This window comes from Tetrao urogallus (genome assembly GCF_951394365.1).
Source record: "Tetrao urogallus genome assembly, chromosome: 4".
Lineage (NCBI taxonomy): Eukaryota > Metazoa > Chordata > Aves > Galliformes > Phasianidae > Tetrao > Tetrao urogallus.
The window spans coordinates 58,617,135-58,761,313 of record NC_136817.1 but is presented as its reverse complement, the minus strand read 5'-3'; the positions used below and the strand labels follow the sequence as shown (position 1 = coordinate 58,761,313).

Sequence of the window (144,179 nt, the reverse complement as noted above, 5' to 3'; positions counted from 1 at the left end):
ACAATTATGCAAGCATTCATAAAAGAGCATTGAAATCAATACTTGGTTTATAACTAAATGATTTACATGAAGCTCACACTTATTTCTAGCCACTGGGAAAACTCTCAGCGTGATAGCAGTGCACAAAATATAGTGCAAAAATGTGAAAATAAAAATTAAACTAAAGAAAACAGTAATATTTTTGTTATCCTCAAATGGTAGCTGAGCTTCTTTTTGGAATTAACTAATTAGTAGCTACTCTGCAAATGAAACAATGATGTAGTTACTGTGTACTAGAGACTGGAGTAGTCACTGAATCGCTGTAATTGTTTTATTTAGTTGAATCTCCTACACAGAAACGTTTATTTTCACTTCAAAAGCACTGGGAGTTTACTCCCAGCTTTGCTACGTCACTCAGCTCCCTGGAGAAAGTAAGAAACTGCAGATGGGATTTATCTTACCCAAATATAGCTGCCTGAATTTTATGAATCTAGTCTGCAATACTTACCCAGACTTCCTGTATAGCCAGTGAAAACTTACAGTCATCTTCCTATGCAGTAAATTCCATCTTCTTTAGGGGCTTTATTACAGTCATAGTTGTAGCTCCTACAGTATCATGGGGCATGCAGCGCTTCTTCCACCCTCCCCTAAGCCAGCAGAATGCCTCTCTGAGATGCCTGCAGGACCACAATGTTGGTGAGGTTGGTGAGCTCTGTATAGCCTTTTTTAGCTAGCTTGTATTTTCAACAAATGATCTGACTTCAAAGCAATCCTGTTGATTCACTTTGTTACCAGATATAAACTGGTCTATGAAATGATTAAGCTTGAGTCAAGCACAAATTGCAAAGGGGGGCAAGGCAGTGCTGCAGCCTGAAGGCTGAGTACATGAAGTGCAATGATTGCAATAGCAATGGATCTGTGTGGTGCCCTGGTGTGGGAGCTGCATTTGTTTTTAGTTCAGAAAGCAATGCCCTATTCATCTCTCCTCTATAGATCTGGCTGTGTGAACAGTTATGTTCTATTTCAACCAGCAGACAAGCAGGTATATTTAAAATTTTCTACTTAGCAAGGATTTCTGCCAGTCTGTTTGATTTTGCTATAACAGCTTTGGAACCAGCACAGAGGCTGCTACATTTCTCAGCTAAGCAGCAACTTCCTGAAAATCAGCATCACGTTAAAACATTTCTCATACAAACCTAGTATTTCCAAAGCCAATTAAAGCCTGCAATTTTGAATTGCTTTAGAATATAAGCTAGTATCAGGCCAAGGAAGCAGTTTAAGAAGACATCCCTTCCTTTTTTTTGTAGTTAATTACCACTTCACAGCTCAGACTGGGTACCCGATACATATGTATAAGAGGGTTTACTTGACTAAGATCAAATGGGAAAACTAGTACAATATGTTAAGACAACCCAGTCTGGGAATTAGAATACAGTTGCTTAACTACTCAAGCAAACTCTGTTATCTGATAAATTCGATGGCCTTTTTTGTTCTAGATAAAATCTTCGGTTTTTCTGTTGATTCTGACATTCCCCCTGGCAGACTGAAATTCTTCTGCAGAATTCCTCTTCTACAGAAGACTGTCAAATGCATGCCATTTCCATTGGTCTGTAAATGGTTTTATAGCATCCATGCCTTCTGTAATGAAGTTTCACAACTTCTGCAAGCACTTTTTAAGAACTAAGAGAGACTTGAAAGCAGTTTGAAGGGAAAATGTAATTCTGTTGTTCAAGCCAATCTTATCTTCATGTTTAATTCCATAGGACAGTAACTGCCTACCCATGAAACATCTAACTCATTTCCATGGTGGAAGTTTCTAGCTGCTGCTTTAAAGGAAAAAAATAAAGGAATTCTTACTGTTTACAACTTTCAAAGTTAAGAGTAATCACTACAATATAAACTTAAAAATGGGTAGTAAAATCATCAGGGATTTCTTTGAATGTGTTGTGGTATTTTGAAATGATCAAGGAGAAATAATCTAAGTAAGATGTTAGTCTAACTTGCCAGGAAGTGATTACATGAGGCTGAATTTAAATGTCATGTACTCATTCACTGAGAGTTGAAAGAGAGTTGATGACTGGTGTGGTTTGATGTTACATCTAATCTCATGAAACTGCACATGCAGCCCTCAGAAGGGCTTGTCCTGCCTGTCCTTGCATTCATTCCTTCATATTTTTCCTTCCATGTCACTTGTCTTGGATCTAATAAGTGACCCAAGGGTCAGTTAGTACAGTTTGCTGTTCCCATGGAAAAGTAATTCACCAAAATATAAAAGAATAGAACAATATTCTATTGCATCAGCTCACTGAATCACTTCATTCTCTGCCACAGCTGACACAGAAAGGAAAAAAATGGTCAACAAAGAAGGGAAAATGACCACTTCTGGTGGTAATCTGCAGAGTCTTGAGTGCAGTGAACCTCAGACCCTAAGCTTACAAGTGTTTAATGTTACATAAAAATTCATTGCTGATGAAAAGCCCTAAATTGACCTCCATACTGCTGGCAATATGTTCTAATATCATCCTTTATGCTCACATTGTGTGCTAATTCTAGCTAGGCCGAATACCTTAGGTACAACAGAACATTTTACATTATTTCCAAGTGCATCCCTCCTGCCCTCTATGCCCTTAAAAGGGCACCAGTGATTGAGTTCTTTATGTTAAAATTCAGCCACGAGAATTATCTGATCTAGATAACTGGGTACTTATGTAACTGCTGGAGTTTGCACAGAAAGAAATGTCAAGGTATACCCAGGGACTCAGCAAATGTCAGTACAGCCCCTTTGTATCTCATTCCTAAATCATCTTAAAGAAAATGTGAGATGTGTTGCTGCAAATGATATCAGGTTGAGATCTAAAACACAGAAAAGAAGAATAAAATATCACCTATTTCACAATTTTGTCACATTTTTCTTCACATTTCCTGTTTTATGCATTTTAGTCTTACCTTCTGTACAGAAGTAACTAAAACAGCAATTCTGCTAAGCTCATTCTCAGAAAGCATTTTCTCTTTCTGTGCTGTAATAGTCATTATTGTGAACATCTATAAATAATATGCAGCATTCTGAAGATAATTTCTGGGTTTGATCTGTTGATTCAAATAAAATCTAATTAGTTTCTGAAAGGAAGTATTATATTTGCTGGGCAAAATGTACTAGTTTTCTGAGCCTAGAGAGATTCTATTTTACAAAAAAAAAAAAAAAAGAGGTTGTGCATAAATCCAGAGTATAACACAAATAGCAAAAGATCTAATTGTATGCAATATGGGGATTAGAGGCAGGTTCAAGATACACTTTTGAAACAAATTATGTATTATATAACCAATTTTTACATGAAGCATTTTTTTCTTCTTGCCATTAAATTATGCATACCATAGAATCATAAAATCAGAAAGTGGCTTGGGTTGGAAGGGTTCCCAAGTATCATTAAGTTCCAAACCACTGCCACAGGCAGGGCCAAAAATCTCCAGATCTGATACTAGCCCAGGCTGCCCGGGACCCCATCCAACCTGGCCTTGAACACCTCCGGGGATGGGGCATCCTCAGCCTCTCTGGGCAGCTGTTCCACCACCTCACCATTCTCACTGGGAAGTTTCACATGCATCCCTTTGCTGCAAAAAAAAAATATTTCTTTTATTTCACACCTTTTCAGGACCTCCCTTATAGTTTTGTAAGTCGTTTCTTGCAACTTCAATATCTTTAGGAGACAGGGAGGCTTCATCTTCCACTCTGCTGTATCACCTTCACTTATTATTGACTGCAGCTAGAAAGAATGCTTATTTCATTTTCAGTTAAACTTCCTCATTGCAAAACATGCAAATTTAGTCAATCTTCTGAATATAGTGAGCATCCTCAGACATTTTTAAGAGTGATTCTCATTTGCAGCAGTGCTTTTAATACTTCTCTCCTTCTGCTTCCTGTGATAATATATGGTAGAACATAAGCATATGCTAGTACTGAAAAAAAAAAATCAACTTCATTTTTTTACAAATATAATTTCCCATTTATTCTTTTGAGACCTGAATTTCATCTATTGCGTTTATGCCACTTATGCTTGCTATATTTCTTGCAATTATCCTTCATCCTCACTACAGGACAGAAAGCCTTCATTTTCTCTTTTTCTTCTCAGAGAAATACAGGGATGTGGAACATTAACTACTATGGATTTGTAATCCAACAGCCTCCAAGCCACTTTTCAGCCTCTTGTATGTGTCTTAGTCAAATTTTGAAAAAAATGCTTGATTTCTAGTTTCTTTATGGCAACTGGAGAGAAAATTAAATTATGACACTTTTATATTGACTGGAGGATTTCTGTCACACAGGCCTAAAAATGCGTTTCATGCAATCAGTTACTTTGAGCTCCAAATGTTTGAGCTCCTTCCCATTTTTGACGTACAAAGCAATAATGATGTGCAGCCTCTCATGTCTATACACTTTCATGTTATTTATTGAGAAACACTTCTGGGGAAAACTTGAAAGCATGCTACCATTACTTTAATGGGGAAGCACAGAAGAGGACTTCCCGTAGTAACCACAGAAAGGATGCAAGACACTACTCAGCCTCTTTTATCTCCGGAGAAAACACTTTAGAAGAGCTCAAAATTATGAAGAATGGAAAAAAAAATTGGAGCAAGTCAGATGTCCTTACCTACAGATTTTCAGTGAAATCTAATACCCAGAGTCTTACTGCTATATTTCTTAATTTTTGGTTAGTTAAATAAGCTATTGTCAAGTGATGCTGCTGAACCCACAGAGTACAGAGGACTGAGAAAAATATCCATTCTTTTTACAATGAAAACTATAGAACTATGCTCATGTTTGTGAACCAAATATGGACACAGGCTGCTAGCGTATGATCAGATATGATATTAAATTATTATTCTAATCTCAAAAAATACTTTAGCCACGCCAGATTCAGTCTTCAAACTGAATCTAAGGCAATGACCATTATCATCATATTTTTTGGATTTGACACCAGAGTTCCAACAAGCGACTGGGTGTGAGCAGTGAATTCACCCATAAAGCTGTAAGCTGTGTCTTAATCTTGTGGCCAGAAAATATTCTGTCGTTGTTTTATTTACTGATACAGATATACTTCAAATTACATCATCAATATAACCTTGCCCAAGTATTTTTTTTTTCTTTACATTCCTGGAAAATTGAAATGTTAAATTTGTAAAAAGGTTTGTGGTCAGGAAACCTAGGCATTAAAACCTGTTCTGTATCTGCCCATTTTTACATATCTTCCATTGTAGATCAGAAACTAGCAAACAAACACAATAGAGCAGAATCGAATCAAAGGAAGCAAAATCCTGCTCTTGAGCAGTATCAGCTTTCTACTCTTCTTAGAGGTTGAGAAAGAGGACAAACCACCATGCTCCAGCAGTTGTATCATCTATTGTTGATGGTGCAGAAGTTCCAGGTTATTCCAATATCAAGGTGGGAAGGAAAAAAACAGAAGCTGTAAATAAGCCAAAGTTTCATAGCATGAAAGAATTCAAAGTGATTGTGAGATAGCACGTTTACACGAGTATGGAATTATTAAAACTGATTTAATTTGATCTTGTAAATAAATAATAGTATCCAAACACGTACATTTATCTCATTTGAAGTGTTTCATCTGCCAGTAGACTCTGCCAAAATTTCATTGCATGTTCTTCGTATCTAGTAATCAATAGTTATTTATCCAACGTGGAACTCCTTGTCATCCTGATTTTATTTTTACCTTAGTTTTAGTTAGCTACAATTGCATTTTAGCACATAGTTAATAAAAAGTAAAATTAGGTTGCCAGAGTCTGAGACTTAGTAATCAGTTTTGTGGTATCTGCTCTCCCGCATTAATCATAGAATCATAAAATGGCCTGGGTTGAAAAGGACTAAAATGATCACCCAGTTTCAACCCCCTGCTACGTGCAGGGTCACCAACCACCAGACCAGACTGCCCAGAGCCACATCCAGCCTGGCCTTGAATGCCTCCAGGAATGGGGCATCCACAACCTCCTTGGGCAACCTGTTCCAGTGCATCACCACCCTCTGTGTGAAAAACTTCCTCCTTATATCTTACCTAACCCTCCCCCATCTCAGTTTAAAACCATTCCCCCTTGTCCTATCACTACCCACCCTTGTAAACAGCCGTTCCCCTCCTGTTTATATGCTCACTTCAAGTATTGGAAGGCCAGTGGTCTAAACAAATCATTAGTGAGACAGTGTTAAATAATCCCAATAATCACCTGTATACTTCCATCTTCTTAACTTTTAACTCTTATAACAGTGAGAATACTGTTATTTTCTTCAGTATAGAAGGTGAGAAAAATCTGGCAATGTGGTTTTTTTGTTCATGTTCCAAGCACCAATGTATGATATGCATATGTGATAAAATTTCTAAGAAATATGATCAGAGAAATCAGTATGCACAATTTCACTTAACCATTTTAGCCTGTTTAAACTATCTGATGTTTTCTTACAGCAAATTTAATAAATTTAAAAATCCCTGTGCTTCCTGGCCACCACTGTCCTGTGTTGGTGTATAGGTCTTTGGAACTTGAATAGCTGGAGGAAACATACATGGATTGTTCATAGTACCTTTGCTACTTACACTTTAATCCAGTATAAAGCAAATAAACCTTAATCTTCCAGGCACTTAAACTAATTATGTTTAGCCAAAATATCTATATATAACCATTACAAAGCCAAACATCATAAAATCCAGATGCAAAAAACATGGCAACTTTGTCTAACAAATTTGCTTTGGCGTGAAACACAAACAGAACCATATCAACGACTGTAGCACTTCAGATGTCAAAGTGTTAATCAGAGTTTTAAAGTGAAAACCTGCTTTACTGATGTTTATATATGTACACATTATTACTAAAACATACTTTGATTGAAACATTGGAAAATCTTAGCCTAAATAAGGAGCAGAAAGGTAAGATATTCCTGGATTCAACTCTATTGCTGACATACAAAATGCTTGTTAGTGGAAGTTTGGTTAAAAACTGCCTAATCAAATCTCGTAACTGAATTTCATTATTTCAGAATCCAAACACCAAATTACTTTATAAGCCTAATTTGACTAGTTCCCTAAACTCAATGAGCTTGTGAAATGCTTGAAATTTTTGCTAACACCTTCATTTAAGCCTTCAAAAAATGTAAGAAAAAAAATAAAAGAATAGAGCAGAAAATCTTACCTTTGAATGTTTTGGTCTTCATTGATTTAATTTTGGTCCTTCAAATGTTTTTAAATGCTGTCTTTAAATATTTAATGTGCAAAGAACTTCTGAAAATCTCAAGATATTTTTTCCTTTGTGTGTTCTAAAATCAGAATCATCAATGACAGTTTCGGACTGGCTAGGATATTTTTCTGTCACGGCTGTTGTATAACTGTTGGCATGCCCTGAAATGCGATTATGCCAGTGGCAAAATGCAAAACAAACCTGAAACCATCAGTATAATAGAAACAGCATTTTGAAAGGAGCAAATGCCACACAGGTTACACTTCAACTTCTTCACAAGGTATTGTCCAATTTTTTAGTGTTTAGTGGGATTTCTTCCTTCATCAGCAGCAAACCAGCAATACCAGGTTTATAATGCAATTTTAACAACGTGTTGTTTGTTTTCCACATAAATACTGCAGGTACATTCCTCCCAGCCTCCTTGTGAAATTAAGTCCACATATTTTGCCTAGGGAGAAGCTAGATTTGTTTTTTTCACTCTTTTCTGATAGCACATCTCACACACTAGTATATATTGAGTCCAAGTTTAGTCAATTGTTGATGCTCCTTGTGCTCTAATTGATGCTACTATCCCTCAGTAGAAGTTATCTCAGTGAAAATGGTGTCTATATTGTCCAAATCAGGTTAAGTGTGACTTATAACCATCTTCACATACGATCACACCTATACACATTTGAGGAAATCTGAATGTAAGTGACTTTGAGTTGCTGTAAGATCTGACTTACAGTAATAAAACTATTAAATATATTTACATTGTTTACGTATGTACATAGATGTATTGGTGCAAATCTTTGCTAAACTAGGCTTTATTTTCATATATAAATTAGAAAAGTAGGTGTGACATTTATTGGATCAATTTTTTGCAAAATGAGGCCCTGGATTAGTTGAAGTGTATAGTCCAACTTCAATGTAAACTTATAAATGGTGACATCATAGATTTTCAAATGCATAAGTAGCTATTGATTACTTAGTTTCAACCAAAAGTCAAAACTTTCCACAATGAGCCCTCCCTTTTCATAGCAGTTTCTAATCTGCAACTTTATTTTGAAGCAAAATAAGGTAATTCTTCTTTCATGCACTATTAATAAACTTACAGCTTAGAGAAAAGCGGACCTTTGACCACTGCATGATTACTGTACAAATACTTGCTCACCCTTAGAGTAAGTTTAGCTGTTCTTTCATATGACATGCTGCTGGGACTGCATTTGGTCTCTGAGGAGACCTTTTCTAACCAAACTGGAACTGACACAGAGCATTAAGGACATTTCTATGGGAAGTTCAACCAACATAAATTTAGGAGAACCCAGCTTGAGTCACTCAAGCTACAATTCCCATGAGGTCTCATGGCAATTGAAGGATACATCCTGCTAGGTGTTTGGGCACTTATTGATGGAAATGGCTGTAATTGACCTTTCTCAGCATTAATGACCTCGTGCTCCAAAGGAAGATTATTTCTCCGTCTCATGTTTGACCTAATACACGAGTTAGCTGAGAATATAGTTTCCAATTCAAATTTACTACAAACGGTAAAGAATGACATCCCCAGGGGGCTACTGAGCCAGCCACGTGCTTCATTTGTTTAGCCAGAATGATAAAAATGTGTAAGTATTTTCTTAGATACTTACAAATTTTTCCAGGTGATGTGGAAATATGATTTGACTACCTGAACTCTGTTAAGAACAGAAGTTTCCTCTGAGAATGGGAGCAAAATTTCCTAACTACTTCTCCTTTTCTTTGTTTGCTGTTTTTTTTCTTCCCGAAATACATACAGTGTTAGAGTCCACTGTTAAGGATGTCTTTATTTTGGCTTTCTTTTTGACCGAGCTCACTGTAAGAGATGATGTGTGGTTTTCCTTTAAAAGAAGAAAAATTTTGTGAGTAGTTAGGGGCAAGAAATTAAATTTGTTAGTGGTGCATTCCACACTTTCACAACTAAGCCTGTAGCACATGTTTGTGTTACTGGTATATAAGATGATACTAAATCAACTTGCATAACTAAATTGCAGCATACCATTGATTTTAACCTCGAATAAAACACATGCATGTGTTTCAAGTGTTTTTAATTATCTGTTTATTATTAAAGCATGTTTTCTCTTCGGAGTTTTTATACAGTTTTGATGCATAAAAGAATTTTCCTTGGGAAGTTAAGCTTAACTGTATTACTTGAGACATTTTTGAATAAGACAGTGACAAATGGCCATTTACAGAACTATTGGTCTTTAACTTCAATTGTTTAAAGGTGCTGCAGAAATTACATCTGAGTACCTGGTGCTCAGGTTAAAATAGATGAAATTCTGATTGGCTTTATGATAGAACTATATGACTAGCTTTAGGGAAATTGACCACTTCTTTAGCAGAAGCTAGAACAATCTGAAAGCCTGACCAGCAGACTCCCAAGAAAGTGATTCCCTTCTCTTGCTGATCCAGTAATACCTGCCTCTGTGATTCTCTGTCTTCCACAATTTATCTTTTTCTAATCCTTCCTCTGACAAGAGGAACTCAAACTCACTCTCACTATTTCTTTCCTCTTTTCCTGGTCTTGCACAGCTCAGTTTGACTTGATAGCCTGGATGATTTCTTGCACCATGGCTGTGTTTTCTTGTCCAGTTTTGCCACTTCTATAAGTAACATTCCACAGAATAAATCTACTTAATTCAATACAATTTTTCCACATGACTCACTTCTTAAGTTTTCCATCCTCCTGTATCCATCACTCTTTCCTCAAATAGCATCTCACTTATAACTTCAGAGAAGAAATCAGCAAAGGCTTCTACTTTGTTCTGCTTTCTTTTCACTCTAAATTTTTCTCCTCTTTCCTCGAGGAAAAGATGCTAGAGTGGCTCTCTTTCTCTTACAACTCAGCTTTCTCTAGCAATTCCATCCTACCACCAATCACCCTCCTCCATTTTATCCATTAATCTTGCTGTAGCTTTTGTCACTTTCTCCTATCAGTGCAATCCTGCTCCAGTAATTACCTGCCTGCCCTTATCTCTCTAGTAATTGCCCTGTTTGCTTTCTACTTTGTTTACAACTTCATTGAATGAAAAAATAAGTTCTTCTCCTCTAGTTCCATGGCAGAGCCTCTTCCAGACAACCTTTTTCTTTTTTCGTATTCTACCAAAACCCTAATTTTCAAAGACTTTTGAACTTTTAGATTACGTACCTTTCGTTCATTTTCAGCATAGTGGCTCAAGGTATTAGCAAAAATATACTGTCTCTCTGTGCAGTTTATATTAGATTCTTTACAAATACTTTCATTCCTTTGCCTACTTTGTTCATTATGCATAGTAGTACTTACATGCAAACACACTGAGCTTCATGATCTTCCCTTTCCTTGATATCTGTGGATAAGCACTTGCTAGATTACTAGCCTGAAGGAACCTTGGTTTATCATTGCTTCTGTTAAACTTACCTGATATTTTCTAGTTTCCTTATATTCATTTGTCTGAATTTATTTCTTTGTCATATCTTTAAAGTATATTTGAGGTAGAACTCTGCTTTTTATCGATTGTTCATATAACTTTCCCTGTGAAAATACCACAGTTTAGGAGTTAGGCACCACTTCATTTCTGTGATAATAATAGCCATACCTTAAAGGCTGAACTGAACTTCAGCTGTACGTAAATGCACATAATTGTCAATAAGCCAGACTCCTATTTTTATCAGAATTGGTTGAATTGAAGGCTTTCTTCAGTAGTTTACTTTTTTAATAATTAAAGATACTGAGGAACGTATGGTTACCTTTTCTGATCTGAGCAGCTAGACATACTGTGAAATTTCATGTTATTCCCACTGGATGGAGAAGTTGACAGAACAAATTTTCTTAGATGTTTATTTGTGTTTATTTCTAAGATGGTTTCTTTCCAAGAAACAAATTCCTGGTTTTTTTTGAAACTAGCAAGATTCAAGCTAACAGAAGTAATAGTACATCCTCCAAACAATACCCAACAGATAACACACCCTGTAGACTTCCTTTATGGAATTGGTCCTTTTTATATCTTTAACCTTTTTCTGAGCATTTCCCTGCTTCTCAGTTTGAAATCAATTTGAATTCACTCACGTACACGGCAAGCGAATACCTCATTATTTTCACTTGGATTTTGGAGTTTGGAGGATGCTGTTGTTTAAGCTGTTTGCCTAATGGAAGAGTTGAATGACATCTTATGACTATCATAAATAAATAGCAAGTTCATTCCTATCCTAATAATACACCTATTCTAAACTGAAGTTTCTTCTGAAAACTTGGTACAGATTCATTTACTATGGATTTTTCAGCATGATCTGTAAAATCCTGATGGAGAATAAAACTATTTCTGCATTTCAGCTTTGTAATCCTCTGGAAAAACTGTTGTATGGCTCCTGAACTGCTCCTGCCTATGTAGCTCATGCCTGTTTGCCAGTGTATCAAGATTAATGTTTTGTACTTTAAATACCACGTTCTTCATGACAGTGTACAGGTCACTGGCACATTTTCTTCCTTCAATCTTAGATCAGGGCAGAGAGAAAACATTGAGTGGAAGTCAACTGCTACAGCTGTATATGTATATCCTGAAATGATACTTGCAAATTTCTGTAGCCCCACGAAAACAAAAGTTCTTTTTCAGCCTCATTTCTATTGCAACAAAGTAGTTGTTATAAACTGTAACCTTTCAACACCAATCCTGATGAATATACAACAAAAAGATAAGGTTTTTGAGGAAAGCAATTGCAATGCTCTAACTATAATAATACCTTGCTCTTGTACAGTCCTTTTCATCAACTGATCTCAGAGCACTTTAGAAAGGAGATCAGTATCATTACCCCCATTTTATTCACTGGCTTCATTTTCTTACAGTGCATTGTCTTCATTTGCAAAATGTATACAAAACTCTTTATACCCCTCTTTCAGATCTAATGTGAAGTGGGAGTTAGACTCGTTCTGGCATGAGAGGGTGCTTTTTGCCTTTCACATCCTCCAACCCCTACGCACACAGACCCTTCTATTTTTTTCTGACCGAGTGGTTTTGCAGAGCAGAGATCAAAAGGAAATTTATCAGTATCTGTCTCCCTTCAGACCACTGAAGCCAGACTTCTGACAACTGTGTAGCAGCCTTAAAGCTGAAAGAGGCATCAAGAACAGGGAAAGAAAAGAGGGAAACAGAAAAGTCCCATGGCTACACAGTCACTGCCAGATTATGGAGAAGGAAATCATAGTGTGAGCACCCTCAGATGCTTTGAAGGTAGGGTGCCAGAGGCTGTAGCCTCCCTTGATTTTTGGTTTGTCCAGCTCAAATGACTCCAGGGTCCCAAGCCCCTGAAGGGCCTTGAGCTCAGAAGTTAAAAACAGCATCCTCTTGTGTTACAGGCAGTTGTGGTTAGAGGTGATTCAAAGTGTTTTAAATGTTTTAAGCACCTTAAAGTCTTGGATCACTAGCAGAACACAGATTCACTGAAAATGCAATTGAAGATGTAGCATTTAAAAAACAGTCCTTCCTTCATCTAGTTACTAAAACCAGGACAGCCCAGAATTTATGCTGGTTAATAATAATAATAATAATAATAATAATAATAATAATAATAATAATAATAAAATTAGTAATAATTAAAAAAAAATCCATCTCATATATGAATGCTGTGATGGGAAACCTGCAGTGAAGGCTTACAATTTTCTGTTCTTTTCCAGATTCTGAGGGATTGGGGCTGGGGATTGTCTGAAGTCCCTCGCTTACCCACTCAGACAAGACTGCTGAGGTGATATTAGACAGCACAGATGCTGCTCAGCTAAAAGAGAGGAAAAGAGTCAGTGATCCTTTTATGTCAGGTGTGCTCAGTATTCCTTCAGCAGCATCCTTTGTCCACTATACTGCAAGAGCTTTTGCTAAAAGTTCTGGGCAGGGCTCTGCTTCTGCACTGCTTTAAGTAGTCATGTTAGTGATATGATTCACTGATGAAAGAGAAGCAGATAAATCCCCAAGTTCTAAACTTGGAAGGCAGAATGAAATGATGGATGAACCTTCTCTATCAGCAATTCAATTGGGTTCAGATAATGAATCAAATATTTAGCTGCTTATCCAGACTCTATCCCAAAAAAACTCTCCAAAGAGTTGACTTTACCAGGGAGGAGATCAGGCCCTAGGGCTCAAACTGGTTTACTCTCATGTGTGACTTGAGGATTTTTTTTGCATTTTGGGTGAGGTGGAGACAAGACTGATGAAACACTGAAGACAAATGTTGAGCCAAGAAGAAAATGGGACAACTGAATTTGGCAAGGAATTTAAAAATACTCTGAGAAAAACTCTGGTTGGATATTGCTGTTATGTATTTCTCTTCTTAGGTAATGTTTGATTCAGTTTGGTCTTCAGGGGAAAGGAAAACATTTTTATTCTAATTTTGATTGCTATGGTTCATCCAAATTAGTAAAAAGCACTACATTTCATCATGAAATTGTAATTATTTTGAACTTTTTTTTTACCTCAAAGATACATTTTATTAATGAGCAGATCTGAGAAAATCTTTTTGAAAAGGATTTACCTTTGAGATAATCATGGCAAGTATACACAGCAAATTCTCCTGCTATGGTCAGGGAGGAGTTTAGAGGTTCCACATGGCAAAAAAAAAATCTGGTCATAGAGGTTAATTAATTGAGACAGGTCATCTCCAAGTTTTTCATGGTGTCATTACTATCCAGAATATTCAACAGGACATGCTTATACTTCTCAGCGCTTCAGAAATGTATCTGAGACAGCACTGTTGAGCCCTTTTCACATTTAAGAGATGTCAGCCCTAATACTTTTGTGTGCCAGTGTAAATGAGAAAAGCACATATGTTCATGGGGATGTTGTCAACATAGCATTTATGTATTTACAGGAGAAAAAGAAACTCTGTATCTCTAGGAATTAGACTTAATTTACTTATTTTTTTTTAGGGAAAAATATTACTTTCTTTCTTATAGAAAATACAAAACATTTCTAATTGAATTCTAAATATAGATTTCATGTTGAAATTAAATACATTACCCTCATGTGTTTTTTGTTGTTGTTGTTGTTGTTGTTAAAAAAAATGTAGTTAATCATTTAATCATAAGAAATGGACTGTAATCAGAAAAATCCTACTTCTTACTTTCTGTCAGGAAGAATCCTAATGATAAGAAAATGAGCTAATGCTACTCTTAGTTCTTGTGATCTTTTTACCTTCATGTGAGATATCCCTGGGCTCCATATTATCCTTCCAAATTGCTCTTAGTAGTGTGAAGGGGAGGAAAGAGCACAGATATTTTAGTCTCTACACAGTAGTTGTGGCACAGTTGTAGACCCTTTTAATTAATTTCACGGTCCTCATAAAAGCAAAACCTCTGGAGAAGTGAAACTGCAGCTTCCAGTATGGTGGTGTCGTTTTGAACTGGTTATATCTGAGCATTAATTTCATCAGGCACTGCTGACAAAAGCAATTTTAAAGATAATGGTCTAAGTAACCTGGCCATATGCAGACTCTTTCTGTGTTGACTTTTTCTTCCAGGAGCACATCACTCCAATATAAAAAAAAATAGTAATTGATAAAGCTGTGACAGATAGGAGCTTGCACACCCTAAAGCATGTATTTCCGGTCTCTAGTCTGCTGCATGCAAATAGATTTGTGAGCTTCTCTGGAGTCACTATGGTATCTCTGACAGTTTTGGGGAAAGTAGGATTTAGTATGTCCTCCAGAAAGACACAAGTACCAGATAGAATTGGGTCCAAAACATTTCTTAACCAATTTTTTTAATTATTACCTTGAGTTAAATATAAATGTAAAATAAAAGTGGTCCATGTTGCTTGCTTTTATAGTTGTTTTCTGACTAGGTTCATGGCCTGGTTCTCAGGCAGTCATAAAATTTTAGCTGGACTCATAGCACTGGAAGGCAGTGACCAAATGCAAAACAACTCACCTTGTAATGGGTACAGATCTTGTCAACATTTTCATTCCTATTGTCTTTCAAAAAACAACTTCATGAAAGCTAATCTAAACCACATGATATCTTGTAATTGTTAAAAAAAAAAGAAGGGCAGCAAAATATGAAATTTGATGTTTTTATATCTATGCTAAAACTGTTATTATTTCTGAAAAGTAGCACAGATATTTCATTTCCACTCAGCTGCGGGTGGTGAAAGTTGTTTTCTTGAGGAAAAAGTGCAGATCTTACACTGGTTCTACTAAGCACTAATGTGTTCACTACATCTGATGCAGGAAAAGATCTGGACTTGAAGTATGTTTCCTTCTGTGGCTCCTCCTCTGTCTCCTCTGAAAGTAATCTAATATTGGTCTTATCAGTAGCAGGTTACCCCTCGTGTCTGGATCTGTTACTTGTGGTACAACATGCACTGTGCTTGAAAAGATAAAGCACGCCTGACAAGCCACATCAAAACCACAGGAATGCCATAGGGCTTTTTCTTTACTCTAAGTTGACCTGAAGGATTTGGTTATAAATACCAGTGTCCTCAGTGTGCCTATCAAAACACAAACGTCAGAGGCTGTTTGAGGAACATCTCCCAGAAGCAGGCATACAAAAAAGATGCCTTCTTCATAGTGCTGAACAACAGAAAGTAAACAAACCATGTAATTTGCAGCGATAACTAATGGAGTTGTTTGCGCCCTCATTACAATTTGTTAGAACGTGAGGCACAGATGATAATCAGAATCAGAACAACATATTTTCAACATTGAAATACTATAAAATCACCAAAAAGTACCCATTCCCTAGTGGTGTTTGTCACAACACACTGAAGTTGTCTTTCAGACTGTTTTGGACTGCAGATGTTTATAGAAAATCACTCTGTGTGCTGGATAACTTCACAGAAGAATGTTTTCTGCTTCCACTTAGTTTTGAAAGTATTTTTAAAAGTAGCCTTGGATTTGCAACAGTGTACTGGAAATCAGACATAGCTTATGGGTATAAAATCTTGTCTGTTACGGGGGTCATCTGGGGAGAGTGCTGACATTGCAGTTTCAGGTCTGCTGTAACCATTTATCAGACATCCAATCTTTTTTGTCAAATGTGTACATACATGCTGCTGCAATTTTGCTGAGGAAAGATACAGCTTCCAAACTGCCTGCGCATATATATCAGAAGTAAAAACAAGGCATAGAGTATACACGTTCTGTACATTAATTAATTAGTGTGTTCAAAAAGATGCTGTTTCTTAAACCTGGAGCTACAGACCACTGGGACACCTCTTCATGATGAAGAGGTAATCACTTAGTAATGATGTCTCCAATATCTAAATAGTCTAAATAGTTGGGACAAAAAGCATGTATGCAAGTCTGTCCTGCTCCCTGGAAAGGCATCCTAGAACACAGCTATGACTGAAGAGCAGTTATACTGAAAAATGGCAAAGTAAAACCAGCATATCTGGATGGAAGAATGGCAAAATCATATATTGGGCCCTTCCAATTGCTGTCATCAGCAAACAATGTTCTGAAGTACTTGCTCAATTCTTACTCCCCTCTTCAAGCAAAAATATCATTAAAGTTAAACAGTAAAAGTAAATAAATAAATAATGAGTCAACAAGGAAACTGGTTTTGCAGTGGGAGGAGATAAATTATGAAGAGGATGAAATATTCAGTATTGAGTGCATCACATTTACCACATTTAACAAGTACCAATTTTCAGGGAAGTGGAAAACACAAAGTGAACACTCTTTTCTCAGCTGGATTTTTTTTTTTTTTTTTTTTTTTTTGTAATCTTTATTCTCTGCAGATCCTCCCATTTCCTTCTTTTTTGGCTTTCTTTGCCTATGACTGTAACCATAGCTGCAGTGCGTATAGAGAAAGAATATGTTGATAAACCTCTGCATTTGGTTTTGGACTTGAAATACAATTACAGCAATTATATATACTAGCAGCAATGTATTTTTAAAGGCCTCACTGAGATAGTTGTTCTGAAACAATAATGAACATATGTGGATTAAATCAGCTGCATCTGAGATTAGCTCTTCTGTCTTATTTATGCTCCCCTATTTCTCAGAAGTGTTTCTGGAAAATATCTAGGGCAGAACAGCATAGACTTACCATTGAGCTTTTGTGGCAAAACAAGCAAGAAGCAGAGATCAATGCAGAAATTACAGTTACCTACCAAATTGCTTTGACTTCTTAATTCCATATTCCCAAACGTAATATTGCATGCCGTAGGAAATGTTTCCAGAAGACACAAACTCCTCTTGTGCCAAATTAAGTGGTTGCCTTTCAAGACACCAGCACCTCTTGAAAGAAGAAAATCCCTCCCCATGAACTGGATCCCCTGGGATCTGGTATGTGCCAACACTTTGGAACTATAAATCTCTCTTACCTGTCTAGCTGAGTGCTGAACTTTTCTGGAACTCTGGTCCCATGATACTCAAGTAATGACTTTCACAGAAAAACGTAAGAGTTACAAACATCTGGTTCTTTCAGCCAAGAACACAAAATATCTTCAAGATAAAATCCAGGTTGTTTATCCCTTAAAGATAGATGTGTCTTTTATTTGAGCTGAAAAACCATCTAGTCATTCCTTATAAATGTATATCAAGGCTGCTTCCTCTGATAGATGTTTTTATCAAGAACACTTTTCTATATAGAGGGAACATGTGATCAATATATTATAACAGCCACAGAGTTTTCTCCAGTCCCATATTTTTAGACATTTTATAATTAACACTTTACAATGACTAGAGACTTCTGAAAAAGTTCCGGGAAAAACAGTTACTGCAGTGTGATGCACCTTGCACAGCCTTTATCCTGCCCAAACATACCTCACTGCAAAAGGCATGTGCATCAGATTCACATTTATTTGTGCACAAGTGTATGTTGATGGTGCAGCGTATGTTGATGGTGATGTTTGTCCATGAATATGGACTTAGGTTCCTAAAGTAGTACTTAAGTGGAATTACAGACTCCCTGTCTCTCTCATTCTTAAACTGTAATCACCTTTGTGTTTCCAGTTAATGAGCTACATCTTTCTTCTTCTCTAATTACATTTGTTCTTTTAAATCCTTTTTAAAGTAATTTAACTCTTGAATTGCATGGGAGGCTTTGCAGTACTGAGTTCTTGATCTTATTTCAGAAGACAGGTGACAAAATATTAGCTATAAACCTACTTAGTATTTGGACTTCATCATCTCCTGAATTATAGTATATGAATCCTTCAAAGCAAAAGCAAGTGAAGACAGATGTAATAAATATAATAAAATAGGAAAATAACATTTAAATAGAAAAATTTTAATAACAAAAAAAGTGCGTTAGCACTTCTTATTTTCAGGAGAGATGCAATAGTTGCCAAATGTAAAACCAGAAGAGTATTGGCTGACTTCACCTCACACGTAGCAGAAGAAATAGAAAATGAGATTGTGTTGTCATCAACACATTACAAACTCAACACTTTAACTTCATGAAGGAAACAGGAATATTAGTTTTATGTACACGTGTAGGACATAGATATAAATTGCTTATTAGTCTTATTCAGCTTTCATTTATACCTACACCACTCAAATGCTTTATAAATGCTTGTATAGCTAAAATACTTGTGAAACTGATTTTTTTTTGTCATTGAAATTTTAAAAGAGAATTCTCACAAATACTTGAATTGAAAGTGTTAGTGTCCATACCTTTAAGGAGAAACCAGCATAATGAATGTAAAATACATCATAACACTAAAAAAATAGTCTCCTGAAAAGCAACAGATTACTACTGCTTTCCTCAGTAGCTGCTTTGCTAGAACCCACATTTGCTTTCCTGTTAGACATATACGTTTTGGCTAACTTCAGTATCCAAAGCTGTTACTGAAATCAAAGTTCTCATTAAATCCACTGAAATACACACAGTTTGCCAAATTTTCCTTCAAAGTGTTAGTCCAGCTGCTTAAAAACATCACTCAGAATCTCATCTCTGAATACATTGTTTATTGTTAAACTCCCCAGAAAGGAAACAACTTATAAGGTGCTAAGTCTCCTGATATTTCTCCTGCAACAGTTGATTTATATTTTCTTGGAACTCAAATGCACTTGGAAATCATGAGAGCATTTGAGATCAGCTGGGAATCATTAGGTACCTTACAAGATTAGACCCATATGAGGTTGTCCTTAGAATTACCTTTTTTACTCATCACTAACCCATTCTACTTCCTTTTATTTTTTAGTCACTTTATTTGCCTCAAGGGGCTTCATAGGGCCCTTAAGGCAGTCCCATAATGATACTAATTAATTAATAATTGGTAGCAATTTGGGTGTGTTGCAAGAGCTGACCTCAGATAATTCAGGCATTGTAACATGATGTCTTTTACAGTGCCAGCAGCAGAAACAGCAGGAGTGCCATCCTCCAGCTGCCAGAACTAATTATAAACAGTTTGTCTTTTTCCTCAATAGCAGATTCTGTTTGTTTCACAACAACTAATTTAAGGCACTTTTAATATCAGCATCAACAAAAGAATACCTGGGAAAAAAATGAGCCCAGTTTTTTGCCAAGAAACTTTAGAACAATTTGGATTTTCATGGTTTTTTTTGTTTCTTCCAACAGTGAACAGAAGGTAAAAAGCAGATGGAAAGTCTCTCACAGCAAAATATATAAACTGCTATCACTTCTGAGCAGCTAATGCAGTGCTGATGGGTTAGTTAACACAGCAACTCAAAGCACGAAGTCCCTTTCTGAGGCACGTATTCTATGACCAAGGTTATGACAAAAGACCACAGGTTACATTCTCTGCACACGGGTTTTATCTAAGTGTTAAAGGTGCTGAGAATGTTAGGTAGTCTTACAAGGTCACCTCAGTGTTTCTTACAGCAGAAGGTCACTCACTGTTACGCATTCTTACCCTTCCTGTTATTCGGTGCACTTCCACACTCACACTATTAAAAATCCTCCTCAAAATGTCATACTTCCTCTATAGTAAGGTGAAAAGGTTAATTCCCAAGGGACTAATCCTGTGAGGTGCTGAGCTCCCTCAGCTCCCACTGACTTCAAAGCTAAATATTTGGTTCACATGAAAGCCTCTTTAATTCCCCATTACTGTAAGGTATACTTGTATATAACAGTGGGAGCAGTTGTCATTATAAATCAGACAGTTTATCAGGGGAGCTATTCTCCAGGGCAGAGCAGATTCTAACACACCACGACATACTTTATTTGTTAGCCTCAATTCCACAGGAATTTTATTCAGGCAGACACCTCAAGGCATGCATCTTTTCAAAGTGTTTAGGCAGGAAGCGAAATTCAAATTAGATACACTTACGATGCAAATGCATTATTATTTAGTTCAAAACGACTAGGCTCAGGGGTCGTAAATCCTGCCATAAAGAGATCTTTCAATTACCTTCTGTTCAGTGAATCAGAGAAGAGGAACCCTTTCCCTGGCTTTTTCATGCATAACAAATTTGACTCCCAAACAAATATCAATCACCATAATAATCCAAATTTTGGCCTCTATGTAGACCTAACGCCAAGCTGTTTTATATGGGGTTTTATTTTAAGATGGTGTCAAACCAAAACCTTGCATCTTTAGTGTGTCTGAAATCTGCGCCCAGTCTTGAATGACTCCACCCTTTCAAGCTGAGCCAAAACTCCAGCATAAAGGATGTTTGAAACCTGGAGTCAAATCGCGATCTGATTTAAGGATGATTTTCTTTCCTTTCAAATCTCATTTCTTCCTCAGTTCATCTCTGCTCTTCAATCCAAGCCAAGCTGCATTACTGCTTGCCTCCCAATGTTTTCACAGCATGACATTTTCAGATGTTTCACACTTCCCCTTACCTACTTAGCTGATGTTTCACCTTTCTAATATTCATCCTTTTGCCCCCAATTCCCCTGCTTCCAGTCTCAGCGATGACAGTTTGCTCTGCAGACCTGCTTATTCAAAACATTTCTGTTGTGGTCATTACTCACCACAGTGACCGCAGTGACCACCACAGGCACCCTGAATCCTTTCATTAATTACTCTGATTTTAGGGAATAAAATTCACACCTTTTTCCTCTTAGGACTCCAGAAACCTTTCCTTTTCCTTTCATCTCTGTTCCTATGTTATATTGAAACCTTCCCACTTCACCGCTCTTCCAGTTACACCGATCAGTTACACCCATCTGCTCCTCAGCACTACCAAATTCCACATTAGTGTCCTTGAGTTTTATTGCATGAGACATTGGGAAATTTTTATGTCTCCTTCTTCCTTGATCTTCTGGACAGGTGTAAGAGCAACATCTCTTTCCATATTTCTTTAAAACATGTCTTTAAAACACAGACAGTGCCCACAGACAATGCACTGGCTAGTAGTGTCCCAGTAATTGTGTAGTGTCTGCAGTTAGCATAAGGCTTCAATCAGTACAGCTCTTGGAATGTATATTTTTACTCGTTAGATTGTCTGTAGGAAATTTCAGATTGTCATAGTACAGTGATGATTGTATAAATGGTGGTTTAAAGCTTAGTATGACATAAACTAAAGGAAATAAATGTCTCCTCAGATACACAAAGACATCCCAACAGGAGGCCCTTTCTGTGACATGGAGAAACTGTAGGTTCAAGTTCTCAATCACTTATTTAAAAAAAAATAATAATCCTTAGGCCCATATTTAAATATGATTTGAACTGTATTTGTAGGAATACACAAAATCCAACATTTCACGCTGATCTCTACTGTGTGTTCAGTAAAGCAACATTTAAATGTATTTTCTCAGCAAAACTTGCTTGAAAATTTCACATTCATCCAATTAAGTATTTGATTGTATGTTAAGTGTACATGCACATTTTCCCATGCAGAGAATAAATAAATCTCTGTACTTTTCAGTGTACTTTAAGTGGAAGCACGCTTTTCAAAAATAATGGTGTGGGCACAGTGCTGGTGAGAAGTGCCAAATACCTCCAGAGTCTTCAATTTTCTGTGGGCCTCATCCAGAGACGTTACTTTACATTGACTGGTATGGAAGAAGTATAGGTCCTGTGGTTAGGGAATAGAGGTATGTGTCAAGAGGTCAGGTTTCCTTACCCACCCTGCTGGACCTGCTGCTTAACTGTGGGTAAGTCACTGGGTCACTTTGTAACTCAGTTTACCATCCATAAGGATGGCTTAATCTTTCTTCCTACTCCACGGGAAAGCTATGATGCTTATTCTGCTTGTGTTCATAAAGAGTTTTGAAATATTTGACTTAAAAGTACAGTACAACTCTTATGGAAATGTTTTCATTCATAAGACCAGTACTTCACATTTAGTCACGATATGAGGTCTCCCAACACCATTAATAAAACTAAATCATAATGAAAAAAGGGATTATTGTAACTTTCACATTTTTTTTCTTCTTTTCTATTTCCTCTTCTTGTAATTTGTAAATTCAAGGGACCTTTTTTTTCTTCTATCCAAACTAAAAATACAAAGGTTCAAAAGCAAATAAATTATTTTGCAGACTTCTTCATTCAACTTCAGCCAAAATGAGAATTGAAAAAGCAATTTGGATTGTGTTCACTTAAAATTAATTTATAAAGTAATCCTAATGTAAATTAGCCTTTATGAGTACATACTGCAAATAAATACGTTGGAAGTAACCACAATGCCACAGCTTAACAGATAGTATCTCTGGCTATTGAGTGTGTGCAGGCCTACCTAGGTCTTTATCTGTGATTGCACTATCTAAACAAAAGCTTATCTTTCTTTTACTGTTCTTATCTTGTTTGTCAGTCGATTGTTTGCTAAGTATCTCAGTGAACAAGACCTAAAGGAAAATGACTTTTCATGTATAATTTGTTTGGATCAGATTAAATTGGTAAGAAGGTAAAAGTGAAAGACAGAGAAAGTAGAATGGTTGTTACGAATGAGCAGCAGAGGACAAAATGAATTAGCAAACATTATGTTTGAAGTTTTCTCTTCCTTTTGTCTGACTTTTCAGAGTAGTTTCTGGTAGAGGGCAGCTATAATAGCATGTCCAAAGGAAATTCTTTAGCTCATGTGAATTTGAAACGTCTCTTATTATCGTAACATAAGAAAATGTCACGGGAAGAATGAAAGGATCTAACACAATTACAGCTAGCGTAGTTAGCTCCTTTTGTCACACTGTTACCTGCTGACAATTCTTCCAGTGGCTGCTATTACTTTCTGTTCTACCATACATTTCTCATACTGATTCATTTTACTGTTGTATCAGTGCAAGTCTTTGAAATCAATCTTGCTTTGCAACTCCAGAAGCCTGAGGCCTCGGATGTGATTTGGAAGGGAGGAACTAGCATGTTAAAGTCTTTTGTTGGTGTTCTGTTTTTGTATGCAATAATACCTGTGTCTGAGATTTGGACTCTGTTTTGTTCAGAAGCAGTACTATCTTATGACTTTACTTTGAGTAGATAAAGTAATCAAAGAAAGCCTGGGGAATTACAAATCTCACAGGACATCTCGACTTGCCAAAGACACAGCATGTCAGCAGCAGCAGAGCCAGGACTGGAGTTCTGTTGTGCTTCAGCAGCATCTGCAAGCTCCTAGTAGAGGACCTTGCACTTCTCACTCTCTCCAGTTCCTCATTGCTTTACCCCCTCATAGATACATATCTGGAAGAAAAATGCAGTAATTTATTTCACCTCTCTTCATTCCACAGGCTGGATAACTTCGTGAGGGGTCCTTTCTCTAGCCTATTTTAAGACAGGCTTGCTGATTTAAACCTGAAAAGGAAGCTTCAACACTTCTATGTAACAGTGCATCCTTACATAACCTCTTTCAGTGATTAATTGCTCCATTTTTTAAAAAAGCATCATTCAATTTTACTTTGAATTTGTCACATTTCGGTTTCCAGATGCTGAGCCTTGTTATATGTCTCTTTGATAGCTAAAATTTCCTAACTAATTGGATGGCTTTAAAGGGTCATGAGCTTCATTTAGATAAATTAAATAAATAAAGATCTTCAGTCTCCACAAAGAGCTTTGTAGCTCTCTTCTGTACTTCTACCTTTCTGTATTTTATTTTCGTGAACAGAGTATCCATGCTTGGTACAATGTTCTGCTCCTACAACAGCTTCAGAAAGACCATGCACAGTTGTAACTCTTGCTGTCTCTTTGTCCAGTCCTCTGCTGACACATCTAAAGATCTTCTTGCCATGTCACATTCAGTTCATTATGTCCCATGATGACTTGTATGTGAGCTTTGTACACAGTCTTGCCAGTCTCCCACTGCCACAAGGCACTCATTCCTTGATGACTTAATGACCAGTTTACCCCAATCTTCTATCTGGTTATGTTTCCTCTCATGCCATATCTTCCAGCTCCCTAAGTCATCCTGATTCTTCCTTACTTAGATCTTCACCAAGCTCCACAAACTCCACAGATAAATTTTCATTCCTATCATGATCATGTCCAACAAGAAGTGATCAGTGACAGCAGTAGAGGAATTATTTATGCCAGAGACAGTTCAAAATAAAAAGCCCTAACCTCATCCCCCAAGTCTTTCTACTCGTCCCCCAAGTCTTTCTCTGCTGTATGTAAAAAGGTCAGTGATATGTCAATGGAAGAGGAGACAAAAGTAAACATGCAGCACTGCTCTCTGGGCAGAATTACTAGTCTTTTTTTATATTCTATGTGTACCTATACTTTTTAAAATCTGCAGTGCTGGTATACTCCCTTTTCTTTACTCATCTTATGGAGACATTCTCAAGATTATTTAGTCTGATATGGGCCTTGAGACCCTCAGTTCACAAGAACTGTAAGGAATTACTTACTCATTCTCAGTTCATACAATATTAAAAAAATAATCCCCTGCTTTCCCAGCATGTTGAAGTCAAAAGTAAAATTCTCTCAGATCACAAAATATCATCCCAAAGGCTCTAGGAGAACCTTTTTTGAAGTTCCATGATGGTTCATAGGTTGCCATTTCCAACAGCATGACCTGATCATCTGCTTTAGACTTCAGCACAGAAGGCTCATTCCTGTGATCAGACTCCTTCACTGAGAACTTTTCAAGCAAGCAGCTTTCTCCTTAGTGCCTTCCAGGAGAAAGCAGGTGTGTATACCCTTTTTCAAATGGTATGGTTCACATCAAGACATGAATATGACCTTTTCTTCCTGGTTTACTATGATCCCCATACTGAGGATTTCAAAATGCTGCTGGACAAGCTGTTCCTGCAGGGAACACTGTGCTGTGGGATTACACGTAGGTGGAGAACAGCCATCGTGTTAAGGTGGAAGACATGTGTGGCTCTGCACTGACCATCTTAAGGCTGGTGTTGACTAACTTAAGGTTGCTGTTGACCAGCTTAAGGTAGCTGTTGACCAACCTAAGGATAAAGCTGATGCCACTGCTTTAAAAGGAGTATTTATGACCATTCTGGAAAAGTGCAGGCTTTGTACATAGGACAGCATAACATGTAAACGCTAGCCAGAACAGCTAACTTTTGCCACTGTGTGTCTCCTCGTGAAGAGCAGGCTATGGCTTCCTGGGTGCGGTGTCCCTGACCCACAGGCCGGGAGCGGGGTTGGGTACCGGGCTGAGCTCGCCTGCAAGCCAGGCTTGCACAAACAAATATCTGGTGTAGCTGTTATGATTATTGTCAGTAACTGTCCCTATTGTTCAGGGGCAGGAATTCCTTTGGTCTCATAAACACGGATCCGAGTCCTCCCCTCCCCCCGTTAACCGCCAGATAATTACACAGTTGGCTTTAGAGTTTAACTTGTCAAAGGAGTTTCATTACTTTGTTCCTTTTGGGCAGCTTCCACTATTGTGCTTTCTGAACGCTAAACAGAACCTATATTAACTGTCAGTTAATTACACACCGTTTTTCTTCAGTATTTACCAGTCAAAGGGGCAGGTAGGCTGCAATCCTATCATCTCAATCACTGTCTCTGCACACAAAAGAATCAATAAAGATGAGTCACTTAGTGTCACCCAGTGTCTGATACTCAAAGCCACCCATTCCTAATTGCCTTTAGAGATGGATGATAATACAAACTTTGAAGTGATAATCAGCCTAATGAGTGGCCTTGCTGAGAGGGTAGATCATGTGTCAGAACAGTTTGCAGATGCTTACGGGCAAACAAAGCCAGCTTTCCTTTTGGAGCTGGGAGGACCACGGCGAGTCTGGTACCCAGAGGCCGGCACAATGGCAGAGACTGGGGCGCAGCGGGGCGCTGAGCCTGCTGCCCGCACCGCCTCCATCCATCTTACTGCCGGCCTTTAATCAGCGCAGCCGGAGCAAGGCCGGGGAGCCCCGCCTGTTTACGCTGGATGTTTGGGCAATAACTGTGCAAAAGATAAATTCTCTGATTCTGAGTCATTGGATTTAAAGAATAGTGATTGGACTTGATGGGTAACGGCCGGGGATCGCGGCTGAAAGTGCCGAGTAAATGTAATTAAATACAATCGGGTGCAGTCAGCCAGGCAAGGCAGGGGCCATAAAAGGCTCATTCAGACGGCAATGAAAACAAACAACGTCAGCAACAAAAACAAAACCGGTGTTTGGTTTGCTAATAGGAGCACGATCCGAGGTCCGATCTACACTCGGGTTCTGCGCCCAACGATGCGACCAAATAGATAAGTTGGAAAAAGCAGCATCAAATAAACAAACAAACGAACGAACGAATTCACTTGTTACGATCCCTCGGTTTGGGTGCTATTATACCGTCGTAAGGACATTCTTTTTCCAAATAGTTTAATTGTCATACATCAGGCAAGTGAACAAATGAGCTATGACCACGTTAATATGACTCACTCTATAAAAGGCTTGTCCTCATTTAATAATTCTTTATTAATTTAGCCAAATTTTGACAATAATTCAGTATGGACATGGTTTAAAAATCAGCCATAATGTGTAGGGTGACACTATTTTGTTTTCAAAGCACAAATGAAACGTACAGACATGCATAAATGGGCTGCTTAGCATCTTGAGCAATTCAGACCCAACAATTTACAAACTACTCATGGACCAAATGCTAAAATCCATATCTTCTTTCTCAGCACTTCTTTTTCCTGAGATACTGAGCCAGAGAGAGAAAGATAGGGGTAAAAGCTGGCCAAGGACTTCAGGACACTGCTTTAATAAGAAACCATCAGAGGTTTTTCATGTTTTGCAGCCAACTATTTTATTTGTGAAACCTGTTGGACAAAGGAATTACTGAAAGAAATGACATGAGGAACAGAAATTGTGCTAAAAACCAAACAAACCTACTGAAATAAAAAGCATTTCTGCATTAAAAAAATATATATAAACAAACAAAAGAAAAAAAAACACCACAGCACTGTGCTCCTTTCAAGTAAAACCAGAGCTGTATTTACATATCATTAGCAGCTTTACATCTGCTTTACTTCTTATCTTCAAATTAGTGAGAAAAGTGCAATCTTTTAGATTTGAATGAATAGAAATAATTCATCTTTTTTTTTTTTTTTTTTTTTTTTTCTAACTCACATAAGACTATAGCAGAGGTGCAATTGGAAAGGCTTTAGAGTTGTCTGATGGTATTTTCCCTTTCATTTTGAGGTAGTGCTCTCTAATAAGTGATGCCTAGTAGCACTGTGTGTTCATGTGGGCCTTAATTTTCAAGCCCTTTGCTATAATTAGTATCAGCTATTAGTCCAACCTAACACTGCCTGCAACTGAATTCACAATAAGAAGTTAGTTTGGTTATTTGGAGGGGGAAAAAAGAAAAAGAAAAAAACAAACATGGATACTTAATTGACTTCATCAGTGGGCTCCAGTTCCTCATGTCCGCCAGCGGTCTCAGGCTATCTGTCACCACCCAGGATACCTAAGGTCCCTAAACTCACAAAGCTCAAAACCCATGGGCCTGTCCCCTACTGCTGTGCTCTCAGCCCCGCCGTAAAACTGCAGATCCTCCATGGCAGCTGTGAAGGGCGCAGAGCTTTCCCTGCAGTCAGGCTCTGGTCTTGTTCCCAGCAGAGCCCCGGCTCCCTCGTAACTACTTATGAAACACCACTGAGAGATCACAGTGCTACCATTTTTGGGCAAAAATACAGAGATATTTTTGAAATATCTCTGTAGAGATATTTCACTTTCCTTCTTACCTGGAAAATTAGGAGGGAAGATGATCTCAACCATACTGATATAATATTCTTCTTCAAGGGAAATTCTAACCCACAGTTATATTTCTCCTATAGTTTAATATTCTTTTAAAGTCTTCTTAACTTGCGTATTGATAGCTCATAGGTTTCGGATTAATTTTTAGGTAAGAAAGTTACTAAACATTTTTAACATATCACTGAATAACTCCATACACATATTCATAGGAGTATATGCATGCCACAAGTTCATGCTAATTTAAATGCATAATTACAAGTATGCAAGTTTAAATATGCCCTTTCAAGCACAAAATATCACTACCATTGCAAAGCTTATCACTTGTAATCATAGTTCAGAACTTTGTCTGAGCTCCAAAGTGTGTTGAACAAAGGGAAAACCTACCTGTGCTCAGAGCTATAGAAATGAAGTTGGTAATTTGTGATTAGTTAATAGGAAAGTGTTGACATATGAATTACAGTAGTGAGTTTAAGCATGCACACTGTGGGCAGCTATGGGTGGGAAATGAAAGGGGACAATGAATTGCATAAATGCTTTTGGTGGTTCATGATAGCTGATGTCCACTCAAGTAATCTTGATTCCTAATTTGGATTACAGGTGGGGATGTTTAAAACTATGTGACATGATATGCTGCAGGGACTTGACTAACTGCTTTTAAAACAAAACAATCATGGATTTTAATGTATCTTTGAAATCCACCCAACTGATACTAACCTTAGGAGATTTACTGTTATTTTGATATCTTCTATCTGTATTACTGTACCTTTGTAGAGGTTTTCAGATGCTCAGCTCTGTACAGACATTATTCAAATAATCCATGTCTGAAAGAGTTGCCTGCATATAAAACCCTAAGAAAAGAAACTGATTTCACAAAATACTTTTGAATGAGATCGGTTTGACACTTTACAGGGATGTGGCTCTTTCTCAACTGTTCTCCAAGTGTTTCACAAATATCTGCAGAGTCCCATAAAGCCTTCCACGAGGCAACAAAAGTTAATCAGGAAGTAGCCCTCTGCCAGCAAAAGGCAGGTGCACCTGGAAGAAAACACAGCAGGGGTAGCAAATCCTCACAACACCATCACTAATGGACACCACAGGAAGAAATGAAGGTGGTTAAATACAGTTACTGGAGATGGAATTTGGCCAACCCTTTTCCCAATCTCATCCTTCCCTATTTAAAAGTGCCATGAAATTGTTAATGACTAATAGGAGATGAAAGCTCTTTCTGTCTCATTTGAAATGAACTTTTAAGAAAGCAGCTTGTTTTTGAAATGGTTAGACCTCTGTTTACACACTCCGAGCCAGACTAGATTTTACCAATGATTTTAGTTTGCCCAGATTCTCAGTGAGCTACTGAATAAATTACTAAACCCACTTCCTACTTGTCTTGGAAATATCTCCTTTTCCCATATTCAGTCAGTCCAGCTCTTCTCCAAGCTGCATCTCTCCCAAGTCTTACAAATTAATGGTGCAGAAGAGAGAACTGTAACTGTAGATCACTGCAGCAAATTTTGAACATTTTCTTTAATACCTGCAGCAGGGTAGTGTAATTATAAGTAGATGACTATAAAAAGTCACGCAAAATCAATAGTGGCTTTTGCAGAGTCTTTTCAATTTTTAAATGAAAGCTCAGTATATGGCCACTGATATGTTAAAATGCAGCCTGGGCTGTATTGCCTTTCCTCTCATTGAATTCAAAATGAATAAGCACAGCCTGGGTATTTGAGAATTCATTGCTGCTAAGACATATTCTGGCAGGTCAACACAAGCATTATTCATAGACCTCAATTCAGTCTGTCATCTGAAATGAAAGAAAGCCTTTCTTTAAAAGGCGAAAATCCATCTTTAATTTGTTATCCTAGTAACTGTATGAAAACTGTTTTAAAACAAATATAAAAAATGAGAGCAAGCTGATGAGCAATTGAAACACAGTAAAATAGATGTGGAAGTAACTGCGGGGCCACCAAGTCCAGGCTCCAGCTACTGCAGGAAGCCAGCTCATGCAATCCTTTTCATAAGTATTTCAAGCTCTATCTTAAAAGTATCAACTTTTATTTCTTCAGTTACTCCTATTGTGCAATTATTATTATTTTTTTTTTTTAGTTGGAGTAACAGATTTGTAGATTGTAGAGCCAGAGGGCTGATCATCAAGTTTGACCTCCCATAGGACATAATCTCTAGGATTGCTCTGAATTGACTTTGCAGCCATGAGGTTATTGGAGAAAGGGTACAAGAGCCATGGTATCAGTATTAGACTGATGGGATTAATCAGCTCACGTTAACGCATTGATTATCATACAGTAAAGGGAAGTGTTTCAAAAGAATACTCCACTCTGAAATGTAAAATGAAATCATTTGGACTTCCAGAGGGGTCATGGTTGAAATATCACAAAACTCTCTTTACTCAAAGCAGATGCTTATTAAGATTAATTTAGTGTGAAAAGTGAACCAGAAAGCATATAAAAGACAATGCCTCCTCAATTATGTAATAGGACACCTCCTCATTATATTGTGTTCACTGAAGATGATGGTATTTTCCTAAGGGATGTATAACTACAGTTTGCCAAAGTCCCTCTTGCCCATTTTAGATTAAATATCTGGCTACAGAGAATGAGGCAAAGTGAATAGAAACAAGAGAACTCCAATAAACATCAATTTAAGTGAAGAAGAAAATGCCCATTATGGGTGTTTTCTAAATATGCATGTTCAGAATAGAAAGTTACAATGATGCCAGGATATAAGTAAAAAGAGAAGAAACTAGCATTTAATATAAGCACAAATACCTCTTTATCACATTCATACATCAGTTGAAGTGGCAGACAACCTGTAGTTGTAAATATTCACATACATTTTCGCATAACTAGAAGAACTTCTCTTTCTTACCACCTTTTTTCTTCCTGTCTCTTTCTGTGAGCTCCCTCCAGTGTTCTCAAGTAAGTACTGTATCAATGTATTTTGCCAAATTGCATTTTTATCACACGAAGTACAATGATCAGAAAGGTAGCATTCATACCACTCAAAATCAGCAGCCTCAAAACTAGATGCTTCCTGTAAGCCAAAAGTCTCCCCCAAAGCAGACGGCGAGCTGCAAGAAGGAGCTGCATCTCACCCATCACAGGTGTGCTTCACAATGAACAAGAAGACCATGGGCCAAGAAGACTATGGGCTCTAGTGGTGCCCAGAGAATGAGTCAGGACTCTGCATTAACTTTTAGACGGGCAGTGTTATGGGGTTTTAATTATCTCCTTCTCCTCCACTTAAGGGCTACCAAGAAAAAATGCTACTATAAACTGGACATTAATCATTCAGAAAAGACAGACAACTAGGAAAGCCCTGATGCTGCCTCTCAGTCATCAACATGAGAAGAACAAGTTGGCTCTAAAACCCTATCAGGTAAAATACATTCTGTGTAGTAATAATAATGCCTTTGTACAAGCCTAAGCTGAAAGGCTAAGGGGATATGATTACATTCCAGAAGAAAACATTCAGGGCACTGAATCCAGTACACTGTGGATGTACTAGCCTGCTTGGAGCCAGTTTAGGGAGCTCTATACAGTGCTGCTGTGAAGGCTGTAAACATGTCATGAGGCCCTGACACCCATTTACATCCAGATTAATTCCTGCTTCTACCAAGATAACAAGAATAGCGACAGATGCTACATTTTCTATGCTACTTCTCTGGCTTTGTGGAGTTGCTAAATTGAGCTGATATAAATGAGAGTAAAATTATCTTCCATAGGGCTAATCTGCCTGGTTTAATTATGCTGGTTTAATTTGCAGTCTGTTTACTGACAGAATAAATCAGGAAAAAACTGGGGCTTTGCAGTCTCTGCACTCCTTGAACAGTTCTTACCCTTCCCTTGTGCTTATTGGCACTGTGTGTAAATGAAAAGTTCAGGGAATTTAGCTGTAATAAAACTCAACAACTATTGTGAGAACACAGACAATCTTAAAATCATAAGTAGTAGAATTAAACAGAACTTTGTTTTGAGTACTATAATGTCAATTCAGTTGGTATCATTACTGCTGCTTTACTTATTGTGAAAGCCAGGATGACAAGCCACTGTACTGCTAATCTGCATGATATTTAACAGATAGTGAGGCATTGCCTAACCTCAGAAATGTCAGAACAGAGAGCTATGGAATTACTCCAGTTCTTCGTGGTTCTGGCAAAGACTTTGTAGGATCTCTAGTGACGTATGCTGGGCCTGATTCAAATCCCATAGACGAAAGCGTCTTTGATTTGTCGTATTGTTATTTCTGATCCCATAAACATGGAGACCACTCAGGCAAAAGTATTGTTTCTCTGGCATGTAAGATAGTTGGTGCAGTTGACTTCAAATGAAACAGAATGAAAATCTCAGTATCATTTTTCTTCTTTTTCATTTAGAGTGCTTGCAATGCTATAAATCCAATCATTATAGTTTGTTACTTATGCACCAGGATTTGAGTTTCTTATGAGAAAATTTTACAAAATTGATTATATTTCAGAGAATTCTTTCTCATGCCATTATCTGTAAATAACTTCAGTCTTTCCTTTTCCTCTTCTTTCATCCTTAAAAGCAGTTATTTAAACAAACTGGTTTTATATTTTTTTTTCTACCCACCCTCTTGTAAGGGCTTCCTCACCAACTTCCCTACAGGTTACTAGCATGAAATCAATGGAAGAACTGCATTTTGTTTCATCGCTGACGTTCATCTTAATATTTTATAACATACGTTTTCCTTCTCTATTTTTATTAAGGGGTTGGAATTCTAGGGAATAGCTAGGTTGGTCTAACTCCTAAATCCATGAATATTGAGAAATTGAATTTGAACTATATATTATATATATTTCATGTTATGTTTTGTCATGTCATGTCATATCATTACATACCCAATCATTTGGAGCTCCTGTGTTTCTGCTGCTTTTTGGTGTTCACTGTAGGATTGTTCCTGAAACTTGAATCTTATTACACCTTTTTCTGATATCATTTAGAGGGCTTTACTTGGAGAATTTCTAATGGATCTCTTGCATATATACTTTTAGCTCTGCTCACTGCCAATATCTCAGAGCCTGTGAGGCAATGTGAGCCTCCAACGTATACAATGTTGATAGCATATATATTTTCAAAACAAATTCTCTTGAGCCCAATAGGGTGGGCAGTGGTGTAGAAAACCTGTTGTGTATTCATGGTATCCAATTTCTGAGGCCTCATAGGTTGACAGACACATATGCAGTTGTTGGGGATATTCATCCTCTTCCCTACCTACATTAAATTACACTTGTAAGAACCTTGTGCTGAGATGCCTTTTTGCTGGCTGCTGATCAATTTGTAAAGGTTTGTCTACTCAGGGAAGACTATGATCATCAAACTAATTTGTGAATGTACTAGGCACTAAACCAAGCTCTGCTTAAAACATGTGGACATTCCTGTGCTTAATCAAAACTGACTCTTACATTCATCAGTGCCACACAGAGAGTGTTCAAAGGGCTCAGCCAGTGTTAACTGGGTTATTGTCACGTGTATTTTCACAGTTCTTAAAATTCTCTCTCCAGACACATGCCGTTGTCTGTGCCAGGACTAAAAACTTATAGTCCCTTGTTTGCTTTACAATTTCCTATCTCTTCATCATATTTTGTTCCCAGCTTGCATCTATTGGAATATTTGTATCGATGAGTACAAACCTTATCTACATCATTTTTGTTTTCCCATTGACCTCTAAACTTGATATATTTCTTATCTCATTCTTGAATTCCTATTCTTACAAATACCATAATTTCTCCAAAGTATCACATTTTCTAGGCACGTAAAAATAACCGCTTGTGGTAGTAACAATGCAAACCTTTCTGTATTACCTTGCTGATTTCTGGTGATTGCCCTCAAAGTTCAGTTCACTGAAGAAAATTAAATAGTAATCCAGCTGATTCATTATCTTTTATGATTATCTACACATGTGGGAAAAAATGCCTTTTGTTATTGTATGTATATTTTTTGTTATTAAAAAAAATCTCAATTTCTATTGTTCTTCCTTTTTTGCCTGGCAGACAGCATATTGCCTCATTCCTTGATGTAGAGGCAGAGCTCTTTTAGACAAATGTTGACTAATGCTGTGGAACTAAGTAAGAACAGTGTGACTTTGAGAGTCTCTGCAGCAGTTTCATACAGAATTCAGCAGACTGAACTTTGTGTAAGTGCCAGGCTTACTATTTCCCTGCAGAGCTTTGCAGAAGCCGAAGAGGTTGCAAGAATCTGTGAGGGTATGGAAAGTTCTCAAAGGAGGTAGGCCATATATTCCTCTACAAGTGTATAGCTCCCAGAGGCTCTGAACAAGCTCAAATCTCTACAGCAAAATTTAAGACAATGAATGCACTGTGTCTATTGACTTTTTCCAGGTATATGTGCTGGCTGTGGGAAATAATTGCCATAGATGTTACTGTCATTATCTGTTCTAATTATGGCAGCCATAATGATGAGATTGGGATGCACAATTATCAGGGCAGAGTGGGGTCCAGCTGCTTTCTGAGTAATGGGGAGACTGACGGATACCGCAATCTTTAGGGCAGGGCCTGGCCAATTAAAGCCTGTCCCAGTGCCACGCAGCGAGTGGAGCAGGGTGCTTGGGGCACCCTCAGCTCATCAGCCGCATTCCTAGGGATGGGAATCTGAAGCCAGGCTGGGATGAGTCTTTGTTTTGGGCCTGGCTGGATGTCCATGGACATCCTGCACAGTCACTGGGGCAGGGACTGACGACTAATGATCCTGGGGACATGAAATAGGCTTCTGGGACATGTGCAGGGTTGGGAAAAGACCCATTGAAGGCTGGATAGGGGCAAGCAGGGCTGTTACTGGGTCCTGACACCCAAAACTTACTAAAACTGAGTGTTCCATGAATTAGAATCAGATTCATATATCACTAAGAGTTAAGCTCCTTATTAATTTTGGGGTGATTATGTGGGTGGTTTTGTTTGTTTGTTTGTTTGTGAGTGTGTGTCTGTGAATTTTGGTGTGATGGTTTAGTTTCAAGAGGAGTAACAGAGCCTTCAGGTTACTGCCAATTGAACCAGCTTGTGGCAGTCAATATTTGTTGCCACAGACAGTAATACTTGTGTATTACTGCCTGGCAGTTTACATCCATTGTTTCCAGAGAACTTTTCACCATTTTATACAGTTGGCATACTTTCCTTGGGCAGGTTCTACTGTCTTCCACTTCTTTTAAATGCCAAAGGTTTCTTCACATATCCACAAATTTGTTATATTTACTTTGAGTTCAAGCCAGTAGAATACATGCTACCGACTTCAAAGTTTATATGACCATCAAATAAAGTTTCTCCCTTCTTGATTTGTCTCAGTTGCAAATGTGCAATGTAAGCAAATTGTCTTCCTTTTGGTAATTTGTTTAGTTTGTAACATCGCCATCACATAAAAAAGTTACTGGTTTTATTCCAGAAAAAATATAAAATGTATAAAATGTACAGCGTAGAGCTTTCTGTTGTCTGCGCCAAATTAGGACCCTGTAGCCAGAGTGCATCTGAAGGGAAGAAGTTCAGGAGCTTTATCCATTTTATCTACCTCTTACACAGACAGAATTTATGCACTGACACAGACCTGTCTCTGAGCAGAGATGAACCCCACTAGTTCCTGTTTAATAGGCATAATTATTGATAACCCTATGAGAGCTTTGGCCTCCTTTTCACTGGCAGGTTTGCCAGGGCATTTTACTGGACATAGCAGTTAAGTAGGTACTTTGATGATCAGTGTGCTGTTCTTAGACTGCAAATAAAACTGTTGTAATTTGCAGGCTCCTAATTTTTCCTCTTCCAGACATCTGCTGCGGCATGAGTGGGTGCACAGTGCATGTGGTCTTACAGATTTACCTGCATTGCTTGAGGTGCCACTGTAGCCCTTTGTGTGTGCTTTGGAACTTTACTCCAATCTTAAAATCTTAAATTTCAAAGTTAGCTTTTCAGCAATTACAGGAAGCTCTAGCATGTACTGCTGAAACCTATCTGCTCCAAAGCAAGATTTAAACTTTCAAAACAAGGTGGTTGTGGAAGTGCAAATAACTACTGAGTAGATGTAGTTACTGTATACAGGAAGCAAGGATCAAGTTCAAATAAAAGCGGTGGGCACCACTTCTTAGCAACTGATTTTAAAGTAATTGCAATCTTCAAAGCTATCTATTTATCTCTATAGCAGAGGCCTGGGTATTATATACCTAATGAGTTAGACCATTTGAGAGTAAGCTTCTTTCACATTGAAAAGGTATTTTAAACTTTTGCCTTTACCAGATCAACTGTTCAGTCCATTTCAGAGAGATGAGATCAGCTACTTGGAATTTTAATACTGTGTTTCTTATAAAATGTGTCTCTACTTATTTCCTTGTGCCTGAATGGGAGCTCTAGAAGTGCTGAGGTTCAAAACTGGTTGTCTAATACTCCTATTACTGCTTTGGGGTTTTCAGTAACTACTGGTCACACATGTACCACACATTTGTGGACATAAACACAAATAAATAAGCACAAATAAAACTAGCAATAAAGACACAATCATGTCTCCAAAGAATTTGGAGCCAAGGTCCTGATCTGATAAAAGTATTATGTACTTAACTGTGTGCACCACTTGTGTCTCCATCGACGTCAGTGGGAGTATTCACAGTACTCATTGTGGTTCAGTGAGTATAAATCTTCGCAAATTGGGAGGTAAACTACAGTATATCTGTTGAAATTTACTTTACTGAAGGTTTTGTTTTGTTTTGTTTTGTTTGTTTTCATCTGTTTTCATCCAAAATTGCATGGAGTATTCCTTTTATTTTTAATTTCCTAAATTTCTTTAGAGAATGAGTAACACAGACACCGGTATGTTGTTGTTTCTAAAGCCAGGAAGGTAAGATGAAGCTTAGAATCTGATGAATTTCTAATTAAACCTGATGGAGCTGTAGGTGTCCCTGTTCATTGCAGGGGAGCTGGACTAGATGGCCTTTAAATGTCCTTTACAACTTTAATGACTCTATGATTCTATGAAATAACCAATGGATGATGGATGATCATGAATTAGAAATACATATCCATAGTGTAACAGAACACGATTTAGAATAGAACAACAACAGAGTATGAATGAATACTAATCACAATATAGCTGTGAAGGAACTTACAACCAATTGCTAAGATTGAAGTAAACTGAAAGCAAAGTAGTAATTATCAGCAGAAGAGATCTTGATGCTCTGAAGCAGACATGAAAACAGCACTAGCTGGTTAAGTTCCAGATTGATGGGGGAAAGGCAGGATTTTGATATTTTTTTTTCTTTGGGGAGTGCCATGGGGAGCTTACTTTGAATCAGTGAGAGCAGTTAAAATCATGCAGTGTCTACAGGATCCCAGAGCATACACACACCACCACCACTAGTTATTTGGTCAGAAGTTTTCACCACTGTGCCACACAATTTCCTTTCTGGTCACTTTTCTCCTGCACAGAACATGGTAATGAAATTGCCAGAATAAAAATAATAGCAAAGAGTATTTCAGGAAGTTTTCTTCTGATTCAGTTAAATCAGCAATAGCTGTACATTGTAGCTCTCTTCAGGGTTTGTTCTTGGGGTACAAGTGATGCTGTCCAAGTGTGGGATGGCAGCAGATCTCAAGGGCCTTAACAGACAGCATCCTGCCATAAAAATAACTGTTACGCATTGCAGGTGTATTGAAGTCTTCTATCTATTGTGTTCAAGAAGAAACACAGTTCTCCAGAGAGACCTAGAAAGACATGAGCATGAACCTCATGTGGCTCAATGAATCCAAGTGCAAGGTCTTGCACCTGGATTGTGGCAACCCCACTATTAATACAGGCTGGAGGACAAAAGAATTAAACACAGCCCTGTTGAAAAGGACATGAGGGTCCTGGTGGATGGGAAACCAGACATGAGTAAGCAATTTGCCCTTGCAGCCCAGAAAGCCAACTGTATCCTGGGCTGCATTAATAGAAGTGTGGCCAGCAGAGGTCCTCTACACTGCTGAGAGCTCACTTGGATACTGCATCCAGATGTGGAGTCCTCAGCACAAGAGAGATGTGGACCTATTGGAGTGTGTCCAGAAGTGGGCTACAAAAGTGCTCCAAGGGATGGAATGCCTCTCCTACAAGCACAGGCTGAGAAAGCTGAGGCTGTTCAGCCTGCAGAAGAGAAGGCTCCAGGGAGACCTGGTAGTGGCCTTAAGCATCTAAAGGAGGGCTGTAAGAAAGGAGACAGACTCTTTCGCAGCATCTGTTGTAAAAGAACAAGAGGAAATTATTTTAAGCTAAAATAAGAGAGATTTAGATTGGGTACAAGGGAAAAGTCTCCTACAGTGAGGGTGGTCAGGAACTGGCAGAGGCTGCCCAGAGAGGTGGTGGTTGCCCTGTTTCTGGAGACACTCAAGCTCAGGCTGGACCAGGCTCTGAGCAATCCAATAGAGGTGTAGGTGTTCGTGTTCATTGCAGAACTAGAACTATTGTTGGACTAGATGGCCTTTAAGGGTCCTTTCCGACTTTAATGATTCTATGATTCTATAAAATAACCAATAATCAATATAATACAAATATGGTCATTTCCTCTGGAAATCTCACAGCAGCACCAATCCCCGGTGCAAATCTGGTGAAACCCATTAATCAGCCTTAATTAACTCTTCTTTCCGAGACTGAATTCTCAGGCTGACAGCTTGGATGACTCTGTCTAACAGCACCACCTGGTGACACCTGCCGCGACACCAGAGCTCGGTGATCCAGACGTCAGAGTTTCTCTGGAATATACATTTTATTCTGCAAGCTTTCGCTCTGCGATGGGAGGCAGCAGCACAGGAGCCCCGCACAGCAGCTCCCCGCAGCTCCCTTCCCGGCGCACGCCCCGCTGCCGCCGGCAGAACGGAACGCGCTGCGCGGGGCCGCGTTGCTCGGGGAAGGCACTGCGCGGAGGCACCGGCTGACGGGGCCGGACCGGCCGCCATGGCGGTAGACATCACCCTGCTCTTCAAAGCCAGCGTGAAGACGGTGAAGACCCGCAACAAGGCGTTGGGAGTGGCGGCCGGCGACAGCGCCCGGGATGAGCTGCTCAAGCGCAGCGCTGCCCGCTCCAGGAGCGACTTCACCGGGCGGGCACGGGAGGTGGTGAGTGCGGGCAGCGGGTGGCCGGGGCAGCGGGGCGGCGGGCAGCCCGCAGCCCTCCCCGGGGAGCCGGGGCGAGCTCCGGGTGGCTCCTGAAGTCCCGCAGAGCGCCCCGGGGCAGCGCCGTCCGCAGCGGATGTGGGCCGGGAGCCGGCGCTGATGTGGCGGCCGGAGGGCTCCCAGCCCCACCCCCCCACCGAGCCTCCGTTTCTCCGGGCTGGGGCTCGGTGCCGCCGAGCTCTGCTGTGCTGCTGCGGGCTGCCACGTAGGTCGCCTGCGGGACGAGCGGGCGAGTCTTTGTAGTGCTGGGTCGTTCCTTATTGCTCGTTTGTTCCTTGTGTCGCACGGTATGGCTGTCAAACGCTGGGTCCGTATGAACTGCGAGTAAACTAGGGCGTTGTAGCTGGAGAGACAAGCGCTGAAAAGCTAAGGAATTGCTGGGCTGGAGGCTGACCAGCGTTAATAATATTACTGAGTATGATTGTAAACTTGTTGCAGATTCTTTGCATCCATACCGAGCAAAAGGTGTGGGGGGAAAGTGGCGCCGGAGCACGGTTTGAGTGATGCCCTTAATCGGGCACTAGGACACACCTTGGAGGTGTTCAAGGCCAGGTTGGCTGGGCTCTGGGCAGCCTGATCCAGTAAGCGGCAGCCCTGCCCATGGCAGGAGGATTGGAGCTGGGTGATCTTTAAGGTCTCTTCCGAGCTAAGCCATTCTGTGATTTGGAAAAGCTGAGAGAAACAGCCTGCTCAACATGCTCTATGAGGAAACAGACTTCCAGAACACATGTGCCAGTGTAGGGCTGAGCAAAGGATGACGGGAGCTTTTGGTCCTCAAGAAGGCAATGATGCAGTGATGGATTTTCTACTGTTTCACATTTATAGAATGCTGTTAGAATTTACTGTGTGTGTATTAGTGCTTTTTGGTCAACGAAAACAAAAGCTATGTATTTTTTTATTTTTTGGTCCTTGGACCTTTGCTTTGGCATAACTATTTTAAATTCAGTATGCACGGATATTAAATCACACTTTTACAGACTTACATGATTACTTGGTTTTGGTACCTGATTTGATACCGGTACAGATATTACATAGTCCCAGTTTGTGTGACACTTGTTCTCAGCTTTACCATAGCCTTAAACCAACTGATATGGATATTTTTATATCATTGTCAGTTTTGGAATGTCTCTGGCATATGTCATGTCTTTCTGTCTTAGGAAATCTTACTATTTAAGCCTTCTCCTTTACTTTTTATGGCAAGTACAAGCTATTAGGAAGATCGTCTGTCAAATATATTATTTGAAAATACTGTAGGGATGAGAATATTTAATCACTGCTGACTGTTCAGTATGCGTTACAGAAATGGAATTAGGGTTGATACAGCTTATTAAGAGAAATAAAATCAGTGGCAAAGCAGAATCTCACAATGGGCTTGATTCCAACCATGAGTTATTACTTTTTTTTTTTGTTTTGCTAGGGAGATGATGTGCTTTTTTAATGTTCTTGCAAACAGACTAAAAAATTATGTGTTACAACTTAAATTCTTCAAAAGCAATACCAGACGTATCTGAAATCATGTCCTTGAGAAGGGAAAACTTGAAAGGTTAATTGTTTCTGAGCCTTTAAATGCAAAATTTCAGAATGATCGAATGTCTGTGATTGAAGCTGTTGAACGCATAGGAATGCCAGATTCATGGGGATACAACATCTGTTCTTCATATAACTTCTTTGCGCGTATTCTATAGAATGATCAATTCTTTTTTATTTTATTTTTTCAGTTGGTATAATAGGCCCGTATTCACATCAAGGATATGTTTGGTTGCTCTGTTTCATCCTCTGTAATGAGAAGGGAAAATCTCCACGTTCAAGTTATGGTTTCAGAACATAGTGAATTACATCTGAGTTTTAAAAGAACAAGAAATATTCAAAATACTCCAAACGGAGGAGAAAAATATGGTGCCTACCAGCCTGAGAGCAACTAATGCACAGACAGCCCTAGCTATAGCACTGTTTAATTTGCCTTTACATGTGGAAAAAGGAGACAGTCAAGTGAAAATTAGGCCTACTTTGTTCTCTTGGCAGAGAGCACTCTTGGCGGAGCACTGGAACAGGCTGCCCAGGGAGGTGGTGGAGTCTCCTTCTCTGGAGATGTTCAAGACCTGCCTGGATGCCTACCTGTGCGACCTGCTGTAGGGAACCTGCTTTGGCAGGGGGGTTGGACTTGATGATCTCTGGAGGTCCTTTCCAACCCCTACAATTCTGTGATTCTGTGAAACCAGAATGTCAATATTAGCACTCAAACTTTTTTTCAGTTATATAAACATCTTCAATAATCCAACAATATTGCATTTTTTAAGACCACCAGCTAATTTCCAGTTAATTACAAAGTATTCCTTTTTTTTTTTTCTTGTTGAAAATGTCAGTTTAAAAATAAAATAACTTGCTTACTGTATTAACTTTTTTATGGGACAGAACATGCATTTGCCAGGTCTAGTATAGCCCTGAATGAGACATAACCTCCATAACCTGTATCTGAGAACTAACATTAAAGCGTGTGGCAGAACACGACTGGTGAGTCAGTCTGCATGAGTGAATTGCTCCACGTGTAACTGAGTGGCTGACTCTAATAGCACTAAGAGGGAAATAGCCACAACTGGTTAAAACTGAACACTTAAATTTCTTCTGTTTTATACTGAAGCAGACTGAAAAACTCCAACATGCTTTATTCAGGTTAGTTTATACGATCATTCTGGCTCTAACTGCTACATAAGAATAACTCCCATGAGAGAATATTTGGATGCCAGGCAAGTATATATTGCTTATGGTACAGCCAATTACAGTCCTTATTAGAAATTAATGACTCTGCCAAATTTTGGACAGCTAGTGATATTTCAGCTCACTTTTTAGCTCTTAATGAGAGGTAAATTCTAATAAATTGGGCCCACAGCTGAGGTCATTGGAACTTGCGCTCACGTCTCCCTCATACTGTGCTGAACACTCACTTCTCCCCTCGGAGTTCACTGGGGGCTGCATGTTGCAGTCATTTGCATGCACCTGGGATTCCCTTTCCTATTTTCTAGGCAGAAAACAGAATTCTAAATTATACATTTTCAAATGGGAAGGTACAGCGTACCGCACTATATTATTTTAGATTTATCTCTTCCTCTCTGCAAATTGTTTTTTTTGCTTCTCATTTCCTTCATTCTTGTTAGAAAGCAGCTCAGGCTAAGAGATGGAAGGCAAAGTTGATAATTTAAATTAGGGGGATAGAGACTTAAAAAGCAGGTTAAGGGAACAGCAGGGGAAGGATTTTAAAAAGATTTTTGGAGACAAAACGCTAGCCTTGTTTAATGCAATGAGATTAAAAGCCAAATCGCTAATGTTCCCCATGTGATGCTTCTGGTTTTACTAAAACTTCCATCAGTAACAGTGGTGAGGATATAGGTTGGCCCTGAGGGAGGAGCTGTGAACTCTTGTGTTTTGAGAAGATCTGAAATGACTGTACAAATGTCTGTTGTCCTCCCTTTCCCTTGTTTGTTTGCTTTTCAGCACATTCTTAACTCCATGGGAGTTATTTCTGAACATAGGCCGAGCAGCTGGTTTGAAAGCTGGCTTGGGAAACAGCTTCCAAAGCTGCCCACTGAGGTTGTTTTGGTTATCTGGGCATCACGTGGTGCTGCAGAGTCCTCCAGGGCTGCAGGGTGGGTTTGAGGGCAGAGGGTTCCCTCTCCTTGTCCTTTTCTTGCCTCCTTCCAGAGCCCACTTGTGGGAAGTTCTTTCTTGGCTTACAGTTGTTGGAGAAATTATTCAATGTAGGTGGTTACTATGAACTCTTTGCAGCCTATGGTCTTCATTTAAGTTGATGTCTGCTGTGAGCTGTTATTACCTTGCTGAAAAATAGGGATGGAACTAATGGAAGATTGTTGTACACATGGAATTGGAAGAAACCTGAGGTTTAATACACGTGGCTTCCTTCATATCTCAAATACAGAGTACATCTATGTGACTGGGACAGGGTGGCAGGTGCTCTGGGATGGGAAAAGCTGGAGTTATGTGATGGGATGACAACAGGGTGAGCAGGCTGAGCGGGAGGAAAGCAGGCGGTACAGCTGGGAGAAGGGGCAGTCAGCTCTGAAAGGATAGCAACAGGGATGCAAAGGAAGGAATGAAAAATGGAAACTGATACAGAGGATGTCAGAATATAACTAAATTAGGTTAGAAAAAGAAAGATGTAACAGCAAGAATGGAATTTGCAGTTGTGCATCAGCTTACTGTCTCTGAGTTCTTTATCAAAGTTAAAATAGTGACCTGTTCTTTCTTCAAGAACTATTTAGGTACGTTGAAATTGCTAGAAACTTTAATATTTTTATTTATATATTTTAAACCTATAATCTTTTTTGTGACAGAAATGAACTTACATATAAGCAAAGAAGATTATAGGTTACCGGAGTGATACTGCACTTCTTTTCTCCGTGCATACTGTATGGTCGTAATGTTGCATAGAGAGGGATGCTTTTTTTTTTTTTTTTGACTGTTGAAGGGCACTACTTCTGTTAGCTTCAAGAAAACAGAATTGGATTAAGCAGCTTCTTCCACTATGATGATTAGCAAACAGAATTTCTGAGCCATCCTAGATAGTGATTGCTTTCAGCTCTCAGATGTGTTGAAGTAATCATAAATGAGGGAGATGATTTAGGATACCATGTAGGTGTTGTCCAGCATGTGAGACAAACAAAACCCATATGAAGTTGAACATGTTCTCACTGGATATTAGGAAGAATTTCTTCTCAGAAGAGTGGTGAGGCATTGGCACAGGCTGCCCAGGGAGGTGGTGGGCTGGCTGTGCCTCGAGGCATTTCAGCAAAGGGTAGATGCAGTACTTAGCTACATCGTTTAGTGGGTGATATTGGTGGTAGGTGGATGGTTGGAGCAGATGATTTTAGATGTCTTGTCTGATCTTAATGGTTCTGTGGTTCTGTGAATGTCATCCAAATCTATTCCCATCTTTGCTTTTCCACTTCACTTCCACTTTCAATACACTGCTAGCTTGACACTTCCAGGGGGATATATGCATATAATATATAAGTGTGCGTGTGTCTACATATATGTGTGCATATATATATGTGTATATTGTTGTTACTGTTGACTTTAAAAGTTTTAATGTAGACTTAAATATTCATTCAGCATTGGTAAAATGAATTCCTGTAGTATAATCTGGAACTGTTTCCCACTTTTCCAAAGTGGAAAGTGAGACGGGTTTCAGGAGAACATCAGCAGAGGTTCTCTAAGGACATAGGACTCCTCAGTGTCTTGTTGGTCTGAGGCTGAAGATAAGAGGAGAGACTTGTTAAAAATGAAATCTCACTGCATTTACTGGATTTCTAATACAGAGTAATATTCTAAGTAGGTTTTTATGGTATGGTCATTTAATTATTATTTTAATGGAAAAGCCTTGTTCTGGGAAAAAAAAAAATGAAGTCCTCAAACATTGAGCGCATATGTGATGTAGTAATTTATTTTAATTGAGAAGATGGGAGATAACCTTGCTGCTGAACACTGAGGGGATTTCTGGCATGAAACGCACACTGGAGGTCTGATGTGATGAAGAGGAGCTTTAAAGAGAGCCCTGTCTGTGTGACAGACAGAGAACCGCATGGATCCTGGAGCCAGTAGTGCCTGGAGAAGAGGAAAGAGGGTTCCGGCAGCAGGAAGAAGGAAGTTTGTCAGTAATTTGTATTTTGGTCAGGAAAAACATTATCATATGGAAAGTGTGGTATCATCTGCTATTGACATGAGTAAAATATAGACAATTGGATTTCTTTTTTTCTTTTTTCTTTTTTTTTTTCCTTGCCTATTTTCAAGGTGGTTTGGATGTCCTTACAAAGGAAAACAATTTCAGTTTGCTGGACTTCTTGGTATTTCTCTTTCCGAAAAGAAAGCTGTAATTTCTTCAAGAGTTTTTGGCTGAACTAATGGTCTCCCCCCTGTTCTCCCCTATCTCCTTTAATTCCATTTTAGCCTTTTTACCTTCCTTTCCCCCTTTTTCAGGAAAGAGCACAATGCATACAAACAAACAAACAAAAATTGCTTAGTCTTAGAACACTTTTATACATAAGACATCCTGTACATGAGATCTGTCTTCATAACTAGTTCTCTTGTATTAAAAGTAAATGATGACAGCAAACAGACACATGAAAGGCAAACATAATGGTGATGAAAGCCATTTAATGATAAGTGGAGAAACAAATATTTGTTGAAAATAAAACTGTGTCTAAAGGCTCTAATGCTGACTTTTGGAAACATTACCATGTAGCAATGTTAGCAATGCTGTGTGTCCTGTACAGTAGATATTGTTTAAAATTGCTTGGGAACTGGAGCTTGCAATTGTGAGCTTGGAATGTCCTGCAGATAATTAAGTTGTGGTCAGGCTTTAGAAAAATAAAAAGTTCTCGAACTATGATTTTACAAACATGCTACAATAACATTGCTTTATATTTAACAGTTTCTTATAGAAAGCTGATACTCTCATGAGGCATTCACTAAAGGTAAAACATCAAGAAAGAAAAAATATTAAATTAAAACTTCACTTAGGATGTTGACAGTTGGCTTGTAATATTAAACAGATGTGCATGTTCTTGGGATATTCTTCATTTAGAACTTTGTTTCATACCCATTTTCAAGTGACAGTTACTAATTTTTGATTAATTTAAAATTCCCTTTTCTTCAGTTGTCTTTGATATATATATATATAATTTTTTTTTCTTCAGGTCAGTTCAGCTGGATTGTGATGCACACTGCAGTTTCTGTTGTGTTGTCCAAGGAGAGAGCTTTATCTAGGCTTAGATTGAAGGAGAGCTCATTCAACTCTGTTTTTAAAAAAAAATAAATTACACGTATGGAAAGATCCTTTGGCTAGACGTTGCCCTTGCGTGTGTGAGCAGGGCACTTGTTGATTCTGGTTGTGGGTATTGTAGGGCATAATTGGGTCTGTTTGGCTCATAGTAAAAGCTGCGCTTGAAATGACACCAAAGGGAAGAAATTTAAGCTTTTAAGAGAGAAAAGTTTTATGAAATATGGAGGGAAGGAATAACTAAAAAATTACAGCACTCTTAAAATGGCAGTGTATTGTGTCTAGTTCTCTTGTCACTCAGCCTTTTCAAAACCAGTGTTTTGTTCTTTTTAATAGAAAAGAGCTACAAAAAAGATCTTAAGTTTGGAAAATCTGAAGTAAGTCTGATTGTGGATTTTACAGAAAACCAAAACTGAGATACAGTACTGGAGAAAATGTGTTCTTATGATATGATTCAGCTGCTCTTTGATTTAGTCGATCCTGCACCACGTGAAATCAAGTGCAAGTATTGTAAAATCCAAACGGTACTCAGCAAGTAATGCAGGAGTTAATACAGAGGGGTGGCTCAGGAATTCCTTTTTACATATGGGACATTGCTTCTTTCCAAAGCAAAGAATTGGATACTGGGTTTCCCAAATCTCAGGCTACTTTTCCTCCAGTGACCTATGACTGATCAATCTGACCTTAGACTGTATGATACATGCATAGAACATGTATGAATGTTCTGTCTTTATATTTTTTATAGTGAATGAAATTGCAGGAAACAATGTGTTTAAGTTTTCCTAAACTAAAATAGCTGTGTTAGAGTTCACAGGGTGCATAATGTAGTTATCTACCAGAGGTGTTGCTTACTGCAAAGCAAATGAGCTCTTGTTCATGATGATTTTTCTTTTTCTGACTACATCATCACAAATTTCAGAGTGTGTGTGAATGTACAAAGATGGTTCAATGTGGTTTTGTTTATTTGTTTGTTTTCATTAAAAATGAAGAATGCATTAAACCAAGTGAGATATTAATTGATGAAATAATACTTCAGTCTGCATACCGTCTTAGGAGCTGGATGTCTCCTTTCCTTTTCCTGTACATTTTTTCAGTCCCTTTAATACACAATGATAATATGTCACAAAGTGAGTGATACTAGGTTATATATGCATCGTTTCCATTAATTATGTTATTTTCAATTCCAGAGATTCTTAGTTCATTATTGAATCTATTGTAGTTTAGGTGGGAAATGCCTACAAGAACTCAGATATACCATATTAAAAACATAAAATGCAGTAGGGACACCTATAGACAATAAAGAAAAATACATCTGAGAGGGCATCTTAATATGGAGAAAAGGAAAGGAAAAATAGAAAAAATCCAGGAGTTAATTGGTTTGTCTAAAATGTGACCGAGTTCTATATTTATTTTTCTCTGTAGCATATAGATAGCACAGTGCTGTGGTCTGGCTATGACTTCACCATTTCGTCATACAATGCATCACAGTTTATTGTCTCTGTCCTGAAATTTACAGTAGTTTCAGGAATGGTTTGTGGGTTCACTCAATACACTTGAAATATATGGTATAATTTTATTTTGCAGGGAAAACTAAAGCATGTACATTTTTCCAGAAGAAAGCTTTTTTTGCTTGTAGTGAAAGACCTTCCTATAAAGCTCTTAAAATAAGAATCTACTGAATTAAGTACCATGTAAATTCTATTCTGAATATTATTCCAATTTTAAAGAAACAAATTCAGATGCATCCACTGGAGGCATGGGAAGAAAGATAATCCAAATACTACATTAATTTTATCTTTTGAATAATGCTCATTTGCATACTTGTCTTTGACACTAACAAGAAACAATCTTTGAAGTAAAATTTTGATTCTTGATTTGCTTTTATGTCATTGTTATTCTAAGTGATGTTTTTATAAAGGCTATTACTTTAAAAAAACTGCTGTCAAAGGAGGCACCCTGAGACCTGTTCTTATGTTATGGAGCATCTTTCTTCTGGGGTTTTTGTGGTGGTTGGATCTGGCATGAGGATTTGTCCCTTATGTGGAAGGCTTTGAAATAGAATGAATAAAATGTTCATCGTGGAAATGATGAGAAATAGCACACCTGTTGACAAACAGATTGCCTTAGCGCACGTGTTGTGTAAGTGATGGTACTGAGGATAATGCAAACTCTGAAAGAATAATACTATGGGTGTCTGATCCTGCAAAGATACCTTTGACCAAGGATGTTCATTTGTTTTTAAATTAGTGGCAAATAATACTTTCTTACTAGAATTTTGAAAGCAAGAAGATTGTTGTAATGTAAACAAACTGAAACTTTTGAATAGTGAACTTGTTTGCTTATTGTTATTATTTCAAACATTTCCACTGTCTTTTGAGGCTCTGAACTGAATGACTGCATTGCCTTCTAATTGCATGTTGTGTGTTCTGCTTTAAATTGCTGTTACAGTAGCTCCCAGAGCTCCTAACTGGGAGCAGAGCTATGTATCCCTTGCAGGGCTTTTGAACTTTTAACTAAGCAAGGCATTTAAGGAGGTAGGGGCAGATGTGGGATGAAAACCTGCTTGCATTGAAATATGTTGCAGAGTTGTGGTCAATTTAATTGAAGGAAAGATTTTGCAAAAAAGTTCTTAGAGTTTAATACTTATAAGATAGTACTAAAAGGGAAGACTTCTGAAGTGCTTTTAGACCTCTTCAGTCAGGTACATGCTTTGATTTTTTTGTTTGTAACAAGTGAACTGAATTCACTGGGGCTATTCATGCCTTATTGAATTGGTTTCTAAGAGAGTGTTCTCAGAAACTTCTGACAAATGGGAAGGGCTTGTCAATAAAGACGTTTCTAATTTGCTTTGCTTATTCCTGCTTTAAAGATGTTCTTTATTCTAAAAAAAGGAATAAATATATGAATATACATAACAATTATTAGGTGTAACTTGCAGTATTTTGAGAAAGTTCAGTTGTGGAGATATGTGAGAGTTGTAGCAATTAACCTACATGCACATTTATAATTCTAGAAAATGGACAGCGTATTACATTCAAAGACTGGATCTGATAGACCCAAATTGCTTAAAACATCAGTTATTGAAGACGTCCCCCTGGGACTTTGAGAAATCATTTAGCAGATGAAAGTACATTTTGAAAAGTTTGACCTTACAGGCAATCATAAAATGAATCAAAACAGTTCTTTCCTCCCCTGAAATGTACAGAGCCCATCTGTATCTAATCCAGTAATTACAGACTGAGTTCAATTACCTTTTCAAACTTGGAGCAGACTGGAGACTAGGCAGTGAACAAACACAGGGTTTTGTCTAGACCTCAATTGACCACAGTCTAAAACTTGAATTTATATCTCATTTTATTTCTAGCTTCGCTTGATAGTTTTTAGGAGATTTATTTTGCTGTGTAGTTTCTAGACTGTGATTATATATTTATTTATTTAACTTCTTGACCTGGTGTTTATGGCTACATTTTTATCCCAGTGAACTTTATAAAATTAGTCCTAAGAGTTTACTGGGTTGATCATTTAAAATGTAATGAAAATTGGGGCTAAGCATCTCCTGAGTCTTTAATGTTGCTACAATGAGATTATGAAAGAATCTGAACAAGAACAACTTTTCGGAGTTAATACTCTATACTCACTCAGTATATTTAAAGTCCAGATTAAAGACACAAATGCAACTTTGTTGTTTTTTGTTTTCTAAGAAAATTGAATCTCAGTTCTACCAGGCTGTGAACAATGATGAAAATATGCTTTGGGCTATTTATTAATTTCTGTGAGTTCTGCCTCTTGATTCAGCTAGTGCTAAAGAATACACAGTTGTACCAGCTCACGTTGGTTATCCTTTTGATTGCTAAGTCAGAGGTCAGGCATCTCGATACTACCCCACAAACCGTGCAGCAGACCCTATAGCATACTTGTCATTGAGAAGTGCTCTGCTGAGCTTGCTGACTTCTGTGAGGACAGCGCCAGTGGGATGTTGTGATTCCTTATGTGATTGTCTTATACATACAGCCTTTGGTTGGAGAGCAGTCTTTGCAGTGAAGATGTGTGTAGTTTGCAGAGTAAGTTGTTGAGCTTTGCAGAAGTCAACCATAGCCAAAAAACTTTTTGCTACGACTCTTTGCTTTGTGTCTGGTAGCTGCTCAGCAGCAGCAATGAGGACAATAAATGCAGTGTCTTTAACTTCCAGTTGGGCTATGCTTTGGTTGGGATGGCATTTCTTGGCAAGTGAAGGCTGACTGATACATTTAGTTTAACTTAATGAGTAGTTTAACTTAATGATTCTTAATCAATATCTTGTGTAGCAGTTGCTGTTAATTTTCTAGGGATGCTGTTTGCGATGACTTTGTGTTAGGTCTTAGGGAATAAGCCATAATGTTGCAATGAGCAGTAAACTTGATGCGAGAATGTTGTGATGTTTAATTGCCTTCCCTAGTAATACTCAAGAAACAGCTGTTAAAGGCTTTGTAGGGATAGGCATAAGACTTTTATAATCCAGTACTGTTGCTGTCAGCACACAGGTGACCTAGCTAGGAGGCAGGAGCAGGCTGTGGTATCATCAGGTGTTTCACTACCTTGTGTATGGCCACATCATTCAGTCTCTTCCTTCCCCTTTACCTTATAGCACAAACTTTCTTGTACCTGTATAAGCAGTGAGTTTGGCTGAGTCTCTGACTTGATTCTCCTCTATGGATTGAGGAGAAAGCGGGGGGGCCAGCAGCAGCATCTGCCATGTTAGTGTGGGTTGGGATGGTGCATATTTGCGTGTCATGTTACTCAGCTTGCCCCAGTCACTTCCAAGGTGACAAATAAAAGTGGTTTTGCAGGAGCAGGCATCAGCTTGGGCCCTAAATGTGTGTAGTTTTAATGTGTTACTGTTGGTGCTGCTAAGGGGTACTGCTAGATAAAGAGAGATTTATGAACACTTCTGAGGTACTGGTAAGAAGAACGTGTTAGTGAGTTCAGAGCCACTGGGTGCTGCATGCAGCTGGGAGAATTCAAAGCCTTTCCTGGATCGTGCACGTGTGAAGGGCTGGGGTCTGGGGCAGTAAGAGCCTGTAATTTACTCCTGTGTGCAGGACACGAGGAAGTTACTTTGCCAGGAAAAGTCCCATACGTTCTTTGTTTGAGACACAGAGAGAGCTTTGAAGGGAGCTCTTGTTAAAATATTGGCAGTGTGTCATTTGCATCACCTTTGTTTTCTTGAATATAAAAGTTAAAGCTGCTCTGAGTAACGTTCAGTTTCTGGCTGTGAGTTAAAAGCCAGCTGCCAGTTGCGCTCAAAATGAGGTTCTGCAGGGGGATGTACGGGTGCAAGCGTTTGGAGAAAGCCATAATGCTACAGCTTATGGTCTGGTCAGATTGATGACTGGGTCTTGAATGCACCTATATATTTTGGTAGAGAATAGCATAATTTTATGCATTGATTTAAAAAAAAAAAAAAAAAAAAAAAAAAAAACTCTTTAAAATCAACACTTGTCTAACTGTTGCCCATTTATGTTCAGTTGTTCACCTCTTCTTTAAAGGTCCCTCTGGCAAGGAGTAAGGCAGTTCTGGAAACTTGCCTCTTTGTTACATTCACTGAGGACAAACTCTAACAGTTAAATCAATTTTTAAATTATGGGTAATGCTGCTGTATTTTTAATCAAGTAACAGCCTAGTGGTTTGCTGGTTTTCAGATAGCCAAACTACACTGTGAATAATCCCATATAAAGGGGTCCTGATGACTTCAGAATTGTTCCTGTGGCTTATGAAGCTGCTATATTTATACAGACTTCCATCTTTTAAGCTGCTTATTTTTTTCTTTCTTCAGTTATATATGAGTTTGTTGTATAATAGATGAGAGAATACCTATGTTCATGGAGTTTAACATTCTAGTTGTAAATAAGGCTGAAATGATTTCTCATCTAGTCTGATAATTTCCCATTGATAGGATTGAGGTGGATGTATGATGTGGATAATAGAACAGCTACAGCAGTTTTTTGTAGTATGTATAGATACAAGAGAAGGGATCTGTTAGGTTGCATTTCTTTTGAAGAAGGTTCACTCTACTATCTGTTTTCACAGCTTTTGTTAGATTTATGTGACAGATCTGGGTGTTCCCACTGGCATGATTTCAATCTATATCACTGTGGAAAAATTTTCTGGGTTTTGGGCTAGGATTTGTTGCCTTGGTGAAATACACCTGTGTGAACCTGGCCAGTTCTCTTCCATACTTCTACTTACTTAACTGAGCTATCAATATTTAATGAATTTAACCTTAAGATTCTTTATCATTATTTTTGCATAATTGCATTCCTTATTGCTTTATTCAACTTTGTAAATACTCTTACCCTATTGTAAACACTGTCAATTGGCATTTTTAACATACTATATACTATCATTTTTAGCTATGCTGACATGTAAAAGTGGTTTCAATTTGTGTGTTTTCCTTTTTTGCCATTCCCAATCTTGTTCTATCAAAAGCCTTAAAAACTTTTGTGCTGTGTTCTTGTCAGTCTTGCAGTGTCGTAGCAGTTTCTCAAGATTGCCTTTATCATTTAAAAATATTTCTTGCATTTAACTACAGCTTCTTACATCTAAAAGTCTTCAACTTTTATCTTACTGTTTGATGTGAATCTCGACTAAAACTAAAATACATGGATGTCTGAATGCCGTATTCAAATTGGTTAAGTATGACTAAGGAGTAAGAAGGAGCCCATCAAGTAAAATCTTACAGCTGCATACAAAGCAGAATTGAAGCAAACAAAAAACCCACCAAAAACACAAAAAGCAACGCAACAAAGCAGAACATTAACTTTCACTTGCAATAATAGTATTCTGATTTTCATTAAATAGATTGTTTTACTCTATTTTATATAAACTCAAGATAAATTTCTGTGGTTACAGGGGATATAAATCATGAGCTTACTTGTAAAGGGGATTGTTTATTCAGAGCTGGGCTGACAGTCTCTCCCTAAGAGAAGCTATTACTTAATTTTATTTTTCTAAGTATAAATTCTTAAAAAAAAAAAAAAAAATTGTAATGATACCCCGAAGGTATCATAAACAAATAATTATGGTCTGAAATTATTAAAATTACAGGAAATGGACATTTAAGAAATCTTAATAAGATTCATAGCTGAGAGGGGAGAGAAAAGGTGTCTTGCTTCACAACTAAAATTCGTGTCAGGAGTTCCTACTTTTAAATGATTAAAAAAATACATACATTGGAATTGTCAGCATTACTCACATGTGAACAAATAGCATTGATTTCCCTTTGAATTACAGCTGAAGCTTACTGCTCCTTAATTCTGAAAGCACATTCTTGGGAAAAATTTCTACATGACCATCTACTGTAAGTTTTCCTAGCAGAAATTAGTCTTCCCCATCCTCCCACCCCCATTTCTTCACAGGCCAAACCAGTCAGTACATCCTAGGTAGATAAAAAATGATTGGAAGTGCATTTTTATGGTTCCAAAAGAACGGTTCTGGAGATGGTTTGTCATGCTACGTGTCGTGGTACCTTACTCAGCTGGTGGGTGGCTCTCGTAACTGTGTGTGGCAGTGATGTTGCCTGCAGGAGATTTTGCTTAGATGTTGCTGCTGGGCTTTGGCTGACTTGAGTAGGAGGCAGTTGGGTAGGTCCAAAGGAAGCTGCATCAGTTCTCAGTGCTGCTTCAGGCCAGCGTGAGCTTGGCTTCAAATTCTGGCCCATGCTGTGGGATTGAAAAGCTGCCATGGTTTGTTTTAGTTGCTGTTTTACAAGACAATTCTGTTTCTTTGTTTTTGTTTTTTTTTTTTTTTTTTTTAAAAAAAAAAAAAAGGTGAAATGGTGTGGCTGCAGGGAACTAAGTACTGTTAGCTGATGTGTTCAGAAATAGCTAGTTTCCGGCTATTTGTTTGTTGTTGTGCCTGATCTGTGCCTTCTGTAGGTAAATAATAATGACCTTCTCTGTGCAGCCCAGATGCTTGGTACATTAATCCATGCATAATCCTTGACCGTGGAAACAAAATGGAGCTTGTCCATTGGAATGATACTTGATAGTGTTAGGAATTTGAAGCACGGTGAGTACTGCGTCAGCTTGGGCACCGTTGTATAGGTGTGTTGGTGTAGACAGCAAAAACACAGAATCTAAAGTGAAGATGCTCTGAAAGCAGAGCAGGGGGCCAACTGTGAGAAGTTCCCACTTGGCCACAGCTTCAGTGGAGAGGAGCCTGCCCAGCTGGTGCCACATTGCCCGCCTGCTTGTGTGCTCTGCAATGACTTCTGCTGAAGTTTGGTCCCAGAGTTAACTCCTGCACATGCAACTCCCTGTGAATTGTGCTGTAAAATTCTGAATCCTGAATTTCAGAAAGCTACTCAGAGTAACCTTTCATTACTGCACATGCATTAAATGAGACTGGAAATCTTTTTTCATCGTGAAATATATTTACACAAGAATACATAATGCTGCATGAGTTTCCCCTGTGAGAAAGGGGATGAGTAAAATCTCTCATGCAGACACAAATCCGAATGGAGTCACTGTGGTGCTGTAAGTGGAGTGCTTTAAACAGTGATGGTAAAGGCCAATTATTGCAAATATGTATTTTAACCAATTTACTTTTATCTCTCAACCAAAACATTCCCCACAATTGTTGTGGAATTTATATTTTAGTCAATGAGGTTTTGGATGATTGTGTAAAAAAAAATATAGATGTTCAAGAAAGTTGTGATTAGAGTTGGACTATAAACAAGAAAGAGGGAAATAGTTTAAGTAAAATCAGATGTTCCTCTTTTTTTTTTTTATTGAAGGTATTTATTGCCTCAGAGAGAGTAAATGAAGACTAGTGAAATAAAAACATTTAGCATGACTGTACATTTTTAAAGTCTCCTGTTCATTTTTTGTCAGGGTCACCTCACGTTCCTGTTGACCCTCTGCAGATCTTCAGAGTATGTGGGTGTACTTCTGTCCTTGTGGGTATCAAACCTGGGCACTCCCACAAGATGACAGAAAACAGTGACAAACTGAGCACAGACATCCTTATCTGAATTCTACACGTATTGCCGTTCTCCGATTGAGAATGTAAACCTAGCTTTCAAGTCATTATCTGTAAAATAAGACTCCTCCTGTATTTACAAATCCCTGGAGTAAAATGATTGTAACGCTTTGTTACAACACATAATATGCATTATCATAATTTCAGGCATTTAAAAAAAAAAAAAAGCTTCAAAATACTTTTCAGCTGGAATCTGATGTAGGTACTGTACACATTGTTAAACAGTGCAGCAACCTCACCCTGTAATAACAGACCAGCAAAACCTAAATCCAGTGATAACACTGGGTGCTTTCAGTCTCTATGGTATTTAATGGGAAACTGGAACTTTCATCCTCTTGGCTTCTAATTTTACTTGATTCTTACTAGAAAAATTCATAACAAAAAATAGTCTGTCCATCTTTTACTTGACCAAATCTTACATCCCCTGTAAATGCATTATGCTTTAGGCATGGGAAGACATGATTTGAAGCTTTAAGACTAAATGCAAGTTATTTATTACTAAATTTTCCACTGGTAATAAACAGTGAATTAAAACCTTAAAATGATTAAGTGCACACCCAGGGCGTAATTGGAGGCTGAGCATTCAGGGTGAGGACTGACAGTAGCAAAAACCAACGTGAGAATTTTTGAACCCTAGACAGGATGTTTAAATGTATCCTAAGGAAAGCAGGTATTACAAAATGAAAAAGATTTTCCTTAGAAGTGAGGTTTTTTTTCCCCTTTACGGTGCAAGGCAGTGCTTTTTCACTCTGCCATGCTTGCCAAGTTGCTACTAAGCAAACCAAAGCATTTTCTGCTGCAGACCAGATGTTGCGAAACAGGCTTCACCTTTTACTGCTATGTGGAGGCTTCTTAATCAGTTTCTTAATGATCTGAATGCTGTCTGCTGTATTCTGCAACTAGATTTTATCTTTGAGTATCTCACAGTGGATGATTTATTTTTTTTTTAATGGTTCTTAAAAATTTTACTTCAGTTTTACTCTCCTTCACCCTCTCTGAAAAATAAACTGTTAGTTTTAATTATAGAAATACTGATAATATTACACATTTGATCTTCCTAAGTTTTCTTGTTTATTTTTTAAAATATATTTACCTTTGAAGGATTACAATGACTCAGTCTTCATTTCAGTGGCTTTTAATTGACTCAGTTGGATTTTGAGCAGTTTTACCCTGTGTACCATACTTTTTTAATACAACTGATGCCCATTCTTGGTTATGTTCATTACAGTGTTGTATACGAAAGACTACTAATAAAATGCAGTTACGATTTTCCTCTGCCCGTGTCTGCTGCTGTAACGTATATGCTGATGGAAAGCAGGAACTGAACCAGGGCCCAATTTCCATGAGATTAGAGGTAGCCAGGCTGACTGTCTCCTTTCCCCTGCCCCGCTGCAGCTATGGCCACCCCTATGTTGTTTAGATATTAGTTGCTCTTTTGGGTTTCAGGTTACAGGAGCAATTGATCTGCGTGACCTAGTTTAGAAAGTATAGGGTTGGCAGTAGAAACCTAAACCAAATGTATACCCTCCAGAGACAAATATTCGGAAAACGTTGGCGATTTTGGGGCAGTGCTTGCTCCTGTGCTGTGCATGCCGGTGGGACAGCACCACCTAACGGGCTTCAAATGGAAGCAGCAAAAGCTTGGAAATAGGAGTCAGCAAAAGCTTCTAAACAAGTGTTCACACTCCCAAGGAAATGCCGAAGCTGTTTTGTTTGAACCTTGCTGCCTGGCATTGTGGCAGGGAATTGCATCGCTCTGTCACTGAAATTCGAGTTTCTGAAGGGTAGAATCCAAATATAGATTCTGTTTATTTTCTATATACTGTCTGCTCCTATAGAAACCCGTGTGAATTCAGCAGGCTTACAGGGCTTAAAATATTACATGTAAGGAACACATAATGAAATCCGGTCTTTCATGTGCAATTAAAAATAACAATAAGAGAAAGTTCATACCTCTGTGTAATCAAAAATAGGTTGTATTGCAAAAAGCATCCATATGAGTAATTTCTGTATCAAAGCCTTTCTCATTAGTCTTTCTCAACAGTAATAATATAGGTAAGAACCCAAATTCTTCAGTTGAAATTGTATTTTAATATTAATTATTTTTCTGTTTCTATTCTGTTGATTGGGTTTCATTCCAGATTTCAGAACTAGTTTGCACCAACATAGAAAACCTTTCTTTCTTTTTTTTTTTTTTTTTTTTAAATGTCACACAATTTGTGTATGGTGTGTGTGTGTACGTGCTAAAAGCAAGTTTATGTTCTTCTGCCTGTTGCTATATCTCCTATCAGTACGGAGGCCGTACTCTGTCTCTGCACATCACCTAATGTCTCACAGAAACTCTTAATTTCTTCTGAAACAGGGAGTGAGTATGTTTGAGTTGACTGTATGTTTAGAACTGGAAACATAATTAAGAATGTAACTCTTAAATATTTTGCTTGTGTGGAGGGGACTGCAAAATGTCACATTCTCATGAATCTGTAAATGAAATCTACTTAAGACATTTGAAGATGAGTATTTTTTGAGTTTACTGAAAAATTAAATGTAAAACTTCTGTGGTGGTGGTGGGATTTTTTTGGCTGTTTGCTTTGGTGCTTAAGGAGGTCCTTCCATCAGTTGTGCTTTTCAGTGCTGCCGAGTTGAACAGTACGCGCAGCATCTCTAACAACTCCTGCAGAGTCTTTCTGTTGTGTTTTAGTTTTAGGTATTTTTGAAGTGTTCTTTAACAAATACATCTCGTAAAAAATCAGCATAGAAACATAGTACAAAGTGCAACAGTTTTATATGGTCCCAAATAGCTGTGTATTGTTCTGATGGCAGAGCAAACGGGCTAAAGCGCTGTTTGTTCAATGGAAATGACTATTCAGTGCTGCCGGCTTCCCTCTACAATATGTCACGGGAACCTTCTCCAATCATTTTAATCGTAAACAATGCTGCTGCTTCTTGCAGTGGGTTAAACGTATGCAAATTGGAACCTACTGTTTCATGAGTGATCAATTCTTTGTTGTGAGTGGCAAGAAATGGTGTACGTATTGCTAAGATACTGCAGGAAACACACCCAGCGTCTTTGTTCAGAGTATACACATCTTTTGAAGGTGCTGTATTTTAGAGAATACTTTCCTGTTTATCTTATTTAGAAATGTAAGTTGCTCTAAAATAATAAGAAAAATTTCTCAACAGAAGAACATTCACCATTTCTAGTGAAGACGTTGAGTACAAATAGAGCTGTGCATGCCACCTGTGGTAGCAGATGGCAGCCATTCTCAGCTTCTTTTTGTGCTGAACCTACATTATATGCAATAGTTGCCTTTATGTTTTAATAAAAGTTTTTTGAAAAATCTACAGTGGCAACAAAACACAGCTGCGTGTGTTAAAGAGGTAATTTGCAGTGAAGATAAACTTTGAAATGAAGATAAAATCTAAGCTGGAATGTAAAGTAAGCTTAAAAAGTTGTGTTACAGGCTTTAATGTAAATTTATGGGGTGCTTTTCACTTGCACAATGTTGACACTCGTGTTGCCACCCTGTGGATAATTGCTGCTGCTTCACTGTGAGAGTCATTGGGGTTTCCACTGCCAAAGCTGTGCCTGGGAGGGATTTAAGGAACACCTGGAGTCTCTGATTTCAGTACACCGTCTTATGGGGTTACTGTCATAAATTTCTTAAGCTGTAACTGAATGTGCTTCCTTTCTTGGCAGATGTCTTTTAGGAAATTCCCTTCTAGTACTACCCAGCTTCTGCTCTCCCTTGCGATGAGAAAGGTATTTGAGGGCCCAAATGAATGCAACAGACTTATTTTAGTTAATCTTAAACATGATTGGCTCATTCCCAAAAGATTAATTTAAGAAAAATCATTCCAGCATTCCACTGTGTGGTGCTGACCCTCATGGAAGAGGTGGAGTGCAGTAGGCAGGTAGGAAGTCAGTTTCGTCAAAAATAAGACAACCCTCAATGTTCTGGTGGTGAGCAGCAGGTGGGGAACATGCAGTTAATGCATTAATGTAACTGATGTTGGTGATATTGGGAGGAATTCCTATGATCCCCAGAAAAAAAGTGTCAGTTAAATCTAGCAATTCAGTAATATTCTTCCTCATAAGATATCTTATGAGGATAGGTTATCTTATGAGGAGAGCTTTGTTTCTCTAGTCCAAACTTTCAGAAGGGAAGAAAGTTAATTTCCAAGAACTGTGGTGGAGGTCAGTGCTAAGTTATGTTTGTGCTTTGTCTTCAGACTGCTTTCATCTTCCTTCTGAAGGCTGTATAGACTAGTGGTACACTTGTTTTCAAAACAGGGAAATACAGCAATAGGAAGTTGTGATTATGATGAATGGGTAAATAGAGTGGAAAAAGAAAATGGCACACTAAAATGCAAGGGGGATTTGAAGTCATTCCATATCTATTTGAAGGGTTAGTTAGAAAAGATAGAAGGAAAAATAAAAAGCAACTAGCTCAGGGGCAATAAGGAGCAGGGGACCTTGGGGAGAGAGAGAGACTGGCTGGCCAAGAAAACTGTTATCAAAGGAAAAGACGTTGTGAGGATAAAGTAGACAATTTGCAAGTTCACAGTGACTTGACCAGGGCTATTAAAAAATCTATATGGCTAAAGAATGTTTCAACTTATAAATAAAAGGAGAACTAGACAAAAGGTGGATTTTTCATGCATCTCTGGAACAAATTAAGAATAGTTTAGGTGTGGTGTCCGAACTGAGACGAGCAGGACAAAGAAACTGACAAGGTAGGTATTGGGAACTGGGGCGTGGAATTGGAAATGTTAATGAAGTCAAACCATAGCTATCAGATAATCTATGGATTGAGTTCAAACACAGTGCATTTGAGAAATCACGAGTCTGATGGCAGCTTTTTTTAAATGAAAATACTTTGAGTTGGTGATGATCTCATTTGATTAGAGAGTAGCAAATGTAATGCCTCTAATTAAGTCAGCAGAGGGAAACTGATTATGGCATCAGTAGGGCCCTTATTCTGATGCAGAAGTGTTCCAGGCTTCAGAGAAGACTTTAAGTGGAAAAAGATAAATGGGAAGTAAGGCACAATGGAGTGCAACTTGCTGTCATACTAAAATAGAATATTTTGCCTATTGAGAACTGTTGGACTGGATGATCTTGTAGATCTTTTCTACACTTAGTAATTCTATGATTCTATGAACCTGATGCTTTAAGAAAATTGTGTTTCCTTTGTAATGAAGATCTGGTGTCAGATGTTAAAGGGTCTGATAAGGTGCTAAGGGGAAGTCTACAGAAGACTCGCAAAGAAAATATGACATGAGTAAGATGTGGCTGTAGCAGAAGCAGTACTGCTGTATTGGAAGAAGTACTGTGCTGAGGGGAGGCTAATAGTTGAATTATTCTGGGGCTGAATTCTAAAAATAATAAAATTTAATAATGTTCTTATTTTTGGGAATGAAGAAGTAAGATTGTGCTGTGAAAATGTCGTGATGTGAGGAAGGAGAGGAGGAGCGTGCTCTGTTACAGAAAGTGGTGAATGATTTCAAGGTTTGAAGTTGTGAAGAAAAGAAGGAAATCCAACAGTAGAATATGGAGTTTGAGATCAAACCAAAAAATAAAGCAAATAAAGCAATTAAATGAAAATAGTGGATAGAAAGATATCTCCAGCTGAATTGCAAAGTACAAACTCCGGTGTATGCCCTTCTGGTCATTTGTTTTGGAAGAGGATGGATGCAAACTGGAACCAACAGCAAGAAAAGTCACAAATTAAGCAATGTTAGAACTGCCCCATGAGAAGAAACTAAAGGCTTGGGGTCTTTTGTTCAGGGGTTGTGGGCAGATATGACTATTTGCAGTTAACTGAGAAGCACACATACAGAGAAGAAGAGCTTTTAGGGGTAAGGACCGTTTTGAATCAAGAGCAGATGGGTGGAAGGTGTTAATTAGGAAACCTGAAAATTTGATAGTTTTTATTCCTAGTAAGATCAGTAAGATTCTAACAAGGGTGGTCAGATGGATTAGGAAGATGCTTTGTTACTTTTAGAATGAAGTGTAATAACTCTGTGAAGAGTGTATGGTGTGCTTCTGATAACCCCAAACCAAATGCTAGTTGATGACCCTGGAGATATCTTCAAGATTTATATTTGTAGAATAATGAAAGTTTTGTGTCTGTAGAAGATGAAGAATCTTAAAATAAGTAAACAGAATTGGGAGTATTCTGGGATAAAGTCTACTTTTTATTTATGCTAGTAAGACCTTTTTTTTTTTTTTTTTTTCATTTAAAAAATGCTTAATTGTATGTGATTATGACAAATTGAATCCAAGATGGTGCCAATATTACATGGTAAGAAAAGGTTAAAGAGAAATAGCCTTAGTGCAAGATCACAGGGGATGCTGTTAGAATTTGAGGGAAAGTAGAACAAGACGTCTCACTTCTGATGCAAATCTTGGGAACTAAGAGCTTGATGTGAGTATGGGCATAATAGTGTCATTCTACATTCATGAAAATAGCTTTACAAATGAAGGAGAGGCAAAGTGGGGTCAGTGCAATTCAAACACACGATGACAATTTTAGCCTAAATAGAATGCTCTTTGTGACTAGATGAATTAATTACTGTAAGACAGTGTTCTTGCTTGTCATTCTGATTCTTTCTGCTTGTTAATCACTCCTAAATTGTAGCTATTGCAATAATATTAAGATTTATTAGTTACAAAATTTTGCTAATCCCTTTTCTAGTTCAGTCTTTGTTCACGTATTAATGTAGATGTTTTCAAATGTGTCTCATTTTACAGTTCTACTCTTTGTTCTCTGTAGTACTTTCTGCTTATTAAGTATTATTGTTCTACTCAAACAGTGTATGGCTATTTTGAAGATTCTGCTTTTATAGTCAAGCTTAGTTTACCTATCAAGCAAAGTTGTATGAAGCAAAATTCATTACATGCTCATGCTGAGGAAGAGATTAAAATACAAGAGTAAGTTCCAGAAGAAACATCTGTAGAACGATTTAAATTGACTGTTTGTGTCCAATTGATCCTGAGTTGTGTTTTCTGTATTTCCCACCGTAATGCTTCTGACAGCGCTGATACACGTTAGGGAACTTGCTATCTGCTGGAGTTACTGATGTGTGCTGCGAATGGCTCGAAATTCCACGTGCTGTTCATCTCATGGAAAATTTAAAGCACAAAAATAGCAAAATTTCCTATCTGTTTTCATGAATTGTAGTGAAAAGGAAACAGGTGATAACAGGGAAATGTATGCCCATGTATTTGTGCAGGAAAACATGTTTTTTGTTTTAACAGATCGCTGTGGCCTTACCAAGTTTTTTCCTCTTTTTTCAAAAGCCTATAGATCTTGCGAAAAAATAATCGGGGATATTAATCTTCTATTTATGCAAACCATTCTGTGTTCTGTCGCTGTGGTTTTTGTTTGTTTAATTACAGGGAACATTTGCATGAAAATAGGATTTTAAGACTTGAACAGCTTTTGATGCTTTTTCCCAGATACACAGAATAAACCACATTTATTGTATTTGTAAACTAAAACAACAGTTGCATTGTAAAAACCCTTGCATGCTTTTACGTGGAATTATTAATGAATATTTGAGAATATGCTACAGGAAGGTTCCCCCAATTCCCTGTCCTGTTGAAAATATCTACCAGTAATGCAATCTCCTCACACCATCGTGTCTCTTTCCAGTCCTGTTAAGGTAGCCTTCTAATTTCTGTGGCTGATGAAAATTCATTTTCTGTGATCATCTGTTCTGTAAGACAAAGTAGGATCTTACGCTACACCAAATCTTTTACATTCAGCTGAAGTTAGCAGAAGTCATTTCAGAGCTCAGGAGGTTTTTCAGAAGATCTCAGTAAAGACTTCTGTGAAGAAAATAAAATGGTTTTACAGCAAAAAAATAGGTTCGTGGTGAAGGGAAAATTCAGAAATGGAAAAAGAAATCCGGAAAGAGAAATCTGCTGTGGATGTATCTCCTGGCAAAAATTCCCAGGTGCTACATGCAGTACCTCAGGCACAAACTGCTCACTGCATCGCTGCGGAGATACCAAGGAGAGGGACAGCACCTTGCGCTATAAGTTTGCTTAAAGGAAATTGAGTATTTGTATCATTCTGTATCAGTAAAGTGTTTTAAAATTTCTTGTATGATCTAAAATTAATTTATTTTCTGCAGTGCGTGTTGGATTTTGAATTGCCAGTTGATACCATTTTTAATGTTTAGTTGTGCTTGGTGTTATGTTTACTGTTTTAATGTTTTGTATTGTATTTGTTTAGCATGTAGTGGTATTTAGTGTTTAGTTTATGCTTTCTGTACACGAGACATGCATTTTTACTACTTCTTTCAAAATACTGCTTTCATACAACAAGCAGAATTTTAGATGATTTGTATGTACTGACTGCTTGAAAAATGTGAAAATCCTATTATGAAAGAAAATAAATGTTATGGTGCTGATTAAACGCACATAAATACAGTGAATTTTACTAATTTATGTTTGAAAAGTAAGTACTGAACTTTAAATGCAGATATTAGTATCTGTAACTACAGGGTTTAAGTATGTCTTTGTTTTTGTTTTTAAAAGATTTCCAATATTGGGAAGCTGAAAGATTTTCTTCTTCAACACAGAAAGGATTACATTAATGCATACAGGTAAGTGTATATTGTGTTTAAATTGTTTTGATATCTTCTTTTAATACATTTTATTATTTATGAAGTATACCACCCCAAAATCTATAGGCGTAATAACTAAAACCAAAAATGTGGATTGCTTATTAATTGGCTTACTTGTGAGCTCTTTAAGAAGAAAAAAAAATGGCCCTGACTGAAATGTAGCTCAGAATTTGAGTAAGAGGCTTTTAGGCTATGTTCTGTAACAAATCAGACTGGAAGTCTGAGCCTAGCACTTCTGAAGGGTAGAATAAGTTTTTGAAGTGGTTCCTGAGACAGAAGGAGAATAGTTTCAGTTGCCCCAACCCAAGTCCAACACTTCAGAATTGACCTCTTGAACCCCATTAGGTTCCCCTGGACCCACTTTTCAAGCTTGTCCAGGTCCCTTTAGATGACATTCATTTCTTCTGTTGTATCAACTGGACTCTTCAGCTTGTCATCAGCAAATTTGCTGAGGGTGCACTCAATCCCCTTGGTTAGGTTACTGTTAAAGATATTGAAGAGCCCCCATCTCAAAAGTAGTTGTGATAGGCGTCCAGCTGCACGTGGAGCCATTGACTTTAACCCTCTGTAGCCCTCTGGCTGTGGCCATCTAACCAATTCCTTATCTTTTAAAGCAAAATGATCTGTCCACCCTAGTTATGCACAGGGAAAGAGGTATTCTCCAGGGTTCTGGACTTCATTTTTTCATTTTGAGATTCATGGTTCAAAAACAACAGATCCCAACCAGGTGTAAAATAGGCATAATATAGAATGTGTGCCTAATTAATGCATCCTAACTGGGGTGCGTTAAAGAGCTGGGAAACACCCTTTGGAAAAAAGCCAATGAATTTCTAAGAAATGAAGTTTCCAGATTGCAGCCATTTTGAAGGAAATGTCAGAAAATGTCAATTCACTCTTGAAGTGACAACAGTAGATCATTGTGGCAGTGACCTTCCTGGACAGGGAAAAAAAAAAAAAAAAAAAAAGCTTCAGGGTGCTAAATATTATTTTTTACAGCCATTTGAGAATAAAGTTATGCATGTTGTTTTACTTTGATTCATTATTTTTGTATATCTGAATGAAACAGTGTGAGTAAACTTTCCCCTTTGAAGATTCTTCTGTAAATCTCACCATTTCCAGTGTTGTATTTCTCCAGTCCATCAGAATAGTGGCAATATTGCATGGCTTAAGTCAACCCTGTCTGCATTCTGGTTCTGTCTGTAACAAAACTTTTGCAGCAATCCAGGTTGAGAAAGCACAGTTTAAAGACATTTATCTGTTGAAGGCACAGAGCCCCATATTGATTTAATGCCTATCCAGAAGGCTTCATAGATACAAAATAGGAGCATTATCTGGACAGATATTCATCCCGCATGGGAAAGGAGTAGGAGCAAGTGAACCCTCTGCTGTTCCTTAGGCTCTGTCTGTATTGTAAGAGCAGTCTTTCTGAGAAACAACTCCTTCTTAAGTCTTGAAAGAGTCAGTAACAGTGATGGCAATGCTGTACGGTCAGTGGTACCATAAGGTGTCCTTGGGACTCTTCTGGCACCTTCCCTGAGATTTTGAAAGCAGTTTTTTTGCTATTGCAAAAATGAAGTCTCAAAAGTGAAGATTTTGAAGCGCTTTGGAAATGTGAGGCAATGAGAGCTATTCGTAGTATTAGTGAAAATGAATCCTATGTGGAAGGCATACGAGAAACTGCCTTTCCAAGCAGCAAGCAAAAGTAGAGTATGTGTGTGTATTATGTCTGGCTCTCTGCTTTTCAGTTCCTTTTGAAATAGGTAATGAATAACACTAGGTGGAGCTACCAGCTGAATACTGAAATAACTTCTTGTATGAAAACTTCATGTGAATGTATAAGCTAAGAAACTGCAAATAATTGCAGGAAGAACAAACTGTCAGTGGATAACTTCTAGGTTTTATTAGCAATGTGTGCACAGAAGTGAGAGCATGGAGTACAGATTTTGTCCAAGCTATTTTGGTTTCTAAAAACTGATAATGTTCTTTTTGTAAACTCTTTTAGCCAGTAATCATGAAATTCTCAATGATTTTTCCCCTCACTGCTGTAGGTATTAGCTAAGGAGAGGAAAAAAGTGTCATTTCCTTTCTTAAACAACAAAATAATAAACTGAATCTCATCTGTTGGCAGTTGATCATGTGCTTAAAGGTCAGATTTAAATAGTTCTGTCAAATTCCTTATTTGTGGATACAAGGAGGACCATAGCATCCATACTGTCAGTCTCACGGTCTTAACAAACGCCTCACTCGTTCAAGACAGCAGTTTTAATAGCATAGTTAAATTACAGGGAAGATTACAACATTTTAATACAAAGAAGCTATGCTGGGAATTTATGCAGGAAGCTTAATTCTGGCAATGAAATTTGACTAATTCATTTGCAGAATGAATTCTTTAGTAATATTTCTTGAGGGGGCATATATAAAGTGTTCTGCAGAGGGGATATCTTGAATTCATTTTTAGAGCAGTATTTCTAGAAATTAGACAACTGGAAAAAGGATTAATTGGAGCTAAGGTCCAGACCCAGTTTATCAAGCTTTAAGTATTCAGCTGAAATGCCTAAGTTGAGCCCAGAAAGCTCAAGAATTACTAGTTGCTTGTTCACTTCTTTTCTTCTTGATATGACTGTCAGCTGTAATGTATGATAGGCAAACCTTAAATGAGTGGTGGAGTGATCTAAGCTTACTCGTTTAAGCCATTGCATCTCTATTCTTTCCTGTTCATCAGGATTCACTCTCTTACCTTTACACTTTGTTTTTTCAACTTTCTGTTGTAGGGAATTTTTCTATTTTGTCATCTTTTCTGTTGTATCCTACCTGCCATTACTCTCCTCTGATTATAACTTTGGAAAGTTTTAGTGGTGCCATCTTCCATTGGCAGCACGAGTTAGAAGACTGATTTGCAGAGAGGTACATATAGAAGCTCTTCCATCAAACGTCTTTCCAAATGTATGGTGGTGGTTCCTTTTTGTTTATTTGGTTGGTTTTTTTTTTTTTTTTTTTTTTTTTTTAAGCAAATGTTAGAATTTTATTCCTGCTAAATTGCAGTCTTTAAGGACTTTCCTTGCAATGTAACATCAGCAAATGTCTGTCTTTAGTGAGAGTTAGTGATGAATAGTTCCTTTTAAAAGAGAAAAAAAAAAAAAAAAGAAAAAAAACTTTTGTAATTCTATGAAGTCCAAATATCAAATACTTCTTTGGTAAGAATTATCTCTTCTTAATAATTCTTCTGTGGCAAGGTGGAGGCAGGAACTCTTCATTCCTGCATACATTAGTGAGATGTGGGTGATTTTTTTTTTTTTTTTTTTTTTTTTTTCTCCTTGCTAAGCAAACTGTTCATTCTTTTGAGATAAAAATTGTTACTTGCCTTTGCTTTTTTTAGAGTATTATTGCCTTGTGTTCCATATGTTCTTCCTCTCTGTATATTAGTGTAATAACATGCCTACAGAGCTTTCTTTGGTGAGATCCTTTGTTCATTCTCAAGTAAGTTGTCTGATGTGAACAACTTGTGTCTTGCCTTTCATTATGAGCTCTCATGTTTTTGGTCATTGAACCATTTGATCATTTGTACGTTTGTGTTACCTATTGTTCTAGGAACTCGCGTTACTGCATTCACACTTGAGTATTTGAAATGTTCCTCGGTATCCACTTTCTCCAGAGGAACTTTCTAGGCTGAGATAATTCAAAGGTCAGCAGTTATCCTTACTGTTCTAGTTTAACCGGACATTGGAGATGAATTGAGAGTTCTGGATTTTGACTGTAGAACGCCTCATACTGGAAAGGGAAATCTCTGAGAGGAGATCTTTCTTTCAGGGAAAGAACCACCAGTCTGGATGTGGCTCTGGTCTGGTGGTTGGCAACTGTGCACATAGCAGGGGGTTGAAACTAGATGATCACTGTGGTTTTTTTCAACCCGGGCCATTCTATGATTCTGTGATAATCTGACATCTCATATACTGACTTTTGCAACTGTAGAGGTATGTATATAGTTTATCAGTGTTTCTTGTGCAGGTTGGTTCTGAGTAGAATTTATTTATTATTTTTATTTCCATGAGAAAGGTGGGATGGATGGCTTCTGATCTTTACAACATCCTTTTGTGGACCATATGTACAGTTCAGTGTTTGAACGTTTCATATGTGGTTTACATCAGTTAATGTGCTTTGGAAAAAAAATGTTAATTATTTTACTTATTATTTATACTGTTGGAGCTCAGTGATTGTTCCTTTGGCACAAACATTTATCTACCCACTAAAGCTGGAAAAAAAGCCCAATAAATCAATTACATGTTTGTCAGCTAATAGGAGATCGTTGAGCATGTGCCCTGTGTTTTTTGGAGAGTATTCCCTTGTTGTAACCAATAAAAGAAAATCAGTAACCATTAAAAGATTCTGAAAATAGTCTCTTGATGGTCTCCCCCACAATGCCAGCCTGCCTTATTGTAATAACTTAATTATGTTTTTATAAGAAGCAGTGAAATGTGTAGGTGACCTGTTAGGACTTTAGAAGAAAGTCTAGCATTGTCTTTATGGGTGAATACACAGCATTTTTCTGTTCTCTAGGGCTCTAATGTCGAATGGTTTATTGTTTTGAGTTTACTAGTTTCATACATCACATCTTAGAAATAATCATTCTTCTCAACAGCATTCTGGAATTTCTCAGCAGTATTTTAGAAAACTGAAAATACCGACTCAGCTGCGCCTGTACTGCCTGCTGTAGTACCTGAAGCTTCTGCACAGGTTGTTGTGAGATGTTCTGTCATTTGAGAAGCTTTTACCTTACTTCTCTATTTTGTAAAGCATTACTGGAAGAAAACCAAGTTTTTCTGCTTGGTTTAGTGTCTTCATTGAATGAGTAAGCAGAAAATATTTCATGCACCAGCAGAAAGAGTTACTAATTCCAAAAGCTGATGTAATGACTCCATAGACTTTTCCCTGTGCTTTTCCAGCAAAATAAGTTCACACAAATGATGCGTTGGAATGAACATAGCTGACACTTATTCAAAAAAGGGAACAAGCAGGTCGTTCTTAACACCTTGACTTGCTTGCTTTTAGGTATGTCCTTCAGTGGAGATTCTGTATCTTTCCTCTGCTTTTTCTGTTTCCTTATCCATGCTAATAGTTTTTTTTATTTTATTTTCCCCATTAGCTTGTTTTGTTTTCTCTTCAGTCTTTACTGGAATCAGTGACTACAGTGTGTTTAGACTTTCATATATACTCTTTTTGGTCATAGTTTTTCCTCTCCTTTGGATGCTGTCCCATCTGGTGTTGCAGTGAGTTGTGGAACTGAAACAGTGCTTCAGCTGAGCTCCAGCCCAATGCTAAGGACTGCAAAAAAAAATTACCTTTTATCTGCAATGGGTTGTGCTGCATTTATGCATCCCACAGAAATTATAACTTTTTTCTGCAAGTTCTTGTTGTTTTGTTTAGTTCATGATCCAGCATGATCCCAGATGTCTTTCTGAAGTGCCATTTCCTAATTGCTTGTTCCCCATTTTCACAGAATGTTCAGGTAACTAGTCCTGCTGCAGCAAAGAGCCTTTGAGCATTCCTCATTCAAATTCTTTCTCCCATTTCTCCAAGTTGGCAATACTGTTTTGTATCGAAGTCTTGTTCTCTTAATGCAGCTTTAATTTGCTGAACTCTGTGCCCTTGCAAATGTACTAAATGGGAACTTGGATAGTGAAGTGGAATATACATGCAGGCCTTCAACAGGGTCAGATCCAGGGTAGACTGCTGTGGAACACAACTCGGTATATCCTTCTGGTTTGGTTTATAACTACTCTGAGTTCAGCTTTCCAACCCATTTCATGTCTAAACAGTACCTGTTTCTTCTATTGCATTTATTTGCTGGCAGCTTATGAGAATCTCATGAGAGATGGTGGCAAAAGCCTGTCTAAAGATACATAGCGGTATAATCCCTCTGTAAGACCTGGTTCTGCACCCCAGAAGTAGACTACACTTATTCATGTCATGGCTGTCAGTTATTTTTTGTTTGTTGTTCTCTTCAAAGCACTTAAATTTGATTATTTATATATATACACTTTTATATACTTAACTACAGTGTGTGTGTGTGTATGTATATATATACACACATATTATATATATATACCAAAGTATACTCAAATACTTTTACAGTACTTAAATATATATATTTGGACCAAGGGATTGTACATTATTTGCTTTGTTTTTCAGAGCAATGTTTTGTAACATTCCTATTTTAAAATACAGATGCTGTACTTACATCCACCTAGAACTCTCCTGGCAGTGAGGATAAATCCTTTAATTTGATGCGTTTCCTATTTTATTCCAGTCCTTGTCTCCTGTTTCTGCATACTATATGGATATGCGTTCCCCGGGATATTTTTTTAAAGCCAGTTTCCTCTCCTATTGCACCATTTGTAGATGAATAGGAGGAATATATCCTCCATCAGTTTTACCTTCAGCATTAGCTCAGAAGCACTGCACCCTGAGATAAACTTGTGCAATGACCTGGATTGCCCAGTACTTTTCCTCAGGCGCTCACTCGCTCAGCATCCTGTTATTAAAATAGCACTTTGTGCTTGCTATTACTGATGAAAGTATCAATTAAAAATTGTTACTTTTTTTCTGAAGGTCAAAGGTGCTAAATTGGGCTCAGATGATTCAGACAGAAGCAGTGATTAAAATGGAGTAGTAACAGCATCTTAAATTTTAACTTAGTGATGAAAGTTAATGTAGAAAAAGCCAAGAACATCTAGGTTTTCTTCATTCTATGCATATAGTTTTATTTCTCTACTGAGTAGCAAGCCAGCATTTTCTTTGGTCTTTCTCTTGTTAATGTTTGCAGAGTAACTTCTTGTTATCATTGGCATCCCTTGCCAGTTGTCTTATCCTGGATTTGACCCTTTTCTGATTGCATCCCTCCATGCAATGTTCCTTTAGAGTTGTCAGTAGCAATCAGTCCTAATTTGCACTTTCTGTATTCTGCTTTATTGTGTTTGAACTCAGTGAAGAGCTCTTGAAATAGCGTAGTTGATCTCTTACTGCATTGCCTGTTCTTCTCTTTGATCAAGGGCAGAATTGCAAGGTATCCCAACGTCATTTCTATAGGAAGACTACTGGTGCGCCTGGACTCTTTTCTGTTTCATCTTAAGTTTTATTTTTTGTGCAATTCATCTTCTTAATTTATGTATTTTTATTTTTTAGACTATTGGCATCTGCCTACTTGATAGCCACTGTCTTTTCCTTGCTTTCCAAAACCCCTTTTTAAGAATCACAAATAACCCAAGTTGCTTTCCAGTCCACATTTCTCATGAAGCTTTCTCCAGTTGATTAGAATAAACATCTAGAAGAATTTTGCCCTCTCTTCCTCTTCTTTATCTGTATTCAATAGCCAAAGCTTTTCTTGTGCTCAGGCTAGTTCTTATGGTTGCTTCTGGTTCATCTGGACTCACGTGATCTCTCCTGATTTAGTGATGCAGCAGCTCATTGCTGTGATAATGTCACTGGTAGTACTTCTAAGCAAGTCTTTGCATCTGTGACATATGGAATGCACTTGGTTTAATTGTTTATTTGTTTAATGGTTTGTGGTGGTGGTGTTGCTTTCCTCTTCTTTGGCCTGTTTTTTTTAAAGTAGTGGTTCTTTCTACAGTAAGGTTAGAAGATAGTGGTGGGATGGATTTACTGTATATTGAGACTCACGGTCATTACCCAACCAGAAAAGAGCAATACAGCTATTAAAATACAAGTTGAAAACATTTCTGAAAGTTTTCTGTAAGTTATAGAGCAGAGTAATTTTAATCAGAAGGGAAAATTCCCAGGATTTGTCTGACAAGTAGGTGACAGTTTTGGAAACAAACAAGAGGAAAACAGTGAATATTACTTCTAATTAGATGGCCTTTCTGTTTGCTGGCTGATTTGTGTATTAGCTACCAGTCAGGTGGGCTATGCGTTGCTTTTTTCATATGCAACCAATCGTGCAGGATGAGGATGAAGATCCTTTGATATAACTCTCAGGGTCATTGGAGTAAGCCTAAAAATTTGTGGAGGAGATTTGGGAGAAGCACTGTTAGTATACTAATGTGCAGGAAAAAATTTATGGTACGGCGTGTAATGGGAGAGGATAGTGGAGAGAGGTGGGGTAGAGTGAGTTGATCGGAGGCATTTCTGTGGCAGGAATTGCAGCAGACCTGGCATTGTTGCATTGAAGCATGAGACGTCTGTAGGATATAAGGCTTAATTTGGCAAATGAAAATCCCTTATTTTCACTTGTTTAATTGCATTAATATAGTTGTGTTATTCATATCTTGGACAAGTGGGAAATTTTTCGTATATAAAAATCTAAGTTAAAGTAGATTTATTCATTTAGGTTTTCTTGCCTGCTTAAAGACATATAACAGGCAGTGATGACTGAATGGTCAACAGGCCCAAGATAAACGTTGGGTAACATGCTGTAGCACAGTCTTCCCATCCTATCAACTGACTGGGCATTAAAGTACCTCTATAAAATATGGTTTGCTTGTGTTTATCTACAGAGTATTAATATTTTACTGACAGGAAAGAACAAAAAGTCTTTCAAATGTATTGAAGTAAACCTCCAAATATTCTAGAACCATATGAGGTTTGAATGGAAAGCTCTACCTCAAACTCGCTGGTATTATTTGGCCTTTTGAGATTGGCATCCCTTGCTACTAATTTAGTAGCATAAGAATATATTAACCCTACAAGAAAATATTAAATGTATAATGCATCAACTAAAATAGAAATAAATAATGTGGACAGGTTTTAATAAGTCTTTTGGTCTACTTGATATAAAAAACTGCATTATTTTCTGGTGTTCTTCTGTACTATGATTTTAATTCACAGATTTCATTATACAACTATTTTACTTTAAAAATGAAGCTCAGCATTTAGGAAATAAGAACGTACGTAAGTGAAATAAGTTACAAACTGTTATACTTTTTTCAGTATTTGAGCCATTCCTCTATCCTACTTGTTCTCTTTATATTTAGAAGTGAAGTATGCACAGTTAGAGAAGTATTTCTTTTCTGGTTGTATTTTCTCCTTACTTGCTCAGTGTTGGATAATACAGGAGATGATAGGATGTATTGTTCTTCCTACATCTTTTACCACTCCAAATGAATGTTCTAAAAAACCTTCCAGCTCTATAGAATTGATGGATATTGTACTTTTTACTCATACAAATAATTTATATCTCCTTGTTGTGTGAAAATTAGTGTTGCAAAAAGATTTCTTGTGGAGATGGTGAGTGGGAAGAAGATCCCAAATGTATACTTGTAGGTGTTATGTTGGGAATTTCATAAGTGACAGTTTGTCTTGTTTCTCAGCCATATTATGTCTGAATATGGGAGGATGACAGATACCGAGCGTGACCAGATAGATCAAGATGCTCAGATATTTATGAGGACATGTGCAGATGCCATTCATCAGCTGAGAACAGAAGGTAAACAGAGCAACTTCTAAATAACTGATAACTTTCTTAGTTATTGGCTAAGGCTAATACGAGAATGAATGTTGCGTGGCGTTGTGAGTTCTGGAATGCTTTTGTAAGGAGACTGGTAAAGTCTCATTCCTCTTTTGTTTCATCTTTATAATCCCATTGACTGAGTAGAACCATGACTGATTCTTTCAAGTAAATGAAAGAATAAGCCAGAGAATGGAATTTTATTTGTTCTTGTACACTAATTAACAAGTGTGGTGTGTTTTTGTTTTTAAATAAAAATGATAGTCTTACATATTTACTGTTCAGCTGTAATTTAGCACTATGCATAGAGGACTGAGCCTCTTCCTATGGTGCCCACCTGTAACATTTCACAAGGATACTCTTTCCAAGTTTGAGATATTTAAGTCACTGTGTGAAATGGAGTAACATCCATATGATTACATTCACTCTTCAAAAATTTTTAACAACTATGGACGTTTTCTTGAGCTGTTGAGTGTAGCTCTTATAATTTTGAACTCAAGTAAAAAACCAACCAAACAAACAAAACCCCAACAAAACAAATTAATATTTCTTAATATAATATTTTAATTGTAAATTTTCTGTAAATGTATATAATACACAATGTTTTACAAGTGTATCGAAATTTTAATTATGAGAAGAATTAACAATCTTACTTATCTGAATGGGAATACCATAGCACAGGGTCCTGGTAGCGTAACATCAAGTTGACAGTTTGTCAATTATTTGTGTGAAGTAATGCTCTTCCAACACTGTTTCATGAAAGTTGAGGAAAGAAATTCTGTTTTGCCATTTTGAGGTAGTCTTTTTGTATGTATGTATTTTAGCAGCATTCTAAAGATTTGCAGTTTTGGGATGCCATCTTGCAACGTTATTCAGAATCACTGAAAGTCATGGAGTAAGTCGTGGAAATTTCATAGTGTCAAAATAACAAATATTTAAATTGAAAGAGTGCTAGACACAATCCCAAAAACGTCTCCATAGTCTGTACTCTGGAGAACTTAAAATGTCAGGAGCTCAGCATGTTAAGTGAGTGAAGTCTCTAGACCTGTTCTGCAGTGCTTAGCTTGATGACATCTGTTCTTGTTTAGAAACTTCATGGAGATAACATGACTCAGCAGCATATATAAAAATAACAAGCATTGTGTGACACAAGTTGGTTTGAGGTTTTACTTTCTTGTAATAATTTACTTGTTTACAGAACCTATGCTTAAATGTAGCAATGTTGAAAATATTTATGTGTAATATGTATAAAATGTTAGTAAGCTCTTGTGTATGAACTGAAAATGCAGACTTTTGTGCAATTCAATAACCAGTTAAAAGATCATGTTGTATCTGTCTTCTGCATTTCAGCACACAAGGACATCCAGTCTGCTCAGGTGAAGGAGCACAGAACAGCTGTCTTAGACTTCATTGAAGATTACTTAAAAAGTGTGTAGTGTTTCTTCTGCAGTAGTGAGTAGCCAAAAATGAATGAGTGTATTTTACAAGGAAGAAATTATGCTCTCCTAACCTAAGTTTTTTACTGATCTCTCAAACAGGAGTGTGTAAGCTGTATTCAGAACAAAGAGCCATCCGGGTTAAGCGAGTGATAGATAAGAAGAGACTGTGAGTAGTGAGCTCTCATTGTCAAAACATAGACAAAACAGATTAACCTGTGCCTTTCAGTTTGTATGACATTCAGCAAAATAGATTCTAAGGAGATTTTCTTAGATGGAAGTCTTTAGCTGGATGAGGAACTCTTACTATCAACAGATGCATTCCAGGGCTGTCTTGTACATCTCGTGTGTAATGTTAATTCTTTAAATGGCAGAATACCGACACAGCGTTGTGTGCTATTCTTATTTGTACATGATTAAAGCACCAAGTTAGTAGAAAGTGGGAGAATAAACCTACTGGACATTTAAAAATATTTTGTTGTATTTGTGGATTTCCCATTAAGGAATATTTTATCTAAAATACTTTAGAATGAAATTTTGCACATTGCTATTGTCTTATTTAATTTAGAATATCATCTGCTTTGGTGCAAGAAATATTCATTTCTCTCCTTCTCTCTCCCATTCTTCCACTTTGTTAGCCTTCCTTAGACCATTGTCTTGCTGCTAAAGCACAGTATTATGCTGTGAATGAATTCTCCTTCAGATAGCAAGGTTTCATGGCAGATAGAAAATTGCTCAACTTCAGACTCTTGTTTGTAACTTCTGAATTGAACCAAATTGCATCTTCTTCTGTCCTCATGCCTCAGACCGCTAACCTGGAGGTAGAAATGTGTGGGAGAAGTAGCTAAAGATGATGTGCTTGCAGGCTCTCTACCCCAAATGTTGAAAAACCATACCTTTAAGGGAGGTTTGTTTTGGTTTTTTTTTATACTTGGTATATTTAGTCTACTATGTTGAAATTAGAGAGATGCTTTGAGAAGTCCGTAAGTACATTTTACTCAGAGTGATTCAGCATGATTAAACACGATTGGATTCACTTATGTATGTCTTCCTGAGACAGAAATAGAAGTACAAATCAAAAACAAGCAAACAAAACATGCCAGACCAGTTCTGAAATTTGGTAGATAGTAATGAGAGAAAAGATAGGAGTTGCAAAAATGCTGAGAGCCTATAACCTTGTGGAAAAAGGAACCATACAGAAACATACTGTGTGATACTCTTCATGTGCAAAAACACCTAACCTTACTGGTATTATTCACTGTAAGGAATTTCAGAGAAAGTTAGCATGGTTTGTCTTCTATATAAAATTGGCTAATAAATATCAACTGCTTTGTTCTATTTTTATTATTGTTTCCATGTTAAATCCAAGGTCCAGGATTTCTCAGGTGACTAACCAGGCAAAACAAGTCAATCTGATTTGTACAGTGAAAAAGAGCTATGCCAGAAGTTAGGAGACCATTTAATTAATAGAGTAATAAGGCACTAAGAAATAGCCCAGAAGATGCAGCCCTTTTCTGTAATGCTGGACAGTACTTCCTTTCACTCTTCTGTAAGGACATAAGAATTGAAAACGAGACGTTGGCCAGGTGGGGTCTGTATGCATTGCAGATGTGATATAATGGCCTAATTATCATTTAAATTAAAAATTAATTTAAATAAATCACAGGGAATAAATCAATCTCTGTGATGACTTGAAGAAAACTCCTTTTTTCATGTGATTTGTCAGTTGATTTGTAATTTCCCCTATGAGTTCAGCAGACGTTTTATGTGATAATATCTCCTATCACTTCAACTATTTCAAGTAGTGCTTTCCAGATGTTTTGTTCATTTTTAATTGAAAACTTCATAGATTATTATAGTATGGAAAATAAGGACAACAAATAATGAAGGAATACATTTATTTAGAAGTAAATTAATCCTAGTGCAGATCTTATATATGCTTATTAGACAGTTCTGAGATGTTTGCAGTAAAAATACACTTTGTTATGTTTACTTTTACATAGCTGAACATCCTAAGCTCTTCAGCAAGTGGCTGGAGTGTTACTGTTTTCTTACATAAGTTGCCCTTTTCAATGGCCTTATTTTTTTGTTTAATAAATTTTGCCGATTACTAGGGATGGTTCCCCAAAGTGAAATGCTGGGAAATAGAAACACAGTCAGCTTTTACTAGAAATGTAGTTGGTTTGGATTTTCAGTTTGTACGTTTATTGGTACAAATTTATATTTCATTTCAAATATTTTTCCATTATAATTTCTTGTGAATTATGTCTGAAGTTACTAAAATCAGCTTGATTTGATTATATTTTGAATTAATGTTTTTATAGTATCAGAATTTTATAATTTGAATGGTATGGACACCCAGAGAAGTTTTTTGGTTTCTTCCTCAGTATTCAGCAAACCTGAGTGAGGAGAGATGAGAAATTCTTCCTGTGAAATGACCAGAAATCAGACTTGCAGAGTTTTATGAATGCATCCTGTTATTTTCTCCTTGTTTAAATAAAGTAGTCAGCCAGTGATGACTAATACATGATACTGTTTTTCTCCGAATTTTCTGAGTTAGAATTTAGATGCAATACAAAGGAGGAAAGCCACAAAATGCAACACCTTCTGTTGAGCAGCAGGAGAAGATTGTAGAACATAATGAGATTAACTGTTGATTACATTTGAGAGGGGAGGAAGTGATGAAGGTGGCACAGCAGGTGATGCAGCAGGTTATTTCTTGGTGCTTTTCTGTTGTTGTTCTTTAGCTTCTCCATCAGCATAATTGCTAAGCATTTAGCCATCCACTAGGTAGTTACAGAATTCATTGTAGACAACAGTAGACCATGAAGGTTTACTAGAAAAAACAGTATTTAGCCACTCATTTTAGACTTCATGGTGCCATGGTGAAAAATCCTTGACGAGTGCAGAAGTACTGACATAAGTACCGAATGTGCTTCTCATTTTCTGTTGGTTTTGTATTGAAATTTCATAGCAGGGACTTCAGTGAAATGTGTATCTGATCATTACATACAGTTTTTGTTTTCTTTGCTTCTAAATGGTCTGTTGTGTCTCTTGGCAGACAAGGTAAGGATTGCTCTCATCCTGGTTAAACTATTCCTTACAGCCAGTTAAATAAAATAAACTTGTTTCAGGAAAGATAACTTAAAATATAAAGTAAACTGTTAAATGGCACTTGAAAAAATTAACTGGGTGAGATGGCTGTTTTTTAGTAAAAAAAATTCAGTGTGATATGATAGCTTTTTTTTTTGAAAGGAAGTTTAAGAAAATGCCTGGTTTTCATGCTGGGGCCTTCAAAATTCTTCTCAGCTCTGAATGTGTGATGTGTATTGTTCAAGATTACATGCATTCTTTGCTTTTGTAACAGTATTTCAGTGAAGGTTGCAAGTTCATTTTGTATCTAGACTGGGAAATCTTCATTGTGAAGTCTGCAAAAGCAGGTTGAAGTGTGATGAATTTAAGTAATCTGTGTTTTTTCTTAGTTTAGAGATGCAGTTGCACTCAATTAAATTGCAGGCTCTTGTGCTTGTAGGTCCAAACTTGAACCTGAGCAGAGCAGTGTATCCAAATCAGCTCTTTCTCCTGAAAAACGTTCACAGAATTCTTCAGATGAGTCTGAAGAAAAACTTTCTGCAGAGGAAAATAAAGGTAAGAATAAAACAACTACAGGCCTATTCCTGTAATTTGCACTTTTCTGTTTTCTTCTTCCCTGAGTTGATTGGACTTTTGAGAAGCACACTGTGGGAGTGAGGAAGCAGTCTTAAGCTTTCTGATGTTCTTCCAAGCAGCTAAAAAAGTCTTGCTGGATTTCCTCATTCCCTCAATAAACTCTGTGTGAACTCTCCTTTTTATTTATTTTTTCACTATCTTTTCAGTTGTGAGATCTGCTTCATTTTCCAGATCCCTTTGACTGATGGCAAAGAATTGGAAAGTAGCTCAGTGACTTTGCAGTAGTTTTTAGATTTTAAGCACACAGACCTTGAGATAGGCATGTCTGCAGTAGCAACACAAAGGTAGAATATGCTCTTAAAGGGGTTTTTATGACTGGCCAGGCACAGCCTTGAATTTCTTTGCTGGAAGGGTTGCACCTTCTCTTTCAGTAGGCAGGAAATAGCCACAAGTCTAAAGCAGCATCTCTGTCCTCGCAGTCATTTCAACTGCCAGTATTGACAGAACTCAGTAATTTCTTAGTGGCTGCTTCTGAGGTTGTGTAAGTAAGTCTCCTCTCAGACAATCTCAGGATGGCCCTTGGTCCGTTCCGGGATGTGCACACTTACAGAACTTTATTGCAGAGTGCCCTTCTGAGTGCTACTGCTGTGCAGGTAATTTCAGGTTTCATACCTGAAGAGAAATCTTGTTTCCACAATCCTGGAACTGTTTTCCCTGGCTTGATTTGTCCTGCTGGTACTGTCTAGAGGAGTCTGAGGTACGATGTGATTACACCATGAAAGTTATGTTTGGAGGGAAACAGAAACTGCAGCAAATGAGGCATTGCATTAGGATAATGCTTCATCAGGATAGGGAAAAGTGCACCAAATGGCCGTACTACTCTGCTGATCTGTTGTTTCTTTTCTGTTTTTATATGAAGAGTGAAGTTTCTCTGAGGAGTGACTTGCAGGTCACACAAAGGGTGGGTTCATGTGAAGGATGGGTTCATGTGAAGGGTGTACTCCATTTCTGAATGAAGGCTCATTCATACTGAATTACCTCACAACATACAGTTTCTTTTTTGATATGGTATTGCTTATCTTTCTAACCAGTTTGTAGTGCAGCCCTATTGATACACATTGGGTTTTTTTTCTCCTCTCTGGAGGCTGAATTTACTATAAGAAGGTTTTGATCTGGTGTTATTTCTAGTGCTTAGTACATTTTTATAGTATGTCTTAAGAGATGCAGCACACAGGCATGTGGATGAGTTTCACCTTAACACGTTATCAGTATGTCACAGCTGTGAGTTCGTACCAACAGAAAAGGAACAGCACAGTAACAACTGCAGAGCTCAGTGCTTTCCGTGTTCTTGAACGTCTCCACAGCCTCTGAAAGCACCGTGCAAAGCATCACTGCTCAGAAATCTGTGCCACACTGTGGGAAACAGTGTTCTGTGGTTGCTCTGGACACAGCAAACCACTGTAATAAACAGAAATTAAGCTTAGTTTATTACATGTTTTGCTTACTCCAGTTTTAGTTCTTACTAGTAGTTAAAGACAATGCTGACCAGTCTTAGACGAAACTAGAAAAGTTGTATATCAACATAAATCTGCCTGAAATGGACTGTAAGTGCACCCAGTGTGCATTTTGTAGCTCCTGTTCATAGAAATCAGTCTTGTGGCTTCACTGGTAGGTCCATGGCAATAACGTGAATGAGGTGATTAATGGACAAACAGCTCTGTTCAAGTCTTACTGCCTTTGATTTTTCTACTTTTTAACAAGTAAATACACTGGGAAAATGTTTGTGTTCAGAAATAAGCCATTTCATCCTCAGGATATTGGTGTTTTAGAATGTTATGGTCATTTGTATCTCTGAAATATTGGTCAGCAGAGTGCTTGGGTTCCTTGTTTAAATGTCTCAGCTGTAAAGATAGCTCTTCTGGGAGAGGTCGTGGTCCTGTCCTTAATTTTAAAATTATTTTTTAAAAAATATTTTTTAATATTTTTAAAAAATATTTTAAAAAATGATGAAAAGCTGGGTGTCCTCCTTGGAGTGCCAGGGCACCACTTGGGTTTTGTCTGGTATTTTGACAGGTATAAACCAAAATGTGATACTTTTGAGACAAAGCACCTACTTATATTGGGGTTATGCTGGGCATGCCTTTGTGGTAGGAGAATTGTCTCTCTGGAGATATGCTCTGCTGGCAGTATTTGTTTGCATATTACAAATCTAATGTTTCATGTATAGAAATAAAAGTAAATAATAAGTAGCTTTTGAACTGGTCCATTGTCTTAGCAGCTGTCTTCCCTCAGCATGGAGAAGGGCTCATCTTTATTATTATTTGATCTTCAGTTTGTATCTCCATTGTTAATTAACTACATCTATTTCAGCAAGTGAAACACAGTTAGCTCTTTTCTCTGTCTGGATTTTGCTGGATGAATTGTAGAAAAGCATTGATGTCAGCTCCATGAAAGCTGCAGAACACCTTTCAAAGTGACCAGAAACGTACCATGGTGACAGAATGCAGCTCTGGGGACACGTGTCATTGTCATTTACCTCTTACTTGGGTATTTACTTATTAGCAATCACATTGGATACAGGTGCTGTTTTTTAACAGTGCTGACAGTGCCTGAAAGTAATTGGTTCCTCTGGGATAAAACAGGAATATAACTTATTTCTTAGCTCTGTAAACTAATTATCTTCTTTTCTTTGAATCCAATATATTTTGATATTTGTTTACCTAATCAATATTTTTAAATGATAAGTTTTGAGTCTCTGTGAAATAGATTGAAAATACCGATGATGCCCAGTGGAAAACATCAGGTTGAATCCTTTCTGTACAATGTTCAGAAATGTTCTTGTTTTTTTTTCCTTATTATTTGTAAGAAAGAACATTTTATTTAGAGACCATATCCTTCATTTGTAACATTCTTACTGTTTATCCATCCTGGTTTGGTTTTCGGGAATCAGAATGTCCAGCAGTGCTCTCTTACAAAATGTATTTTTCAAAAGTTTTTGCAAATATTCTGATGAAGGATTAAAGGGGAAAATTTCTTCTTATAATACTTTTAACATATTTTACATAAATAGGACTGCTTCTCAAGAGAGCTAGTGATCTGAATGATAATCAGTACTGCTTATGCAATAGAAAAAGAAGTATTAAAGGTTTAAAAACCCATAGCAAAACAAATGACAGGACTTGTAAATGCTTTAAAAACAAACAAAACCCAGGAAAACCAATGACCCCCCTCCCCCCCCCAAAAGCAGGAGAACAAGTAGAATAAATAGAAAGCCTGAAAGCTATAAAGAAGTGAAAACTAAACCTGACTGTATTTTAATTTGCAGTTTACAACTGATAAGTTAAAGCAAGTTCAAATTTGAATTCATTTGCGTTTGGTACAAATCTCTGTTTTTGGGTTTGTAAAAATGCCTCTGAGGGGAAGGAGGCCTTCTCAAGGTTGCAATATTACTGTCAGTTTAAACCAATGTTAGAGCAGCTTCAGAAGCAGTAGGTTTCTGCTGTAAAGTTCCTTTTTGTTCCCATTCTAACTTCCTTGTCTATAATTAGAGGTATATAATTAAGCCTAAAAATAAATCTTCTAGAAGGGAATATCCTAGAAATAGCCATTGAAGATGTTTTATGCCCAACTCCTGCTAAGATTTATGCAGATGATTGGCTTTAATCAAAGGGAAAGTGCTGGTGAAATCAGTGGAGCAGCTCTGATGTGGAGGGGTTATTTTGTGGGTTCAGAACTGATTCTGTTACATGGAGGAAGGCCCCTTGCCCAGAGTGCTGTGGGATTTGCTCTGTGAAATGCAGTCTTAACAGTATGTGGAAGCCAGATTTCTCTTGTCAACTAAGCTCAAAATGTCTTTGAGATTCTGTTTTTATATTTGAAGAATGAGGAGCTGGTGGGTCTATCAAATCTCATTGGAATATAGTAGCTCTGCACATAGGCTGTCATTTTGAAAATTGTTTTACAATCATAGAATGGCTTAGGTTGGAGGAGACCTTAAAGATCATCTAGTTCCAATTCCCTGTTGTGGGCAGGGACTCCCTGGTTTTGTTCTACATTCAGATGCTATGGTATGTTCTGCCCTATTAAGTCTCAGTCCATTGTGAGTTGTTTTCCATCTGTTAGTGTCAGTATTTTATTCCAACTCCTCATAGTCCAGAAATTCTCATGTATGTGTGCACCTCTGCCCTAGTTTAAAAGTTAGAGGCCATTGGTGTAATTTTGTGCTATAACTGTATGCTCAATTTCAGATAATGAGGAATGCTATCTGACGGTTTTATCAGAGCTCAGAAATAATGAAAAATGCCTATTGCTTCACTGCTCGCTGTCCTGCATTGTCTCAAACTGTGGTTGTTCTGTTACAGACCGGAATCTGCCCGACGCTCAGTCTAACCTTGGGCTATGGGGGGATGGTAAAGGTGAAGATGAGCTGTCACCTGAAGAAATACAAATGGCAAGTATGCATTTAGTCTCATTGTCCATTTTGTTGTGCTTCCTGCTGTGTTCATGTGTGCTAAGTTCAGAGTTATACAAGTTCGTTTACAGCTTTCATGTGATGCAGAGCCATGACACAGTACACGTTTTGTACACAGATTCCTGGTTCTTCTAGTAGCCATTAAGACTTAAAATTGCTATGAAATGTTTTCACGAAGCCATGCTATTTTCATGGAATCATAGGATCACCAAGATTGGACTGGATGACCTTGGATCTTTTCCAACTGTCCACCTGCTTCCAATATTTTCCCGCTAACCACTTCCCTTAGTACCACATCTCCATGTTTCTTGAACACCTCTAGGGATGGTGACTCCACCACCTCCCTGGGCAGCCTGTTCCAGCACCTGACCACTCTTTTGGAGAGGAAGATTTTTCCTAATAGCCAACCTGAACCTCCTCTGGTGCATTGTGAAGCCATTCCCTCTGGTTCTATTGCTAGTTATGTGGGAGAAGAGGCTAACCCCTTCCTCACCATAACCTCCCTTCAGGTGGTTATAGAAAATGATAAGGTCTCCCCTGCGCCTCCTCTTCTCCAGACTGAACAATCCCAGCTGCCTCAGCCTCTTCTCGTAAGATTTGTGCTCCAGACTCCTCCTCACAGCTTTGTTGCCCTTCTTTGACCATTCTCCAGGGCCTCGATGTCTTTCTTGTAGTGAGGAGCCCAAAAATGAATATAAACTCAAGGTGAGGCCTCACCAGAGCCGAATACATGGAGGTGATCAGCTCACAGATCCAATTAGAAGTGTCCATTGAAATAAAAAATGTTTTAGAAACTAGAAGTTTTATTTGCTTTCTTAGAAAACTGTAGAAGTCAAAGCAGCATCAGGAATGAGCAGTAAAGATCTTGTGAGTAGATCTTTTTACTTAGGCTACTTCTAGAAGACAAATAGTTATTTTTTATTTTGTTCCTCTTTGTTAGGTTTATCAGAGTGACTTTATTAGAAAGATTAGCTCTAAGCCTTCTATCGCAACAGAATCTCATTGACTTTGCCTTTTCTGCATGTCTCCCATTATCAGCTGTTTTATGCATGGGTTTAATCCATTTCTGTTTGTGATTGATAGGCTACAACATCCAACATACAAGTGATTGCTGGCAGCCTGTCTTACTTTTTGACATTCCTGTAATTGTCATGTATGCATTGCATTGTTTCTATACAGAAGCAAAGCTTCTTTATAAATAGCCTGTGGGTGAACAGTTTTCAAAATGGTGAGCTGCAGTGCAGGGTTGCTGCAGTATGAAAACCTGAAGCTCCCTTGGCAGTGACTGGGATGTTGCCAAGCAGAATTGTGCATCACTTCCCATCACGGATGAGTAAGTCGCATGAAATTATGGCTTATCAAAGAGAGCAGGTTGCTTTTGATGCTATCACATTGTACTTGAGAACATGTTTGAAATCAGAAGGTTTAGTCCTGCTTTCTGTTTTCTTTTTGAGCAGGATTCGTTGGATATAGCTGTTGTTCTGTGCTTGTGCACAGTGTTATTAGCCTCCAGGGGATCGGGAGGAAAAGCATCAGAAGCACCAGCTCTGAAAGGGCATAACTAAAAACTGACTACTGAGTGTGCTGGATTGCTTTTTTTAGGCTTCTCTGTAGTAAGTTTTAAATGTGTTACATCTCTTGCCGTGGTTCTTCAGGAATGAATGCATTTCTTTTTTATGGAATCCATTTATACTTTTTAGATTAAAGCCTCAGATACTTCACGACTTACGAGAGTTTCCTGAGCCTGTGAGTTTGTTCTGTTATCTCACGGAGAAAAATTAAGCATCTTCAAATGCTGATTTTTTTGCCCATCTAAGATTTATTTTTCCTCTGGAATAAGTTGTCTTTATTGACATGTGTAGTAGAATGATCCGAATCTGAAGTAAGACAAAAAACATATTGGTAGTTTAATACTCTGAAGGATTTCCAGACTCCTGAATCTCCAGTCCTGAGATGCTTACTGTGAGGCATTTGTCTGGCTGTTCCTGGGGGAGAGCCATGAGACAAAGTATCCATTATTATTCTTGTCCTTTTAGACCTCTCTCATGCCTTATTTATTATTATTATTATTATATATTCTAAAAAAAATTGTAGTTTCTGTGATTTTTCTAGCACTCTTGTGAAGCAATACAGGCTTGCTTTCTACCTCTGCTAAAAATTACAAGCATTACCAACATACTTCCATATCATATCTTTGAAGGAAGTATGTTTATTATGACATAAAAAAGGAGTCTGGATTCATGGTAGTGTTAATGGAGACATTTGCTGTTTCCTCACCAGTTAGTTGCCATGTAGGAAGTGAGCTGCTTGTTTCTGGTTATAGCAAATGACCCCAGCAAAGGTAGTTTCTTGTCAGGTCATTCTTTATGGTTGGATTGCATTGCACTGCATATACTGGGATTGTTGAGCTGGAAATTGAAAGTTTTATCTAAGATATGTTTGCACAATGGGTTTTCCAAGGTAAACTTTGCTACTCATGTGTTGATGCTGAGAGCTGAGCGCAAGCCATTGGTCTGTTCATGGACCTCCAGTGTTTGCTGATATTTTTTTTTTCTTTTAATTATTTTAAAAATTTTGTAGGGTTAAAGAACGCTGTTATTGACAGAGGCTATGGATGTGTGCTGTGACAGCTCCACAGCAACACTGCCTTCAGTGCCTTTCCAAGGGAAGTTATAGCTGGGAGTTGGACTTGATTACTAGAAGTTGGGTACTGTGTAATGGACTTCAATGTCACTGAAGCCATATTCTAATTTTCATGATAGTTTAGATCCAAGATGTAAATATTGGTGTAACTTGGAAATAATTCAGGTGCTTCAAAGTAATATGAAATGCTTACTGATAAATTGGGCTTTCAGTGCAGGAGTTAGAAGTCTTTACAAACACTTAATGAACCATCACAGCTTCAGGAATTTGTGATTTCTACTTCCTAATGTTTGATTTGTGAAGAGTGGACCAATTCAAGTTACTAAAAAGCAGTCCTCAGGAGAGGGCAGGTTATGGTGTAGAACCTGCTGTGTGGTTTCAAATTGGAACACATTGTGTCAAATTATACCTTAAAAAAAAAATAAATAAATAAATCCCAGTTGTGGCTCCATGGGCTTTCCTGCAAGTAAAAGAACAAAATAAAGCCCATTTGGATGATTACAGCAGGAGTTTATGTCATTATTTTCACCTGAGCAGACGTCTCTACATCACTCAAAGCAGTGGCAAGCTGTTGTATGATTTGCACAGTAAGTTTCAATTTATAACTGAGCACCTGAATGTTCTCATAGTGGTTGTGAGCAGGTGTCTCATGGCTGTGAAGAGTGGAAAAAAATCTGTTTCTGCTGTTTGAGCGAAAATATATAATTTTCTCTGATTTCTTATCTTGGCTTTTGTCCTAAGTTCAGGTATAGCACACTGAATGATTTATTTCAAGGGATGACAAAAGAACTGTAATTATTCCTGCCAGACATTAGATTTTAGGGAATATCTGAAGCCGTTGGTCACTTCCTGCCATGCTTTGGTAACAGTATTTCACTGTTATCAAGGAGGCTACTTTAGTAAGCTGTATGTCACAGAGAGCTGTGATTGCTGAGTTGGTTGTATGTCTCCATCATTTAACCCCTCTGGGGACACACTGGTGGCTGGTGGTGTGTTCTGTGCGCTTTTATTCGCTTGCCCGTTTTACCAGATCCTGCTACTGAGCCATTTGGTTTGTCTGCCACGATTTCAAATAGCAAAGACTATTGGGCAGTTTAAAAAGCAGTTCATGCCAGTGGAAGATTTTATCAGAGGTTCTTTGTTTGTTTGTTTTTGTTTTGTTTTTAATAGAACTTTCTTAATTGGATTTGTGCTGTTTGTAAGGGGTTAAAAGCATTCATTCTGTCTTTCTTTAACATTCACCTTCTGAATTAGTTATTATCTCAGTTTTGCTCAGGGATATTTTGGGGATATTTTGATGCTGAATATGTGTGCAGAAATACTTATTTCTTACAGAAATCAGGAAAACAATTACAGCTTATTGGCTCTGCTCCATCGCTCCATGTCCATGCAGTCGACTCAGTGCTAACCTGCGTGGAATGTTCACTGCTTTGTTCTGAGGTGGCTCCCTTAAAATCTGAGACACATCAGAGTGAACATAAAGGAGTTCAGTGACAGAAAACTTCTAACCATGTGCTGTGTATTGGTTGATTATGGTTTAACAAATGCTCTGTAGGCAGACACTGCAGCTTAGCTCCCAGTATCCACACTGCCTTAGTTCAGCTGTGCCAGGCAGCTGCTGTGGTGGGCTTCATTTTACTAATTCAGCAGTTCAGCAGCATCATCTGGTTCTCTTGCAAGCTGAAGTGTTGGGCATTAGCTCTAACGTTGAGCAGGTCCTACTGCACACACTGCAGACCCAGTCTGACTTGTGAGCAGGGCTGCATTGCTGACAACACACTGCTGTGTCCCAGAAAGGACATCCAGACCAGGCTATCCTCTTCTCAGCCACCTTGCTATGCTGATTCTGTTAATGAAATTGGAACTTGATTGAATTACACCAAAATCCCAAAGCTAGTTCAAACTAAGTAGATCAACAGCAGTAGAATTGGGCTTGCTGTCTTACATAGATCCAGTGTCAAATTCTTTGGGATTTTAATCCTGTTTTCTGGTATTGGAGCTGCTGTGTTCCACTCAGGATGTGGAAGTGAAGCTTCTTAGAGTGCATACTAGGCAAGAATTTCAGGGGAGGTCTGTCCTGCATCTTGTTCTGTATAACCACAGAGACTGGTCTATCTTAGTTTGTGAGAAATGTACAAAGACCTGGGAGTCCTCGCTGTTCCTGAGGCTCTGGCCATGTAGAATGAATTGGCAGAACACCTCGATTCACCCCCACCCCCGTCCCAAAATGGGCAGGTGACCTCTTCCACAGGAAGCATCCTGCTATTCCTGATGGCAGGAACCTGTGGCAGGAGCAGGCTGCAGGAAGCTCTGACGGCGTATTGCTGTATCCTGTGCCTGCAGAAGAGGCAGCAGCACAGCTCCTCTGTGGCTTGAACAGCTCTGCTGGAAGAGCTGCAGGACCAAATTCATGTAGGCACCTGGAGAACTCCACCTCACAGTGCCCTGTCTTAAAAGCACTGTCCTTACAATGCTGTTTCCGACTAACTCCACTATGACACATTAAGTGTCTCAGCTGTATTCTAACAGTGTGTATTTTGTTGCAGCAGATTGTGTCATTGTACTTGTTCCATAATGAATCCCAATTGATCTGACAGTGAAGTACATCAGGAAAATCAAAGCTTGTTTTCCTGCATAAAGTCTACTTAGCGTGGCATTTTTCAAATACAAGCATGAGAGTGTATTTAAATGTTTCATTGATTACTTGGGAGTTTAAATGAGAGAGATTGGCTGGGATAACTGAAGTGAGGGCAAAGCATTTGTAAAGTACGAAGTATCAGATGGCAAAATGCTTCATAGTGTAGTGAAATCTAAAAGCTGTAATTTCATGCCATGAGTAGTACGTGAGTGAGGTGAATGATGGTGTAAAGACAGAGCACCACATGCTATGAAAGCTATCCCTACTCAAACGACTAAAAAAAAAGACAAGTTTAAGGCAGTACATTTTCCTCAGTGCAGAACTCTTGTGCCAACTGCAGGTTAATTTTGGGTCTGGCTCATAACAGTAAGAAGCATTACAGTGCTTGATGACAGATGTGCAGGCTTATATTGGTCACTTAGGCTGATGGTGGTAATTCTGGAAGAGCTTTGTGAAGAGAGGGGAAGGGTGGGTGGGTGGGGATGGGGCTGGAGAAAGTTCGTTGAGTCCAGGCGTGTGAACTCTGATGAAACTGACTGCTTCCTTTCTTCCAGTTTGAACAGGAGAACCAGAGGCTGGTTGGTGAAATGAATAACCTGTTTGATGAAGTCAGGTATGGTATTCTGTTCCTTGGACAGATAACTGCTGTAACCAGGATAACATCCATGCACTGTGACTGCTGTGGGACACTGTGCTGCAGGGGCTTACCTACCTGTATGGATTTACATGTCCTGTTCTCTCACAGTGTGAAGACAGGTTCCTAAATATACATTAAAGTTACTCAAAATAGTGCTGGTTAAATGTGGAAGGTTTACATTCTCTCTCAGCTAAGTTGTAAAAGAGTGAGCTGTCTGTTGCAGATGCAGTGCTAGGGGAGGTGCTTATCGGCTGGAGAATTTAAACCTGAGGCAGGGAGAAATTCTTGTGTGAGCTTCTAATGGAGTATTTCTTTTCTTTGCCAAGGCAAATTGAAGGAAAAGTGGTAGAAATTTCCAGATTGCAAGAGATATTCACTGAGAAAGTCTTGCAACAGGTTAGTAAAACTTGATGTTACTGTAGCAAATACTGCTTTAAGGTTTTCCTGGGTGTATTTTGCTCTTGGTTCTATGCAAGATTTAAACACAAGATTAATGATTTTTTGACATAACTGTGAAGGGAAAGTTTTTTTAGGGCTTTCTTTGTAAACCAAAACCCCGAATGGTAACCACTACTGTTACATGCTGGTGCATACTGGAAATGGAAAATGCAATGTCTTGGACTGATCTCTCTGAAAATTAGTGTTCTGTCGGGTGTGTTATGTAACAGCAGATTTCTGTCAGTTCCAGAGGAACTGTCAAAAATGAGACAGCTTAGATTTGATTGTAGGTAAGCAGGGGACTTTCTATTGATCTTGGTGGCCTCAGCTCAGACTCATAAAGACACAGATGATTAAAAAATTACAGCTTAATTACTTCTGTGCCTTTGCTTCGCTGAAGGCAGCATAAATGAAGCTGCAATGTTAATAAGATCAGATTTTATTTTACTTTTGAGTTCTTTCCAGACCCTTACTGGTGGTTTGTTTTTTTTTTTTTCTTTCTAAGCTTTGTCAGTGTTTCTTATTTTTGTTATTCTTAACAGGAAACTGATATTGACAATATCCATCAGTTAGTTGTGGGCGCAACAGAGAATATCAAGGAAGGCAATGAAGACATAAGAGAGGTGATGTCTCTAAATAATGTTTCTAAAATTGACTTCTTTCTCCTACAGTTCAGTTTTGCCCAAGTGTTACTCCAACAAGCTGTACACACAGCACGTTTAGTGTGTATTGTGGTACTGGGATGTGATTTTTTGAAAAGCTGTGAAGAAACGTAGCTGACTTAGTTTGTGCTGCTTGCCTTGCTAACCATGACTGAGTAACTGTACAGGGCAGCTGAAATCTGCTTCGTGTTACCCTGTTTTGAAACAAACATCTCCCTGCATGCATTCAAGCACCTGTGAAGTTTGTGTCCTTTTGTTGGTTTTGTTTTCCAGTTTCTTTAGCTTAAAAAAAAAGAAAAAAAAAACAAAAACAAAAACGTTTTTTGGGCCTAAAAGACAGTACTGGGACTGTTGAAACTGGAGTTCAACATTAAGCATTATCAGAAGTCTCCTTACCATGCTGACCACATCTCGCATGTGCCCAGTAAACAACTCTGTCCCACTGTCCTACTGATGAGAATGAGATGATGATTTATTCAGGAACTGGGACTTCAATAACAACAATTCCTAAATTGGGCTCTGGAGTAAATAGCTCAGTTTCCTGTCCCTTTTCTTTTTATTTTTTTTCCCTCTCTCATGAAAGTCCACAGAATATGTAGTTAAAGAATGCATTACCTACTACTCAGCTGGTCAGAAGCATGCATCAAAAAGATATTGGCAAGCATGACTTAGCTACTTAAAATTTCTGTCTCGGGAACTTGTTTCCACATTTCTTAGCTTCTTCAAGCAGTTTCTTCCACTTCTTCTAGTATCCTTTTCAGTGGCTGTCCACAAGGTGTGGTGGTATGGCACATGGTGGGGAAGATGGGAGGGATTTTTTAGTTGTGGTGGTGTTTTTATTTTCTTTTTTAAAACTAAAGTCAATAGATATACTAATGTTTAGCATATAGTTACTGTGCCATTAAATTGTGATTAAATACCTGACTTCAGGTAGGGCACTTGAAGGGTACAGAGATGGCAGTGGATTGTCCCAGTGTTTATGGTCAAAGATTGGTATTTACAGCATGGCATTGACTTATTTTTGTAGGCAGAACCAAGTTTCTCAAACTACACTGAGAAACAGTAATAGAAGTGTTTTGTATATGACCTTTCTCTTACTGTTTTGTCCACATGAAAAATTCTGTACTGTGCAAAAATCAGAAAACAGGGCCCTATGATCTGCCAGCCTAAATTTTTGGAAGGAAAGCTCTAGGAAAAATTTGCTCTATCTTGTTTAGTTGATCTTTGCCCTGCTTGTTCTGAGACCAAAACCCAGCCTTTACAAACAGCTGCTCTCAGACTTTCGTGTTAGGCATTCGTTTGTTTTTCAATTGAAGAATTCATTAGAGAATTTCACTGTCAGAACTTAGAATTAACCTCTAAGCGTGTACATTTTGATTTAGTTCTTTGTTTTGGCTGTATTTCTATTGTGTGCAATCTGAATGTCGTTGTTTTTTTCTTTTTGAATCACCATCTTTAAGACTCAGAGAGAAACAGTGTGATAAACGTAGAGAAGTATAACCAACCTGAATGTTACCCACCTGAAATCAATGGCAAGCTTTGTTCTTGCAGTACACACTGAAACCACTGACAGTCATCTTGGGCTGCCTTTGTGGAAATATGCACTGTACCTTTACCAGTGATGGTAACCAAGATAACCTTTTTCTCACAGGCAATCAAAAACAACGCTGGATTTAGAGTATGGATCCTTTTTTTCCTGGTGATGTGTTCATTCTCCTTGCTTTTCCTGGACTGGTATGATAATTAATTAAAAATACCATGTTGTCTACATGCTTGGTAAAATCTCATGGTTCTTTTTTTCTTCTGTTGAATGGAGTATAGGATATACCTGTATATTTTATGCATTTTTTTCATACTGCTATGATGGAAATATTTTCTAACAGCTAAGCACAACCATATGTCCCTTAAGGCAGAGAGAGGGTAGCATTCATTTTAAATCCCTTTATCAGATCTGAAACCACACTTAATCCTGCACACTTAAACCTCTGAAAGAACTCCTAAGAAAGCTGCAAGCTGGAGCACAGCTAAAGGGAAAATAAAAAAAAAAAAAAAAAAAAAATTCTACCATTGTCAGAGACACCCACATCTCTGATGCTTTAAATCCAGCTCCCAGTGCACAGAACAGATCGAGAGAATTGTTGCTGTGTGCAAAAGCATCTACACTGTCTCAGGCTTTTATTTAATCATACTACTTCAGTACACAGTGATCATTTTACAGATGTATTATGACCTCTGCTTCTAATCCTTGGAAACTGTTTTGTCATGTTGATTTAATAATAATTTTAAAAATCAGCTACAGAGCTTTACTGTGGGGTGTGAAGAGAAAAAGCAATGCAGCCAACCAGACTGCTGAAAACAGATGGTCTGAGTGCTGGAACAAAGCCAAAGGATAGACAATATTAAAGCCAAACCCTTCGAAGTACTGAACTTGGGAGCAATTTGTTAACTAAGGAAAGTCCCCAAACCTACTGTAGATAAGAATCAGTCAACTTCATCCTGTTAAATCAGAGGAAAAACTCCTTTGGCTTTTGAATGCAGAGCAGTCACTGTCTCTTAGATTGTACAGCTCCATGTTTTGTGATGTTTGTTGTCATGAGAGAAGTAAGGTTTCTTATCAGTACTTACTTATGCATTAAAGCTGTTCTTAGTGTGCTAAATTTAAAAGGAGGAGGATGTACTGTGGATCATTTCTATGTAGGACAGTCCTGGGGAAGAAAACTTTCCCTCTTGTAACATCTGAATGGCTTCTGTAACTGTGGTGATCAACAACTGTTTTGTTAACTCTCTTCTGACATGCATATCCAACTTACAGGCATATGCAACGAGCAAATCATTCTTTACAGAGTGAAAATGTCAAAAGTTACATTCAATAAAGTATAAGCCTACTGGAAAATGCAACTGGGGTAATTTTGAAAATCTGAACGTAAGTCTGTAGTTCTTAAATGCAAAGTAACATTTGGCACATAACTTAATGCTTTTAAGCATTCCACCTACAATTACTTAAATATCCCTTTATGAGTACTACTGTGTAATTCATACTTCATATCAAATTAAGTAATAATGGTTCTTTTTGCTGTACTGCTGAAAGAAAGGCTGTTGATAATGTGATTCTACTGGAGAAAAATAAAAGCAGAGCTGACAATGTTCTACTCTGCATCCTGATGTTTTTCCTTCATTTTTGTGTAGTCTCTACCAAGGGAACTTCTTGACATGTCCACTAGAAGCTGTTGCATTTAATAAAATGAAAAAGGGTATCTGCTTACCCACATACCTCACACCCTTGTCTGTTAAATTAATGATGCCTTCTTTTGTAATGCATTTAAGATTTATAATAAAAATGAAAACATGGTTTCACACAAAGAATAGTTAAGTTTGTAATTACAATGGAACTTGAACGTGCATCCACAATACTATGTTCTTCTACATCTTTGTCCATCCCAAGCCATACATAAACAGTTCTACTCTTCACTCAGTTTCACATGGAGCTTTCCAACAGCCACTTGTGTTACTAAGATGCTACTGTTTTGATGCTTTGTGTTTAAAAAGTATCAAACCGCAAACCATACATGAACTGAAAGCTCTAATTTATAAAAAGGGTAAATGTCAATGTAACAAAAGAGAAAATTCAGATACATCACTCCCTCTGCTGTATCCAACAAGTTACATAGCGGGCTACATCTACTGTGAATAGGCTTTCTGCCTTTTAAGTACGATCAAAAGATGTCACTTCTCTTTCAAACATCCTTAACCGTATATTCTTATGCTATCCTCAACATCCATCACTAGAATTGTCTGTGTTTTTCCATAGTGTCTATCTAGTTTGTGTTTCAGTGTACATCCTTACCAAGATGCTAAAGCCACAGTGGAAATGCAGTTAAATCCTGTTGACAGCAATAATAAAACATTGAGCATGCCTTCTCGCAGGGAACTTCGTTATCACTCACAAATAAATAACAGAAAAGAAAATGTAAGAAAAATGCTACCTGACACTTTTTTTTTTCCTTTCTCCATACAAGTCATTACATTATGCCCTTGACATCAGTGCTGATTATCATTTTTGCTTGAGCCAAAACTAAACACTAAACACAGCTCTCAGCTAAACAAGAGATCACTCTAGTTATGGCTGTGGTGTTTCGGTTTGCAAAATGACTAACAATAAAAAATTAATAAAATATCAGTTCAGACAACAGAACACATTTTAAGGTCTCAGCCCTGAAAATCCAGAGAAGAAATCTGTCAGTATCCAATAAACTGCAAGAACATATCTGTTGTTTGTTTTTTTTTTTAAACATTGAAAACGGTGTCAAAGCTCTAAAGCAATGCTGATACGCATCTTGTTTTATGCCCATGAATGTTCTGCAGCATGTTTTTTTTGTTTTTGCAAAGCAGTATCAGCAAACAGAAGCAATTGCACCATAAACATGAGTAACCTCTAAATTATCCATAATTATATTTAATGAAAAGTTTCTTAAAGTCCCTTAGTTACCTTCAAATGACATAGTGTTAATAATTAGCTTATCACACTAAGCTGATTTCTCAGCGGCTTCAGTCTCCTGCTCAGACAGTTTCTCTTCTGACAGTACTGTCATCCACGGGGACACTGAGCGCGTGATGGTTTGCTTGGCCAGATTGTAGTGGTTTATGACTGTGTAAAATTTCCCTCGAGCATTGGAGTCTTGTTCAGAGTAGTAGTTTTCCAACCCAGCTGGAATGCATTGATTATTCTGAAAAGAAAATCCATCACTTAGATTACAGATGCAGTCCCACACATGATACATGTTTTCTCTTTTCCTTCGAGTCTAAGCAAACATTCAGTCTGTGACTCAGGATGCAACATACAGCAATTACTACAACGTTGTCCTAGTGTGTTCAAACTGTTCTTCCCTGTAATCCTTAGGCCTCACATAGCATTTGCCAGAAAGCCCAATCTGTGTCGGAATAATTAAAGGACAAAGAACTTGTATGCCCCATACTTAAACTCCGTGTAAGTTTTCAGTCTCTTGTTGCAGATACATTTTGCTTTTTCTTTCTTTCTCCTTCCCGTTTACTTCCAAGTGGTCAATTTACAATTACAGATTCTGCATTCTAGCATTAGATTAGCTTCATGCAATCTACAGTGTTTTCAGTCTGTGGGATAGAAATTAATACAGCGATGCCAAGTTATGGCCAGTTTTACAGCCTAATAAATAAGGCACAAAAGGAAAACATTGTGTCCAGCTGATGTGTATACACACCCACACAAACACAGTTCTTCACTGCTGATTTTCAGAAAGATGAAGTCAGTAGCAGGCTTTTAAAATCTATCTTTAGCTGTGGTGCTACATTATTTAATTCCCAGAAGTTTAAGAGCACTACAAAGAAACTCCTCCATGCTCAGACCTTTGGAAAATGAACTACCTGATTTAGACAGTTAAATACTAAGTAGGGACTTTGATGTCATCTTGAAAACCAAGTCTGTACAGTGGGTGGCACTGAGCCACCCTTCCTGTGATGATGCAGTAAAAGCCTATGAAGCAGCAAATCGCACTGAAGGAAACGATTTGGACAGATCCTGCTGACCCCCTGAGTTTTCCTCCAAAAGGGTATGGGACTCCTCACAGCTCTTCTGCCATATCTGCCAGGCTGAGCACTTTTGCCTGAGATCCTCAGGGTGCTGCAGCACTCTAAGATCCACACTGAGCACCTGCAGCTCACACCAGCTCTAGGAAATGACTGCAATTGTTTCTTTGCTGACTCATTTCAGAAGAAATGATCTTCTGTGTCCAACACCAAAGACTAAAATTTGTAATAGTGCAGGACAGCAGTACTGCTGTCATTAAACTTGGCAAGAAAGTCTTTATACTGGAAATTTCTGAGCACAAAAACACAAAACTGTCATGATTTTTATGACTAAATGCTATCTATCTATCTATCTCATATGTATACACATTTACTATGAATGCACACCAGTTTTAAGTCATCTAGCACAAAATGGCTGGGCAGCAGATGCAGCAGACAGTCCTAGGTAAAATAAATTTTGCATCCCAAAAAACACTGAAGAGAATAGTATGAAAGAACATTGCTGAAGCTACCAGCCTGTGGGCAGTCTTACAAACTCACTTACCTGATGAGTACAATACAGTCCTATGGCAAACTGGAAGGAAGGCTGAAGATGAACAGTCCTACCAGGAGTTAACAACTCGTCAATCCTAACCTGCTTTTGTGATGGAAGCTTAGATGGGCTGCTCTGTCCCTGAAGGTATTCAAGGTCAGGCTGGATGGAGCCCTGGGCAACCTGGTCTAGTATCTGACATGGAGGTTGATGGCCCTGCCTGCAGCAGGGGGTGTGGAGCTTCATGATTCTTGAGGTCCCTTCCAACCCAAGCCATTCTATGATTCCACTATTCTATGCATGTCAGACTTGAACCAGCATTGGAAGTTAGCATTCCAACCAGGTTCACCTTATCGTTTTTTCTGACATAGCAGCCAGGGCAAAACTTGTTTTGTAAAACAAGTTTTATTTGAACTAGAAATACGAAGCAGGCAGGATTTAATCCGGAGAAGCAAAGACATTGGCTGCTCTGCACTTCGTAAGGCACAGAGGCTTCCCTGCAATCATCATCGATCATTCCACGTGTGTCAGCTGCAAGCCTGGGACCTACATTTCAAAAACAACTTTCAAAAGGACAACTCTGGCACAGAGCTACGTGCTGTGCACATTCACCTACATCACCATGCCATCTTCTGTTAGCATTATCCATACTTTATCTGGGATAACTGACATGTCTTCTGATGTGATAAAATGACTAAGAAGTACTTAAACACAGACCTCTTTGTAGTGATTATTTCTCCCAGTCAGAGGATGTAGTCAGAACTCTAAATATTTAAAATGGGAGAAGGAACACAATCCATTGATCTAATTAAATCTGCCAAGAAAATTCAAGCAAATGGAATATAATTATTAGTGCTGAAGACAAGCCAAGATTACTGCCAGTCTAAAAAAAAAAAAAAAAAAAAAAAAAGTCACAATCTTTTGTTGCTTAAAAGGAGCAATTTGCTTTTTAACAGGCAAAATGACTCAGTAATGTTATTTTTTTGTAGTCAAAACCCCACAACAGCTGACAGGAGAACCTAAAGAAATACACAGCAGAGATCCCAAGAGTTCCCATCTTGACTGAATTTTCTGCTCACAGGATTTCATTCTTCTAGAAAAGACAGACAAAGCCTCCCCTTTTACTCTGCTCCTTCTCTGCTGCCCAAGGACAACTCCTTTGCTTAGCATCTCATCAAGGCAAGCAATGCACACTCAGGAGTTACTGAGCTGCAAGAACTGGTGCCGATTCTCTGCTCTGACCTTCAACTTAAACAGAACATTCTCCCTCTCCCTTCTTCCCCCCCCCCCCCCCCCCCCCCCCCCCCCAGGTTTCCAAGCATGAGAAGTAATAACAAAGGCTGTGAAGAGAAACTGGGATACTCCAGAGTGAGTTGTCAGTTTCCTGTTTCTTTCCTAGCCCTTCTATTTCAGAAGTTAGTTGTGAGTTAAGGGTTCTGATGCCAGAGAAAGTTCTGATTGCCAGTCTGTGTTTGGCTTTTGTCGCCCAGGGGCATTAATGTGTCACAATAGTATCTTCTCTCCTATTTGCTGGGTCAGTATTCCAAACTTAATAGATGATGGTGTTATCTCTAATGCACGGAAGTGACTCTCTTGTACTGTCCATGGGTCTGACAGAAGGCAAGTGTCTCTGCAATGAAAGGGAAGAGGAACAGATGCAGCAGGGAGCACCCTGAAGCTCTGAAGAAATTTCTCCAGGATCTGAATGTGCTCAGGTCCTTGAGGGCAGCTCTGGTGAGTCTCACCCTGAGCCAGAGAGAGTGCTGCTGAGGAATCCACACCACAACAGTGTTATGTTTGCATCAGCTTCAACAAGCACAGATTTCCAACTCAGGCAGTTTAAGTATGTTATAGAGAGGAAAACAAGCACCTTTTTAATCACACTTACAAGCTGTGGATGTGTAGGACAGCAAAAAGGTTGAAGACACTGAAACCTTTGGAACTGTTGTGTTTATGTTAGCATCAAAGCAGAGAATCACAAATTTGACTCACGGCTGCAGTAGCTCAGCCTGTATTCAAAGGCTCCCATGGCACCAGGCTTCCAGAGGGAGGAAACATCTACCCTTACCAAGCAAATCACATCAGCATCAAAAGCCTGGTGATGCCAGGCCAGAGCGTATCACTCAGTGCAGCTGAAGCATAAAGCCTGTCCACAGAGAGACTGGTCACAAGGTGATCACAGCTGGCTGTAGGCTTCTGCTTCATCTCCTAGGACATCTGTGCCAAGCCATGCCAGCTGATGTTACAGACTCTCTCAAAAAAGACATGCAGGCAACAAATACAAATTCATGTCAGCACCGCTGTTTGAGGCCAGGTGTCATTTAGTGACTTGTTTATGCTATAAAAAACTCTTAAGAATTCCATGTCCAAAGATGCCATGCCTCCTGGCATTATGCTGTCAAGCACCCAGGAAACAGCCTTCACAAAACCCAACACTGGGAGAACAATAGTAAAGCAGGCCCTGTTATGTGCTGCACTGTAAAGCACCAGCTGTGAGGGGTTCTCCCTAACTTGGGTTTCAGACAGGATCCTGATAAACCTGATCAGATGGTTCTTCACACACCATGCAACTGAACACAGCTCACAAAACTCTTCTCCTCTTAAATGTTTGTGACGCTAGAAGGAAAAGGCAGAAGAAGCCAGAATGCTGCAATTCAAAGGAAGGGAAGACATGGTGAGAAAGGACACAGAAGCACAGACCGTACTGGGAGCACATAACGCTGTGCCTGTCAAGTCAGGATCACATCAAGGTAGGCTCTGTAGGAACATACAGTCCATATTCCAAATGGCTCAAAGAGAACTCGTAAAATAAAAGCCTGTCATCCCTTGAGACAGGAGCAGAGACATTTCAGAACTTGTCTGAGACAACTCAAAAAATACAGCAGAACCAAGACCTGTGTCCCACGTTACTGCCGAATGTTCTAAGCACCATATCTCATCTTTGAGCCAAGGGAAAACTGGATCAAAACTGAACAGGACTGTCAGGAGCACTGAAGCAGCCATTCTTTCTTACATCATTTTGAAAATCATTCCAGGTACCCGCCGTTCATTTAGGTGACTAAGTAATCTTAATTAGAGGGAAGAATGCCATAATCACTGCTGCTTTTCTTAACTCATGACACCTGAGTTCAACCCTGTTACATCTCTCAACAGACAGAAATCAATACTACCTTTTGGACTTCTAGCTCAGATCCAGCTGAGAAGCCAGCACTACCACCTTGTAAGAATTAAGTGAGCCCCAGCCTCCCTTATTTTTTCCAATAAATGTATTTTCCCTTTTTTGGCATCCCTTCTGGCCCGTGGCAGCAGGGCTCAGAGGTCTCTGTTCTAGAACAAGGAGTTCTTTCTATAAAAATAAGGTAACTGCTACTCTTAATGAGACCATCACTTCAGTCTTTCTTTGATATATATTCCAGAGTCTTTTCCTCCAGGTCTTTAGATTTATCGCTCTCCTTTCCTATGACACAAGAATTGGGAGAAACATGCAACATCTAATTGTATGACCCAATAAATGAATGCTTTGCTCAAACAGCTGCAGATGAAGGAAATCTGAAGGACACCAGTGTTGATGTTTTTGCAACATTTACAACAGCAAAAATAACAAGTGTGTGAAATCTGTGTGGTAGTCACAACCAAATTAAGCAGAAAGAAACACATCTAAAAGCAGTCTAACATTTGGAAACAACTATGAATTTCCATGCAACGCAGCATGACTTCACAAAGGCTATGCACAAAACAGCACAGATTATATTACAATATTACATACTCTCCCCTGTTTTTCTACAATGTGTGCACAATTTACCTTGAAAACAAATCCTTCTGGACAGGTATGATCGTACTTGTAAACCTTGTAGACTACCAGAAATACAACACAAGTTAAGAACGCAAGGGCGAAAAGGACCAGCACAGTTACCTGCAAAGAGAAATACAACATGTTCATGTTAGTAATGCACTGCTTAATACATTGCTGTTACTGTAGGCAGCAAAAGTCAGCTATGAAAGCATTGTACAGGAAAATCAAGCAAAGGCTAAAAACAGCTACTTAATCATGGAGGGAGAACGGGAAAGGAGTACGAGTGCTTCCACCTCCTGCTTCTCACTGATGAAGGCAGATGATGCACATACAGTGGCCCAGTGCCTTTGTGCTACCAGGCTTTTTCAGATGCTTTTCTTTACAGTACACACAGGAGGGCAGAAAGACTCACGAGGGTGGTTTGGGTGTGCTGATTTTTTAGTATTTAGATGATGGAAGTGTAAATCTAGTTTATGTCAGCTGATAAGCATGTTGGTTTTCCTCGTACCTGCTCAAGAATGGAGTCAGACGCCAAAATGTTAACACAGGTGGCATCCAAATAATACAAAGATGGCTTTAGCGAGGCAAGGAGAAAGCAATGTCTGCCCATTATTGTTAGATAAGAGTTTGTTGCACCTGCTGTGAATGTATGGGCTATACACCAGTAGTCCACATGTAAACCAATCGATACTCCTTCAGAAATCTTGTTTGAACCAGTACTGCTTCACCACACAATGACTGCACGGGAGTCACTTCCAGACCCGTAAGGAATACACCATGTTCAGCACAGGGCTGCCTTGACAAGTTCAGGTACAACTGTTCTACAAATCAATGCATCGCAGATTGCACTGTGTGTGTGGCATTGACTTCACCATGTACCTCTCTTATCCTGAATTTGAGCTGCAGCAAAAAACGGGATACCTGAAATTGAATCTGAAATCACTGATCACTGCATCACTGCCAAGCTAACATTACCCAGGATTAAGCTGTGAGCAGCTGGAGATCAGGCAGCCTTTTAGGTGAGATGGGAGATGCAACCTGAGGGGCGTGTGAGCTGAGCAAAGAGCACTGGTTACCTGGGGGAATGTCCCAGATGTGTGTCTTTATTACTCTAAAACCTCTACTGATAGAAATGAGTAGCTTCTGGAAATCACAGGAAAAGCAGAATAAGAGAGTGGGTGAGAAGCCAACATGTGCCACAGCATAAAAATAAACAGAAACAAACTTATGTGATTAATGAATCAAATGTACAGTGTTATCTAAACTTTAAAAAAACAGAAGTAATAACCTGGTTCTTCCAAATACCACTAAAAGATTGCAGCTTTGTCTCTTGGCGAAAAAATAAAAATACATATCAACCTCACCTTCCCTTTCTGATAAACCTAGGATGCTGAAGGACTGAGATGAACTTTTATAGATTTGTCATCCTAAGAAAGGTAACTTCACCATGGACAAACAGGGAGAGCAACATTTCCTGGCTGAAACAAGGCTGGGAAGTAGCATGCTGCTGAAGCTAAGGATTTTTGATAGAAAGTAAAGAAAAAAAATGTAATAAAAGGAGGGCCAGAGGGGAGGGCAGGGAGAAGCACAGATCAAAAAGCAAATTAGCGGAATAAATGTAAATATTAACATAACAATGCTAATCTAAATGAGACACAGTGCAAATGACCTTTCTGGTTAATAATAACATCTTCAGTTTCTCAGAACAGACGCTGAATTAAAAGAAAAATCATATTCTTAATCGCCCTCTGAAAACCACAAACTGACATCAGTTTTCAAATCCAATTAGCCTTCTCCAAGTTTGTTACTTATGGACAGATAGCTCTGCCTTGCCAACCTCGCATTTCCAGCCATGGCTCAGGGTACTGTGTGTGAATCCAAAAGAAGCACATCTTCCTTCCTGGTCATCTTCTGTGGCACAGTTCAGTAAACAGCCCCTCTCCCCTCACACCTGGCAGCCCTACCAAGCCATGCCTTACCTTGGCCCTTTCCACATGTTTTATCATGCCTCTCCCTTTTTTCTTCTACAGCTGTTTGCAGCCCCTTCCTGTGCGTCCCCAGCCATCCCACCAAGAAACACCCACGTTGCCCAGTCCAAGCTGCAGGTTTGGGATCACTCACCTCCCAGCCTACAACCCACTGGCACTAAGTATGTGTGGCAGTGTCCCACTCACTCTGATGATCACTGCTTTTTCCTTAGAAAATGACACAGAGAAGAAAGGGTAAAGAAGTACTAAAGAGAAAACAAAATTCCAGTGGGATTATTGCCAAGGCCTCCATGCCATCCAAGATGTGTTCCACACAGCCTTCAAGAATGCCTGTTCTCTGTAGAACAGCTCTGTGACACGAAACACAGACATCAAAAGAAGAATTGCTGTGGTACAGACTGGTTCAGCTCACAGCCATCACAGCCACAGACAAGAGTAAACAGTTTCCTAATGTTATTAATTTTGGTATTAGCATGTAAATTTTTACTCTCATTATCCCCAATAATTTGCAATCAGACTCCATTTGCAAATCCCTAATCAAGTAAGCTCTTGTCTCCTTCCTAACCACCCATCAGGATACAAGTAACGTGCACTTCAGTAAAGGACAGCTGCACGTGCCAGTGACATGGATAGAAATCCATCACTGGATTCCAAGATGATCCTATCACCTGTTTCTCCAATTCACTTCTCTCCTGTAAAATCCCTCTCTTCCTCCCACTAGCTGTTTCCCTTCACTCTCATTGCCCACAGAGATGATCCACAGCCCAGCCAGGCTGCTGCTTTTCCCTTCCAGTTACCCAGCAGAGTCCACCTCCCACCCCACCTCCCTGTTCCCTTCCACAAATGAAAGCACAGAAAGAGAGTAGACAACAAGCCACTCTTTAGACCATAAGCCTGACCAAAGCTGACACATATTGTTTTCTTCCACAGCAAATCTGTGTACTCACCACAACCTAACACACAATTATATCCTTCCTCCTGCAGGGGCACTGGCAGCAACCCACCTTCTGTTCCAGGGAGGAGAGGATACCATCCACACAGAACCACTCCCTCTTTCTTACAGTTGCATCTCTTCTGCCTGTGGCAGCCAGCTGGAGGAGTGCAGAACCCATACAGTGGGAGCAGAAGTCCTCCAAATTACTGTGATCCTTCACTGCCACATACATCCTGCAGAACACCAAGGTCTCTGCCAAACTGTATGGGTGACAGGCTTTTAAAATAACTAGAGGGAAGTAGAAACAAGTGTTTCTTTCAACTAGTAATGTGAAGGGTAGCCTTGTTTTCAACTCAAAAGTGCCCTTTAAGGTTAATTTCGAGGAGATCTGGCAGCGGAACCAAGTGAGCACAACAGATGACAAGATATTATGTACGTGGCAGATTTTTGAATAGATTATAAGTGAAGAGCAGAAGAAGGACAACGTCTAGCCAGAAGCCATTACAGTAATCGAAATGAGAGATGACTAATGAATGAACTAAGTGTACCTACAACAAAAAAAAAAAAAACAAAAAAAAAAACAAAAAAAAAAAAAACACCAAAACTCCCTATCTTCTGACCGTAAGCATTTAGCCCAACAAATGAAGTTCAGCAGATCTGACAACTACACCAACATGCACACAGCTCCTGGTAAGGCCTTATCATCAGGGTCTGCTAGATCTTCCCAGTCAGTCTGTCCTCTGCTACAGCTGTAGCTGTACTACTACAGTTAGTAGTACTACACTGCTACAGCTGCTACACTGCTACAGCTGTATTTCCTTCTCTACTTGGCTGTTGCAATCTCCTCTCTCGTTCCACTAGCCTCTACTGTGCTCCCTTTCTAATCAAGCCAGAACGTTACAGCAAAATGCATCAACTGTGCTGGTTTGCCTCAGACCCTTCCTGACTCCTGGCCCTTTCTGAACAAATAACAAAGGGCACGTACAGTTCTGTCTGTTTTGCTCCTCTTACCTCTCTCTTTCCGTTCTGCCTGTACCCCACTGTCCTCTCTTGATGCCAACAGGTGCCATAACCTGCACACACTTCTGCACATCTCCTCTTCTTGCCTGAATCTTTGTCATTAATCCACTCTCATTGTGCTTGTTTGCACTGTCTTCTTTTCCACCATGCTTTCAGAAAGCACACAAACCCAGCTAGGAGCACTGCCATTATTACAAGAAGGGGAACTAAAGCAGAATTAACAACGCATGCAGTCATTTTCACTGCTCAATCTGTGGCACTCAGTCACATCTCATCTCTGTTCTACATCTATGCATTGCCTATTTCACTTGCAGCCTCCTGGGAATAAGCTTTCACTGCTGGTTTGTCTCTAGGCACACACTTGGTGCTAGCACCAAACACAATGAGTGAGGACCTGCACCTTTCACCTCAAGTGATTTAGAATCAATTCATGCTTTGCTCACCAGTGAAATACAGAGCCCTCTGGGATGAAATACAGCAACTCTGTGCAACCATTTAGTGCAGGAAATTAAGATTATTGCTATCCAATTTAAACTACAAGAGAATTTTAGGTAGGCAGACTGTAATTACAATAGATTATGTCTGACTACATCCTACAGACCAAAATTCATAAAACATCATGCTTACTTCCCTGCAAATGGCTGTGACCTCCATTTCACCTCTCTCCACTAAAATCCTGCTTCTCCAGCATACAATGCACTCTACCTGCATGCAGGAGAATGTTGAACGCAGCTCTTCATTTCCCCAAACATTTCTGCTTTCCCAAAATGACATTCCTTGCTATTACCAGGGCCTGTCCCTAGAAGTTTACATGAAAGTTATATGAAGTTTGAGGAAAAAAGGGACACTCGCTTATCTGCATGCAACATTTGATTCACATTCATTTACAGAGCAGTCCAGATTGTACAGAACAATTTGGTACAACTTCCCATTCCTGCTACAGGACTATACCTTAAATACATAATATGGCTGGTGACACAAAAGGCAGCCAGGTGCCTGCTTTCAAAGGGGTATTTCTAACACAACAGGTCACTTTTAGCTGCATTACTGGTATCTGTCTCAAAAAGGATGACAGCCTTGGGACAGAACGCAACAGAAAATGACGAAATCAAAAGACAGCTCAAGGAGGCAGAGGAAGAGAACTAGTGTGGATGCTTACCTGGAGATGACTGAGAGAAGCAGCAAGAAAGGAAAATGGATTCATGGAGGGAAGTAACTGAAAAGAAACTACACATATAGAAACAAAGAATCATTTGGGTTGAAGGGAAAGATCACTTAATTCCAACCCAGTGCTTCTTAGCAGCGATGGTACAAGACAACAGAGCCAATGTGCAAGGGAACTGATTAATGAAACCTGAGGGAGATGCTGTTAGACAAAACCAAACAACAGCAGCAACCTCCAGAGTATAAGCAACACTGTGGCTTAACATGACTGCTTGTGGCAACATCCCATCACCCTCCATCACACAGAAACCATGTATTAGGCTGAGAACTAGGGAGATTTGAGGAAGCAGCCCAAGATATCTTGTGCCCCTGAAGTTAGAGCCTTGTTACCTTACCATACAGACCTGGAATGGATTATCAGGGCCAAGAGAAGGGCTGGAAAACCTTACACAGCCTTTCCGTATATGCAGCAAGTGTTGACATCTAGAGAGACCCAAAGGATCTTTTGCCAGCAGTATCTCAGACACTTGGTTCTGCTCCAAGACAAGGATTTCTAATGGGATTCAACAGCATAAGGCACCTGGCTCAGAGCAGGGGAGCTGTTGTTGGGTACTACCCACTTGAGTCTGACAGCTCTGACTGTAAAAATAAAATTCTTTTAGCCAATAATGTAGCAGTATTGTCTATGTCCTATCATAGAATTATCAGAAATTATAAAAATGGAATAAAGACACTCACAATACATTGCTTTTATTTACATTGTTTTTTAAAAAATGGCAATTACACTGAAAGAATATGGTTTTTTTTGTCTTGATATTTTTTTTATTGCTCTGAAGCAATAAAAGGAAGAATTCAAAGTCTGCCAAACTGTTACAGCAGTGAGCAACTCTTCAATCCTGTGAGTAGCTCTAGAGAAGAAAAGAGCACTATGCCAGGCTGTGAGCACCTGTCATCCTTCCAGCACTGAGTGACAGACACAGCACTGCTTAAGGAAGTGCTCCTGTACAGGAATCAGCCAACATCTTGTGCATTTAGCAGACTTTTAAGTGGATGCAAAGAGCCACTCAGGACATAGAGCGATCACACAGACTGACAAAGAAGTATTCTCTGTGTGTCCAATTGTTTTTGCATTAAGAATAATTACTAAGAAAAAACAAGTCAAAGAGGCTTGAGGCAGAAATGTGTTTTAAAAGATGGCCCTTTGAGAAAGATCAGTCATGGAATATTTAAATTCATGTTACATTAAGTACTTTTTTTTTTTTTTTTTTGTAATTAAAATAACCAGATAAAACTGAGAATACTGATTTTGAATGTCTTGATTTCTCTTCCATAACCTCACGCTTGCTACTTGACAGTACACAGCTTGCCCAGTGTGGTCTTACCTCAGAAGTAAACTTCAGACTTTGGCTCTGCAGCTACATATACATACAGATGTCAGTAATGAAGCCTGAAGAACTGATTTCCCTTCATACGAATCAAATGGCTTAAAGCATACCACAGCTTGGGTTAACGTAAGGGCTTTAAATTTATTGGGAAACAGAAATGCTTGCTTTCAAAATACTTTGAGTGTTCTTTATTCAGGTTTCCCCAAAGAGAGAAAAAAACCTTCTCATTCTTCAATACAATGGACAGTTTTTGAAATGGGTGTGCTTGTGTGCAGCAGTCAGCTGTCAGCCCCCAACAAACACACACCTCACTGCAGAACTTAACTGGAGTTCGGAAGAACGCAATGGAGGCAAAGGTTTGCCCTTGGCTGACTGACACCATCCGTCTGTGCCTCTAACAGCTTCCTCCTGTGTGCTGATTCACAAGGCTCCTTTGAAATGACGTTTCCAGCCATGTTGTTCTGTTCTGTGTAGCAGACAATTTACAGGAGAGGAAAACCTGCCTCATTCAAAGCAAAGGACCGGCTCCCCCCATTACTCTATGCTGTTCAAAAGAACAGAAGAGAGACTTGTATTTCTCAATGAAAAATAAAATCTCCAGTAAGAATGCCATCTCTCTTGGCGTGGTTACTGCCATAAAACTGAATTACAGCAACCTCAGAATCAGGAAGCCTTCCCATTCTTAAAGCAGATTCTGATTTGAATTCAGAACGTGGCTTTGTACAGGAAAATTATACTTGCAGTTTTCTTTGTAAACATTCTCAGCTCTGTTGTAATAACTGTGGTAATGTGGATTGAATGCAGAAAATACATTTTACAATTGTATATTCACCCAGCTGCTAAAACAACAAACGACCTACATGACATATGTACATGCTGGAGTGGCTTCATTTGTTACAATGTGTAATTTCTCAAGAAGCTCAGCTTTAGATGATCTGCACTGCTGAATCCCAAAAACGCAATCTGCTCTGTCCTTACTTAAGGACTACATCTTGGAATACATGTGTGAAATATTAGCAAAGTCAACTGGCTGCCTTTATTTTAGCACATTTGCGCCGTGTCTTGTGGCAAATGCATCAGCGATGCACACAGTATTAAAGCCATTAAAACAGCATCTGAAGCTTTCTTCCACGAGCACAAGCCAAAGTCAATATCCTACCAGTTAAATAATGCATTTCATAATTATAGCAAATATTTAATTTTCAAACAAATATCCTTTTGCTCTCTCAGAATCAACAGCAGCAGTTAACACAACGGTTCACAATTAATAAGGACCCAGGAGGAAAAAAAAAAAACCTCACACAATCAGTACTTTCCATCTACATACTTATAAAATGGCATCAATTATTCATGAAATATTTACTATTGGGAGTGGTGAATATGACAATCGTCCCTGGAGGAGAACCAGTCAGTCCTCTTTAAAATGATGCACGCAGCACAGTTCAATTCTAAAAACGTTACATATAGATTAAGGGACATTTTTAAGTCCTGAACGTTCTGCATGAAAATATTGTTTTCAACTACCTGAGCATCAATTTTCCTAATCGATCAGCCCCCACACCCTCCTTTAAAAGCAGACTTACAGCCAGTGTGAATCATCCTGCAATTCTCAAGAGATACAAAATCTTACTGAAACCTCTCTCTGATGCAGTAGTTACCTAGCAGCAAAGCCTAGCAACCCTGTAGTATGAGATTAATCCCAGAGTGATCATCATGAAGTAATATCTAAAAGACATTTTCCTTTAAGTATGCCATCCAAAGGTATATAAAAATGCAACATAAAAATGCTCAGACATCTGACTCTTCAGATATACAAATTAGAAAAGACTACCCAACAGCATGACAAGATATTTATTTGCTGTTCAGTGAGGTCTTACCTCAGCACTCCCAACAAAGACAGAAAGAACCCAGATCTACAGAGAAACATGTACAATGTTTAGATGCAGCTAAGATATTCAAAATCCTCTCTTATCTACAATTTAATGCTCGACAGATGAAAATCCTCACAGTCCCTGCAGCTAGCAGAGAAATGAAAAATTCTGCAGACAGTGGTTCTGCTCCATTGCTCGGAACTGAAGAGCTAGCAGGACACTCAAATCCAACACATTCCCCTCCCTCCTCTACGACAAAGTGGTATGCATTTCCAGATCACGTTAGTCTGATCAGGATGCATTCAGAAGACAGCCACACACATCCTGTTTGTTCTGAGCTGCCCATCTGTACCTTACCCAACCATACAGCATGTATCATCCCCTAACAGGACAGGGACTGCTCTCAGTGACTGGTGGTGAGGCCCTGGCACAGGCTGCTCAGAGAAGCTGTGGGAGATGTTCAAGGCCAGGTTGGATGGAACCTTGGGCAGCCTGACCTGGTGAGGGGCAGCAGAGTGGGTTGGAACTATACCATCTTTAAGGTCCTTTCCAACCCAAGGCAATCTGAGAATGAAAAGGAGTATCAGGAGAACTGACATCTTTACTGAAACCTTCTATTTTTCCTCAGACTAAACTTCAGGCTTCCCAAGCATATCTGTACCTGCACTGAATAGCGTGGTCGCCTGCTATTTGAAAATGCTTTGGTGTCCTTGGGTAATATGCCAAATTAACAGCACTGGAAAACTAGTCTTCTTTCATTAAGAAAACTGACAAGAAAACGTGAGCTGAACTGCTAACTTTCCTGCTTTATTTTACTTGTACAGCACAAGAAAACCTGACCTCCAGTGAGAAGTGGAATTGGCAATACAATCAGTTTGTATCAGTTTGGCATCAGTTAAGCGCTCAGCTTTCCTCTAGAACTATCAAAGGAAATAAGAAGGATGTGGACACAAATGAATAAATGTGAGTCAGATTCCCACTGCTCTGCCATCTCCCAGTGATCATCATCATCAACCTGCATGATACAGCTGGACCACAACATCGATAGCGAAGAGCTCTGTATGCATCCTTAAGTTGCCAAGTCATACATCTCACTATAAGAAATACTTAATGGACAATGACAGTGCTTTTAGGAGAATGGTTCGGCTACAGAGAAAAATAGTCAGCCAACAAGGAAACATATGCTCTTGTGGTTCTTACCCTTCAACAGAAGCTTTGTCCATGCTGTAAGCCATACCTATGTACACCCCAAACAGATCCCAGTCAGCCTCACTGTGACACACACACACTGACAGCACTGCCCCCAAGCCCGACTGCCAGGAAGGGTTAGAACCAGTAATACTGCAGGGCTTCCTTCCAAATGTTAAATACCCACGGGATATAAGTATATATTATAATGTAACTATTTTATCACTGAATTCCTTTTTCTCTTTTCCAGTTATGCTCCAAACAGCCACTCTGTTACAACCACTCTTGACTACAATCAGCAATTGATTTTAAGCATTTCTTGGAGCAGAACTGAGTCATTAACATATTTAGCTTGCATTGCTTACCTTAAATCTTTCTGAAACCCCTTCAGTGATGCTGATTGTGAATTCAGCTATTTTTGGAGCACGGAATTTTCCTTTCTTGCGATCAGGTTCATACTCTGTTTTCGTTTTGACCACAACCTTTAAAACAAGTCAAAAATATACATATATCAAAAAGCCGTCAGTACCTTTTGAGCACATCTTCAGGTGCACCTGCCATGTTTGGAATAGCATGAAACAAGCCGTGGGAATCTTATTTTACTCTTTTATTTGCTGACAAGCACATTAAACACAACACTGTTTTTTTTTTCCTCCTCCAGTTTGTGCAATTCTCCTATGGAGGCTTCAAGCTGTTAGTTATTTCTGTCTATTTTCTTCATAGTAATCAACAAAATTCTCTCTAAAAAAATGTTGATGGATGTAAAGGAAGACTTGCTATGCAACACTTCCAGGAACGTTCAGTTTTTTCAGCTGTTCTGTTATTGTGCTGCAAGCACCTATTTAGTTCAAATCCAAATCACAAGACTTTCAGACTGTTCAAAGCAGGAAACAGCCATCTCCATTAGTTTCAGAAGTATGCTCCACAGCCGTGTTCTCCAACAGCACAATTCTGAACTTCAGAGAAGTGGAATGACCTAGCTAGATGCAATTTGGTACGTGCCAGACAAAAGCTTTTGGCACTGTAATATTTAACATCTCAGATAACTTTTAAGTTACTAGCAACAAGGAAAACACAAACCCTTACGTGATAATGAGATTTCTCAAAACACCCAAGCCTCTTTAATTTCAGTTTATTCCTTGCTGTGAGCTATTTCCCCAAAATATCATTGAGCGTCTTACCTGTATTCCAAAAATACTTGTGTCAGTTGTACCTCAAATACTCTCCTAGGCATTCTCATCATACAGAATTTTCATACACCTAACCTACTTGCCTCATTTCTTTTCTTCTACAATTTTTCAGGATCTATTTTTGAAAGCATCTCAAACAAAACAGGCAGTTTATTGTACTGGCAGCTCCATTGTAGTTTGGCCAATTTTCTCTATCGTTTCCAAGAACAAATATTGAGACTTCACACTTTCAGATTTTTAGAACCAGATGCTGTCCTTGGAGCAGCACATGTTATCAGTGGCAACTATTCATAAATTAAGACTGTAATAAGCTGTGATAAATTAAGATAGACTTACAGGTAGCCACTTACTGAAATTAAACCTTTGGGTTCTCCTTTGCATGACTGTAGCACAAAGCCTATTAGATACTTTTATAAAAGCACACAGACATAGAACACAGGGAAAAGAGTTTCTAAATCTATTTTGAGCTATAATTAATAAGATAATTATAACTATGTTACTTTTCAATTACCCAGCAGCTTCATGGAAGCAAACGGTCTGGAACATCTTTTTAACATTATACTTCTTCCCCTTTATGTTGCATAATTCTCAGGCAACTCAAGTCACTTTCAGCTGACACTGAACACAGAGTTCTATCTGCTTGGTTATGTAATGTCTTCTTTTGTTTAACATACCTAAATATGAATTTAAATCAGTTCATCCCGTTTAATTTAGAAGCTGTCAAAACCATCAAATCCTTGGCACTACAGTCACTACTACCCAAGAAGTTAGGCTTCACTGCCATACCAGAGCCTTGTAAGTGAATAATAAGCACAGATATATGAAGGACGTACTCCATTGTACGTGAGAGTCTTCATACTTCAGAATTTGTTCCATTCGTCAATCTTGACAACCCTTCTGCTGTTTTTCACATCAGCTACTCTACTACTGCCTTTGTGTCTGTAGCAGCCACGAAGGACACAGTGACACGACTAACCATGTCACAGAAGGAAGCCAATAAGACCAATAAATGCATGCTTCTATTTTTCCTCATTGTTCGCAAAATGAAAGGAAAGCTATCATACCAATAGACAATGCAAAATGCAGAGGAGCCAACTGAATGTTTCCTTAAGCTTCAAGCTGAGGTGTACGTGTGCTATGTTGAAGGCAAATCTTGCAGAGGCAGGAGGAGCTCTGCCTGCTCTGAGCACGTGCAGATGGGAAGCACAGTCTCCTATGTTTACCACAGCTCCACTCAAGGTAAACCTATTATCCCACACGGTCCCAAAGCAGCCTTCTGCTTAACAGCATGGTAACACAACAGATTCCTCTGGATGCTGCTCTTGGTAATCAGTTCTATGCAGTCACCAGTTGGCAGGCATATCAGACACAGTCAGACTTAACTTGTTTGAAAGCCTTAGGGTGCAATTTTGTCCTCGGTTTGAAGATTTACACCCATGTAACGAAGGACAGAAAATGGGCCCTAAGGCTCTGTAACAGCTGTTATGGCTTATTGTATTTATGCCTGCCAACTGGTCACCACACACAGCACAACGACGCTGATAGGAATTAAAATGGAGGTCATAAATGTGTTTGTGTTGCCTACCAGCAACACTCTTCTGAGGCAGACTTGAAAAGCTGAAATGCTTTACCCTGAGGTAGGATTATGTGATTTTTTTTTTATTATTATTCTTAACTATGAGTAGCACATACCCATCACTTTATCTAAAAGGAGAACTGAGCTCTTGGAGGACACAATGCCAAAAGCAAAAATCAGAAGGAACATATTACCAATCATTTTCCAGTTAAATCTTGGATTTAAAAAACACAAAGCTTTTTTTGTTTTTTGCCAGATGCACGTGGAAAATGCCCCAGCCAGTCTCTTACTGAAATACCTGAAAAAAGTATCCTACCACTGTATGCCCCACCCATAATAACTCTTACTGAAACATCTGAGTGAAATGAATATATTTATGGATTACTCTGTCATACTCCTGAATCCCTGACACTCAAGCCATGAGATGAGGAATGTAGATACATGATTCCCTTCCAACCTGTGAGCAGCACCTCAAGCAGTCCTTTCCAGCCACAGAGCACCTACATCACCTCCATTTAGAGATCTGGGGCCAAATAAGTTGCTAACCTGACCTAGTACTTGATCTAGTCATGGACAACCCTGCCCACAGTGGAGGGACTGGAACCAGACGACCTCTGAGGTCCCTCCCAACTCAAGTCATTGTATGATTCTCATAGGAAGCTCAGTGATCTACTCTCATCCCAGTGCTTCAGGCTGAGTGGAGCTAGTGGAAGTTCTACAAAAGCACAAATGGAACATGGAAGTTCTATATGGCCAGTCTGCCTATGTTCATCCTGCAGAGACAAAGCTGTGTTCACAGCCCACCAGGGGGGCTTTTCAGGGAAAATTCCCTTCCCTTCAAAGGGTGCACAGCACCTTCCACATACTAACGAGTCAGACATTGAAAAGGGATGAAACAATACAGCACAGAACACCTCGCATTTGTCTGCTCCTACATTTCATACAGAAACCCAAACACCTCACAAATGCTCACATTCCCCACTACGTTTCAATGCAAATCACCACTGCTGGGTTGCCGGTAGCTCCGCCGTTCCCCAGAGGGGCTGCCACTGCTCAGAACACAGCGTACTGCCCGGTGCTCCGAGCCGCTTGTCACACGTAACCCATTCTTTGTTGTTTGCCCAGGATTTGGGTGTGATTCTCCGGGGTGGAAGCTGAAGGCACCGTACCTTGTCGGGAGGCGGGAACTGGAGCTGATTGACGTCCAGGGGTGTGATCAGGGGGATGGTGTCGAAGCCATCCTCCAGAAGGGGCTGCTTTGTGCTCTTCTCGCTGAAATTATTCCCCAGTTTCACCATTCTTCCAGGAATGAGGGGTTTTCTGCAAGCAGACACACAGAAAAACGCACAGCGGAGCGGTGTGTCAGCGAGCCGGGCTCCACCAGCCCCTTCCACAGCCCCCGAAACACACGGCGATACGCACACACGCACACGGGCTGGTCTCCGCGACTTGAGCACGTCTCAGTACGTGAGAATTACGACCGCCGCTTAAAATAAATAAGTAAATAAATAAATAAATAGCACACAACCACCGCGGCGCGTTATCACGATCCCGGCGACCGCGGTGCGGCATCGCCCTCAGCCCCAGCCCCGCCCGGCGCCCCTCGCCATGGCGGCCCCGCACACGGCAGCGCTCCCCCCGGCCCTCCCTGGGGGCGGCGAGGCAGCGCCCCGCCACTCACCGCCGCGGCTCCCGGCCCTTCCTCGGGGGGCGGCGAGGCGTCGTTCCGCCGCGGCCCGCGCAGCGATGGCGGAGCGGGCGGCGAGGCGGCGGCTGTCCCTCGGCGGGCAGAAAGACTCAGCGCCGTGACGCAGCCGCCGCGTGGCTCAGGGCAGCTCTGGAGCAGCACAAAGGGGCCCCGCGGGGATGGGGCGGGCGGGTGAGCAGGCGCTCCCCCCAGCCGGCTACTGGCGCAGCGGCAGCAGGTGGAGCGGGCGGCGGTAGGACGGCACTGCACCGCCCTCTGCGCCCCTCCCCTGGCGGAGCCGCGCGATGCGGCGGCCCTTGGGTGCGGCTGCGGGGCGGCCCCGGGGAGGGGAAGCTGCGCGCGGCGGGGCGCCGGCTGTTTGTCACGGGTCGGCGGCTTTGTCCTTAGGCTGTCGCCTTTTATGTCTTGTTGTCCGGCGAAGCTTGTAGGGGGAGGACAAACCTGCTTTTCGGGAGGGTGAAACGAGTTTTCGTCTCTCCGAAGGAGGGGGAAAAATTGTAACGGACGAATGGACGCTAGCCTCGGGGTAAAGGTACATTGCAGAGCTTTTCAGCCCCGGCGATGAGGACATCTTATGAGCCGGCACAGATAAATAAATAAATAAAAAGCGCTTCACGTTCTCTGTGCTCCTGCCTCCCATAACCCAGGGCAACCAGCACGCTCGTCTTGCAGCTCCAGGTGCATCCCTTTAGCACGCAGAGGGAGAAGGGCTGCGGGCAGCGCAACAGGTGCGGGTCCCACAGCCGGGCTGTGCAAGGATTCGTTCCTTGTTTTGCTGCCTGGAGAAAGCTGGCAGCGCGTGCTTACTGCACGGAAGGCCAGCAGTGTGCTGGGCTGCATCCAAAGAGGGCTGTGCCGGCAGGTGGTTGTCCCTGCTGCTGGTGCTTACAGGGGCCAACCCGCAGCACCCAGGCCTGGGGCACCCAGCACAAGGATGTGGAGCTGTTAGAGTGGGTCTAGAGGACGATGTGAAGACGATCAGAGGGCTGGAGCCCTTCTCCTATGAAGAAAGGCCGAGGGAGCTGGCCTTGTTCACTGCGCAGAACAGGAAGCTCCAGGGACACCGCATTGTCCCTTACGGTACTCTGGGGGAGCTTATAAACAGCAGGGAAACTGACTTTTTACCCAGGTGGATCCATGATTGGCAGCAGCAGCTCCATGCCTCTGTAAACACAAGGTCTCTAGGCCCCATCAGTGCAATTTTTTCTTCATGTGGTGTCCACAGAGATGGGGAATGCCAGAGATACTTCAGGAGTGAGCCCTTCTGCCTTGAAGACAGAATTTCATGTCTTCAATGGGAATTCAGGATATTCTGTGCAGAGCATAGCAAAACTGTTTAGTGTTGTTTTTTTGCTCTCCAAAAATATATATTATGTTTTTAATGTAAGAATTGTATTTTGTCTGAAAATCACCTTAGGCATCTCCACCCTTTTTTGTCTGTCTTGTAGAGTATTCAGCGGATATTAAGTGTACAAACAAAACATGAGTTCAGTTTTGGTGAATATGGTGGTGTAGAGTTAATGAAAAAAAAAAAGGTGTTCAACATCTTATTGCTACCAAAATAAATCTTGATTTCAGCATTTGAATTTTTTTTTTTTTCCTCTCTTAAATATATTCTGGTTCCCATAATATGTTTTCCTTTTTTTTTTCTTTTTTTTTCCTTTCTATTTGGCAAATAATTGATATTTTTTTCCTCCTTTCTTTCTCAGAAGGCACAAAACAAATGGATTTTTCTTCATTGGATTTTTTTTGTTTGTTTGTTTTTGCCATAAACATCACAGATAATGCTAGTGTCATCTGCACGGATTTGGGAAGTACACCAAATTGGTTAACCTGCTGGCTGGAGAAATGCCTCTGCAGCAGAGAAATAGACCCATGGGAAGATGAGAAAAATAACTAAGAAAACGCTCTCAATGGAAAACCATACTTCAAATATATAACTGAATACTAGCAAACCCATACAAAACATTTTGAAGGTAGAAATTGATTATTTTGCCTCTTTGCTTACTGAGCAAGCAGTGCTGTTTTGTTGTTGATCATATGACACTGTGGACTGTGAAACAGTGCATTTACCCAAACATGTTAAGAGTAGCAGCAAATATGTCCCCCTCAGTGCTGTATTTTTGTAGTCTTTATTGTTCAGAGCACACTGACCCATGAGTCTGGCAGATATGGCCAGCATGTAGCTGTTAGCTCTCAATACATACTGATTTCTTATGTTTCTTCCAGTTATTACATCAAAAACGCATTCCATCTTTTAATTTTTTTTTCTGCTTTTTACCCTGAGGCCAGTAGTCTGTGATGCAAAAGGCCCAGATTCTGCTGCTAGCTGGGGAATAAAGCAAGTCGTGTCTCTGACTATGGATTTTCTTGTCTCTCTCATTTATTTCTACCATCGGTGTTCTGATCTGAGTAAATAAAGTGTAAAACAAGCTTGTCTTACTTGAGGAACAATTCATAAATCATACTAGGATATGTTAAGTAGAAAAAAATGTTACTCATTTTATGTGGAACATGACACCTCTAAGTGGAAGTGAAGGGGTTTCTCAAAAACAAGAAGCAATTCACTCAATTTTGGCAGTACCCTTGTCTTACAAACAAACGTTCTTGAAGCGATCAGATGAATAACCAACGGATGGATGAGTGTAATCCATTCATCTGAATGTGAAGCCATTCAGAATGCCAATGACATCAAAAGTTCAAGTGATAATCAGAAATACATTTGACAGCAGACTGTAGGGAGTAAAAATAACACAGCAAATGTTCTAGCAAGTTGGCTGACTGGGTCCTTTCATCTTCAGCTGTTGTGATTTTATTGTTGGGCATTTCTGTTGGCTGAAGATCATCAAAAGCAATGGGCTGTTGGGTGTTAAGCTTGTGCCTGAGAAAGTATCACGATCAGGTTAAGATGAATGGAGGTAAATTTCTGCCTTAACTGACGAAAATGCCTCATCAGTAATTTGAGCGTACTCACAAGGCACTTGTTTAGTTTCTCTTGTAGAGAAAAGGAGAATTTTGAATAGTGTCAGTGGTGCAAGTTGTCGCTCTCTTTGGCACTGTGCATTTCTTTAATGACAACCTGCCTTTTAGGCTAATTAGCCATGACTTAACCAGTTCCCTAACTTTACAGAGAAATCCTTACATAGCATTTTTGTTATTACACAGCTCCATACTGCATTATTGCCACTTCATACTCCTCCAAACAGCTTACTGCCTTTTCTTTTAAGTGCAATCCACACTCCATATGAGAATAAGGCAGAGGTCATGTGTTCCACACAAATGTCTGTGATTAGTGTCTCCACTTGCTAGGTATGTGAAATAAGCAGTCAAGAAGATTCCATTTCTGGTACCAAATAACCAACCAATGTTTTATAAATTCTCATATATATTTTTTTTCTTCTAGGAAGACTACCACGTTTCCTAGACAGAAGTTGCTGCCTTAAGGATGCAGAAAAATAAAAATAATTGTAAAAAATATTTGGAAAGTAATGTATCTTCAAAACAAGCACAACTCTTTCCTCCAGGGCTCCTACTGTAGGTACACTTTGCTATGGTTATTCAGTGAGCTGTAAATTCTGGGAAAGGGCTGTCCTCCACTCTCTACTTACCAAGAGTAACTCAGGAAGTTCCAGGTGCTTAACAAACAAAGCACACCCTTGCTGAGGCACTTAAGGCTCATGGACTGCGGTCTTTATCTCTGTTAGTGATCTCTGAGGATACGGGACAGCACCAAATGGGTTTTGACTAGTATATGGGCAATGAAAAAAGCAGCCAACACACAGAACTGATGACTTAGCGGCTGGTCTCATTAGGTCCAGCTGTACCCTGATTAACCTAATCTGAGACCTTAGTGGGCTCAGTGAGGTAAGAATTCAGTGTGTATCATCAGCCCTCCTAAGAAAGCAGCTTTTTTTTTGCATTACCATCAAGCAGATGTAGTTCTTCTGAATGGAAAAAAACAAAACAAAACAAAAACAGGAAGTGATGGTAACCTTGTGTCTGAAGGCACCTGGTCCAGGAAATGATGCAGGGATCTTCTTTACAGGCAGTAGGCATGTGTCTCAGAAAAGAAGGAGAAAGATGAAGTGCATGGGACAGCCTGTGTATTGACTCACACTGAGAACACATGCCAAGTCTTCCTTTAGCAGCAGAGCTATGAACCACTGAGTTTTATACATACAGAAATGGAGGAATGTAAATTGGTAAGCACCGTAGAACCGGACTTCAGATTTGTCAGAGGCAAAAGCTCTGGAAATTACAGGCTTTGTCTGCAAAATATTTTTTTTCTAAGAAGGGGGAAAAAAAATTTGTTAACCAATTCTTTGTGATTACACATTACTTTATTCAGGTTGGCCACATCTACTTTTTATTTTTTTTCTCTGGGCTGTAGTCTATTGACACAATCAACTGAAATGGCTCTTTTGGAGCCATTACAATTTATTGTGTTAGCGCAGCTGAAAACACTTCAACATACCACGTGTCATGCTTTGTCAAGTTATCAGTTAATGCTTCCAAATCAGGATTAGGAACAGTGCTGATGCAGTGCAATGCAGCAATTGCTTGTGCAACATAAGCATTCATTAAAAGGGACAAACTCTGCTGGAAGAAATAAGTGCTACCTACTGTTGTTTGTCAGGTGTCCTACCAGTGTATTTCCTTGAAGCATCAAGTGGTTCATCCCTTCAGCATCTGAGGTTGCTTGTATGTGAGAATGTCATTATTCCTTTGCTATTTACAAGCTGACAAACCACTCGTCCACTTTAACAAAGTCTTCAAAAATTATATGAAACTTTTAGCAATGGGGAAATCTTATGGCTCCTTCAGTCCCTCCCCCACCCAGTAAATCTGCACTTGGACAGTAATGAAGCTAAAACTTAACTTCTTACACAATGAAATATGTCCCTCTTCATTAGCATTTTATTCTCTGATTTGTATATGTGATAGACCTATGTGTGAACCACTCTAGAATTGTTCAATTCACGCTGAAATGGCTGTGAGAATGTATAGTGGACGTGTGCATGAACAAAAGACTGGAAAAGCTGAGAAATGTTCAGAATTATGAAAATCTTAAAAATTTAGAATTTTGGAACAATCCTTCAAGACTGGCCTCCCAATGTTAGTCCTAACATCATCCTAAATCCAAATGTAAACATCCAAATAAGATTTCTCAGAAGGAAAATAGTCCACACAGCTTAGTAACGCTGAGACAAGGAAGTTCTAAACGCCATTCTCAAGACTAGCATTTCTCAAACTGTGAAGCAAACATCAGCAATATATCCACATAAAATACAAAGTAATAAAAGCAGGAACTGTGCTCCAAGAGTTAGCACTCTGAGCCTGCATAGGCAGCAGGAAGGAGAAATAGTACTGCAAGGCAAATCATGCACTGTAGCTCCTCACTCCGTGTGTAGAACTAAAGATTCATCTCCTAGCAAAGTGTCAAAAATACAGCAGGAGAGATGAGTGCTGTGAGATGAATAGTTCTCCAGGCCTCTGGTTATTGCCAGCTACCAGCCCCAGCACATGGGGCAGAAAGGTGAAAATCTGATGATGAGGAGGAAGAGCTTTGGTGGAGGAACTTGGAGAGAGCCGTGATGGGAAGTACTTAGAGGCAAGAAAGCTCTACTGTTAGGATAAGGAGAGACTGATATCCTCCTGGGTTAATCCTGCTTATGATTTAAAAAGTATAAATGGCTAAAGCTATCTGATTTCAGAAAGCAAAATAATGCTTCGGCTATAATACAAATGGTTTTTACACAGCATCTACGTTACACAGGGCAAACAGATACCCAAACAATCCCCTATTAATTTAGAGTATTACATGAATTTAAAAGATAAGATCAATTTCAACAGAAGATTGGCTTAATCACCGAACCATTTATTTCAAACAAGAAGTGCATAAACAAACCTTTCACCAGGAATGCCAGGATGTGATCCTAGACTTCTCTTTGGCCTTGAACCACTTCAGATTAATTGGTTTGGAGCCAAAGGAGGTGCGTAATATAACATCACAGCTTATATTTAGGAAAAGTCATTAGAAATGAAAAAGTTATGTAACTCCTCAGAGAAAGCAAAAGAAATATAGGACAAATTATACTCAAGCACTGCAATTAAATTATTTTAACAGCAGGGTATCTTTAAAAAAAAATGTTAGGACAAAATTCTACACAGAGCAGGAAAAAAAGCTTTTACATCTTACTGCAATTAGAAACTTCATCAGGTTAATGGGGCAACTTTTCAAAAGCTGCCATTTAAGCTTTCGTGTATCGCATTGATATTGCTGTATTTCACTTTGCAAATAGAACTTGTCCAAGACAAATAAAAAGCAATTAGGTATTTTGGAATGTAGATGAAAATTCAGATGTCTGTGTCGCTGTGTCTGTGCTCTTTCATGCAATTTGTAGTTGTGATGGAATTCTGAGAGGATTTCATTTTCACTTCTATCTCCACCAGCTGGAATTTCCAAAAGCAGCAAATGATTCTGGGGGTATTTCAGCCTTTAGAAGGGAAACTGAAAGGCTTCAAGAAAGCATAGGGAAGGGAGCCAGCTTGTCAGGATCAACTTTTTTCAGTTTGAACACCCAGAATCTGTTGCACGGGGAATTAAAGCTTGCTTTTGATGACTTACATCAGTACTTCAGGAAAGTTGTTCAATATTTATATAAATGATGAGAAGAAATTCCAAAATGAATGGAAAAGGATGCAGGATAATGGACAAAGTTTTCAAAAACAGCCAAATAACGGAGGAGCCTAAATTCATAACAATTTTGATAATTGTGTATGGCAGTTTTCACACATCTTGTTTTGCAGCTCCTAAATATGTTTCTTATGCAGAAAGATATTTAAAAGGCTACAGATAGAAGAGAGAAAATATCTCCTCACATCACATGACTAAAACAATTAAAATTATGAAGAAAAATAAGAGGGGGCCAGCTAAACGAGCAATGAATGAGCCAGCTACCTTTACTGAAAGGATGAATTGTTCCTTTCTGGATGCAATGAATTATTAGAATTAGATGCCTAGACTGCAGCAGCTCTCCACTATAAATAAACTTTGTCATCATGAAGCTTTAAATACAGTACTGAAAAAGAACTACGGACAGACGTTACAAAACAAAAAGGTACAGCGCTTGCTACTATATTAGCATTTTTCAGAATGGAGAGAATGAAACGAAGTGGAACAATTCAAAGAACGAAGCTTAAAACATATTTCTACTAACACAAAATAACCTAGTTTAATATTCTGGATGGGCAGAATATAAATACGTGCAAGTCTGGCCAGGTATTAAGAACTATAAAAGCAAAACCTCATTCACAGCATAGAAGCATTGCATATCACACTCATTTGTAAGATTAGAGCTTTGCTGCTGCCTTAAAACAGGAGTTTTTCTGACCCTGGTAACGCATTTTACATTCCTTTACAGTGACATTCCATGTCAGAAAAGATACTTTGAAGAACTACAACAGAAATACACAGCAAGCAATATCAATAGAAATTTCTGGGAAGTAGCATTAACCTTTCAGGATCTTCTTGCCACATGAATAATTCCTGCTCTACTAGCTTAAAAAACGGAAAACCAAGACCAGCTCCTTGCAGACAGCATGGGTGCTGACCAGTACAAGATTACTGATCTTGCACAGCGAGAGATCTAAGAACTTAATAAAAACCAAACAAAACCTACTTGTAGTCTGCAAAATATGCTGCAATGTTATTGCTATCCTTGAATTATTTCATGTTATGCTAGATAATTGTAACGTAAGGCACTGAGCATTCTAGATGCTAAAAATTCTAATCTTAGTTATTTTTTATCAATCAAATCTCTAGAAATGGTGCATGTTAAAAAGGGAAAAGAATAAGTCAAACTGAAAACAGTGAAAAATAGGAAATGAACAAGACAAACAAGGAACAGTTCCATAAACACAGAGTTCCCACTGTGCATTAAAGTACAGCAACTCTGCCAAACACACTCAGAGCTCTCTATAAATTGAGTTCTTGAACCAGTACCTTCAATCAGAACTGGCAGTAAAGGCATCCAGTTGTCTTGTGAGGGGGGGAGCAAGAGCTCCTTGAATGCCAGGTTATGGGCAGGCTGTGGGGAACAAATGTTAAGATTCCTTTGCCTGAGGAGACCATGAGCAATTGTGCTGAGCAGCTTCCAAAAATACTTCACATTTACAAAGCACTGGGCAAAGATGAACCAACAATTTCCCGCCCCATTTCCCATTATAGATAAGGCTGAATTCCAAAGGAAAAACAAAGCACTCCTGAGTCTTGAGAGACAGAAAAGGACAATTTTTTTGATGGCCAAGTTAACCAGCTGTAGCAGCTCAGTGACAATCTCCAGGTTATAATCTCTACAAAAACTGTGTACTTGGACACTTTCTGAATTGCCTACACGCATCCTGCTCAGCTGAACTCGAGCCAATTGGCTCTTAACAACAAAAGAATTTGTGGATAATCGTAAGAGCATAAAGCTCATTGGATGAAGGGAGGAATAGATGGACATCTTTCGTAGTTTTCCAGAAGTCTGTTCCTCTTTTCTACTATCTCCAGTTATTGCATAAGGATGTCAACCACTAGAAAGTCAAAAGCAAGTGCTGCATGAAGAACTTCTGTAACCAAGGAAGTATGTAGCATTTCTACTAATGAAGGATATCAGCCATTGGAAGAGTTAACCTGCCCATTCTGCCAACCTACTGTACAGCTCTGGAGATCATAAAAACACTCTAGAAGTGGCAGTGGTAGGGACTGGTTACTCCTTCTCCACTGCACAGGGATAACTTTTAAACCAGGTGTACATTTTTTTCCTCAAATTAGACCATAACAAGCTTCAGTACACCTGTAACACATTTCTCTTGGGGAAGCGTTATGATCTTAATTTGTAGAGGCTTTTGATTACTTTCTTACTCGATACTTTTTTCTAAAGGATCTGCATACTGCTTCATGGGATGACAGAGAAAGCTTTGACATGTTTGAGATGTGATTTCTGCTCAGACTACAACTGCATCACTTTGGATACTATTTTTTTCCTCCAGATAAGTATCATGAAGCACACAAAACACAATAAGGCCACAGTAAGGCAATGGCAGTTCTACTAAGGACATTTCATCCTATTAAAGCTTATTCTCACTCTTAATTGGGAAAAAAATTACACATAGTACTTGTGCTTACCAGATGCTGCGCAGTCAGGAAACAGAGAAAGCAACATATTTTCAAATAATTACATTTAAACAAATACTTTTGCAGTTACTTAAGACTCAGTGGGAAGAATACTACTGAATAGAGTTGAAAATGCTACAGCAGTAAAAATGTGGTTGAAGCAAGAGGGGAGTGCACATCCTGTTGCAGCTTGGGCAACCTGCTGTTCTTCTGGCAGTGACACAAGGAGCAACAACAAAGTAACAGCCCTTACACGAGAATGGTAAAGCAAAGTCATACACTGTTTGACTCATAACACTTTATAGATATCTTTATGGCTGCCAGAGCTGTAAACAGGTTTAAAACCCATTGTAATGTTTCATCTGCACCTAATACTAACCTGCACAGCCGAAATCACAAAGCCAAATATTGCAACTCCATATCAAGACATCGTTGAAAATTACATGAAAGGACCCAGATCTTTAGTTTTCACTTCAGTATGAGCATTTTTGTTTATTTTTTCAAGGTAATATTTGCTAACTCTTATAAGAAAAATTTTCAGACACAACTTGCCTGGAAAGTTTGTTATTTTTGATACATCTCTCTCCCATTCTGGGGACACTGCAGCTAAGAAACTTCAATCTTGCATTTTCCAAACACTTTAATAATTCTGAACACAGACAACTCACTGTTTACACTTTGAATGGTTCCTGTGATCCCTGTCCTTGTGCACACTGAATATACAGCGATAAAGCACACTGCAAAGCTAAGTTTATACACATCACACATCACCATAGCCACAAGAGTGAAGTGCTGACATATTCTGGCCGGAGTTAGAATGCTATCTCCAGCTACGTTCAAAAGGCTGAGAAACGATTAGCTGAGAAATGATTTCCTTAGTTTGTTAAAGACAGAAAATCGGCCAAACAAATTATTACTTGCTAATAAAGCAAGGAGTTTTATCACAACTGATAAAGTCACGGCCTGAGCACCTGTGATGTGTAACGAGAAGGTAATAAAATCCTGGGCTGACGAGCTCACCATGCGACAGCGGCGCGAGCCGCATCGGAGCACAAGGCTCACTCACCTTTATTAACTCGGGCTCTCACTGCCATCTGGTGGTCAAACTGACTTTACACCTTTGTTTGTATCAGACTTCACTACTGATGCCCTAAGAAATCGGCCCAGGAGGTTGATACAATAAATTGCTTAACCTAAGACCACAGAGAAAGAAAGAAGAGAGAGCATTCCTAATACTTCCTACAAACCACACACTGAGAAACCAAATGAAAGTATCGTAAATGTGACTTACAAATAATGGATACAAATAACTTTCAAACAAACCCTTTCTATATTCACAAATAGGAAAAATCTTTTAATTAAGCTGCTGAGTAATTGTGCCAATATTAATACTGGTTGACAGAACTTGTTTAAAACAAAGCTTCAGAAGTGATAACTTTGATGATTCCACTACAACTGGATTACTACTAAAGACAATGTAGGATATGCAGGATAGTTGGATCACCCAAGATGCTCATCCATATTGCAGACCACATCAGAGCCCTTCATATCAGAAATACATTACAAAGTACAGTTCTAGACTTTGAGATTATTAAATTTAATATTTTGTCTTAATAGACTCCTCCCAAGAACTTTTTTTTTTTTTTTTTTTTTTTTAAGTGACAGGAAAGTAAAGCATGTTCCAGATGAGAAGACAAAGTGGAAGTGAATGGCTTATACACACTGTCTGCATCAGTCTTACACTATGACTTCAGTCAAAAGCATTCTTCAGGGTTACTGCCTCTAGTTTTAGAGTCTCGTTTTAGATTCTAGTTTAGAATCAAAGCTAACTTAGCCTCAGGTATTTAAAAGCTACATTTTAACTGGAAAGATAAAGTTATTTCCAGTTAGGAGTTATCAGGATTTCCATTTTCTTCATGTGCTGACGTAATTAATCATCTGCATCCAGTTTCAAACCTTGTATTCCTGACAAATGTTAGAATTATCAGACTAGTCACTTACTAGCTGTCAGGAGAAGAAAAAAATTACATTTTTGTTCCTATTTGTCTCTAACTGGATGAACCCAAAGGCCCGCCAGGCACCAAGTGAAGATCCTTGGTGCCCCAAGGGCACAGCGAGAGTCTTTCCCCAGGGAAGACACGAGAAACCCAAAATCTTTTAAGAGCAAAAGCTTTTGGTCAATGTCCTGTTTTATATTAACTCTGAACATCGTAATTGCAAGACAATTTATCAGAAGGTTCTGTGATTACGTTCTCCATTTCAGGCTGTAAAATAACTGCTCTGAAACAAACATGGCATAATCTAATCTGCTTTATTGTGACAGCAGCCAAATTAAGGTTTGACAGTGATTTTACTTTTGCATACTTAATTCCTAAACTCAAATTGAAGTTTGATCTTGAGAGGATACAGACTACAATGAGTGAAACCAAAGGCAACATTCATGAATCTTAATGAATGGAAGGTCTCAAGCTTCAGTCAACTCCACTTCTTCTGCAAGTCAGACAGACCTGCGTTACATGAGAACTTGATGCAACATTACGATACTTTCACAAATACAAAAGGTTGTATCTGCCAGTACGTAATTCTCCTGTGACCTGGATTCGAAAATCATGATTAAGAAAGCTTTGGGGTTGAGAAGAGAGCGTATGGAGAAGCAGTGCAAATTGTTTGCTTAAAAGCATTTGCTTTTAGAGCACGTTCACAAGTGTTAAAAATATGCTTCAGATGACAGAAGTGATTCATTATGAGACAGCTGCTGAGAGAGACATCACTGACAGGAGCGAGAGGGTGTGCAAGAGAGGGAGAGGAGAGAGAGAGATTTGACATGCAAATTACTTGGAGAAAAAGAAATGAAATGCTTTTTTTCCCCCCCAAGCTTTAGAATTGAGGAATGATTTTAATGACTTTTGAATTGAAACTAAGTTGTTGCATCTCCTGAAACTGCCAGAACTGTAGCACCCCTCAGACCCCTTTCACACTTCAGTCATTACTCAGCTGATGTGGTGACTGTCTACAATTGTCTTTCTTCTGGGTAGGAAAATGCAATATTCTTTTGTCCATTTTCTGTTTTGCAACATTAAGAGACTGACTGCTGAAACTCTCTTCAAAGGCTTTAGCTTCATAAATAATGCAACTCTTACACAAGTGTCAATCTCCAGAAAAAAAGTTAAAGTTGGTTTGAAGCACACCCTTGCTCAGAAAGAAGGGATCCTTTCCTCATTCTGGATCGATGGAACAAATTCAGAAAGTGACTGAAATCCAAATCTCAAAGTAATGATAATCATTTAACACTTGAGTTTGAAATTTAATGTTCTAGTGACCGCTAATGTCCCACATCTGAAAAACACTGTGGCAGAAGTGCTCACCTGCAGACCCGCTGCTTTTCCCTGTCTGTTTAGCACAGACCTGGCAGTAAAGCCCCAGACAATGAACAATTTACTGTAAAAGACGAACTCGGAACTGCAATCCTCATTGATTTTACACTTTGAAATTGCTAATTATGCTTACGTTAGTATGTTGTTCTCTGGAGGCCTGAGCTTTTGTGTTTCTCCAAAAGTATCCAGCTCAATCTTGGCCTTTGCAGGACCCAACACGTCGTACACATCTCCTGGCTGATATAATTCTAGTCATATTTCTGCATAGTTTTCCCCTAAATTACTGCATATCACGTTTGTGCGCGGCAACTGAACTTTCAGAGAATGTTTATTCTGAAGTGGAAGTTAAACACAGTAAAAATCAGCTAAAATTCTATACCCACATTTGCAATTTTTCAGCCACTTCTAAAATAAGTATGCCATTACGTTCATATGTTTGTATTGAAAAAGCTAAGCTGATTTTAGAAAACCAGTATGATTAAATCATAGGCAAATTTGTCGACCACCCCCTTTTAAGAAGGGTTTGTTTTTTTTTTTTAAAATCTTTCTTTGTTTCACCAGCATACAGATTATCTATTTAAAATACATGAACTGAATGGACTTCCCATTGAAGTTAGTGTATTCTAGCATTGTAATAAACGTTATGAAAAGATGTCCGAGCACCAGCTGGCCTTCCTTTGATCCTCTCCATTCTTGTGATGATACATTTTCACACTTAAGATGATTCCCTTCTACCTCAAAGGCTGAGAGCTGCTTTGGTCCTTACAAATATTAACTGCGATCACAATGACCTATCTTTCTGGTTCCAGTCATCTGTTTATTATAGCGTGGAAGGTCAGAACTACATTAAAGGGGCCTGAAAGGCTTTATTTCACTATACTGCCCCCTGCAGAGCCTAACAAAAAGCTGGCAGACTTGTAGTTCATGCATGCACGCTCCTCAGCACTGCATTGTGTGCTTGTATTAATGGGCTTTTGTAACCTTCCAGGAAAAATTCCCTCACCAAGAGAACAAAACTGTTGTTAGATCTGGACACACATGTGAATATCAACTACCAAAAAAAAAAAAATAATAATAATTAAATCTATATTTAAACAGTAGAGGCACTGTCTTTACAGAAAAGGATGTCTGAGTTGTCAATAGCTTGCATTTTCACTAGGCTGTGTTTTAAAGATAACTTTTGTATATTTGCAAGGATGGATATTTAATAATAGAGATAGAAACCAACTATTCAGAGAAGGCAAATTCAATAACAGATGTCAGTAAGGATTAATGAATAAGGCTGTGGACCAGAAAGCGCAAGCCCGAGTGTACCAATAGAAAGCCCTCTATTCGCAGCGCAGTGGAACACGGGTCACTTTGAAGCCATTAGCATACCAAGTTACAAAATAGCTGCATCCAAGACCTTTCAGTTCTCACTAGCACATTTTCCATGCTACCATGTTTCCCTCCTTCAAATTTGCCTGTAAAACTCACATTGCATCAAGCTTTCTGCACAAGCAGGACCATTCACACTTTTCTGTTTGTTTCACCTCTAGCAATTTTTTTTGCCTAGAGAGTCATTTAGTAACAAAGCTAAGTATCCAAAATACTAGCACATACTCCAGAACACAGACATTGGAGAAGTTCTTTAAGATTTTTGCAACTGTGTGGGACTCTGTTTACCTATACACTTCTACATTTTTCCTGTCTGAGCTTGAATATATTAACCTCTGCTCTGGATTTTGAGGGGTGGCTAAGTGGGCATGAAGCGAGCAGCAGGAATTGAATGCAGCTGTGCACATACGAATGAAGCTACCCACAGTGGGTAACACAATGAAAGCAATGAAAAACGTGGATTCCAGAAGTAAATGGTCTATGGGGCCAGTTCCACTTGCTTCACGCTTATTTTGTCTCAAATTTGGCTTGCTCTTGTATATGCCACTTAGCTGTTTTGGAAGGACTTCATGTGTAGCAATTACTTACCTATAAAATTATCAACAGGAGTTTAAGCCCATCTGGACTTGTTGAAGAACCTATAGAAACAAAGCATAAGCGCTCAATTCTAAAGCTCCATCTGAATTCAGGAAACTAACAGCCCTACATTTTGAAAAAAAGACCCAGAAAGGCCAGATTTAAAAGTGTGTGAGAGAATGTACATAAAGTTTCAGACCAGGAACACTATCCATGGTCAATGGCAACAGGTTGTAAACTAATGCAAAGTCCTTCTTAATGAAGTTCTCCTTCCTTATACAAAGTTCTAGCAGTACTAAATGTTAAGTTTCAATATAAGCAGTAGAGGATGGTTTTCGGTTTTTTGGTTTTTTTTTCTTCTTTTTTTTGGAGGAGGAGTTATTTAAACCTGCACCTGATTACATGAAGCAACATTTTCCTAAGTACGTACTAAAAATATACTCACATATAAAAAAAACAAGTTAAGCTTTAAAAAGATTTGAGTGTAATTAAATTGTCTGAAGAACACAGTAGCACCTTCAGTGTAAACACTACCATCATTTCTTTTTAAATATTGTGCAGGTGTCAAGTGACAGAGAGAGCTCTGCACTGAACAAACCCAAAGTACAAAAACCCACCAACACTAAGATTCTCATTCACAAGATGACTCGAATGGCAGCTCTAAACTGCAGGATGGCTACTCTAATAAATAATTAGTGGTTGTTCAATAATACTACACCAATTTGGTTAATATCCTCTTTCAAAAATTTTTTTTTTTTTTTTTTTTTTTTTTTTTTTAAGTAGCACGTCTTCTACATTGCTAATAATGACACTTCAGCCCTGCTTGCAACCAGCCTATTGAGTGATGCTTATTCATACCCCTCAGCATGCTGGCTATAGATATTTATGAGCAACAGTTATGGCTGAGCATCTGTTGGTGGTAGAATACTATTGGCTCACTAACTGTGGCACGGTTTCCACCTGTTCCTTAGAGTCACAGGGTAGCTGCTGTTTTCCAGCTGTGTGGGTTTTATGGCAGCATCAAGCCTATCAGACCACATTTGCTATTCTCAAACATCCTCTTCAACTACAGGTTGGCAAGAAAATTGTTAGGATACAGTAGTAACTGCTCTTTCAAGGTCACCTTCTAGAGAAGTTTCACTGAGAGGAGCACTAGATGATACTAAATTGGCATAGTGTACTACTATACAAAATACACCTCTTGCAAGTCAGGCAGTGATGATCTCACTGCAAAGCAGCTGCAGGGACAGGTCATCTTAATCCAAAGCTTCTTACTCCATATGTAGAAACTCATTCTCTTCCAACTGACCCCATCAACTTATCATCTTCTGAAATCTCTCTCTTGCATAGCCTTTTCTTCAAGCCAACTAGCTAAATAGTAAGAATTGTTTCTGCATTATCTCCTGTTTGTCACTGCAACTCCTGCTTTTTCCAGTCCCAGCTGTGCAGAGTCAACACAGGCTGTTTTCTCCTGCTTTCTTCTCATGTAGGTATGCCACACTGCAAAATGGTGTTTTCCCCAAATTGTAAACGGTATTCACAATCTAATAGTGAGTTTGAGAATATTCATGTTTTTGGTGTGATGCACTCACAGAAAGAAATGCTGCCAAGCAAGAGAGATTATCCTGCCTGCATGACTGTCCTTTCAGCCTTAAGTACTTGATGGCTAGCAGTCTAATCTATACATTTACAGCAGCATAGTAGATGTTATTTTCATTTTAAGGTGTTCAGTGTTCAGAAACGTTTCTCCAAAAGCAAAGTGGGCAGACACATAGTAGTGCACTGCTAGAAGAGCACAAAGGCTGTGACACAGTCTCTGTTTTAAATCTCCTCTATCGACTCCACCAAAATACAACAGAGAAAGCAAAATAAGAGTTCCAGAACTAGAGGCTACTGAAAGGTTACAAGGTTTGCAAATTCAAGATTAGTCTTTGCCAAGCAACAGAACCCACTGGGAACAGGATCAAATTTCTAATTTCTCTTGGGATACGTAAATCTAAAAACAATTTCTGACAGGGGGAGAACAACAGGTCTGGTGACTGGCAGATATCCACATTTTGCCTCTGGCACTGACACATGGAAAAGAGTGAGAGCATGCGTGAGTACATTTGGCCATCATAATACATGGATTTTTGGGCAGCATGCTAAAAATTTCCACAACGATCCACAGCATTCAAACAAGAAATAATATAAACAAAAAGAACGAGAGAAAAATCAAAGGTTCAGATACATACATTCCCTTAATCCTAAGTAGGACTGTATTCTGCTAGCCTGCTATTTTTAAAATTTGGCATCGAGAATTCCTCTTTGTTTTGACATTACTGGCTGGAAAGATGCATGTATTTTAGTTTCCTGATATATGTGCACTACAGGAAAAGAAAGGCAAACTAAGAGTCCCTAATATGGTCTCCAGTGCCTCTGTGTGTAATTTAACCAGCCTGTTAACACAGTTGAAGGTTTTTCAGAATATGATATGATTATTGAAATAAATTACTATTTTTCAAGACTGACATACCAAGTATAATGTTCTGTCCCTTTTTAAGGATACTATCTCTGGCCAACAACATCACCTGTCTTACTTTGATTCAGGTTGAAAACACATTTAAAAAAAGGGAGCACAAGGAAAGGAAGTGAAGGCATAAATTGTAATGCATAAAGTTAACAGGAAATTGAGCAGCTAGTTTTGTACTCCTCAATAAAAAGCAGCAAGATCTTTAAAATTTTGGAAAATATTGCATTTACTAGGCTCTAAATTTCCACAGAACAAAAGCAGTAGACTGTAAGTCATCTGTGGCCTACATTCCTGTTCTAGAAAAACTAATTTTTGCTCTACCAACAACTATTCCATTATAACATATTTGAATCTTTCTGTTTTACCTGCAGACCATTAACATCATCTTTCCTAATAGCAGAAAAATGAGACATTACATATTAACTAGTAGAAAATCCCAGCTATTGGTTTTACAAAAACTTCCCCCCCCCCCCCCCCCCCCCCATCAGAGCAACTCTGATGTTATTAAATTAGTGGCAACATCAGATTTTTCAGCATGCATTTAGATGCAAAAACACTGAAATCTACTTTTCAGCCTACGAACTACTTCCTCTCACAAGCAAAATTTTTAACCAGCTGTTTGGGATTTGTATGATTTTGTAGTCCCAATAAATGCTGGACCATTTTTCATGCAAATGCAGCTCCGAAGCCTTGCAGTGCTCCCACAAAATGCTAGAGATACAGTACTTACAGCTATCTTGCTAGTAGTGCACACTGAGACTCCTTACAAGAAATGACAGGTATGTACTTCAAACAGACTTTCCACCCTATGAATGAACTTCAGAAAATGGGTTAGTACAAGGATATTTTCTTTTCAGAAACTGCAGTATCTAAATAATGTTTTACTGTAAAGCCTGACAGCACAATGCTAAAACTTTGACAGACTGGAAGAAGTTAGACTAGCAGTGACAAGCAGAACAAAACAAAAAACAACAACAAAAAAAAGCAGAAGATCTGTACTGAAAATGAATACAACCATTCTAAGCAGCAAAGCGGAAACAGCCTGTAAGCAAAGTTTTTATCTTTCATTCAATCTATTCATTCCATTAATTAGCAGATGTTTTACACAAATTCACCGAAATGCACGGCAATTTACTGGTGCATTGACTGCACTTATTTTATATTCCCATTAGCACTGTAAAAATACTTGGAATAGATGGAATTATGTTATTGAAAAGCTTTTATAAAAAGATGAAACACACTGAGCAATTAAGATATAACGTAAAACATCTTCACTTTATTCAAATTAAGTTAGAATTTCCTGATCTGTATCTTCATCGTACAAATAATCTTCTATGCAAAATAGTTTATAAAATACTAAAAAAGATTTTATTGTAAAAAAAATAAAGTTTCTAGATATACAGTTACTTTGCACTATCACAAATAATATTTAACATTTAATTTTAATATCACAATACTCAAGTCATGTAAACCAATGGTCCTACTGGTAAGAAAACCACTTTTCAAACCCAAGTTCACCAAGGATTTGTTCAATATTTTCCACTTGTCACATCTACAAGGGTTGCTCTGAAAGTAATGTTTCCTATTTTATGGTATCAGCCTATGACATCAGATGACGGGGATAGAGCAGCAGAACTTGAATCTTCCCACTAATACTCCACTACATTTTGTTGCCATGTGACTGATGGCAGCAGAGGGACAATCTGGCAAAATGGTGTCTGACAGGGAAGTGCGTATGAAGAAAAAGTGCATTGCTGACTTCCTCCATGAGGAAAAAATTAAGCCCATTTGCATCCGTCAATACTTGCTGAACATACATGGAGACCAAACAGTGGATGCGAGCGCAGTGAAGGAGTGAGTGGTGCATTTTAACAGTGGCAACAGTGATGTGAAAGACAGGCCATGCTCCAGATACCCATGCAGATTGTTTTTAGTATGACATGCAGATTGTTTTTAGTATGACACGCAGGTTCTGTTCACTGCTTGAAAAAACGCACAGCTAATACTAAAAAAAAGTATTTTGTAGCTGAGAACTTTTTCTGTCACACAGTGTTCTTGTGCTCTTTGTATCTGTTGTAGTTTCCGTGGTAATTAATAGGAGGCATTACTCTCGGAGCAACCTATGTATATCCTCACATCATTCTGATGGTCTGCAGTTGAACTGCACTCGTAAAATGAAGTTAGACATTGGCCTCTCCTTTCCCCTATTATCAGATTTAAAGATAGTTAAATAGTAAATTTTAGTACATCAGCTACATATTGTAGTCACATAAGAAAAAAGATCCTCAAAACTAGAACAGAACTTTACTGAGCAGCAGTGTAAAGGCAGCCTACACTGTATTATGGGCACACATCTTGATTTCTACCAGTACTCAAGCTAGTGGGTTGAAGAACGAGCTCAGATCTCTTTACACTGCAGTGTAATCAGGATAGAGAGAGACATATCTATTGCATGAAATGCCTTTAAAATTTTTTCATTTAGTTACTTGACCCTTCACTGCTCCAATTCATTTTCATTCTGCAAAGTCTTCATAGCTAAACCCCAGAGGGTCATGCTAGAGAAGAATGGTCCTTCAGTATTCTTGTATGCAACAGATGATGTTCGACTGCCTAGAGGATCATTACAGTGACTGTCCAAACTAACCATAGAGGAACGAATCATGGAAATACTATCAGACTCTAATGTTTCTTCAGCAGAAGATCCATCTACATCTGCATAAGCATATGGTGGTGCAGTTTGCTGTGTCTGAGCTTTCTGGAGTTTAGCTGAATCCACATTCAATTTCTGTTGGTTTGCTGAGTCATGGTGTTGAATCATTGATCGCAGCTTACAGTAAGAATCTGCAGAACTGCCAAATTCAGTTGAACTTGCAGTTGGACGAATGGGAAATTTAACTGACACTGGTAACAACGTAACTGACATTTCTTGGCCAAATGAGTCAGAGCTCTGAGATTTGTCAAGATCAGAAGTTTCAATCCCTTGAGTAAATTCATCTAGTGTGTTCGGACCTTCATCAGTGGCTTTGCAGTGCATTTTCTTGTGCCTCCGTAAAACAGCAGAGCGAGTGAAGCACTTGTTACAAGTTTCACAGGTATAGGGCTTTTCTCCTGTGTGCGTCCGCACATGTCTACGCAGGTCACCAGAGCCTGCAAAACATTTCCCTACAAGACAGAAGTGATAACATTATGATTTTGTTCTTAATACAAGCACAAAAACAAGCTCTAATTAGAGAAAGTATCAAGTGATGAGCTATGGTACATCCCAGCTGTGTACTTTTATTTAGGGTTTCTTCTGTTTCTACAAATCAATTACTTATTTCTTCTCCTTGAACTGATTTTCTGCCTTGTATTTCCAGTGCTTTAGTTTTTGTCTCCAGAGAAAGGAATATCCATTAATTTTTGAAAACTGTGAGCACTCTCAATCTGTTTCAATCTTTGTGGTGGGGAAAAAAAGCATAAAATGAAGATCAATGAGAGTCCTCTGCCTGGTAAAGCAGCGTGCTTTTAATTATATTCTTCCAGCTAGAACTACATCATAGAAAGTAATGCTTAGTTCATTAGAGAGCAACTACTCTTAAAATGCTCATAAGTCAGCTATTTTGTTAACTGTGAGCTAGCATAATGCAGCAGTCTTTTTTTTTTCTTTCAGTTTTTTCTTTTCTTTTCTTTTTTTTTTAAACACAAAGAATGCATCAAAACCATTTTTTAATTGCTGTAAATATTAAAGTACAATATAATAGCAGACTGTCTGCCTGTGTTAACAACCACAGGCTCAAATAACTCAATTACCATATCATAATTAAAAAAAAAAAACAAAACAAGCGTGAACCAAGGCAAAGTGTAGAAGCACAACTGAGTGAGGAAGCATTAATTTTCAGAACATGATCCAGACACCTCACGTTCTCTGGAAGAATAAAAATAACTTAATACCTCTTCGTGATTTTCTCATTCCACCTAGGTTAAAGACTACTTTGTTTTGTATGGACAGATACCAACTAAAATCATTTGTATTATCTGAAAGCTCACTGAAACTGCAGTCTGTTTTTGGCATACTTTTCATTCTACTGCTTTCTTTTTTTCAGAAAAGCCACTAAGAAGTAGAACTTGAGATTACAAATTACTGGAATAGTACATGTGGACTTTTTGCTTCTGCGAATTTCATAACAGTTGATCAAATCTCCTTTGTGTATTTCTTGCTCTCAGAAGATTACCTGGCTAAAACAGAAAAATGATCAAAAGACCACTAGAAAACAAGAGGAAAATAAATCCACTTAAATACTAGCAAAGCAAAGGTTTGTTTATTCTTTCACATCCTGCATGTCTGTATTTCCTCCTATTGATGCAAGATCTAATAATTACAGCTTTTGTTGCTGCCTGAGGACATTATCAATAAAACATACCACAGTTAGACATTATCATATGGTAAATACCTTCCTCTAAAGCTGATTCCTCAGAACATGAAAGAAATTATATCAATATAGCACCTACAGGCAGAAAAGTAAGTAGCCTGCAGGATGCTAAGTAATATATGAGATATGGATAGATTGCAATTTCTCAGAACCACATTATACTAGGATGAATCACCGATTAAAGAGCTATTTTCAAACCATTTGGAAGTAAAATCTACGCAGTAGATTTTGAAAGTGGATGTTCTCTGGAGTGAGGCTTTAATCAAATTTTGATTTTATTCCAGAAGTTGAAGCAAAGTAGCAAAGTGTTACTATCATTCTATGATTGACTCCAGTTAAACCTCAACAGCATTTAACCAGCAAGAAGGAAGGAAGGTTCTACTGATAGCCAAGTGATGCCAAACCAAGCTTTCAGTTAGAAAATGAACAGACAGTATCAGTACTTCTATGGCAAACACATACATGTTGATTCCCTATTTCTTTCCTGTATTCTTCAACTGAAATTCACTTTTGAACTTATGATAGTTGCAACAGTTCAGTACACCAGATGATGTGAAAGATACAAGACAGAAGATTTTGTTAGAAACTTTTGCAATGTGGTATTTCAATTTACAATCATTTTAGTTGTTATTCTGCTGACACTGTAAACTTTAGTTATTTTAAAAAGCTAAGATACACCAAGCCTACGCACAGTAAATCTTACCACATGCTGAACAGCTGTATGGTCTCTCTCCAGTATGTCTGATTCTGTGCTTTACTAATTTTCGTTGCATGTTGAATGACTTTCCACATTCGTCACAGGTGAACACTTTATCTGCCGTATGAGTCTTTTTGTGTTCCTTTAAATTACTGAAGTTACTGAACCCTAGAAAAATATGACAGACACAGTCTAACATGACTTATCACATTTAAATCTAAAGACCTTAAGAGGCAGAAGCTTTGATTCTTACCTACCTCTGCCACAGATATCACACAGATGAGGCTTTTCTCCAGAATGAATAATGATGTGACGCTGAACATCCCCAGAAGCAGCAAATCTGTAACAGAATATATAAATTGTGTAACTAGGTTCACAAGATCCTATATTCTCCTAAATATAACCGTAACCATATGGAAATCAAATATAATGAATATCGGATATTCTGAAGAAAAAAAATCTAAACCACAGATGCCCAAATTAATACATTTGAAACAAACATTTTGAAGTTGGCAATGCCTACTTCAATTTATGCTAGGAAAAAAAAAAAAAAGGAAAATAAGAAAAAAAAAACAAAAGTCTTCTCCATAAATGTTATTAATTTCCTCCATTTAACATAGTCTAGAGTGCTAATAATATTCCTAAATTATTGTTCTTTTTCACCTGTTAGCAGGAGGAAGAAGTATTTAATACTTTGCTTAAATCTGTCAAGGTTCTATACTGTGTAAGTCTCATATAATGGAATAAAAAAGGAAATGATATGATCAAGTAATGAAAACAGAAATTGAGGTTAAGGTACAGAAAAGCAAGATTTACTGTGCATCAGACTGTTCAAAGTACACACAACAGTATATATATCCTTAACTAAAGATGCCAACATAAAAATTTATATGAGGCCACAGACTATGTATGTAGTGACATCTTATTAATGAGATCTGCAACAAGAGGCTTACATATTTCAGTATATAAACCTAATGTCTTGTTACGAAATTTAGCAGCACACTGCCTAAGCTCTTGGCCCTTACTTTATCACAACTAAAGAAAACACAAGTTTTAACATGGTAACTTCACTGGAATGACCAATTTCACTCACCTTTTCCCACAGATCTCACAAATGTAAGGCTTTTCACCAGAATGTCGACGTAAATGAGTCTGGAGATTACCTGCCTGAAGGAACAGTGATTTAACATTTAACTTCAACTATCCTGTTGGTGTATTCAGATAAAAAGACAATTAGGTTAACTATGAGACAAGCTTTTTATTTCTAATTCTGAGACAGTTAAGACTACAAGGCATGTAGTAATTTAGATTACCGTGTTCTTCTAGTCCAAATTGCTTATGTATGCAATTATGTATTGACACGAACAGAGAAAAAGAGTCTGGAATCTAACATTCAGGAAAACAGATCCAGCTATAAATAAAAATGACACTAACTAGATTGCAATCAAGAAGAAAATTTAATAGTAATATGGCTTATGTTTGCCTCATTTTCCCTGAGCTACAAACAAAATACATAACAGGATGCCTAAATTCACCTAGCAGGAGGTAAAGGAAAGGAGTAAACACTTTTCCACCCACAGAAGAGTTAAGAGCTAAGTGCTCCAAAGCCATATTTACCCACATTAGAAGAAAATGGAATAGGATGTATAGAAACAAACAAATAGGATTACTGCCAATTAATTTTCATTACATGTCTTTCCTCCCGCAGTCCTGTAAAAATCACACCAGTCTGCTGGCAAGCCAGCTAATGACAATTTGACAAAACCACGTCACTCATGCCAACTTATTTTTTCAGTGTTTCTGAGTGGTTAATCCATTAAGAGTCCAGTTCTCAAAGAACAAGATACAGCTCATCTCCATAGAAGAGCTGCAGATGTTTCAGAAAAAAGCGTGTGCATACTTCCAGGGTCTATTTTAGCTAAATATATTAAAGGGATGTTTCTATCAGAAAGAAAAATGGGAATGTGAAGATTAACACATCCTCCTCAGTCACAGCAAGTCAACAAAAACCTCAGTAATTTTTTCCTACTCCTTCAGATATAAATTACCTTTGACAATCAATCACTGTAATCTCAGCTTACGATATACAAAACAGAAATACTGCAGACACGCATGCAAGACAATACTAAAAGAATGAATGTACACACTGAGAGAACTTTCTTTAACCCTGTAAGGTTTTTCAGGCAGATGTTGAAATGGAAACAGAGAGGCATTGGTTACCTGTTTCTGTAGGAGAGAATGGATTGAACTGACTTCTCCAAGTAATCTGTACTCTGCAAAGACTGAGGATTTTTTGCAGAGGTGCTTTGGAAAGCAGCATGCAAGAGACAGTACCTTAACTGTTATTTATGCCACCAAACAAAATACAAATGCATGTGATATTCTAGATTGGGAGAGAGTCTGAATATGAAGCGCAACAATTATTCTGAAAAGCCTCCAGTAGAGACAGTTTTGGTTCACAATAAAAGTGTTTAACAGATAACAGCAAGCAGATCTATTAATTGTAATGCTGTATCACTTCTTGCTAATGAGGGCACGAGCTTGTTATTAACTGCTCCAAGACAATACAAAAAAGAAAAAAAAATTAGTACCTTGTGTTCTTCCTAAATCTGTAAGACTGCATACAACCTTAGCTAAAGTACAATACGCCATCCAAACAAAAAGATGTAAGGGAACTTTTATGAGGATTTCAGTGAAAGAAAATGTTTAGAATAATCATCTTACCGATCTTGGTTGCACAGTATTCTTCATAATTTCAGAGACTGGAGATGATACACTAGACCTGCTCTATTTGCAAGTGGCATGCTTTTAAGGAGAAGGAACTGACGCATATCAGCTCCCAAAAGGAGCTCTGCAGGAGGCAGTAAGTAGGATATCCCAGATCACAAGGAAGAGGACCACACTGCAACATGTTGCTTACTAGTAGGGAAAGATGTAGGCTTGGAAGTTCAAAAGAACCCTTCCTCTCAAAAAATCATTTGTGGTTATTCCACATTATGAGTCACCATTTTAATTTTCCCTGCTTTCTTCAGTTTCTGTTTCACATTCCACCAAACGGAATATCATTTCAGCTTAATTAAACAGGAACTGGCATATCAAACACAACAACTGCATTGTGTCCAGAAAGTGAAAGCTTAAATAAGAAAAGCCTTACTATTTCTGTGTCTGCAAGCTGAGAAGTTTGTAACAGAGAACAAGATCTGAGATGGCCTTTTCAACAAAAAATAAACAGTAATCATCCTCAAAACTTACTTTGCTTTTGCTTATTTGCATGATTCAGAAGCAAGCATCTCAGAAGTATGCAAGCTCCTATTTATGACAAGAAGTGTAATACACAGACTGAATTTTGTGGCTCATACTCTGAAAGTTCACAGATTCCAGAGCGTTCCTCCAGACAAGCATGATCACAGAAAGGGGAGGGAAGTTCTATAAGAGCGTTAAATTAAAAGGCAGAAATTTGATTTTTTTCTCATTTTAAATTAAAGAGGAAAAATGCATGCTGCCTTACAGTCTGCCATATACACTGCATACATGAAGGTTTTTCATTCCCTCTTCCCACACGGTAAAGATCTACAATATAGGAAATCACCATGTTTGCCAGAAGTGCTTTTAAAGGAATTTGTGAATACCCACTTTTTTCTTTTAATGAGTGGCTGCTCAGCCATCCAAATTAATGAAAAGGTAATTTTTTTCTGGCTAACAAGCAGATCCAGATTTGCTCAGAATAGCTTGATGATAGCTTGCTCACTGGATGCAGGATATATTCAGTTCCAGACCAGACTGTGCAACTGCATCAGATACACGGATCAAAGAAGCCCCCTGGTCAGCTGCAAAACAGGCCAGAGAAGCAAAGCACATGTGGGTGGGAAGCTAAAGGCCCTGCAAGTCTAATCCTTAAACCAGGACCCCTAAGGAAGAACAAAGTTATTTGATAATTGTGATGCAATTGTGGCATAAAAATATACTGTCTCCCACAGTTCAGCATAAATATTCCAAATAAGAAAATAGAAAAGAAATGGAAATTTTTGAAGGACAAGACAACTAGGCAACTTATTTCTAGAAATATAAATAAGTTGTACTCAGAATAGTAAACAAGCATAGTAGAGCAAGTTAAGACAACTACAGCTTAGGCCCTGTGTACAAGTAGGGAATTTCATGAGAATTTTGTTAAAAATTCTGACTTTTGTAACTTCAGATAGACTATGCTGTACTTATTTATAGAAGAAAATGGAGTCCAAATGTAGACACTCATTTTTCTAGACAAATCAGAAAAATCTGCTTAATTTATGTCACTTACAAAGATTAAATTGCACTGTGAATACAATGTATTATATGAAATTTTCATGTTTTCTAGACACTTATGTAAAAATGCTATTCAGAGTGGATTCCTAAACATAAGACAACAGCACAACCTGAGAACGAAAGTTCTATTTCAAATTGGCTGTGGCTCCTACAGGTAAATATTCATTTGAAGATAAAATACATAACAGGCATCTACTGAGAGCAGACAGAATCAAAGGTACAAAACGTGTCAAAGACATCTAAAGCACTGAACATGTTATTTTCAGATAAGATGTTTAAATATTTTATCTATAAAGTCAAGTCTGTCTGAGCAAAAAGTATCTAATCTACAGACACAAAACCAAGTTTATTTTTAGAATCAGGACATGGATGCATTTAATTTTCAAGTGTAAGTACTATAATATAAAATATTCCCACCTGTGAGAAGTGTTTCCCACAAATGTTACATTCAAAAGGTTTTTCACCTAAAAAGAAACAGAAGATAGAACTTCTAATAGCTGCAGCAGAATACAAACGTGTCAAATTTGTACACTTCCTTTTAAAGTGTTTAATGTAAAAAATAAAAATATCCCCCAAAGGACACTTACCCGTATAATTAAAGGGAAATTTAAGAAGGAAGTACAGCATTTACCATGAAGCTTTTTAAGGCAGGCTTCTCAGAAACATAATTTATATTTCAAAATAAACAGAAGAGTTTTGATATGAATAGGAGTGCTTTTTCGTTGTTGTTAATATTTGCTGTCCAGATGAAAGGAGTACCATACCATTAGGAACAGAACAGATGACAGGTTTCTACTACAACAACAAAAGCTATGGAATGTGCACCGGTCCTTCCATTTGTACATGCAAAGACCCTCTCTTAAAAAAGAATATGGAACACAAATTTGGGAGGATTCAGTTTTCCCTGCTCAATGAGTACCATATGCCTCCAATCAGCATATAGCCATTCACTGACACCAAATGTGTATTTGCCTTTCAGCAGTACCTGATAATTAACTGTAATATTTCTGAATTTGTGTATCCAAAACTTGTATTCTTGAACCTGCCCACTCCAGCATTTAAAAATAACTTGATTTTCCACCTAGAATGTGACTGTGCAAAACCGTAGGTATTTCCAGAAGGAAAAAGAGATCTTACATTTCGTTTCATCCTGCTGACAAATCAAAAAAATCAGTCTATAATTTTTCATTTATGTATTTTAACAAGCGTTCTCCAGATTTTCAAGAACACCACTTGGCCATTTGTAGTCTTATTTTCCACCAAATATTTCTGCACTGTGACTCTTCCTCCATCTTCAGAAGTGTTAGAAGTACCACCTGCAATATCCAGGCACCGAGGTTCTACTTTCCATCACTGCTGCAAAATACATGTGATATCATTTCAGCATCTAGGACCAAATGCAATTGCCTCAGATTTTAAATCAGAGTGAACATAGTTATATGGCCTCACAGACAGGCAGCAGTCTTCTAGATATGTGAAAAACTTAGCTTAAATCAATCTTTCCTACTTACTGAAGAATGGAAAAAGTTTCAAGAGAGCTTTTATCCAAACATAAGACAAAATAAAACAACAACTCAACAGTAAGTAGCAGAGAGGGTTGACTTTATTATGACTCTAAATATGCAAATGACCAGAAATTCTGATACTGACAAATCAAATATGAATGAAACCATCAGGACATCAGAACTCTGGCAATTTGGAAGGCTTCTGACAGCCATAAAAGCATTGAGGTAATTTGGAAAGGAACACAAAAAACATTAGTGGCAATTCCTGCAGAAATGACCTATATTTAAAAAAAAAAAAAAAAAAAAGTTACTGTTGACTCAAAGATTATTATCTGAACAGAAATCCACCCTAAAAAAAAAAAAACTGGAAGGGATAAGGTAGAAATCAAAGGCTCAAATTCCTCAAAATAACTGTTGGAGTTTGTATGCAATTCCACTAGGACTGTACTGATGCACACTCTTGCTTCGATGAACTTAGTAGTTTTCTTTTTCCCATGATAAAGATAGAACAAAAAGGTTCAGTTCGTTAAAGAAACATCCAGAGAATTTTCAGAGAACTCTTCTACACCTACATAAAACTCTAAACAACCAAGCATATCAGGCACCTACTGCAAAAACAAATTCTAGCCTAGCAGCAATGCTAGATCATTGAGTGGATGGTGGCTTCCTAGGCTGTGTTACTAAGAGTGCAGCTAGTAAGCTGAAGATGATTCTCTTTTGCTTGTCACTGCTGAGACCATACCTGGAGCTTTAAGAAGGCCAACAGGAAATCCTACAGCTGTCCACAATCATCTAATGAGGACTGATGAAACCAGATACTTGAAGTGATAAGACACAAGGCAACAGAGACAAGTTAGATTATCAGATACAGGAAAAGACTCTTTACTCCACTGGATGGTAAACACTGCTACTCCTTTCCAGGAGAGGCTATGGAATCTCTGTGAAGATACTATAAACTTGACTAGACATGGTCTTGAGCAAAACAACCTAATCTAATTTCTGCTTTGAGCAGAGCATCTGGACTACATGACCTCCAGGAGAATTCTTCTAAGCTAAACTACGGTATGATATTATGTCTGTCATTAAATTCCAAACTAAAAACCTTATCTGAGATCAACACTCATCTCCCCAAAGACCACTGATGGATCAACAGCAGTAGAAAAGTTTGGAGGGAGGGAGGAAAGTAACTGAACTTCAACAGTGATAATGCTTAAACAAACATCCAGGAGACTTCTTAACCCTTGAACTGATTTCTGTTTTTTATCTTCTGTTATATACATCTTGTTCAACACTGCAATATGAAATAATTATAAAGTGCACAACAGAGCTCCACAGGAGAAAGACAACAGCAGTGTTCCTGAACAGAACATACAGGCGAGGAGCATAACCCACTAAGCACAGAATACTGGCAACTTGTCCACGCAAAGCTCAGAATGAAAAGGTTGGGGATCAATACTGCATTCCATGACAGGGTAACTGTTTCTGTTTTTTGCAACCCTGCTATGAGTTCTTTCCACTGATTAAAAATGACATATTGTCTGAAAATGTTTTTTTAATAACTTATTTTTTTTTACTAAGTAGGTAAGCAATGTGTAAGAGGGAACCAGACAGGTTCTACCACAGAAGTCACACTAATTAAAACACGCTACAATATTCAGTCAAGTCAAATCCAATAGACTCTACTTCACTGATATGCAGCTGTATCTACAGAAACAAAAATTTTAAAACATTTCTGTCAGGAACCCTGAAGTGATTCCTATATAAAGTTTAGTACCGAGTCTATCCCCTTAACATTTAAGTTACAATGCATTACACAAGGATCAAAGTGAACCTTACACCTTCTAAAATTACTTTATATGATTTACCAAACTCAGAAGCATACAATAACACAGGTCAATTGTACAAGCAATGCACTCTTAAAACAATCGAGAAGTCTATGGACACCACGACTCACAAAATCTAGATTTCTCCCAATGATTAAGATATCTAACAGCAAATTACAACACGTTTCTCACAGTTGCAGTCTCTCTTCCACATTTATTCTCTAGCAAAAACTCTCATTTTACCAACTTCAGAGTCTCTCTCTCTCTCAGGTGGGACTTCTCTAGATGCTCTATCTTCTATCTGACCACCTATTCTCCTGAAATTTATAAGACTTTAAAATATACTTGGTAATGTCAGCCTAAATTCAGCCACAGATTCAAAACGCAAGTCAAAGAAAGAGAGGATGGAGATAAAACACATGCAACTGATTCACGGGAGAACAAATTAATACAGTATTACAAGTAATACACACACGCAGATGCATTCAAGGACACTGAATAAAAACTTCAAAAGACAAATGAGAACTGTTCATATTTTCAGGTTCTGACTTTCCTTTTTACTAATCACATGGATAAATAAATTCATAATACTCAGGATTAATTAACAAAAGCAATTAGCGTCTGCTAAGAAAGACTCATTTACTGTCAAGGTAGCAATACCTTCCACGCTCATTTGCAAAGAGACGTTT

General features: G+C 38.6%; 3 protein-coding genes across 4 annotated transcripts in view; 1 reads left to right on the top strand and 2 right to left on the bottom strand.

Moving 5' to 3' along the window:
• Positions 1–39,132: 39,132 nt before the first annotated feature.
• On the top strand, positions 39,133–91,594 carry STX18 (syntaxin 18; the record flags this gene model as incomplete). Its single annotated transcript, XM_079535083.1, has 11 exons — positions 39,133–39,294; positions 63,708–63,775; positions 73,117–73,232; positions 74,604–74,681; positions 74,792–74,858; positions 78,222–78,337; positions 82,720–82,808; positions 88,665–88,723; positions 89,074–89,143; positions 89,728–89,808; positions 91,499–91,594. The coding sequence occupies 11 exons, from the start codon at positions 39,133–39,135 to the stop codon at positions 91,592–91,594; spliced, it is 1,002 nt and encodes a 333-aa protein (XP_079391209.1).
• Positions 91,595–94,370: 2,776 nt separating this feature from the next.
• Positions 94,371–113,345, bottom strand: NSG1 (neuronal vesicle trafficking associated 1; the record flags this gene model as incomplete). Of its 2 annotated transcripts, XM_079535150.1 has the most annotated exons (4): positions 94,371–94,571; positions 99,741–99,851; positions 109,647–109,763; positions 113,217–113,345. In XM_079535150.1, 4 exons carry the CDS (start codon positions 113,343–113,345, stop codon positions 94,371–94,373), a joined length of 558 nt encoding a protein of 185 aa, XP_079391276.1. The 2 variants fall into 2 exon arrangements, with proteins under 2 accessions (XP_079391276.1, XP_079391277.1); XM_079535151.1 differs by lacking the exon at positions 109,647–109,763.
• Positions 113,346–133,248: 19,903 nt separating this feature from the next.
• The window catches only part of ZBTB49 (zinc finger and BTB domain containing 49), a gene marked incomplete at both ends in the record, with an annotated part of 14,735 nt that continues 3,804 nt past the window's right edge, over positions 133,249–144,179 (bottom strand). Inside the window, 4 exons of the mRNA XM_079534148.1 lie at positions 133,249–133,916; positions 135,867–136,028; positions 136,118–136,200; positions 136,954–137,023. Coding sequence (XP_079390274.1) covers positions 133,249–133,916; positions 135,867–136,028; positions 136,118–136,200; positions 136,954–137,023 — 983 coding nt within the window. The remainder of the gene's footprint in view (positions 133,917–135,866; positions 136,029–136,117; positions 136,201–136,953; positions 137,024–144,179) is intronic.